The sequence below is a fragment of the Simochromis diagramma genome, unplaced genomic scaffold (genome assembly GCF_900408965.1).
Source record: "Simochromis diagramma unplaced genomic scaffold, fSimDia1.1 OVJJ01000387.1, whole genome shotgun sequence".
In the NCBI taxonomy this organism is placed as follows: Eukaryota; Metazoa; Chordata; class Actinopteri; order Cichliformes; family Cichlidae; genus Simochromis; species Simochromis diagramma.
The window spans coordinates 10,028,271-10,134,444 of NW_024387152.1; the positions used below are offsets into that span (position 1 = coordinate 10,028,271).

At 41.0% G+C, this 106,174-nt stretch overlaps 1 protein-coding gene and 2 pseudogenes across 5 annotated transcripts; all 3 read left to right on the forward strand.

Moving 5' to 3' along the window:
• Positions 1 to 3,979: 3,979 nt before the first annotated feature.
• LOC120744048 lies at positions 3,980 to 8,556 on the forward strand (annotated as a pseudogene).
• Positions 8,557 to 11,534: 2,978 nt separating this feature from the next.
• LOC120744049 lies at positions 11,535 to 14,687 on the forward strand (annotated as a pseudogene).
• Positions 14,688 to 48,842: 34,155 nt separating this feature from the next.
• On the forward strand, positions 48,843 to 84,311 carry LOC120743775 (potassium voltage-gated channel subfamily KQT member 2-like). 5 transcript variants are annotated; one of them, XM_040047611.1, is made up of 18 exons: positions 48,843 to 50,290; positions 66,238 to 66,328; positions 66,419 to 66,545; positions 66,836 to 67,011; positions 68,302 to 68,427; positions 68,607 to 68,717; positions 69,827 to 69,922; positions 70,022 to 70,116; positions 70,737 to 70,796; positions 74,748 to 74,777; positions 75,423 to 75,476; positions 76,272 to 76,480; positions 78,707 to 78,754; positions 79,036 to 79,053; positions 79,815 to 79,920; positions 81,121 to 81,252; positions 82,743 to 82,836; positions 82,951 to 84,311. In XM_040047611.1, exons 1-18 carry the CDS (start codon positions 49,992 to 49,994, stop codon positions 83,797 to 83,799), a joined length of 2,721 nt encoding a protein of 906 aa, XP_039903545.1. In that variant the 5' UTR covers positions 48,843 to 49,991; the 3' UTR covers positions 83,800 to 84,311. The 5 variants fall into 5 exon arrangements, with proteins under 5 accessions (XP_039903545.1, XP_039903546.1, XP_039903547.1 ...); XM_040047612.1 differs by lacking the exon at positions 78,707 to 78,754; XM_040047613.1 differs by lacking the exon at positions 75,423 to 75,476.
• Positions 84,312 to 106,174: the final 21,863 nt, after the last annotated feature.

A 106,174-nucleotide genomic window follows, 5' to 3' on the forward strand; every position in this document is an offset into this window, starting at 1 on the left:
GCAGGAGTGTCCGCAAAGAAATGTGGATAAGTTGTAAATCAAAAGCTAAAGAGCTCATTCTTGCACTGTTTTGATCAGAACACACGTGGGAATGTTCAAGTGTTGAGAATTTGTAATTATAAAGTGAATTAGGGAAAGATATTAGATACTGCCACTGGCTAGATTTCAACCTGGGTCTCTCGCTTCCAAAGCGCGTTCTCTACGCTGCGGCCTGCCCTATAATATATTTCAAGCGTTTACCACAACTGAGAGGTGAAAACTGCCGTTTCTTCGTGTTACAAAATGTTCTGTAACTCCAAAAGTACACGGACTGTCGACATCATTCTTTCACTGTAACAATCAGCAGGCTTTACTAAAAAAGAAAAAAAAAATCAAGGCGGTTTTCAGGTCTCTAAAGAAAAATACATCTAGGAGATATGAGGAGTTGAAAACGGCTCTGTTACAGAATTTCAGCTGTCATTTTCACTCAAGTCTCCATAGACTTTGAATGTGGACATTTTTTAACTGTGTTGCTTCGAGGCCATTTGCGAGAAAACGGCAACTCCTACAATAATGACAGTGCCATTTTGTGAAAGGCAAGAAAAATACCTACATTTTGATGTATAATTTGTGTTAATTAAGGCAAACTTGAGCGTTTGTTCGGACATGAAGAAGAGATTGAGAAAGCGACAATGCATGGTGTGTTTGGCGTCCATAGCAACCATAACAACCAATATTGATTGATGGAAGAGATTTTGAGACAGGGGTAAAAAAAAAAAAAAAAGGCAGAGAGAGCCCATTCTGTAGGCTCGCCTGTAGGCTTCTAGCAAGCGTAGCAGGTGAATTTCAGAGCCAGGGATTTACATTTTTTTTTTTTTTTTGTCCCCAACATATGGTCCGCACGGGATTCGAACCACTGCCCTCTGTCCTCAGTCTCTGCCATAGGGCCTGTCACGTTCCCATGAGCCACTTGGGCGGCCCAGAATGACAGGGCAAAAGTGCTATATTTAAAGTGCACACCCGCGCAGCCGCACCCCAATTTTCGGCTCTTTTTCATTAGCTGGACACCAGGCCTTATCTAGTCAGCCGTTCCAACCACATCCCTGCCAATGTGTGCCTACTTCAAGCCGCATACAAGTGTAACGCTCACAATTTTCTGCTATCACTCTAAAAGGCAACTTAAGTGTTAGTGACGTCACACCTATGCGCCACTGCCCTCTGTGGAGAATGGGAGAAATGTGCTTGCACCTCAACCTATGGACTCAGACGGACATTCAATCATCATCTTCCTCACTCAAGGTAACCTTATGGCTTGTAGGAACACTGCACATGTATGATAAGACTGTAGCCGTTCAACCGGCCCTTGTAAGGTTGCTGAAGACAGTGAACACCGTGGAATTCTCAGTATCACTGTGGTCCTGGGTTTTTCCACTGTCCTGCTAAGTGCCTATGTAATTGTAACCAACATAGGAGAGAGACGTAACATCGTGGAAGAGACATAAAGTGAGTAAAAACGATCTAAATGCATTTAGAATATATTTAGAACTACAAATGACACTTTTCTTAGCAATTATTGTTTTTTATGTCAAGCTTCAAGCTAGCTTCTTTATTTGGGCTTGGGACCAGCAAAAGTGACCCGAAATTTGGTCTTTAAGTCTGGTCATTAGCCGTGTCTGGACCCAAACTACACTGCAGGTCCCAAAGTCAAATGATCACTGAGAGTTAAAAATCTGTCTGAAGTTAGAAGTTAGCAGAGAGTTAGCTCGCTAGTTTCCGTCTAAATATAATATGCCAGGTTCTGACTGAGGGATTTCTAAAACAAATTAAAAGGCACAGCTCTGCTATCACTTCTGACATACATGAAGACAGGAAAGTAAGCAGCAGTGATGTTTGTAGGGTTACTGAAGTTTGACTAGCTGGTATATAGTGATGTGCTATGTGACTAGCGAAACAGCTATGCTAGCATAACATTAACACAGTGATGAAGGGGAACTTTTTTCCCACTGGATAAGAGTTAAGGTGAGGGTTCCCGATGGTTGGGGACAAATGCAGTGGCATGACAGGATGCTGTAAACGGACCAAACTTCAGTCAAGAGAACAACTGAGATAATCCATCCACATACAGGTTAGTCATTAATGTGCTGCTGCATTGCCTGGGCTGTAGTTACATGGTAAGGTTTTAAAAACTGAGCTTTAAAATGAATAGTTGTAATAAAAACTGAGAGAGGCCGACAGTGATCGCTTACTTTTTGTAAGGGGCTTGTTGAGATTAAATAGAACAAGTTACAAAGCATTAAAACATGTTAAAAACACAACAGCCTTATTAAACGCAGAGTAGTTTGGGCCCAAAAGTAGTAGTAGACCAGATTGATCACGTCATCACTTAAAGACCGGATAGACACACGGTGGAGTTACTTTGTTGTGTTTGTGTGTGTTTTTAAGTAGTTTTAATAATAATAATGGATTGGATTTATATAGCGCTTTTCAAGGCACCCAAAGCGCTTTACAATGCCACTATTCATTCACTCTCACATTCACACACTGGTGGAGGCAAGCTACAGTTGTAGCCACAGCTGCCCTGGGGCAGACTGACAGAAGCGAGGCTGCCATATCGCGCCATCGGCCCCTCTGGCCAACACCAGTAGGGTAAAGTGTCTTGCCCAAGGACACAACGACCAGGACAGAGAGCCCAGGGATCGAACCGGCGACCTTCCAGTTACAGATGCGATTCCCAACCCCCTGAGCCACAGTCGCCTTGTGATCCACAAAAGGTAACAGTAAAAGATGAACATTTTTAAGCATAATGCTGTTACCAAACTACATTAATGGCCCAAAAACAGACCATAGAAAAAACCGTGGCTATGTGAAAAAAATGATGACAACTAGTCCTAATTCAGGCTAATTGGTTTTTTTTTTGTTTTTGTTTTTGTTTTTTTCCGACATCCCTCCACACACACAGGCTGTGCTGGCTCACAGAAAGAGTGGGTCATCAACATTATCAGGCAGCTGGTGTTCATAGCAAGCCTCACCAGACAGCTTCAGTCCATATCGGATGTACAGGATGGAGTTAAGGCTCTGCAAGGACATCTGATTTGTAAGTTTGCTTTTTACCACACTCATCTGGGCCAAGAGTAGAGGAAACTGCCTTATCTTCTGCAGCTGGAATTCAAAACAAGTATTTGAACTCGGACACGGCCTGCAGATTAGACTGGGTTTGTTTGGTTTTTCTTTTTCGTGCTTTTCCCACTTTTCTAGCTTGTTGTGCCCTTTTTCTTTCAGGATCTGCAGTTTCCTCCCTGTCCAGTAGAGGCCTCTCTCAGAGAAAGAACAGCTTGGGGATACAGATGATGACGATTGGAGATCAGACACACCGCCCCCACCTCTCCTTATCCATGCTCAGGTCAGAAGTGGAATGCTCTTTTGCTGTTTGTTAGTTACGGATGGAGTAACACTAACTAAGGAAACACACACAACACAGTGATTGTGAATAAGTCACTCCAAGTGTGAAAAGGTGATAGTCAGAGTGAGACTACACATGAATTATTCAGGAAATGCACACTCAGTGAGAGAATAACTATAATTCAGTGTCACTAGGGGATATAACTTGATGATGATGTGTCTTCATTTCTGATTCATTTTGAACAGTGATGAATGTGGAAGTAAATGAGCGCGAGCTGATCAAAACGGGCGAGCTGTTTTTACATATTTCTGCAGCCTGGATGCCGTGGGCTTTGTCAGGAGTAAAAGATGACATCGCCCATTTCGGATCTTATATATAGTTATACCTTGGTGTTTTGTAGCATCACCTGACAAACTTTTACTTTCCTGATGTTTAGACTTTCTGATCCCTCCACAGACTCTGCTTTGTCTTTCTACAAAGAGTTGACGACATTAAATACAGATGTTTTAACAGTGCTTGAATGTTTTATTTTGTTTACTCTAGCCTCCAACTCAAACTTTGGTCGCTCCTATGCCCACGTCACTTCCTCCACCAATCAGAATGAGGGTCCGGGTTCAGGAAGACGTCTTCCTGATCCCAGTTCCACAAAGGTCGGTGAAAAGTTTTAAGTTTGAGCAGTACATAAAAATAAATCCCAATCTGATTGGTATAGTGTTTTTTTTGTTGTTGTTGTTGTTGTTGTTGTTGTTGTTTTTAATTTCTGTTTAATCACCTCTCATTGCTCTGCATCCCAGTGAGGCCAACTCCCGCTCTGTGTCGTGGCTGTGTGAGCAGGCAGCTCAGCGTTACTACCAGAAATGTGGCCTCCTGCCTCGTCTCTCTCTGCAGAAAGAAGGCGCTCTGCTCTCCCCGCAGGACCAGCTACTGGCCGTCCTGCACACACATGAAGATGTGAGGTGACACTGAGGAGAGCCAGAAGTGACCATACTTGGACCACAGACAATTTAAAAGATGCTGAAGACTACCATGATTGGTTGATGAAGTCTGATCACCAGTGTTTAAGACAAATGTTGTCACCGTTGCTATCTTGGATTTAAAAAGAAAAACCCACAGTGACAAGAGGACGGCTATGACTGTGAAACAGCTTGCATGTCAGCCAGTGAGCATACTCCTTTTCTTAGGCAAAGTATGGCCCAAATTCATAAAATAGACTTTCTCATAGACACAGAGGTCTTTTTTAAATCACTGATAGAAGGAATGGAGGTTCTAGGTCCTTCCACAATGACTTCATCTTTCTTACCCAGATGAGGCGTGCAGGTTTTAGACTGTATGATTCTGGTAAGAAGGTGAAGGGCTGATTATGTTAACAAGCTGCCTGAGAAACTACAATCTGAGAAACTGTAAAGATTAGAACCATTTCTATTACCAGACTGGATGATGACTTGCTTTTGGAGCCAGCTTCCAGGAGACACTGAAGGAATCACAGTTTTTGGGATTGAATCCTTGGCTTCACTTTCCCGCACCAGTGCAGGATAACTGATGGGTTTGTGTTGCGGGTTCTGGCTGACGTTTGCTCGTGGGGATCTCCCTCCTCTCCCTGAGCGATACAAGAAGGCCTGTCAAAGTCTGGCAGTGGGTGAGCAACACAGAGGAAATGCATTGTGAAACGCACACATGTGCATTTTTGTATTCTGTTATGAAGTACCATCTCTTTCTACCTGTAGATGAGAACAAGCGTGTCTCCCGGCTATGTGAGGTTCGGGACCGGGGTTCCTCCGTGTCAGGACTCCAAGTGTCTCGGTTTGGCCGCCTCTTCCCTCGGCCCGCTCCTCCGTGCCCTAAAACTTCAGGCCAGCCTCACGGAGCTGCGAATTTCTGGAAACCGTATGTCTGACGACCTTCTCCCTGAGCTGATTGCCACAACGCTCACCATGCCTCGTCTGCAGCTGCTGGACATTTCTGCCAACTGCATTACAGGGGACGGCCAGGAGAAGGCTGTAAATGCTTTAAAGGGACAGAGTGCACCTGCATTCCCGGTAAGGGCCTCAGCTAGCCAATAGTGGCAGCTCCAGGTTTACCATCTAACCTGTATTTAAGTACCTCTGGTCTTAATAACTACCTTAGATCTTAATAACAAGCTAACCTGATTCGTATCAATGATATCTGTCAGAGAGAATTGGCTCTCGTGATCATTTGCTTTTTCTGCTCGTTTCCACTCAAAGTGCCTGGAGGAGCTGGACCTCAGTATGAACCCACTGGGGGACGGCGTGTCTGAGTCTCTGTCCTGTCTGCTGTCCTGCTGCCCTGTGCTAGCCAAGCGGTCTCTGCAGGCCTGCGGCCTCACTGCTCGTTTCCTTCAGCAGCATCGACTGCTGCTAGCCAGCGCGCTCACAGGTGACTCTCTAACAAGCAGCTGACTGAAGCCTTAAGCTTCACTGAACTCCCACCCATAAGCAAAAATGCAACTAACTTTACATCTTCTGAACGTTCAGGCACAGGCCATTTGAAAGCAGTGTGCCTGTCCCTCAATCCCCTGGGCTCCACCGGCTTTGAGCTGGTGTTAAAGACTCTGCCCCTCCACTGCCTCCCACACGTGGACCTGTCAGCTGTCTGCAGAGGGCCTGCTGATTACCCGGCACTGGAACACCTCGCCAAAGTCCTGTCACAGGTGTGCACGCAAAAATCATGCAATGTCATTTATTGTCGAAAGATATAATTGTGCAATCAGGTTAAGACTTTTGTGTTTTTGCAGGACGAGTGCTCTCTGACCCACCTCAGCCTGGCTGCAAATGGGCTGACAGACAGCAGTGTAGCTACCTTGGCGAGGTGTGTGTGTGTGTGTGTGTGTGTGTGTGTGAGGGCGTCATTTCTACGGCTCAGTTATTACTCATGTTAGTGGGGCTTTGCCTTTGTTTAAATTGTCACTCTTTACTGGCCTGTTGGACTTTTTATTATTATTTCACAGGTGCCTCTCGTCGTGTCCCACACTGGTGAGTCTGAATCTGTCAGGAAATCCGTCTGTTACATCAGCGGTACTTCACAACATCCTGGCGTCTGTCAGAGAGGCCTGTCGACCACTGACACTTCTAAACCTCGAAGGTATGTCTGAACTTGGAGATACTCCATGGAGTTCCTTTTTTTTTCTAAAGCTATTCTTAGATTCACCGTTTCACACTAATTCACAATTTGGATTTCTTTGATGTTTTTATCACCTGTGCAAAGTTGTACTTGGCAACAGTTTGTTTCTTGCTATCAGTCCGTTTCCTTTTGACGCATTTCTAAGTTTGAACATTTAGTATGTATGCACAGAGGTGTTACATGATGATTACACACACAGACATTACAATATAGAAGTGTGGTTTAAAGATTAAAAAAAAAAAAATTAGTTGTGAATTAATTTTCCATTTTATGGAGCAGAAAACATTGCTGAATGCTAGCTAACAGGCTACATTTGGATGTCAAATATTTATAGGGGGGAAAATGGAAATTATGGATATGAAATAAAATGTTTCTTTGTTGCTTAACCTGCAGGTTGTCAGGTCTCTGGCCCCTGGGAGAGTCAAGACCTGGACAGTTTGTCAGAGCTGGTCCAGGATATCCGTCTTTGCTCTCAGGCCCTCAACAAGCTGGACCGACAGACCTTGAAGCAGAGCTGGGACAGGACTCAGTCACACGGACACTTTCTCGACCGAAACTCCAAGTGCCTCCTCTCTGCCACCTCTACTTGAGGGTGGCAGGTGTGTTCATAATAAATAATTAATAATGAATTATTAATTTCATAATAATTCATAATAAAAGTGGTCATTTTTATAAACATTTTGTTTAATGAGGCTACACCAAAAAGAAACAAGATAAAAACAAAATAAAGTGACATGGCGTCCACCGACAGTCTGTGGATAGCTTGTGTTTTATGCATTTTTGTCTGCCTTATTTATACATGTAAAGCTCTGTATCTGTATAAAGAGTTTGTGTTAGTGTGTGAGAGGTTTTGTGTCACAATGGTCCTGTTTTGTAGGATTTGATTTAAAAAAACAAACATAATTAAAGTAACCAACGATGCTATACGTTGACATCGTTCTTTCACTGTAAGACTCAGCAGGCTATGGTGAATAATCACAGCGATTTTCAGCTCTGAAGAAATCTATCTAGGAGCTATGACAGTGTAAAGACACCCTGCAATTTTAAATGTGTGGCGACATTTGAATGAGGCGCGTACCAGTAGAGGGAGCCAACGCACCACGAATGGTACACAGCCACAGATGCGCTTTGTGCAATGTATTTGTGACATGCAGGAGTGTCCGCAAAGAAATGTGGATAAGTTGTAAATCAAAAGCTAAAGAGCTCATTCTTGCACTGTTTTGATCAGAACACACGTGGGAATGTTCAAGTGTTGAGAATTTGTAATTATAAAGTGAATTAGGGAAAGATATTAGATACTGCCACTGGCTAGATTTCAACCTGGGTCTCTCGCTTCCAAAGCGCGTTCTCTACGCTGCGGCCTGCCCTATAATATATTTCAAGCGTTTACCACAACTGAGAGGTGAAAACTGCCGTTTCTTCGTGTTACAAAATGTTCTGTAACTCCAAAAGTACACGGACTGTCGACATCATTCTTTCACTGTAACAATCAGCAGGCTTTACTAAAAAAGAAAAAAAAAATCAAGGCGGTTTTCAGGTCTCTAAAGAAAAATACATCTAGGAGATATGAGGAGTTGAAAACGGCTCTGTTACAGAATTTCAGCTGTCATTTTCACTCAAGTCTCCATAGACTTTGAATGTGGACATTTTTTAACTGTGTTGCTTCGAGGCCATTTGCGAGAAAACGGCAACTCCTACAATAATGACAGTGCCATTTTGTGAAAGGCAAGAAAAATACCTACATTTTGATGTATAATTTGTGTTAATTAAGGCAAACTTGAGCGTTTGTTCGGACATGAAGAAGAGATTGAGAAAGCGACAATGCATGGTGTGTTTGGCGTCCATAGCAACCATAACAACCAATATTGATTGATGGAAGAGATTTTGAGACAGGGGTAAAAAAAAAAAAAAAAAGGCAGAGAGAGCCCATTCTGTAGGCTCGCCTGTAGGCTTCTAGCAAGCGTAGCAGGTGAATTTCAGAGCCAGGGATTTACATTTTTTTTTTTTTTTTGTCCCCAACATATGGTCCGCACGGGATTCGAACCACTGCCCTCTGTCCTCAGTCTCTGCCATAGGGCCTGTCACGTTCCCATGAGCCACTTGGGCGGCCCAGAATGACAGGGCAAAAGTGCTATATTTAAAGTGCACACCCGCGCAGCCGCACCCCAATTTTCGGCTCTTTTTCATTAGCTGGACACCAGGCCTTATCTAGTCAGCCGTTCCAACCACATCCCTGCCAATGTGTGCCTACTTCAAGCCGCATACAAGTGTAACGCTCACAATTTTCTGCTATCACTCTAAAAGGCAACTTAAGTGTTAGTGACGTCACACCTATGCGCCACTGCCCTCTGTGGAGAATGGGAGAAATGTGCTTGCACCTCAACCTATGGACTCAGACGGACATTCAATCATCATCTTCCTCACTCAAGGTAACCTTATGGCTTGTAGGAACACTGCACATGTATGATAAGACTGTAGCCGTTCAACCGGCCCTTGTAAGGTTGCTGAAGACAGTGAACACCGTGGAATTCTCAGTATCACTGTGGTCCTGGGTTTTTCCACTGTCCTGCTAAGTGCCTATGTAATTGTAACCAACATAGGAGAGAGACGTAACATCGTGGAAGAGACATAAAGTGAGTAAAAACGATCTAAATGCATTTAGAATATATTTAGAACTACAAATGACACTTTTCTTAGCAATTATTGTTTTTTATGTCAAGCTTCAAGCTAGCTTCTTTATTTGGGCTTGGGACCAGCAAAAGTGACCCGAAATTTGGTCTTTAAGTCTGGTCATTAGCCGTGTCTGGACCCAAACTACACTGCAGGTCCCAAAGTCAAATGATCACTGAGAGTTAAAAATCTGTCTGAAGTTAGAAGTTAGCAGAGAGTTAGCTCGCTAGTTTCCGTCTAAATATAATATGCCAGGTTCTGACTGAGGGATTTCTAAAACAAATTAAAAGGCACAGCTCTGCTATCACTTCTGACATACATGAAGACAGGAAAGTAAGCAGCAGTGATGTTTGTAGGGTTACTGAAGTTTGACTAGCTGGTATATAGTGATGTGCTATGTGACTAGCGAAACAGCTATGCTAGCATAACATTAACACAGTGATGAAGGGGAACTTTTTTCCCACTGGATAAGAGTTAAGGTGAGGGTTCCCGATGGTTGGGGACAAATGCAGTGGCATGACAGGATGCTGTAAACGGACCAAACTTCAGTCAAGAGAACAACTGAGATAATCCATCCACATACAGGTTAGTCATTAATGTGCTGCTGCATTGCCTGGGCTGTAGTTACATGGTAAGGTTTTAAAAACTGAGCTTTAAAATGAATAGTTGTAATAAAAACTGAGAGAGGCCGACGTGATCGCTTACTTTTTGTAAGGGGCTTGTTGAGATTAAATAGAACAAGGTTACAAAGCATTAAAACATGGTAAAAACACAACAGCCTTATTAAACGCAGAGTAGTTTGGGCCCAAAAGTAGTAGTAGACCAGATTGATCACGTCATCACTTAAAACCGATCGACCACGGGATACTTTGTGTGTGTGGTGACAACTGGATTGGACTTAATAGCGCGTTTCAGGCACCCAAAGCGTTTACAATGCCACTATTGTCTGTGTTCACACACTGGTGAGTCGTGTTTTAGTCCACAGCTGTCCTGGGGCAGACTGACAAAGCAGAGCTGCCACTATCGCGCCACGGCCCCTGCCAAAAAAGGGTAAGGTCTCCCAGGACACATACGAAGAAGATGGAGGACGAAACGCGCCTTCCAGTTACAGTCGATAACCCCCTGCCTGTTCCAAAACCAGTAAAACGAACATTTTAATGCTGTACCACACAATGCCAAAAACAGACCATAGAAAAAAACCGTGGCTATGTGAAAAAAATGATGACAACTAGTCCTAATTCAGGCGAAATTGTTTGTTTTTGTTTTTGTTTTTTTTTCCGACCATCCCTCCACACACACCAGGCTGTGGCTGGCTCACAGGAACAGAGTGGGGTCATCAACATTATCAGGCAGCTGGTGTTCATAGCAAGCCTCACCAGACAGCTTCAGTCCATATCGGATGTACAGGATGGAGTTAAGGCTCTGCAAGGACATCTGATTTGTAAGTTTGCTTTTTACCACACTCATCTGGGCCAAGAGTAGAGGAAACTGCCTTATCTTCTGCAGCTGGAATTCAAAACAAGTATTTGAACTCGGACACGGCCTGCAGATTAGACTGGGTTTGTTTGGTTTTTCTTTTTCGTGCTTTTCCCACTTTTCTAGCTTGTTGTGCCCTTTTTCTTTCAGGATCTGCAGTTTCCTCCCTGTCCAGTAGAGGCCTCTCTCAGAGAAAGAACAGCTTGGGGATACAGATGATGACGATTGGAGATCAGACACACCGCCCCCACCTCTCCTTATCCATGCTCAGGTCAGAAGTGGAATGCTCTTTTGCTGTTTGTTAGTTACGGATGGAGTAACACTAACTAAGGAAACACACACAACACAGTGATTGTGAATAAGTCACTCCAAGTGTGAAAAGGTGATAGTCAGAGTGAGACTACACATGAATTATTCAGGAAATGCACACTCAGTGAGAGAATAACTATAATTCAGTGTCACTAGGGGATATAACTTGATGATGATGTGTCTTCATTTCTGATTCATTTTGAACAGTGATGAATGTGGAAGTAAATGAGCGCGAGCTGATCAAAACGGGCGAGCTGTTTTTACATATTTCTGCAGCCTGGATGCCGTGGGCTTTGTCAGGAGTAAAAGATGACATCGCCCATTTCGGATCTTATATATAGTTATACCTTGGTGTTTTGTAGCATCACCTGACAAACTTTTACTTTCCTGATGTTTAGACTTTCTGATCCCTCCACAGACTCTGCTTTGTCTTTCTACAAAGAGTTGACGACATTAAATACAGATGTTTTAACAGTGCTTGAATGTTTTATTTTGTTTACTCTAGCCTCCAACTCAAACTTTGGTCGCTCCTATGCCCACGTCACTTCCTCCACCAATCAGAATGAGGGTCCGGGTTCAGGAAGACGTCTTCCTGATCCCAGTTCCACAAAGGTCGGTGAAAAGTTTTAAGTTTGAGCAGTACATAAAAATAAATCCCAATCTGATTGGTATAGTGTTTTTTTGTTGTTGTTGTTGTTGTTGTTGTTTTTAATTTCTGTTTAATCACCTCTCATTGCTCTGCATCCCAGTGAGGCCAACTCCCGCTCTGTGTCGTGGCTGTGTGAGCAGGCAGCTCAGCGTTACTACCAGAAATGTGGCCTCCTGCCTCGTCTCTCTCTGCAGAAAGAAGGCGCTCTGCTCTCCCCGCAGGACCAGCTACTGGCCGTCCTGCACACACATGAAGATGTGAGGTGACACTGAGGAGAGCCAGAAGTGACCATACTTGGACCACAGACAATTTAAAAGATGCTGAAGACTACCATGATTGGTTGATGAAGTCTGATCACCAGTGTTTAAGACAAATGTTGTCACCGTTGCTATCTTGGATTTAAAAAGAAAAACCCACAGTGACAAGAGGACGGCTATGACTGTGAAACAGCTTGCATGTCAGCCAGTGAGCATACTCCTTTTCTTAGGCAAAGTATGGCCCAAATTCATAAAATAGACTTTCTCATAGACACAGAGGTCTTTTTTAAATCACTGATAGAAGGAATGGAGGTTCTAGGTCCTTCCACAATGACTTCATCTTTCTTACCCAGATGAGGCGTGCAGGTTTTAGACTGTATGATTCTGGTAAGAAGGTGAAGGGCTGATTATGTTAACAAGCTGCCTGAGAAACTACAATCTGAGAAACTGTAAAGATTAGAACCATTTCTATTACCAGACTGGATGATGACTTGCTTTTGGAGCCAGCTTCCAGGAGACACTGAAGGAATCACAGTTTTTGGGATTGAATCCTTGGCTTCACTTTCCCGCACCAGTGCAGGATAACTGATGGGTTTGTGTTGCGGGTTCTGGCTGACGTTTGCTCGTGGGGATCTCCCTCCTCTCCCTGAGCGATACAAGAAGGCCTGTCAAAGTCTGGCAGTGGGTGAGCAACACAGAGGAAATGCATTGTGAAACGCACACATGTGCATTTTTGTATTCTGTTATGAAGTACCATCTCTTTCTACCTGTAGATGAGAACAAGCGTGTCTCCCGGCTATGTGAGGTTCGGGACCGGGGTTCCTCCGTGTCAGGACTCCAAGTGTCTCGGTTTGGCCGCCTCTTCCCTCGGCCCGCTCCTCCGTGCCCTAAAACTTCAGGCCAGCCTCACGGAGCTGCGAATTTCTGGAAACCGTATGTCTGACGACCTTCTCCCTGAGCTGATTGCCACAACGCTCACCATGCCTCGTCTGCAGCTGCTGGACATTTCTGCCAACTGCATTACAGGGGACGGCCTGGAGAAGGCTGTAAATGCTTTAAAGGGACAGAGTGCACCTGCATTCCCGGTAAGGGCCTCAGCTAGCCAATAGTGGCAGCTCCAGGTTTACCATCTAACCTGTATTTAAGTACCTCTGGTCCTAATAACTACCTTAGATCTTAATAACAAGCTAACCTGATTCGTATCAATGATATCTGTCAGAGAGAATTGGCTCTCGTGATCATTTGCTTTTTCTGCTCGTTTCCACTCAAAGTGCCTGGAGGAGCTGGACCTCAGTATGAACCCACTGGGGGACGGCGTGTCTGAGTCTCTGTCCTGTCTGCTGTCCTGCTGCCCTGTGCTAGCCAAGCGGTCTCTGCAGGCCTGCGGCCTCACTGCTCGTTTCCTTCAGCAGCATCGACTGCTGCTAGCCAGCGCGCTCACAGGTGACTCTCTAACAAGCAGCTGACTGAAGCCTTAAGCTTCACTGAACTCCCACCCATAAGCAAAACTGCAACTAACTTTACATCTTCTGAACGTTCAGGCACAGGCCATTTGAAAGCAGTGTGCCTGTCCCTCAATCCCCTGGGCTCCACCGGCTTTGAGCTGGTGTTAAAGACTCTGCCCCTCCACTGCCTCCCACACGTGGACCTGTCAGCTGTCTGCAGAGGGCCTGCTGATTACCCGGCACTGGAACACCTCGCCAAAGTCCTGTCACAGGTGTGCACGCAAAAATCATGCAATGTCATTTATTGTCGAAAGATATAATTGTGCAATCAGGTTAAGACTTTTGTGTTTTTGCAGGACGAGTGCTCTCTGACCCACCTCAGCCTGGCTGCAAATGGGCTGACAGACAGCAGTGTAGCTACCTTGGCGAGGTGTGTGTGTGTGTGTGTGTGTGTGTGTGAGGGCGTCATTTCTACGGCTCAGTTATTACTCATGTTAGTGGGGCTTTGCCTTTGTTTAAATTGTCACTCTTTACTGGCCTGTTGGACTTTTTATTATTATTTCACAGGTGCCTCTCGTCGTGTCCCACACTGGTGAGTCTGAATCTGTCAGGAAATCCGTCTGTTACATCAGCGGTACTTCACAACATCCTGGCGTCTGTCAGAGAGGCCTGTCCACCACTGACACTTCTAAACCTCGAAGGTATGTCTGAACTTGGAGATACTCCATGGAGTTCCTTTTTTTTTCTAAAGCTATTCTTAGATTCACCGTTTCACACTAATTCACAATTTGGATTTCTTTGATGTTTTTATCACCTGTGCAAAGTTGTACTTGGCAACAGTTTGTTTCTTGCTATCAGTCCGTTTCCTTTTGACGCATTTCTAAGTTTGAACATTTAGTATGTATGCACAGAGGTGTTACATGATGATTACACACACAGACATTACAATATAGAAGTGTGGTTTAAAGATTAAAAAAAAAAAATTAGTTGTGAATTAATTTTCCATTTTATGGAGCAGAAAACATTGCTGAATGCTAGCTAACAGGCTACATTTGGATGTCAAATATTTATAGGGGGGAAAATGGAAATTATGGATATGAAATAAAATGTTTCTTTGTTGCTTAACCTGCAGGTTGTCAGGTCTCTGGCCCCTGGGAGAGTCAAGACCTGGACAGTTTGTCAGAGCTGGTCCAGGATATCCGTCTTTGCTCTCAGGCCCTCAACAAGCTGGACCGACAGACCTTGAAGCAGAGCTGGGACAGGACTCAGTCACACGGACACTTTCTCGACCGAAACTCCAAGTGCCTCCTCTCTGCCACCTCTACTTGAGGGTGGCAGGTGTGTTCGTAATAAATAATTAATAATGAATTATTAATTTCATAATAATTCATAATAAAAGTGGTCATTTTTATAAACATTTTGTTTAATGAGGCTACACCAAAAAGAAACAAGATAAAAACCAAATAAAGTGACATGGCGTCCACCGACAGTCTGTGGATAGCTTGTGTTTTATGCATTTTTGTCTGCCTTATTTATACATGTAAAGCTCTGTATCTGTATAAAGAGTTTGTGTTAGTGTGTGAGAGGTTTTGTGTCACAATGGTCCTGTTTTGTAGGATTTGATTTAAAAAAACAAACATAATTAAAGTAACCAACGATGCTATACGTTGACATCGTTCTTTCACTGTAAGACTCAGCAGGCTATGGTGAATAATCACAGCGATTTTCAGCTCTGAAGAAATCTATCTAGGAGCTATGACAGTGTAAAGACACCCTGCAATTTTAAATGTGTGGCGACATTTGAATGAGGCGCGTACCAGTAGAGGGAGCCAACGCACCACGAATGGTACACAGCCACAGATGCGCTTTGTGCAATGTATTTGTGACATGCAGGAGTGTCCGCAAAGAAATGTGGATAAGTTGTAAATCAAAAGCTAAAGAGCTCATTCTTGCACTGTTTTGATCAGAACACACGTGGGAATGTTCAAGTGTTGAGAATTTGTAATTATAAAGTGAATTAGGGAAAGATATTAGATACTGCCACTGGCTAGATTTCAACCTGGGTCTCTCGCTTCCAAAGCGCGTTCTCTACGCTGCGGCCTGCCCTATAATATATTTCAAGCGTTTACCACAACTGAGAGGTGAAAACTGCCGTTTCTTTGTGTTACAAAATGTTCTGTAACTCCAAAAGTACACGGACTGTCGACATCATTCTTTCACTGTAACAATCAGCAGGCTTTACTAAAAAAGAAAAAAAAAATCAAGGCGGTTTTCAGGTCTCTAAAGAAAAATACATCTAGGAGATATGAGGAGTTGAAAACGGCTCTGTTACAGAATTTCAGCTGTCATTTTCACTCAAGTCTCCATAGACTTTGAATGTGGACATTTTTTAACTGTGTTGCTTCGAGGCCATTTGCGAGAAAACGGCAACTCCTACAATAATGACAGTGCCATTTTGTGAAAGGCAAGCAAAATACCTACATTTTGATGTATAATTTGTGTTAATTAAGGCAAACTTGAGCGTTTGTTCGGACATGAAGAAGAGATTGAGAAAGCGACAATGCATGGTATGTTTGGCGTCCATAGCAACCATAACAACCAATATTGATTGATGGAAGAGATTTTGAGACAGGGGTAAAAAAAAAAAAAAGGCAGAGAGAGCCCATTCTGTAGGCTCGCCTGTAGGCTTCTAGCAAGCGTAGCAGGTGAATTTCAGAGCCAGGGATTTACATTTTTTTTTTTTTTTTTTGTCCCCAACATATGGTCCGCACGGGATTCGAACCACTGCCCTCTGTCCTCAGTCTCTGCCATAGGGCCTGTCACGTTCCCATGAGCCACTTGGGCGGCCCAGAATGACAGGGCAAAAGTGCTATATTTAAAGTGCACACCCGCGCAGCCGCACCCCAATTTTCGGCTCTTTTTCATTAGCTGGACACCAGGCCTTATCTAGTCAGCCGTTCCAACCACATCCCTGCCAATGTGTGCCTACTTCAAGCCGCATACAAGTGTAACGCTCACAATTTTCTGCTATCACTCTAAAAGGCAACTTAAGTGTTAGTGACGTCACACCTATGCGCCACTGCCCTCTGTGGAGAATGGGAGAAATGTGCTTGCACCTCAACCTATGGACTCAGACGGACATTCAATCATCATCTTCCTCACTCAAGGTAACCTTATGGCTTGTAGGAACACTGCACATGTATGATAAGACTGTAGCCGTTCAACCGGCCCTTGTAAGGTTGCTGAAGACAGTGAACACCGTGGAATTCTCAGTATCACTGTGGTCCTGGGTTTTTCCACTGTCCTGCTAAGTGCCTATGTAATTGTAACCAACATAGGAGAGAGACGTAACATCGTGGAAGAGACATAAAGTGAGTAAAAACGATCTAAATGCATTTAGAATATATTTAGAACTACAAATGACACTTTTCTTAGCAATTATTGTTTTTTATGTCAAGCTTCAAGCTAGCTTCTTTATTTGGGCTTGGGACCAGCAAAAGTGACCCGAAATTTGGTCTTTAAGTCTGGTCATTAGCCGTGTCTGGACCCAAACTACACTGCAGGTCCCAAAGTCAAATGATCACTGAGAGTTAAAAATCTGTCTGAAGTTAGAAGTTAGCAGAGAGTTAGCTCGCTAGTTTCCGTCTAAATATAATATGCCAGGTTCTGACTGAGGGATTTCTAAAACAAATTAAAAGGCACAGCTCTGCTATCACTTCTGACATACATGAAGACAGGAAAGTAAGCAGCAGTGATGTTTGTAGGGTTACTGAAGTTTGACTAGCTGGTATATAGTGATGTGCTATGTGACTAGCGAAACAGCTATGCTAGCATAACATTAACACAGTGATGAAGGGGAACTTTTTTCCCACTGGATAAGAGTTAAGGTGAGGGTTCCCGATGGTTGGGGACAAATGCAGTGGCATGACAGGATGCTGTAAACGGACCAAACTTCAGTCAAGAGAACAACTGAGATAATCCATCCACATACAGGCTAGTCATTAATGTGCTGCTGCATTGCCTGGGCTGTAGTTACATGGTAAGGTTTTAAAAACTGAGCTTTAAAATGAATAGTTGTAATAAAAACTGAGAGAGGCCGACAGTGATCGCTTACTTTTTGTAAGGGGCTTGTTGAGATTAAATAGAACAAGTTACAAAGCATTAAAACATGTTAAAAACACAACAGCCTTATTAAACACAGAGTAGTTTGGGCCCAGAAGTAGGATTGATCACGTCATCACTTAAAGACCGGATAGACACACGGTGGAATTACTCATGTTTACTGTTGTTGCCACTTTCTAAATGTAGCAGGATGAATATTATATGTACTGGTTGATCCCACTTTTAGTCAGGCGCATTTTGAGGAGAAATAACTTTTCTTGTTATCAAATTATCAGTATCTTTGGAAACATTTAATACACCGTGATGGTTTAAATGCTCAGTCGTTTTCTGTTGTAGAATTCATATTCATAATAATATTTAGACAGCGGCACTATAGGTGTTTGCAGTTTTTGCAGTTTTACAAGCCCTCACGGTAAAAATATGGAATTAAATGTCACTAATGGGCTCTTTTCAAAAACATCATCTCTGTCATACTGATTTTGATTAACTGACTTATTTTATTGTAATCAAACCTATTTTGATATTGTTGTCTTGTTTTTCCTTTAGCGAGGTGGTTTCCTTCCAATTGTTGCAGGACCAGTATGTCTGTCAGCTCCAGGTAGAGCTCCAGTGACCAGGAAGACCTCAGCATTCGCCAATTCCTGCTGAATTACCGCAAACAGAAAGAACTGGCAGAGGGCATTGGAATAGAGGATGATTATAACACTGAAGACCAAGGTAATAGGTCTGTCTAAGGGCCAGTGGAATATAAGCTATAGGTTGTAGTGGTGATTATTTTAGATTCAGAGTGTAGAGGAGATGGATCATTGTAATTAAGAGTCATAGAAATCTGAACCTCACTGCTAAACTGGCGGTCTAACTGTACATGTGCTCCATTGCAGAAGTCCCTCCCACTGAGTGTGAGGATGTTGAAGATACTGGTAGTCCTGATGTGAAAGCAGAGCTTCCCTCCCACCTCAGCATCACTAAGGATGTTATGGAGCGCTGCATTCATCTGCTGTCTGATCCCAGCCTCAGGCTCCGACTCAAGGTACTGTATCAGTAGTTTTACGTAGAGTCAACTGTTGGACTAATAACAAAAATAATCATTCTTGTGAAGGTAGGACCGCCAGCGTTGGTACAATTCATCCTGTCAGAACTGTGTGGATGACTGTTCACTGGTGTAATGCTCATCAAGGAACAACATTCAATCTGGTCCAGGAGTGAAACAGAAATAAGTCTGTGCTGAAGTCGTACCTGCTCAGGAGTTTGGGCTCTCAATGAAGACCTCAGTAATTAGTTTCAGCTCACATATAATCAGGATCAAAACAGAGATAATTGTTAGGTGTGTTGTGCGTCTTTGTCTTTAGGTACTAGACGTGCTGGAGTTGTGCGTTCAGGTGCTGAGTGAGAGGGAAAATGAACTGCTGCCTATGGCTCGTCGCTGCTGGCCAGCACTCCTGCAGAGACTCACAACTGATGACCCATTAGCAGTCCTCAGAGCCTTCAGGGTAAGTAAAACAAACCTCTCTTTTCATTATGTGAGTCAAAATTATTCAAGTCGTCTTTAGTTTTAAACTCTTAATAGTGAAAGAATGAAAGATGCTGCCCAACAACAGGCTTATTTCATTCAGAAATAGTTCTATTATTTACTGGACAGGCACAATTAGTGTTGGTAAGCTTTAACGTTCTAACCTGTCAAAACACACGTCTACTTTTTATACTTTTTATACACTGTTTGATCAGCGGACATCAGAGCAACTGGCACGTCACTTTTTAACACTGGTAGATTATTTCAGCAAAAGAAGTTAAAACATTGCTCTGATTCTATATTGACTTGTAACACAACAACATGATCTACAGATATTTTCTCAGATTGTCTTTAAAATTCCACATGTGAAGCTGTTAAAGCCACAGCACATGATCCTCATTTACGATTAAAAACTGGCCACGTGGAATATTTAAGAAGAACGGGCTCTTTCTCGTCACACAACCTCACAGAGAATTGCAATCAAACTGCGCAGTTCAGCAGCTGAAGCGCTGCACATAGTCAGGCCCATAAATAGTGGAAGAGTGGATGTCTGAAATCCAGGGATGTGCAAACAGCCTGCTGTGAAATCCTCCCTGAACCACCTCAGCAGTTTTACTGAGCTCATTAGGAGTTAGCAGAGGTTAAGTCCAGGCTTGGTCTACTTTTTATACTCTTTCATCTTTTTCCTAGTTCCTCTTCTTTCCCTCCTCCCTTCTTATCTTTACCCCATATTTTTGGAACCAGGATCATATTTTTAAAGGATTTGTTCTTTTGGTGTAGATACTTCAGGAAGTTAACTCAACCAAGCAGTCTTTGGGTTTCGGCTAAGTACTGTTTAGAATACCAGAATAGGGAGGATGGTGTAGGTTTAAGTTTATTAAATTGATACATATGTACCAACAAGACAGTGTACATCACTGTCACAACGACGTTTGTTTTCATTCAAAGGCTTTATGGTTTTTCCTATAATACCTGGTGGGCCGGTCTCTAGTCAAAATGCCCGGGCTGATTTTTTTGTCCCAGTCCAGCCCTGATCATGAGAGATGTCATGCTTTGACTCTTATTTTGCTAAAGCAATTTTGAAGCAGAAAAAATGTTCAAAAAATGTTCTTACAAATTTAACAAACACTGTATTCTCTGTTGATTCTTGAACTTAGCGTTTCAGTGTTTTAGTTTTCCAATATACAAACTTTTTTGCAAGTGTCTGACATTAAATAGAAGAAACAGCACATCTGAATCCTAAAAATTAATAATCAGATGAACTGACACTAAACATATGTGGTAGTTGTGGTCATTTGGGTCAGGTGGAAGCCTCTGTGTTCCTTTTGGATATTTTTATTAGGTGGCAGAGGAAAAATGTTTAACACATTCTCTGCATGCTGGAGCTGAAAGTGCAATAGAATCACAGGAGTGTATTAATCTCCTAAGGAAATGCTGTGGTTACAGTTGCTCCAAGACAATAAAAGCAGTAAAAGGTTGAACAAAATTAAATAACACAATATATTACACAGTTACAAAATATAACAAATAGCTCTAATATATACACATAGCTCAATTATAAATGTCCAAAATATTACAGAGGTGAAATATATATCATTGGCATTTTACGCTAAATTAAACATTTTTTTTATTTTCACTGCAGCAGAAGCGTGTCATTCTTCTGCTACTTCTTATCTCTGGGAATGTTAAACCAAATCCTGGTCCTGATACTCCAGAGTTTAACACCTGCTGATTTTAAATTTAGATCAGGTCTTAGATTTTTTTTCAACTGAATGTAGGTAGCTTACGTTCCAAGATGGATATGCTTCGTGTATGGGCACATTGGACTGATGTAGATGTTATTGTTTCAGATGATGAATCTATTACAAGTAGGGTTATAAGTATAGATGGGTATAATGTATATAGGACTAAACCTAAAGAGGCGGAGGTACTGCAATATTTGTCAGAAGCAAGTTCCTTGTAAATGTCCTTCTCTGAGTCAGTGAGTAAGCAATCTGAATTTCTGGCCCTCGATCTTGAGGTCTCCAAACCTTTGCACGTCACAGTTGGGGTTTTTTGCTACAGAACGCTCTGAGGTGTTAGTGACGCAGTACACTCTTTGTCAAAGCTTTTATCTGATTTGAAATTTAACAAAATAGTTCTTATGGGAGACTTGAATTGTAATTGGCTGCATCCAGTCCAATGAATTTAATGCATGCTGTAAATATCCTTTACATTGTTGATATTGGTCTGGTTTAAAATGTCCAGAAATATCATCTTTAGTTAATCTAATTATTAAAAATGTTCCACATAAATACACAGCTGCTTCAGTATTTGTAAATGACATTAGAATAGAATAGAATAGCCTTTTATTGTCCTTCTACATGCAAAACAACATTATACGTGCTACACGCTGACTGTGCAGGAGTAAAATTTAAAGAGTAAGACAGTAGGAATCAATATGTAGTAAAATGTGCCACATCTGTATGCTTTGTGAGATCCAGTTTTGAGGGATTGCGTGCACTGAAGTGACCTCCCAAAGTATTGCAAGTGTCTTGCATCGCCGTGTTTTCTCGTGTTTCCGCACTGTAATTTGGCTTCCTTTCATTAAAATCACAAGCAACCAATCTGAGATTCACATCCTCTCGTCATTTCTTCACTACACAGAAGAGAGACACCCCCACCTCCCAAACTGCTCCTGCTCTTTAAAAAGTCACTAAGTAACTTTAATCACTTCGTTAACTGTCATTGACTTCATTGTCAAATCAAATCAAATCACTTTTATTGTCACATCACATGTGCAGGTACATTGGTACAGTACATGTGAGTGAAATTCTTGTGTGCGAGCTTCACAAGCAACAGAGTTGTGCAAAATACAATAACGTAAACAAGCAAAATACAAGAATGGCTAAATCTGAAACTAATAAATATATGTAAAATATATAATAGTATATGCATTTCTGGATGTGTATACTAAATGTTTTTCTACGTGTGTGTGTGTGTGTGTGTGTGTGTGTGTGTGTGTGTATACACATATTTTACAAATTAAATAGAGTAAACAATAAAATAAAATATATAAAAATATACAGAGTTGAGACATGTGCAAAACAGTGGCATTACTGTACAGTAGGGCTGGGCCATATTATACCGTTCACGGTAATACCGGTATAATGTTAGGCAACGATAGGAAAATGAAATATCGCGATAGAATATGAGTAAAACGCACATGTGCAGTGCCTTTTTTTTCATACGCACATGGCCGATTGTTGAGTGAAACAGATGAACCAGAATTGGTTTGTACAAATGGTGCAACTTCAGTGATGTGGAACTGGTTTGGTGTTTGTCCGTCAGATGCACGACAAAGCACATTTCTTTGCAGAACATGCAAGCGGCCGTCGTTATTGTCGTATTTGTCGGACTAAGATGCTTTTAATCTGAGAGTAATCTGGGTCCTAAACTCCGTAAGCTTCAGGTCAAACGAACACTGCAGCATCACTGAGAGTTAAAAACTGTCTAAATTCTTTCATCTTTAATAAAACAATCAGCATTGCTGCTTTACCAGGTGTAACTATGAAGTTTAACTTCCAGGCATCCATGAAAACAGAATTTATTACATTTAACGGAGTTAGAAGTTAGCAGGAAGCTAGCGGAAGTTAGCTCGCTAGTTTCGCTAGTTACCTAAACATGATATAGCATGTTCTGACTGAGAGATTTCTGAAAAAATTCAAACGTACAGCTCTGCTATCACTTCCAACATAAATGAAGACAGGAAACTAAACAGCAGTGACGTTTGTAGGGTTACTGAAGTTGGGCTAGTTGGTATATAATCATGTGCTACGTGATCGCTAGCGACACAGCTATGTTAGCATAACATAAACAGTGAAGCTGGAGGACGAACACTAACACTTTTCCACTTATAAAAGTTAACGTTAAGGTTCCTGATAGTTAGAGACAAATGCAATCTCATGGCAGGATGCTATAAACGGACCAAACTTCAGTCAGGAGAACAACTGAGATAATCCATCCACAATACGAGGTTAGTCATTAATATACTGCAACAACATGGGAATAGAGCAGCTGCCAGAGAATTCAACATTAATGAATCAATGGTACAGAAGTGGAGGAAGCAAGAAGAATGAGTTTAATAAAGTTTGATTTATCTGACTGCTTTGTTTCGCTTAATGTGCCTTATAATCCTGTGCACCTTATGGTCCGAAAAATGCGTACTGCACACTGCAGTTTAATGTTGCAAAGCACCTCTTTTTAACTTCAGTGGATATTATACATGGTTATGCTCAGGATATGTCAGCCCATTTCTACTGGAAATGCCTTTTGGTTAAACTTTCAGCAAGGAATTTGCATTTGCACTGTTACATTTTTATAAAGCTTTAATGTACATAAAAACCAGCTTCTTGTTTAAGTGAAAATAAATGGAAGGTTGTCTTTTTGCGCTAGTAATGTTGTGGAGTTGTATTTTGTCTCGCATCAATTATATCGTCAGTTATATCGTTATCGCAAATTTTCAAATATATATCGTGATAAATATTTTTGGCCATATCGCCCTGCTCTACTGTACAGTATGGAGTGCATAATGTTGAAGTTCCAGTAGTGAAGGTGAGGTGTCTATGACGTGTTCAGCAGTCTGATGGCGTGATGGAAAAAGCTGTCTCTCAGTCTGCTGGTTCGGGACCGGATGCTGCAGAACCTCCTTCCTGAGGGAAGTAGTCTGAACAGTTTATGGCTGGGGTGACTGGAGTCCTTGATGATCCTCCCCGCTTTCCTCAGGCAGCGCTTCCTGTAGATGTCTTGGAGGGAGGGAAGCTCACCTCCAATTATCCGTTCAGAGCACCGCACTACTCGCTGGAGAGCTTTGCAGTTGTAGGCGGTGCTGTTGCCATACCAGGTGGTGATGCATCCAGTGAGGATGCTCTCAATGGCACAGTGATAGAAGGTCCTGAGGATGCGGGGGTTCATGCCAAATCTTTTCAGTCTCCTGAGAAAGAAGAGGCGCTGTTGCGCCTTCTTCACTGTTTTGTTTATGTGTACTGACCACGTAAGATCCTCAGCCAGATGTACTCCAAGGAACCGGAAGCTGCTCACTCTCTCCACAGCAGCGCCGTTGATGGTGATGGGGGTGTGTACTTCTCTGCACCTCCGGAAGTCCACTATCAACTCCTTTGTCTTTGCGACGTTGGGGGTGAGATGGTTGTCTTGACACCAGTGGGTCAGGGCGCTGACCTCCTCCCTGTAGGCCGTCTCATCACCATTGGTGATAAGACCCACCACTGTAGTGTCGTCCGCAAACTTCACAATGATGTTGGAGTTGTTAGTGGCTGTGCAGTCGTAGGTGTAGAGTGAGTACAGGAGAGGGCTCAGTACACACCCCTGTGGAGCCCCAGTGTGATGCTGCCCAGTCTGACCACTTGGCGTCTGTCAGACAGGAAGTTAAGGATCCAGCTGCAGAGGGAGCTGCTCAGTCCTAGATCCTGCAGTTTCCTGTCCAGCTTCGAGGGAACGATGGTATTGAATGCTGAGCTGTAATCTACAAACAGCATTCTCACATACGTGTCTCTCTTCTCCAGGTGTGACAGGGCAGTGTGTAGTGTCAGGGCTATGGCATCATCAGTGGACCTGTTGTGGCGGTATGCAAACTGTAGAGGGTCCAGTGAGTCGGGTAGTGCAGAGCAGATGAAGTCCCTGACAAGCTTCTCGAAGCATTTGCTTACGATGGGGGTCAGGGCTACAGGTCGCCAGTCGTTCAATGAGGAGATGGTGGAGGATTTGGGTACAGGGACGATGGTGGCCATTTTGAAGCAGGCTGGGACTACAGACAGAGAGAAGGAAAGGTTGAAGATGTGTGTGAACACTCCAGCCAGCTGAGCCGCGCATGACTTGAGGACGCGGCCGGGAATCCCGTCCGGACCTGTAGCTTTGCGCGCGTTCACCTTCCTGAAGCACTTCCGCACATCCTCCTCAGACACAGTGTGCGCACTGACGTCATCCGCGGTGCGCACACTGTCCGGTCTCATGGTGTTCGCTGTGTCGAATCTAGCGTAGAATACGTTTAGATCCTCACACAGAGAGGCCGTGGTTTTCGGTGTGCTGGTTTTCCCTCTAAAGTCTGCGATCGTGTTTAGTCCCTGCCACATACTCCGAGGGTTGTCAAACTGTTGCTCCACCCTGTCCCTGTACTCACGTTTGGCTGCTTTGATCGTCTTCCGGAGTTGGTAATGTGCGTGTTTGTAGTCCGATGTGTTCGCGGAGGCAAAGGCGGTGCTCTGTGCCGCGCGAACATCTCCGTTAATCCAGGGTTTTTGATTTGGGAAGGATTTAACTGTTCTGGATGGGACGACATCTTCCACGCATTTCCTGATAAATCCGCAGACTGAGTCTGTGTACTCATCAATGTCCCTAGCAGCCACGTGAAACATTTCCCAGTCCGCGTGATCAAAACAGTCCCGCAGCGTAGACTCCGATTGGTCCGTCCAACAGTGCACCGCCCTCCGGGTTGGAGCTTCCTGTTTCAGCTTCTGCCTGTAGGCGGGCAGGAGCAGGATGGAGTGGTGATCTGATTGGCCGAATGGGGCGCGGGGGGGGGGCTTTGTATGCATCCCGGAAAGAGGTGTAGCAGTGGTCAAGTAGCCGGTCTCCACAAGTGTTGAAATGGATGTGTTGGTGGAGTTTTGGTGAGACTTTCTTCAGGTTTCCCTTATTAAAGTCTCCGGCTGTGATAAACGCTGTCTCTGGGTGTGCGGTTTCCTCACTGCTGATCGCGCTGTACAGTTCCCTGAGTGCTCGGTCAGTGTCGGCTTGTGGGGGAATGTAAATGGCCGTAATAATCACTGCTGTAAATTCCCTCGGTAGCCAGAATGGCCGGCACTTAATCATCAGGTACTCCAGGTCCGGTGAGCAGAAGGATTTGACCGGGTGCACGTTCGCATAATCACACCAGCTGTTGTTGATCATGAAACATACACCACCGCCTCTGCTTTTCCCAGTAAGATCCTGTGACCTGTCCGCGCGGTGCACAGAGAACCCCGGTAGTTGTATTACGGAGTCCGGTACCTTGTCCGATAGCCAGGTTTCTGTGAGGCAGATCACGCAGCAGTCCCGCATCTCTCGCTGGAATGAGATCCGTGCCCGAAGCTCGCACAGCTTGTTCTCCAGAGACTGCACTTTAGCAGAAGAGTGAAGCTGACCCCCCACCCACTTGAAACGTAAAGGCAAATAGACGGAGCGGTTAGTGCTACGTTTGTGCAGATTTGTGCAGGTAAAATCAGCGTTTGTGCTGCTACGGTTTTTGAGATATTAAACATTATTTTATAGGTCATTCAAAGGTCACCATCCCCCCAGACTGCTCCAAAACGGGCCAAAATGGTCTACTTTTTTAGTGCTACGTTTGTGCTGCTACAGCATCTGAGATGTTAAAAGTTATATTTTTTGCTGATGACATCACCATCCCCCCAGACTGCTCCAAAACAAACCAAAATGGTCTACTTTTTTAGTGCTACGTTTGTGCTGATTTGTGCAGGTAAAATTAGCGTTTGTGCTGCTATGATTTGAGATATTCTGTTATGGTTTACTGCTGAAAAATGTCTTTTTCAAATGCCCTTTCACTTTGTGTGTTCACTTGTTCAATAAAGTTCTTTTAAAAAAACCCTCTTGTTGTATTTAATCAGCTAAATTTGTAATGAGTGTATATTTTTTTTAACTTCAATTTCTTTACTTCAATCACTTTTTGTTCATAAAACCACGATGCAAATGCTTGAGTATTTTTTTTTTTTTTTTTTTTTTAGAGTGGATTAAAAAAACTTTATTGAAAACTACATTTGAACATTTTACACTCCCATGAACACTTTTTGAGAAACGAACAAGCTAGCAGTCTTTTGCATCAAATACACATTTTCTGGCAGAAAAAACTATTATTTGGCATTACTGTGTCTGAAGGATTCTTAGAACAACGTTCATCTGATTTCTGAACAAGGTAAGCTTACATTTAAAATACTGAGGTTTTAGTTACTGAGTTAATACATGATATAGCTAACTGTCTGGATCAAAAGGATTTTTTTTCAATGTTAAACATTTTCAAAAATGTCCAAGAAAAGTTTCTAAAGCACTTTAAAACATGTAGCACACTGGACTAAAGTGCTGTACAGTACATGGGTTAAATACTCAGACTCAATTTAATAAACTCACAAATTCAATAGCTCCATCTTAAAAACAATAATTCCACAAAATATGAAAGTGTAGATTGGTGGAGAACTTGGGGGAGGGGTTGCTCCTGGCTCTATATATAGTTCAGAAATCACGTTTTGCTCCATCATAATCATAGTGTGTTTTTTTTTTTTTTTTTTTTTTTTTTTTTTTTTTAGATGCAAAAGAGGCCATAGTCCAAAATGGCAAAATAGCCACTCCAGCTGCATCAGTCTGGAAAGAGCTGAGCCAGCAGCTAGAAGACAAGATGTCAGCAAAGGCCCTGTACACTTTTGTGAAGCTAAATAGACACAACATCTGGTCAGCTTTGGAAATCAGTGATCAGGAAAGTAATAGTGAAGGAGAGTTAGATTCACATTGCATTTCTCCTGGACAAGAAAACTGTCAAGCTTTTGAACTAGAAGTCCCTTTTGAGGACTGTGTTAAATTTATTCCTGAAAAGGTTGAATACAATGACAAGTTTTCTCCTACCCAGAAAAGGGAATACACAATTTTGAAACCTGGCACTTGGACTCATATCATCAACAATCTTATATGGAAGAAGATCAAAAATACATGTACACTTGTGTTCCGTAGAGCAAAGGTCCATCCAACTGTCAACAATAATTATCTGGACATCAGAGCCGACTGTAAGGAGTGTCGTGGCCAGTTAGAAATGTCATGTGACAGACAGCCAGCAATTAATAGTCCAATGGTGCTCCAGTGTTTCATGAGAAATACACATTTCTCCCTGCACACTGGCCACTCCAAGCGGTTCATGTCTGGAAACCTGCGTGAACAGATCGCTAAAGAGCTGTGTGAGGGCAGAATGGAACCAGCTGTATGGAGGTCAGCGAGGGCAGCAGATCTGATGGATGTTGGAGATCCTGAGCCAAGCCACCTTCCAAATTTGGCCACTCTGCGAAAAGCCAAACAAGAGAGAAAAGACTTGGAATTAGGAGATAAGGACCCCATTGCATCTCTGCAATTGTTAAAATATAGTGTTCCTCACAGTGGTAGCATCCGAGATATTGGACTGGACAGGTTTTTCTGTCACTACTGGAGTCAAACACAGATGCATGTGTATAAGACATTGTCAAAAAAATCTCCCCCAACTGTGTGTTTTGATGCAACCGGTTCAGTTGTGAAAAAACTGCTGAGACCAAATGGCAAATCTGGCCATATATTCCTTTATCAAGGTATTCTGAAAGAAAACAATTGCCCCAGTGTCCCAGTGGTGCAAATGATGTCAGAGAAACATGATGTTAATGCCATCGCAAACTGGTTGACAGAATGGATTTGTGCAGGTGCACCTGTGCCAAAGGAAGCTGTGAGTGACTTTTCTCTGGCAATTCTGGGAGCTCTGGTCAAGGCTTTCACTCCTCATCCTGATCTGAAGTCCTACCTTAATGAATGCTTTCATGTCCTTCTTGGAACCCAGTCTGCCAAACTCCCCCCTTGTTATATCAGGGTTGATGTTGCGCACTGCATCAAGATGATATGCCAGTGGGACTGCCTGAAGAAGAAAACACATCGTGTTAAAGATTTCTTTGTCAGGTCATTAGCAAAACTTCTTCAGTCTCCATGTTTGGACCATGCAAAACAGCTCCTACATGCTATCACTGTTGTGGCCCTCAGTGAGGCAGAAGGTGATGACAGTTCTGGAGCCCCTCTTCCTTCAGAAAGGTGCAAGAAATACTTGAAAGCCCAAATTGCTCAAGACTCCATCATCATTCCAGATGAACAGACGGAGGAAAGTGAGAGAGTGGATTCAGTGGATGAGATCCAGACTGACCTACGACAGTGGGTAACAGAAATATGTGAGGAGAGCAGGTCACTTGCTGCAGCAAACAGGGATAGAGATAATATTCACTTTCTCCCTGAGATGATTCCTCATATAATAAGACTGGCAAGTTACTTGCCACTCTGGACAGGAATAATGGTCCCTCTCTTCCAAAGCACCAGCATCACAGCAAGTTCAGCCACTGTTGAAGCTGAGTTCAAAAACATAAAACATGGCCTTTTCAAACATGACAACTTGCCTCTTCGAGTCGATCGCTTCATTGCTCGTCATCTTTCCTTCATCGAGGGAAATATGCGGATTTGTTCTGCAAAAGAAAAGGTCAAAGATGAGGCAACAGTGGGATCACTGAAAGTCACAGATGCCAATTCTGGATCCATGACGACTCACAATGCAGAAGACAAAATAAAAATGGATGCTCACCCGTTTGTGGGATCTGATGCTGCCACAAACATTCTTCCGGCTGATGGGGATGCAGTTGAGAACTGGAGGGGCCTAGCTGTTCCACCCAAAAAAAGGAAGAGGACTTCCTACCTCTCTTCATGTACTGAATGGCTCCATGCAGATGAAACTTTTGGGGCCAAAAGAGTGAAAGTGGGATTATTAAAAAATGGAAACCTCTATCAGCCTATTAGATTAGGGGAATCGACAATCTCTGTGCTCAATACCTGTGCATTTGATGCATTTTTTCAGTGCTTATGTTGTGCCTTCTGTGACAGCTCCACATTTCAAAATGTTGTTCTGAAAGACAGTGAAAACCCAGTCCTGCAGCTGGTGAAAGCCATTGCCACAGATGGTGTGACCCAACAAACCTACAGAAGGAGAGCAGAGCTGCTTAGTGTAATGTTTGAAGCTGTCTCCTTGAGGTCTGCTGCGATCCAAATCGATGCTCAGTGCAATATCTCCGCTGTAATTGCTAAGACAATGAGGAACATCTCAAGTGTTTATTTTACCAAACACTGCTCTTCACAGCACTGCTACCTCAGCAAAGGGATGACAAGGGAAGTGCCATTTGTTTCTCCTGCCATCTCTGTCCTCAAAGAGTCTGGTATGGCTCATCTTGGCACGACTGTGGAAGCAGGACTTGGCCTACCTGAGTCTACCTGCCTCAGGCCACTCTCCAATCCATCTCTGTGTCCATCAGAATTCAAAACAGAAGACAGCACCACAGGAAATGAGCTCTGTGCAGGGACAGTTACTCACAGCTACAACATTGGAGATATCGTGTGGATTGATACTGACCTTGCAAACCAAACAGAATTTTCACTGAATGAATGTCCCTCCAACCTGGTTCTCCAAGGAAAGTCGTTCACTTTGAGGGCATTAATTGCTTTCCATGGAAAGATGACCACTGATGGTTTGGGGCATTACACTGCATACTGCAGGAGAGCTCCATGTGTGTGGGAGTGCTATGATGACCTGGGAAATGGAGTGACAGGAGCATCTGAAAAGAAATAAATACAACCCCATGCTGTGTTATACACAGTATAATGAGTGCTGCCTGCATTTTTCTGTTTTATTTGGTTCATTACAGTTACATGTGTTCAATTGGCTAGTGTTTGTTATCAGTAAGTTCAGTTTTGCACATAAAGTTAAAGTTCTAAATTAAAAATCTTTTAACACTCTTTTCTTTGTCAGTCTGATGCATATATTTGCTTTTACACACCCAGTCACCTTCACCCGTAGCCTTGAAAGTAACCGTTCCATTTTTTCTGTCAATAATTTTTCTGTATTTGCTTTGTGTTTACCTGGTGGCTTAAGTCAGGGGTCAGCATCCTTTTCATTTCAAAGGGCCCCTTTTCCCCCTGCTGCTACAAAACCTGTCTAGAGCCTAAAAAAAGAAAGAGCCTATAAATATCTAGAAAATGAGTTGTTGTATCGTGTAAGCTATGGAAATGTAAATAAAAATGTTTATTTTTAGATTTGATAAGACAATGAATCATCAAAGCTTTATAACGGAAAAAAGTATTTGTTAAAATGAAGCCAGCTACATGAGTCCTTTCCATAACAATTGAAAATTAGGAAAGATGGGCAACCAACTTGAAAATTACAGTAAACAGATTTGAAGCTAAGAAACATTAAATCACTTTTAAAAGCCTTGTACATTCAGTGAATAGTCAATGCAGATATTTCATAAAAAAAACAAACTGTTAACAGAACCCTTTCTTTGTTTATAATAAAAAAATGACTTACTTGGTCTTATAAGAGCCACAGTGGAGGGGTCGGAGAGCTACATGTTGCTTTAGAGCCGCAGGTTGAAGATCCCTCGCCTAGGTGCTGTGGAATATTCAGTTTTCTACACGTAGGTAACAACCTATCAAAGCAAACACTTCATTTTTTCTGAGACAGACCTTTCCGCTGAATAAATTGTGTTACTAAAGTGTAAACTAATAAAAGTTAATATGCAGCAAGCCTAGAAAAAGTGCAAAACTCCACAGCTGCTGAAACTCACTGCCACAGACACTGGTGTTATACAGCGTAGGCCTTAATAATTAAAATCATTATATCTCAGATACTGTAGCAGCACAAACGCTAATTTTACCTGCACAAATCAGCACAAACGTAGCACTAAAAAAGTAGACCATTTTGGCCCGTTTTGGAGCAGTCTGGGGGGATGGTGACCTTTGAATGACCTACTAAAATATGTTTAATATCTCAAAACTGTAGCAGCACAAACTCTGATTTTACCTGCACAAATCTGCACAAACGTAGCACTAACCGCTCCGTCTATTTGCCTTTACGTTTCAAGTGGGTGGGGGGTCAGCTTCACTCTGCTGTCACCTTTTCTATCCATGTGTGTGTGTTTGCGTGTATGTGTGTTTGTGTGTGTGAGACAAAGGCAGAAGCCAAGTTTGTGTGCATGCCTCTGAATTCAGTGAGGAAATGCAGCTCCCTATAACGAATCAGATAGAAAAAGGGAATAATACAGTATAAAGAGAGGAACATATATCATTTTACTGTAAGTATGTGATATTGTTTTTGCACACATTTATGAGAAGCCAGCGGAGCATTCAAGCCAAGTTATCATTGTAGCACCTCTACGGTAGCCACCCCCACCATCCCAACAGCACAAATTTACATACATTGGACACCACAGAATAACCCAGCAGGTGATATCCAAGCTCCACTCCCCCCACTTTGTCACCCTGCCAGCCCAGATAATAGTAAAGCAACACAAAGCCAGTGATGGTGTTTTGTAGGTTGTAGTCGCTCGTAGGCCATTTGTCATGGTAATTCAGCTTGTGAATCATTCTGAGCTTCTCTGAGGGGGATTGCAAGCGTGCTCACTTAAAGCCATGTATAATTTAAGCCACATAAATCTTCCACTTGCTCCCGGTAATCATGGTGAATCACATCGATGTATGACTATAAATACCAGCCCCGCTAAGGCTGAAATTGTCTCCGCACACCAGCAAAGGAAGAAAGGAATACAGTCCCAACTAAACGTGAAAACTAGGAAAAGAAGTTGTTCATAAAAGCGTCTTGGTAAAGTGAAGAGCTCCATTTTATGCACACGCGATTTATATCCGATTTATTTGGGAATCTGATATAGCTACAGTTTTACTGAATGCAGCTCTGTGTAAGGCAGCAGCAGTTGTTGTTGTTGTGAGAAGCGTTTAATTGCCTTTGGTTTCATATACTGTAAATCAGAAAAGGCATTTACAATCACAAGGATTATTTGGCAGCATAATTACTAGATGCAGCTTTCCAAATCCTCTCTGTGGTTTAAGAACGGAATGAGCCCTTTTTTCCCTAATGCTTTTTAACTGGGTGCTACTTGTGTGTGTGTGTGTGCTCATTGTTACAGTGAATGCAACAGCAACAGAGACTCCGTCCTTTCCTACACCAGTGTGCGAAGTAACAGCTCTTACCTGGGGAGTGATGAGATGGGATCAGGTAATAAACGGCTTTAAGTTGATCTGTGCATGTGTAAATAAGCAAGGTGTATTTAATGTTTTGGCTCTCCTCCACATTGGATTTTACACCACACACTGATCAGATCAGATCCGATGTTGGAATGAAAAGCCAGCTCAAAGGAAAAAAGAAGGATCTCTGTTCCAAAGTTAATTGGATGTAAATAATATAAGCTAGGCTTATGCAAACATACACTTCTGGATGCTTAAAAACAAGAAATAAAGGATATTTCCGCAAGAATAAATCTGTGTGAGCCGTCTCCTGATTTACTCTGTGCTACCTCGTGTTTTCCCAAGACACAGAAATCCTCTAGATATAGCTTGGAGGTGACTGTGGCTGGATATTATAGAAGCTGCATTTCATTTAAAGCCACAATAATGTGCAGCGAGCCAAATATGTGTCCACTGCTATTTATTGCTTTGTTTTTTATCAGCGTTAAGTCATGAACAGCTCACGCTGAGATGTTGCGTTGTAATAATTTATTAGCCTTCATTCGGTCTAATATGATGCTCAGGTCAGATTTTGCAGTGACAGATGGAGAGAAGTGTGTTTTAATAAGCCCAGATGGTTGAATAAAAATTAATACTTGTTGTAGAAAGTGTGATTATTGCCTCTCATCAGCTATTTGTTTTTACTCTCAACTAGGGGACGAGCTGCCGTGCGACATGAGGATTCCCTCTGACAAACAGGACAAGCTGCACGGCTGCCTCGAGCACCTTTTCAACCAGGTTAGTTCGACCGTTGAGTTCGGAATAAGTAATTCCTGATTAACTTGGAATTTTTTGCTGTATTTCCCCAAAGTGCTTTGCCTAAGCCCAGGCCTAAGTCTAACCCTAGTTTTTAAACAGACTTTAAACTCAGCCACTAGATTTAGAAGTTAAAGATGAAGAAACAGGGAACACACATGTCAGCATTAACCATTTGGAACAGATCACTGTGATGGTAATCAGTCGGCATCTGGGCTGAGTTACCTCATGCGGCTTGCTGTCCTCTGTTCGGGATTCTGGCTTTCTCTCTCATCTCATGACTTCCTTTCTTTCTCTGTTCTCCACTCTGTCTCCTTGAACACGCACAAGCTTTCACTGATGCACGGACTAAGTTGAAGACATGCGTCCGTCGTTTCATCTCTTCTCGATGTCCTTTGATTCCCTGCTGGTAGAGTTGGGGGGTGATAGGGGCACAGCTACTTTGGCTGCAGTAGTTCTTTGCACATGTAAACAGCAGCTCAGGGGGCCTGCTAACACAAGCCTTGTTGTTGTTAATTCTGGAAAACCTTTGCCAGAAGTTACTGCAAAGTTCTGTGTGTGAGCTTGTGTGTTTGCGCTTGAGCGGCGCAGAAATAAAAGCGGTAGTTAGAAAAGAATGAAAGGTGCGTGGAGTCTGAGGCAGTGAACTAGAAGAAAAACTGGCTTCATTAACTGAGTGTGTGCATGCTTTTATTCCTGCATGCAGGTTGACTCAATCAACAGTCTGCTCAAAGGACCCGTCATGACCAAGGCCTGCGAGGAGACCAAGCACTTTTATTCTGACCACAGCCAGCCAGGTACAGATTTGTTTGTGTGTGTAAGCACTGTCGAAAGGTGTCACTACGGTTCTGTCAGAGAGCTGGCGCACAGGCTTACAAGTTCTCTGGTTTAACATGAACAGAGTTTCGCCAAACCGAAGACTGGACTGTTCGCTGTCGTTACGTTATCCATAAGAACATCCAGGAAGACCCTTGGAACCTGCCCACCTCTATCAAAACCCTGGTGGAGAGCCTACAGAGATTTGTGGATGGTTAGTAGAAAACGCATACGTGCATGCATGCCACGTGTTCATATACAGTTACAATCTCTCACTCCATCTTGTTTTTTCTTCTTTCTTTATAGATGGAAAGAATCAGATCCTCCTGGCTCTGCTCAAGTGCACAGGTAGAGCAGCGTGTCACTGGTAGAAGAGAAAATCAGTTTATATTCAGATCAGCTCAGCAGCAGATAATCAGACTAGGTTCAATCCAGTTCTAATTTTCCATAAAATTAACAGAAGAGGTGGACCGTGCAGTCGCCCAGCAGAACTCAGGTCTTAAGCAGCCAGAAAGGTCTCAAAACAGGAGCATTTAAAATTATTCTAACAGCTCTTTGCATATGAGGTCATCCATCATATGAACTTACAGCCAATTTCACATCAGGAATTCTGCAAATCTTTAAAACCTCATTTTAAGGATCCCATACATACACATGTATATTTATGTAGGTTTATTTAGAAAGTAATGAACACATTTCCAGTGCAATCAAATCATACAAATCATTAAATCAAAGTTTTAGCATCATTTTTGTCAAAAAGGTCATAATCAGATGTGTGACTATGTGCTGGAATGAAGATTGGTTTCAGAGCACAACATACTCCAGTCTGAACTTTCTCCAGTGACATATGGCATTAGTTAATGGCAGATATCCTCTCATGGTATTCAAGCCAATAGAATCAACTGTAAGCATTAGATCAAGTTCAGGATATGTAATAAGAGAGGTTACAGTAAGACTGGGATACCTTACCCTCTCCTCCACAGTGAACTTCCTTTTTCTGCTACAGATATTGTTTTATGTTGTCCTCTTTGGTTTCATTGCTTTTTTTCACCCACTTCAACTCCTCATAAGTCCCTAGTCGCGTGCCCCCTGAACTCTCTGTGTCACTGGCGTTATCATTCCTTTCTTTCTCCCCTACCAATACCAGACACATCTCTGCAGCTGCGAAGGGACGTGATCTTCTGCCAGGCGGCGACGGCTGCTCTGTGCACGCTAGCCGAACAGGTGCTGACTGCACTGCGTTCTCGCTTCAACAATGCCGGCGAGTACCAAGAAGACGGCAAGGAAACCAGCCGCAAGTGGCTAGAGCAGATATCCGCCATTGGTATTTTGCTGCACTTTCAGTCCACCCTGGCTCCACACCTGGTGAGGATAAGTTTTGTATTTTTGTTTGGTTCTTAGAAAGTTGGCTACATAGCGTTGTAGTTTGCAAATTTGCCTACAAAACCCAAAGATGCTCAATTCGAGCCTGGGAAGAGGCACGAATCCCTTGGGGGACTGCCTCAGTGAGGGCATCTGATGTAAAAACCTGCCAAATTAAATATGCAGCGCTTCCTGCTGTGGTGAGTGCTCATGAATGAGGAAGCAGCCGAAAGTAGCTTTATTTACCTATTAGGGGAAAAAACAACAAGGTTCATAGTTTGGTGTAAATTTTAAATAATAACTTTCCTGTTGCAGCTTTTTCTTATTGTGTGTGTGTCTTTCTGAATCAAATACTCTGAAGTCTGTATGACTTTGTAGCCGCACAGCTGTCACCACAACTACCCAAACTCTTACTCTGGTGCAACTTCTGAGCTTTCTTTCTCTCCTCGGGCAGAAAGAGGAGCGGACCATGCTGGAGGACACCAAGGCGGCCCTGTCGGATTTGGACAAAGTCACTGTGTTCTTCAGGCAACTGGAGGATGAGTGTCTAGTAGCAAGTAAGAGACTCCCATCAACAAAGACTGACTTGCCTCATTCAAAGCGCACTGGCGTTAATGAGCAGCTGTATGGTTTCACCAATTCTGAATGAACTTCTATTGTGTGGATGCGTGGTCGCTGCTTAGGGTGAAATTGCCATTATGCCACTGCAGATTTCATTTTCTTTTCCATGAAGAGCCGCTGAAAAGGAACTCAGACAGATCTGTGGTGACTCCATAAATCACCTTAAACAAGGGCAGAGCATTTCAGATATCAAGGTCGCCTCTTTTAATCTTTATTGCTGCTGAGAGACACTTGACATATGTCACATAAGCACCCCTATAATATAAAAACAATATTGAAGTACTTAAGAACACAAATTGCAGTATGCGGTATATTGGAGTAATATTTCTTTGAAGCATGACAATAGTAAGCTTTCTCCTGCCAATTCACCAAAGGGTCCAAGCATTTATTATAGTGCAGTGCTGTAGTTTCAGCTGAGGATGCAACCAGGTTGTTCAGAGTGGGCTTTGTGGACATCTTTACATAACTGGGTGCATTTGTGGCTTTAATAAGCTTGGTATCTGCATTCACTAAAGGTGCTCTGGGTTACCGGAAACCCTTAAAGTCAAAGATACAAAGGATGACTGCATCGTGAATCGCTCCTCTTTTCAACAGCCTCAATGTGGCCAGCAGAGATTGCTGCTCAAAGGAAAAGCGCAACGTGCACTTCCCATTTTAAAAGGCAAATCTGTGGATGAAGCAGGAATTTGCTATTCTGTGTTCATGCTTGGCTGGAGAAAATATTTTGTGCACATTTGCATATATTTTACACAAAAACATCACTCAGTGCATGCACTAACGTATTGCTATCGGTCATTAGTATTGTATTCTTAGGTATGGCAGGTATGTGGGGATAGATATACTTTACAGGTCCAGTCTGGTACAGTTTGCTATTAAAAAATGTTAATGTTAACCAAGCTTCTTTGCTGACATCAGCTCAGACTGCTGCGGTGCAGGTAGATGGTTTTTGGCGTCACAGTCCATTGGACACTATTGATTTGCTAACAGCATTTTCAGAGGGATGAGAGGTATATGTAAGGTACAGACGTTTAAGCACCACAGAGTCTGAAGGACCTTGAAAGGATCACAGCCAATTCCACAAGGTTATTTGCTTGGTAGGTTCTCTAGAAAAAAGGATTGACCCCAGAGGTCACGCAGCAAAGGTCATTTTTTTTTCCATTTTCTGACAAGTGCTCATGTAGCACTGCTAGAAAAGGTTAGGAGAATTGAGCACAAGTCAGCTTCAGATTTATAAATGATTACTTATCTCCACAAAAAACCAGAACTGTACTTTTTTCTCGCTCTGCACCCTGGTACACCCCTGAACTCCGGCTACTGAAAGCTAAAGGCCGACAGCTTGAACGTCTCTATAAGAAAACTGGCCTTACTATTCATAAGGATATGTTTAATAACCACGTTCTGTTTTACCAGGAATGTATTAGTCAAACCAAATCTGCTTATTACTCTGCTATTGTCTGCTCAAGTGAGAACTCTACCAAGACCCTTTTCTCACTATTCAACTCTTTTAACAGGCCACCTGATTCTCTCCCTGCTCATCTCTATTCATCTAACTTCTGTGATGCTCTAATGCTATTCTTTATTGATAAAATTCATAAAATACACTTAGACCTGGACCCTAATGCTCAATGTAGCTTCTCTGTCCTAACTTCTCCCCCTTCTCACTTCCTCTCTGTTTTTCAACTTCCATCCTTAGCTGATATTGCTGATCTCATCCATAAATCAAAGCCTTCTACCTGCCAGCTCGATCCTATCCCCACTGTCCTCGTCAAAGCCTGCTTACTCCCTCTCCTTCCCCTCATATCTGCTATTATTCACTCTTCACTCACCACTGGAACTGTTCCTGCTTCCTTCAAAGTTGCTGCTATTACCCCAATTCTGAAAAAAACTGGTCTAGATCCCAACAACTTTAATAATTTTCGTCCTATCTCCAATCTACCATTTCTCTCAAAAATCCTTGAAAAAATAGTTGCTTCACAAGTCCATCTTCACCTAACTGATAATAACCTTTACGAACAGTTCCAGTCTGGCTTTCGTCCTCTACATAGCACTGAAACTGCTCTTATAAAAATAACAAACGACCTTCTTATAGCAGCTGATTCTGGTCTCCTCTCCATCCTTATCCTTCTTGATCTGAGTGCAGCTTTTGACACCATCTCTCATTCCATTCTCCTTAGCAGATTAGCTTCTATTGGTCTCTCTCACACTCCACTAGCCTGGTTTAAATCATACCTATCTGATTGCACTCAGTTCATTCAATTAAAATCCTTCACTTCTCAGCTTTCTCCTTTATCCACTGGGGTGCCCCAGGGATCTGTCCTCGGGCCCCTTCTTTTCATCATCTACCTTCTTCCACTCGGACATATTTTTCGTAAATATAATATTCAGTTCCACTGCTACGCCGATGACACCCAGCTCTATCTCTCTACCAAACCTGACTCTACTCTTCCTCCACCCTCCCTCATCCTCTGTCTAGCTGAACTTAATTCTTGGTTCTCCTCCAACTTTCTTAAACTCAACAGCAATAAATCGGAACTTCTTCTGGTTGGCACTAAACGACTGCTATCCAGAATTAACAATTTCTCTCTCACCATCAATAACTCGCTGGTCCCTATCTCTCCCTCTGTGAAAAGCTTGGGTGTCATTCTCGATAGCACATTATCCTTTAACTCGCATATCAATAATATTACACGTGCGGCATATTTCCAACTCCGTAACATTAATCGCCTCCGCCCCTTCCTCACACCTCACGCCACTGCCATTCTCATCCATAATCTTGTTATCTCTAGAATTGACTACTGCAACTCATTATTATTTGGCCTTACACAAAAATCTATCAACAAGCTCCAACGTGTCCAGAACTCTGCTGCCCGTATTATTACTAGGACTTCTTCTACCCACCACATCTCCCCAATCCTGAAGCAACTTCACTGGCTCCCGGTCAAATTTCGCATCCATTTTAAAATAATTCTGTATACATTCAAGGCTATTCATTCTCTCTCTCCACCGTACCTCTCTGACTTATTACAGATGAAGCTCCCATCCCGCTGCCTCAGATCTTCATCTTCTCTTTCTCTCTCTGTTCCCTCTGCTCGTCTGATCACAATGGGAGGGAGGGCCTTTAGCTGCTCTGCCCCTCGACTCCGGAATTCCCTACCCCCGGACCTCAGAAATATTAGTTCATTCTCTCTTTTTAAGTCCACTCTCAAAGCTCATCTGTTTAAAATTGCCTATTCTTAAATTTCTGTATGTTTTAACTTTTATCTTCTATTTTTATCATTGTGTATATTTCCAGTTTTTATCTGTTGTACAGTGTCCTTGGGTGCTTTGAAAGGCGCTATTTAAATAAAATGTATTATTATTATTATTATTATCTTATATTTTTTTATAGATTCATCACAATTTCTTTCAAACTTACAATTTCTAAAAATGTGCCAGATATTGATGCAATTTAAAGGGTTATTACAGAAATCAGGTACCTCTGTTTATTTGTCCTGCACATGGATCTGGCAGTCTTTCTGTGTTTATAAATTAGAATGCAGTTATTTGCAAACCTCCACTCATCTGTGTGAAAGTGATTGCAGCCAGTGTGAGTCAGACTGCAACTGGTCGGAGACCCGTTGCCTCCCACCTTGCTGTGCAGCTGCCTTGTGATCAAAAGTGGTCGCCCAGAGGTTGACAGTGTTAGCAGCTAGCTGCCATGAGAACTTGGAATCAGTCACCAAATGAAAAAACCCTGAAAATAAATCAAATAATTCAATAAATTCAATCTTCAGTGAGGTTACTGTCCTAAGTTTTTCTTTTAGCTTTTGATTTAACACCCAGCTATTAATGAACTCTGAATATGTGTTTGCTAGACATATGCAGCATTACATTTTAGTACACAATATCTAAATGTATTAAAATGTAATGCAACACGCTTTGCGTGTTTTCATTTTCAAGAACGGCACGCCTACGCCTTTTTTGTTTCTTGTTTTTTTTTAACTTCTCCCTCATCTCTGTATGTGTGTTGCAGACACACCAGTGTGTTACCAGGTGGAGGGCACCAGGCATGCCCTGAGGGTCACCCTTTACCTGGACAGCTGTCACTTCAATGAGCTCCCCAGTCGGCTGCAGAATGGAGGCAGCCTCAAACTCCACACTGTCCTGTTCACCAGAGGTAAGAAAGGCAAAGAACATAATTCCAGGGTGTAGTTCAGCTAGTAAAACATGACGTAGCGCTGGCAAGTAGAGCTGAGTATCTACTCAAAACCTTTTACTGTGGAACAAGCAACAAATCATACAATGCATCAGGCACAAATTCACTTATATACATTACACATATAGCCTTGGATCATTAAAACACTCAATGCACCATGCAGCCTTTCAGCCTCTTACACATGTGCATTTCCTTAGAACTTTATTTGATTTTATTAAGTTAGACTGAAGCCTTGTATTGACCATTTAAAACACTCACTTTAGCGCTCCCTGAGTCTTTGTCAGCCTAGTATGAAAGTAAAGCATTATACCAGTCTGCCAGTTAGCTGCTAATTTTCCATTCACAAGTCCTCATCGGATCATTAATCTCATGAGAGACCCCATATTGTTTACCGTGTATTTCCAAATACAACAGTGCTCCAAAACATTTAGTAGTGCAGATTTGCAGATGAACATCGCCACCTACTGGAAAAGAATCTTGACTGCAGCCTATGGGGAAGCACAGTGATATATATATATAATGAGGATATATTTTTGTCACATATATGCACACTCACACACGCAAACGTTACATAAAGTTAAAGTCATAGGCCAGGGGTCAGCAACCTTTAACACCCAAAGAGCCATTTGGACCCGGTTTCCACGCAAAAGAAAACACTGGGAGCCGCAAATACTTTTTGACATCTAAAATGAAGACGACACTGTATATATTGTTTTTTACCTTTATGCTTTGTGTGAACAACTGAGGTGTGTTGCTTATGAAATCCATGAAGTGCTACAGAGAAAATTACATTTTATTTATGTAATAAACACATTTTGAAATAAAAGGAAAGACACCCAGCTGAACTAAAATGATCCATGTAGCAAACAAAAACTGTTGTGAGCCACCATCCTCATATCGCCTTTGGGCTTTTGGAGCCTTGACCTGATTTTTTTTTAAAAATGGAAAAAAAGCACTATGCTGCTAAAAAATGAAAAAATAGATATTTGCAAAATTCTGCCTAAATATGTATTTTACCTGGTTAATGTGTGTGGCGGGGCGTGGTCTGCAGCGCTGCTGCAGGGGAGGCGGACGCACGTGAGCGGCTCCCGCAATCACGCCTCGCCGCCTTAACGTCTGTGCTATCTATGCTGTTGTGTTGGTGTGTGTCAGGCTGTGAACTGAAAAGCTACAGCCGGCTGTATGCGTACAGCAACCGTGTGTGAAAAGTGGCCAATAAAGAGAAGCTGTAAAGCATGTTCATGGAAACATCGTCGGGTCTGCCGACGATGCTCTAACACCAAAAAATAAATAAATAAAAACCATTTATCCAGTTATTAAATACAGTCCTTATCTTTAAAATTGTTAGTTACCCCAGTTACTTTTGAGCCTGAAAATGAGAGACTGTATAAAAGGGCTGCAATTCCTAAACCGAATCCCTTGAATTATAGTTGGAAGTCTACACTTGAGTCATATGTGGACTGTTTGGTTTGAGTTCTACTGTGGTGGTGCACAGAGGCAGTGTTATAAAACGTGTGTCATTCTCTAAATATTCATAGATCTAACTATGTGGCTTCTATTTTTCCAGCTTTGGAGCGTCCAGAGGGAGCGTCCCAGCAGGACTGCGTTGCCATGGAGGACTTCCAGCAGCGCACTAATGCTGTTTCACTGGAGAAAGTCAAGGCCTACTACCGCAGGCTCAGGTACCTGTTTTACTCTTCACTACAACTCTTCACTGGCTTTCCTGGCACTGAAGATGTGTTTCACCTCAAGGGGAGAGTTCACCCTTTGGTGTTGCATAACAAGCAGAAACTGCACTTTGTATATTACATATGTGAAAGTCAAGCTTTCAAGGTGAGAACTTAATCATGTATCCAGAGGAGTCCTTGAGCAGTTCCCACATGAACGAACAGGATTTAGCTACATATACAGCAAAATGACTGTGGTACTGTTTCTCAAGTAGTAACGTGTTGAACAATATAAATATTAACTCTTGAAGTTTTAATGGTTTATGATTGAAGATGTGCTATATCTATTATATACCAGTGTTTTTACATCGTGTGTGGTCACTGATATGTGCACCCTAATTCCCAGAAAGTGATTCAACAATGCGGCATTAATAAATGATGAAATACTCAGTTTAGCAGTTGCAAAATCTGTAGATACTAGATGAGTCAGCTCTCCAACAAAAGTGAGTCACAGGATGCAAATCAGTAATTTTTCCAACCCGATGAAGAGTTTAAAAAACTGAGAACGTAATCCTTCTCTCCTCACAGAGCTTTCTATTTGGAGAAGTCAAATCTCCCTACAGACTCCAACACCACAGCAATGAAGATAGACCAGGTAAATATATACTGTTTTTAACCTTGATGAGTTTATAGTAGTCTGTATGGTCTTTTCATATGTAGCATCTGTCTTGTTATTGTAACATAAGTCAATTTTTTATATATATATATTGTTGTGACTGAATATAAATGCAAGCACAGATACTGGGCCTTGAAGTTAGAGACCTTCAACCAAGCATTTCCAAAGTAAGATGAACTGGTGTGTCATTCCCTCCACCGGAAACTCCTCCATAGCTTGTCAAGACCCTCCCCGTTAACTCCAACTAACCCCAGCAATTATAGATGGTGTCCATTTGAACTTCTAGTGTCCCACACTGACTGTAGTTGAAATAGATTGCAGTAATTAAAACTGAATAGATCATAGTTTTAATATAGAAAGAGAAAGACTGCAGATTTAGACTTTCTTGTGTTGTATTTGATGGTTGTTTTCTCCCCATTTCTGTTCTCCATCTTACAAGTCAGTTACTCTACTAGTCCCATGTTTTAAAATATTTCACATGAATATAATTATATTATTTTGGAGTGTTCTGTTCACTTCAATACATTTTTTTTGTCTTGTTAATGAGAGACTTTTTAATTTGCTTGGTTTGAAAGCGATTTAAAAAGTCAACAGTAGTCTAAGCGGCTTGTTAAGGTGACGTCTTTTGTGATGTGTTATTGAATCATCTTGTTAGCAGTGCATTTAACGGCTAACCTTCCCTGACCTTTACTTCCTCCCGCCTCCCCGTAGCTGCTGAGACCCCTCAACACGCTGGACGACCTTTGTCGGCTAATGCAGTCGTACATCAACATGCGCCCGAATGCCCAAGGCCACCAGTCAGGTGTCAGCGTGCTGTGTGTGTCCTCTGAGCTGTGTAACCGCCTGGGAGCCTGCCACATCACCATGTGTGGCACAGGGATGCAGAGGTCAGTGTGGCACCACACCACAGAATTATTATGCTGCTTTTGTTGTGTCACTGGACTGTCAGACTGCATAAAAATAACACAGTGCAGAGTCAATGACATGCCCCATTGGAACCTCACAAACTCATCCTAACCTCGCCATTCAAATTCATTTTACTTCATTTTTGGGTTTATTGCAGAGGAACACACACTATTAATCACTGGCCTTCATGTTCTTTGCAGATGTACTCTGACTGTGACACTGGAGCAGGCAATGATCCTAGCCAGGAACCATGGCCTCATACCGCGCTGCATCATGCAGACCATGGACATAATGCGTAAACAGGTAAACCTTTAAGAAGATCTCAGTCCTATTAAAGTCAAGACTATAAAATATGAGTCAACTATTTTATTATATAAAACAAGAAACACTTGGAGAGCACAATCCTTCGACAGGGCAGCGCACTCTCTGGGCACTATTTACTTTTAAGGAAACAGTGTTGCATTTTTTTGTATCTTGTTTTTATTGTTCTCTTTATACTTTAAGAAGTTTGTTGGACAGTAGCGTGACAGGTGTTTGTTTGGATTACAAAAGCACAATGTAGGACTACGTAAGGCATAATAGGTACTGATTTGTAAATATCTGGACATGAATAACCTGAGCTTCTTAGATAATATTTTACTACAGTATATTTTTAACCAACTAGGCAGCTAATTTTTTCTCTTGACAACACTTTCTCTAAAGATATAACATACTTTGGGGCCAACCTGAAAGAAAGGCAGAGTAGTGAAATGTAAAGGTGAGCTCAGAGGTCAAATGTGGCATGATATTTGGATGTCATACTTACAATGTGATGCTGAGAATCAAAGTTTGACCTTGTTTGAGCTTGAGGAAGAGGTCAGAGGTCCAAAGTAACGTGATATTTGGAATCCCCATATACACTATATTGCCAAAAGTATTAACTCACCCATCCAAATCATTGAATTCGGGTGTTCCAATCGCTTCCATGGCCACAGGTGTATAAAATCATGCAGGTAGACATGCAGACTACTTCTACAAAAGTAGAGCTATGAAGTTGTAGGCCTTGTAACATCACAGAGCGGGGTCAGCGGATGCTGAGGAAAATATTGTGAACACGTCACCAACTTTCTGCAAATTTTCTGCAGACCTTCAAACTTCAGGTGGCCTTAAGATTAGCACAAGAATAGTGCATAGAGAGCTTCATGTAATGGGTTTCCATGGCCAAGCAACTGCATCCAAGCCTTACATCACATAGCGTAATGCAAAGCATAAGATCCAGTCAGATCCATGTAAAGTACGCTGCTACTGGACTCTAGAGCAGTGGAGATGTGATGAATCACGCTTCTGTATCTGGCGATCTGATGGACAAGCCTAAGTTTGGCGGTTGCCAGGAGGATCGTACATGACTGCATTGTGCCAAGTGTAGTTTGGTGGAGGGGGGATAATGGTGTGAGGTTGTTTTTCAGGAGTTGGGCTAAGCGCCAGTTCCAGTTAGTTAGTTTAAGGTGAAAAAAGTTCTGACATGGTAACAAAAGACTGGCAAAGACATTTAATGCTAAAAAGCACAACTACAACAGCCCAGTAACATAAACGAGTACAACTGAGTATCTAAGAAAAGCAGAGTGGTTGAGAATTAACGATAGGGAGAAGTTCTTTGCATCAATTTTGCTAAAGAGAACAGGGACCACTCAGCGGTGTTAGTGCACAAATGGCCTGCCGCCATGATGATAAGTGGACGTGTCATGTGTAAAGGCGCTATTAAAGCTGAAACAAACATGCACATCATAGAAAAATCTCCGCTGACATTCAGGCAAGGTCTTATATTGAGCAACATTCTGCACACATTACAGATGCATGGCACCGCATTAATTGCATTTACTGGCATTTAAAAATTGTTTTCAATATTTTTCCAGTGAAAGGAACTTTTAATGGTCATCAATCTAATTATACAAACAACCAAACAAGAAATATGTATAGATTATTTTGTTAGTTTGAAATGCAATCTTTTAGGACTTATTTAAATAGACAGCAAAGTTCAACTTAATTGAGTTGATGCGTGAACACACTGGATCAGAAATCCTATGTAGCTCCCTTTGCTGGACATTTAAGAGCATGTTGTAGTATATTATAGAACAGTAATGAGCAGTTCTAAACCCAACTTTTCATTATTTGTCAGCAATTAGCACTTCTGTTTTTCATATTTTACTGTTATTAATTTTTCATATTGCATTTCGTTTGTTTCTTTCCATGCCTCTGTCATAAAATACGAACACACGGAGAGCTTTCTGTGTTTAATCTGTTAATGGCAGTCAAGCTGTCTGTTATGTTGAGCTTTTAGCTTATATATTTTCTCTCTTATAAGGGGGCAAGAGTTGAGCTGTCTGCGAAAAATCTCAAGGTAATGGACCAGATGCCTCCATCAGCTCCAAGGTACTGAATGAAACCATTTCTAGGCACCTTAAGCCATGCCTTTCAGATAATTGCACTGTTCATATGTAATCTGGGTGGATTCCCCTCATTTGAAGTTTTGCTTCTTTTTTGTTTTAAAACAGGCTCTTCAAGCTATGTTTGCCACCCTCAGATGGAGACCTCTAAGGATACTGTCACTTCAGCAAAGTCATCACAGAGAGGGTGAATGAGGAACTGATGATGACAGGAGCATAGAGACACTGGCAGTGGAAAACCTTTGCCTCTCCCATTGCCCCGCTTACACAGGGATCATTCCGGCGTGGATACCACTAGAGTCTTCAGAGCACCTACAGTGAGACTGATGCAACCTGAGTCTCAGGACTAGTTATGTATTATTTTACTGGAGCTAACCATATAGAAGCATTATTCTGTTGGCTCTCTTTCCAAACCATGTCGACTTAACAACCGGTTCAAAATATTCACAACAATACGAAAAATGAGGAGGCCCCATAAAGACAATGTCCACAGTGGTTATTCTCACAGTTGAGCTTGTATTATTAACTGGATTAACCAAACTACCTGTAGCTGACTGTCATCCTAAATGCAGACATTTCATTTTGCCTTAGACTGCAAAATCCAGAGAGTTGCGTGTTTCTCTGTTCAGGCTGGCGTTCCCCAGGGCTCAATGTGTGGACCCCGAGTGAAGTAGAATACTTGAATGCCCTGTAATTCATATAAGATGCAGAAAGTTAAAGATTAGACAGAGAAATGGAAGTAGGGATTGAGGGGCAGATGAAGATGGCATGGGGGTGGGGTGGGATTGCTGCATGTGGTTACTGTGCAATTACTGTAGGTTTAGTGTGAGTACTGTATTACTGCACTATATGAAGGATAGTTATTTATTGTGTCCAAGAAGGAGCGTTTTATCGCCTACTTATACTATATCGGGTATTAAAAGAATCTAAAAGCATTCCAGCCTACGTATTGAACAGTATTTAAAGGACCAATGGCATGCCGTCTTTTGGATGTAACTGCTCTGGTGTATTTCATTTTATTTATGTGTTACATTAATCTTCAGGGAGTGCAAGGGATGGATGTACTGAAGCTAGCTAATCAGAATCAGGACAAAGGAAGAAACTATACAAGGTTGTTTCTCAACAAGCAGCCAAGTTATCAGGATACTGTTAAATTATTAATATATTAATTCAAGTCTTCTAGTTGAAGGATAACCTTCACTTAACTAAGACACCTTTTGATTTTTTGTTTTTTTCAATTGGCTTTTATGTTGTCTTGAAACGATTGTGTTAACTGTAGGTATTAAAAGAAGCACAAAAATTGGTCCATTCAGTGTTAGAAAAAAAGTACTGTATGCAGTTTGCTGGTGATGTGAACAAAGGGACTGTTTGATGACTGAAAAAACCCAGTAACATTAGTTTACTGACCATTTTATTATTATTATTTTGTACATACAAGCTGTAGCAGTGTCAGAGGGAGGGGGAGTGAGGTCGTGTAGAGAATTAAAGCAGAGAGTTGCTATAAATTAAACTGGATGATTTTTTATGGAAATAATATAGTATATAAAACCTTTTTGTATGTTTAACTGTGCATTTAAAGAGAACCTGATTCTCTTTTTTAACTGTAACCTCACTGACAACTTGTTTCTGACTGTTAAAAAAGGTTTGACATGGATTTCAAGGACCTCACTTGACATTACAGCAGGTCATGTGATCTTTTTATTTTTTTATTTGGTTCATGTTGGAATAGTCCCTACACATCCCTTGGCAGTAGCATTACCAACACAAATTGACATCCATCAGTTGGCATATAAAACCCATGGCTATTTGCATTGTTTTAGTTTTCTTTATCAAACGTTGCTCTTAACTCAAGCACTGTAAATATGATAAAACTCCCAGTGCAGCGTTAGTTATCATAACCTGGTCTTAACTGTGCTACCGGTTCAAATTAGCTAATGATTGCAGCATGTCAGTGTAGCAGGACATACATGTCACTGATTACACATGTACTTACATTATTCTAATGTTTCAAATTGTATATACTTTACCTGCAATTTTTTGTTGCTTGCAAATAACTGTAAAAAGGATTTTTGTTGTTGTTGTTGAACCTTTCTAAAAATTATCATTGTAAATGGAATCTTAACAAGCTAGTGAATAAAATGTTCTCAGTACGACAAACTTTTCAGCGCAGCAGTATTGTTGGCTGATCCAGTGGCGGCTGGGATGTCCTTCGGGATATTTTATTTTCATTTTGATGTTTGTTTGTTTCTTTAACCCTTTCTTCTTTACAGTGGACCCTATGTATGTGCTCCGTGTAAGTTTGCATGAGTCAAAAAGATGATTACATCTTTATGCTTTCACACCATGACAGCAGGCTGTGACTAAGTAATACCGGGAGTGACCATTGTGATGGTTTCTTTTTTCATCTTACTCATTCTCATATTTGTGCTTGATGTCATAGTGCATATAATCTGGTGTCATTTGAATTAAAACAAAAGATCCAGTAATCTGCTAATCATGTAACTCTTATAGTTAACTGAAAACAACAACGACAAAATAAGAAATGCTTGAGCTGGAAAAAGTTCTGACATGGTAACAAAAGACTGGCAAGGCCGTTTAATGCTAAAAAGCACAACTACAACAGCCCAGTAACATAAACGAGTACAACTGAGTATCTCAGAAAAGCAGTGGTTGAGAATTAACTATAGGGAGAGGTTCTTTGCATCAATTCCGTTAAAGAGCACAGGGGCCACTCAGCGATGTTAGCGCACAGTTTGAAAGCCTGCAGCCATGATGATAAGTGGACGTGTCATGTGTAAAGGCGCTATTAAAGCTGAAACAAACATGCAGGTCATAGAAAAAACTGCTGACATTCAGGCAAGGTCTTATATTGAGCAACATTCTGCACACATTGCAGCTGCATGACGCCGCATTAATTGCATTTACTGACATTTAAAAATTGTTGTTTTCAATATTGTGCACCTTTTTAAATTGTATATAGGCTTTGCATTATTTTGAAACTGTTGCCGTTCTGCTACTCTCATCACTGTGTGCGCGTCATTCACTTTCAGCTGGATGCAAACTGGTCTACATTGTTTCACGCTGGAGTGTGCGCAAAGCAGGCTGGGATGCTCCATTTCTTTGTCTGCTGTCTTGGCTGTTGTTGATACCGTCTCAGGTTGCATGTGTATTCCTGTCGAGGGAACACAAACCTCGAGGCATAGGTTGACATAGTTTTCGGTGTCCATTATCCCGAGTGAAAAAGCTTCACGCATGAATATTACATGAGAGTGCATAATCCAGTTAAACCCTTTCCTGCAGTTCCTCCCGTGTTGGAGTTAAGTGGTGAAGATGGCAGGTTATCTTATGCCGGATTCTTCCCACCCTCCCAAGTTAGTTTAAACCCTAGGATTGTTTAAAGAGAGAACTGGAAGAAAGCTGGCGCTTGAACTTGGCCTTAATTCATTATTGTAATTCGATTAAGAGAATTTCTGGCAATAAGATGATTGAAGAACGCTTTTAAATCCCTGGTCACCAACGAAATAAATTTCGCATTTCGCTCCTTGCTGTGTGTCAGATGGCCGGAAGGGGCTAAGGTAAAAGCATACACGGTGCAGTCTCGCATGCTTATTGCAATTGGTTTTTCTAGAGGGACCGACATCAACTGCATTCACCACCAGCACACACCCCTCAGCACCGGTGATGCATCCCCGCGGCAAGGGCACTGACAACTCCTCCTCAGAGTCTCGACTTTAGAATGGTGCAGAAATCTCTCAATGGCGGGGTTTACCCAACTCAAGCCGGAGAGAAGAAGCACAAAGTCGGGTTTGTGGGTTTGGACCCGGGAGCTCCGGAATCCAGCAAGGATGGGGCACTGCTCATTGCGGGCTCGGAAAGCACCAAGCGGAGCAGCATCCTCTGCAGACCGAGGTCCAGCATCTCCGCAGGAAGACCGAGACCGTCGAAGAAAAACGCCAGCTATCGGAAACTACAGAATTTTCTCTACAATGCGCTGGAAAGACCGCGGGGATGGGCGTTCATCTACCACGCTTATGTGTAAGTGCAGTTTTGGGCTTCTGCCACAGTTGCCGTGCCTTGGATTAGGAAAGATGCTGTGGAGTTTTGCAGATCGGGTGTCTCGTTCTGCATTACTGATAATGATCGTGCGACGCAATAAAGGGTTAAATGCGGTCCTGCTGCCGAACTGCTAGAGCCTTATCACACGAGAGGAGTCACTTCACCTCCATAACTCCTTCTCCAACTCTTTATTGTTGGCTTTTGCAACTCATGCTTACGTCAGAGTGTCATTTTGGAAGACTTTAACATGTCCACGATGCTTGCAGTTAGTGTTTAACATGTGCCCACGTCCACATACGATTGGTCTTCATTGACTGGAGTTACCATACGTTGCGGCAGCTTTCAGCACCGTGCTCCGTGGACAGCTCCTAGTAGACGCTGCAGTCTGACTCCGCACAGTGATGTGGACTCTGCTAACATGCATGTGTGTGCGAGCGTTGAGGGAGAGCTCAGACAGTCTGTTGAGTTCTTGAAGCTGGAACATGGTGCTTTGCTGTTGTTTCCCTTGTCTGTCAGGTTAGGTGAGGTTTGGGTCGAACATAAAGAGTTAATGTCAGACCCCCAGAGATGCCATCATCGATATGAGGCCTCACGATCTGTAATCTCTAGTGAGCATGAAATCACAAAGGATAACATGATTTTTTCATGCTGAAATGGTGCTGCAGCAGTTTCTGTCTGCCAACCTGGAAGATGAAAGATTGAAAAAAACAGTCAGAATCTATTCAGTAGACTCGCAGGATACCCAGTCTCTGATCTTACATTTCTCATTTATTCATCGCCTCCATGCCTCATAATCGCATGAAGTCCATGTCGTGATGCGGACTTCCTGTTTAATACAGCAGACATTAGTCAAATGCTTTTCTGCGTGGACCCACTCCAGTGTGTTATGTATAACATACTAATGAGATGAAATGGTTACAGTATGTTCCCTTCACAAACACATTCTTCAAATGAAAAGGTGTGTCACCTGTGTTTGGAAGACCCCTCTTCCAGCTTCGTCTGACTCCTTCCAGTTCAGTGATGCTGCATGCTTAGTAGTTAGGAGATGAAGTAGCCACAGCATTGAGGAATTCACTGTGCATAGCATATCGAATCCCCAGACAGCTGGATGCCCAGAAGTAAGGCTGTGCTCTAATGTGAAACCACACGCACTCACACAGAGCCCTCTGGGTACTTCTGAAATATTAACCGAATACTACAGCAGCCGAGTCTCCATTTGTTATGCCTTTTTTTAAAAAGATGCTCTTCATTGCTGCTCTTAGGAAGCAGTGCGAGCTCTGTGGCTGAATCTAGTGCACGCAGACATGTGTTTTAGTAGCCAAGCTACGCCAGACAGCCTCGTTAGAAAAGGGTCAGTAAACGTGTGTGTTGTCTAAAATCAGAATCCTCCAGAAAGTTGTAGAGTAGGACACGTGACCGCGATCAACAGACACAAATACGCACCAGCCAAAGAAGCCACACAGAGTCACCACATGTCTGCCCTCTATTCCATTTGTCTGTTCTATGCATTATTCATAGTCATCACACTTCATTTAATCTCCCTGCTCTATCTTTCCACCTTGCTGATTTATAAAACAATCATGTGATGACAGTAAGCTCTTTCCACGCCCGGTTCAGTCTGTTCCTTATCCCTTCTGCAGTGGAAAATGCATTTGGCATGAAGTAACAGTTGCCTTGAATGAAGCAGTACTACAAGGTATGCTAGCAGCTTTCTTTCTTTTCGATGGGGTTTCTCTGGAAATGTTAGTCAGGTGTTGTGTTCAGTGGCCTCAGTTGTAATGCGCGTGAATAATCAATATGTGGAACATGAGTACTATATAGCCAGAATACTCTTGGGCTTGCTGCTTTGGGTCCTCTCTCTCTCTTTCTCGCTTTATGTTTCTGGCTGTCTGAGACCAAGGCCAGCCTTTCTCCATCACTTTTGGTCTAACATTAGATAAGGGAAAGAGACACAGTGATCTACAGTCATGGATCCCTGTGGGATTAAATCTCTGCTGTTGTACAAAATTAATCTTGTCTCAGTTCTTTCTTGGCACAAATTCTGCTACAAAAGGTGTTTTCGTTAGGCTTAATGCTATTGAGACAGTAACGTAAAGCCAGTTCTCTGCAGCCTGTAACAATTTCCACAAAGCCAAGGCATATTCCCAATCAGATGCAGTGCTGAGCTTTCTGTTATCTTCAGCCATTTGGCTTCTGCAGGAGCCTGATTATAGTGTGTCCTCTTGCAGATAGAACCAGCTGTGTGAGATACTTGAATACCCTCTGCAGCTATAAGATGACTAAATGTCTCAGTTGTGCACCAGAGTAGAATATGACAAAAAAAAAAGACTACAAAAACTGACTGAATAAAGGCAACAAAATGACTAAAAGGCAATCAGTACAAAAAACAAAAAAATAATTCTGTTTTGGTTATTGTGAGAGACAACCTAAGGACACGGCGTGGTATTCCATTATTTTGCCGATCTGGTAATAAGGCAAGGACAGCAGTAGACAGATGCTGGCTGCCAGTCTGCTGAGATGTGATTGAGTGGTCTCTTTTAACAGATGAGGGGTCTGTGATAAAGTAAAAGACCGAGTCCTAGTTGGGTTGAGTGTGCCCTATATACTATTCTAAACAACACTTAAAATACAGGCTTACTCAATTAAACACATTTAGAAGATTTTTCAGTGCAGCCTCACTTGATCATGACTGCTTTGCAAGGGTGCAGGTTTTTTATTGGAAAGTGATGACAAAGATTGTTGGTATATCCACACATGCAGGTTAAATGATCTTAGATGTAACTGGGACTCCCAAAAGCTCTCAGTCCTGGTGCTACTGGATCTAAGCGCAGCCTTTGATACAGTAGACCACGCTATTCTTTTAAACAGACTGAAACTCACGGTGGGCCTCTCTGGTGCTGTACACAACTGGTTCACTTCCTATCTCTCAGACAGAACTTTTATGGTGAGTATGGATACATGCTCCTCTAAGATCCATAAAATGACTTGTGGTGTGCCTCAAGGGTCAGTTTTAGGCCCTGTACTTTTTAATTTGTGTATGCTCCCTCTTGGCGGTGTCATCAGGAGGCGTGGAGTGAACTTCCACAGTTACGCTGATGACACTCAGCTGTACATCTCCGTGTCTCCTGATGACACGAGACCAATGGATGCTCTTTTTAACTGTATTCTAGATATAAGATCTTGGATGGCAGAGAACTCGGTCCTGAGGCTCAGAGAGAGAAACTCTTGTCTAAATTAGAGGCATTTTCACTATGCCCTTCACTACAAGTGAAAAACCTGGGTGTTATTTTTGACTCTGAGCTTGGTTTTATCCCACATATTAAACATGTAACCAAAATTGGATTTTATCATCTAAAAAATATAGCCAGAGTCCGCCCTATTCTCTCTCGGGCCAACACGGAGATGTTGATGCATGCTTTCATTACCAGTCGCATTGATTACTGTAATGCCCTGCTCTCTGGTCTCCCCAAAAAGAATATTTCACCTTTACAACTTTTACAAAACTCTGCAGCTTGTGTGCTGATGAAGACCAGAGGGCGGGCCCACAGTACACCGGTTTTAGAATCGCTGCATTGGCTCCCCGTGTGTTTCAGGATCGATTTTAAAGTTCTTTTATTGGTTTTTAAATGTCTTAATGGTCTTGGGCCTTCTTATCTCTCACATTTGGTTTCACCATATGAACCCTCGCGGACCCTGAGGTCCTCTGGTACTGGCCTATTGATTGTCCCTAAAGTCAGGACACATACTCACGGAGAGGCAGCGTTTCAGTGGTATGGTTCTCATCTGTGGAACAGCCTGGCGGAGGAGCTCAGGGCCGCAGAGAACGTACATGTTTTTAAGAACAGGCTCAAGACCCACCTTTTTAATTTAGCTTTCACCTAACATTTATTTATTTTATGCTTATTTATTCTATCCTGTTATTCTCCATCCATTCGCATCCGCTTATCCTTTTCAGGGTCGCGGGGGGCGCTGGAGCCTATCCCAGCTGTCATAGGGCGAGAGGCGGGGTACACCCTGGACAGGTCGCCAGTCTGTCGCAGGGCCAACACACAGAGACAGACAACTATTCGTACTCACATTCACTTGCACATTCACACCTATGGGCAATTTGGATTAACCAATTAACCTATCCCCACTAAGTGCATGTCTTTGGACAGTGGGAGGAAGCTGGAGTACCCGGAGAGAACCCACTGTATATAATAACCCCCTGTTATTCTATTTATATTATTAATTTAGGTTTTACCTAATATTTATTGATTTTATTCTTATTCATTTTTTATCTTCTTACTCTATTTACATTTATACTGTATCCCATTCTTATTTATTTTATCTTTTTATCCTGTATATATCCTTATTGGGTCATATCTCCAGTGTTTCCTCGGAGGGGGCTCTCTCCACCGGGGCTGTGATCGACCGTGGCTGCTGGGACTCTGTGGGTCTTCTCAGCCTGGCTGGGGGCTTCTTTGCCTCCCTCCTGCTGTGTGCCCAGCCTGGAGGCTGCGGTCTGTGACCGGCTTTCTTTAACAAACGTTACTTTTGGAAATCATGGAGAGTGTGTCCTTCAGTTTAAAAAGGAGGCGGAACATCCTGTTTGTTATCAGCATGCAAAAGCTGTCATCTGTGTTGAACAGAGCTGTAGACTTGCACTGATGGCCCTGTTTGGACAGCAGCATTTAGGCAAGAATTTCCGTTTCCCATAAAATCTGTTGCTTATTTAAGCAAGACAATGATAACCTATATTCTTTGCCCATTATCACTGGAGGCAGCCTTTCTTCCCCAACCAGGGGAGAGCATTCCACCATTTTCTCACAGGGAACCACATCCTCAGACTTCCTCAGCCTGGCCCATTCACAAAAGGTTTACAGGTTGTTGCAAAAAGAGCTCATCCAAAACAGCAGTATGTATGCCCCGGCCCTATCAGTTTTATATCTGTTGTTGGCACTATTATTTAAAACATAGTCCAGTTAAATATCGCAAAGCAGGCTGAGATGTTCCATTTCTTTGTCCTATTTCTTGCTGAATTACCAGATAACATATGGTTTCTAACACTGAGAGAATTCAGATAAATACTCCTCCGACACTGAGCGTAGTTTTGAGTCAGCATGGGAGCTGCTCTCTCTTTACGTTTCAGCATATGTCATCATTCTGCTGGTGTCGCCTTTGGCCACGGTGGCTGCCGTTCAACAAAAACTACAAGAACTTGATCTGTTGCGATGACACATTACACCATAAAGCAACTTTTCTTAAAAGACACATCAACTGAGTATTGTAGCAAAGTGTTTTTCTATAAACTAAAATCCTGTTAAGTGCCTATAGCTAATATCTCTGTAGTATAATGGATGACAACGGTACTTATATATGAAAAGAGTTTCTTATAGTGAAGAACTGAGATGGAACTTCATTCAGCTCAGTTCAGTTTCCCTCCTTTTTCTCATCTTGGTTATATTATCAGGCTTTGGAAAATCTAACACATGAATGAACAGATCAGATGAGAAGCTTAAATCAGAAAACTGTTTTCTATATATAGTCTATATAAGAAGGGGTATGCACTGGTGTGATGTGCTAAGCAGAGGGTTTTGTGTTTGATGAGGTGGGTTCAGACTCACCATGAAGGGAAAACTCAGCACTGAGCTATTTCAAGCAGGTAGAGGCCCATGTTTGCCTCTTGAGAGAACAGAAGGGGAGAACTGAAGGAGTCTTTACTTAGAAAAAAAAATCTGCTATCCTCTGCCCCCGTCTTTTTTCTTTTAGGTTTTGCCTACTGCAACTTTAACATGAATGCCCTAGAAATATTGCACAATTTGATCGACTTGAAAAATTCAAGTTGCTTAGATCTTTGTTATGTAATTATCTTTAACTTGCTAGTTGCATTGCATATCGATCAATCAATCGATCAGCTGATATAGTTGACAAGCCACTCTAAAGCTTTTTGGAAACATTAGAATGGGGGCTTGGCATTCTGATTATTTGTCAAAATACTTTTTGCACATAAAATAGATTTCTCTCTTTTTTTCTCTCCAAATTTTCAACGAGTTATGGATACTGCGAATGCTAAATGCACAGAAAGGCTACCTCTGCGGCTCATAATTAAGACAATGACAGCAGACAGCTACACTTGCAGGGTCACTTGTGTTTGTTTTTGCACGTTGAGTGCCCCAGAAAGCCATCGTCACCCTCAAACATCCCCTGACGGTGTTCACAGAGCGCTCACTGCAGTGCTGGCACTTGTTCTTCAGATGCACTACTTGCTTAGTGAAAAATCCTTACCTCCTTATTTGCTCGCCACGAGTTCGTCGCAGTCTAAATTTAGCGTGATGAGTATGTCTGGGTAGGCAATGTTGTGCTGAGCGAGACAAATCAATGTTTCTTTATCTTCAGCTCAGGAGGAAATGCAGGCTTCTCTGCTTCCAACAGCAGCCCCCTCAACTCGATTGATCAACAGTCACGTTCCCACTGATGTCGTCTGGACCTCGCTGGCAACAAGTGGATGTGTGTGTTTTGTGGCTGTTTGTCAAATGCAAGAGGGAATGTGATTTTCACTGTTTGTGGCTTTTTAGTGGAGGCTGAGGTGCCAGAGATAAAATGATGTAAAAAGAGCACTGCATGTCTATGAGCTGTGATGCATTCAGTATCAGAGAGTCATCTGTAGTTGAAACATTGACCTTTGTTTATGGCGTAGACTATATATCATCTATATCTACTGGCAGTTTTTATAAAATATAAATTTAGTAAGTTTAATTATAAATCCATAAATGTTTAGCTATGGTAAAATAGGCATCGTGTCTCTGGTTCTTTGTGTCTTTACGTGAATTTTAATTACGACTTCACAGAGTATAAAGTGTAAAAACTTACAACAGAAAATAGTAAAAAATGATCATTGTTGAACTCATAATGAATATAGCAGTGTTTATGTGCCATAGTTACCTAATTTGCATTACCAAATAATACCTTAAATTTATTTCCAATGAGGATCTGATGGGACATTCATTTAAAGCATATCAAGACACATAAATAAACAACAAAAACTCAAAAGTGTTGCTCAGGATGTCATAAACATAAGTGGTTTGAAAAGGTGTGGGGTTGTTTTTCAGGATTTGGGCTTGGCCACTTGATTCCAGTGAAAGGAACTCTTAATGTTTCAGCATACCTACATATTTTGGAAAATGTGATACTCCCAGGTTTGTGGGAACAGTTTGGAACAGAAGAATTTGACTGGCCTGCACAGAGTCCTGAGCTTACCCTGACAGAAAACCGTTGGGATGAATTAGAGCAGAGACTTCGATTTAGGCCTTCTCATCCAGCTTCAGTGTCTGACCTCACAAATGTACTTCTGGAAGAATGTTCCAGAACATTTGAAGCTGCTATAGCTGCAAAGGATGGGCTGACATCATATTTACACCCTATAGATTAGGAATGGGATGCCACTTAAGTTCATATGTGTGTAAAGGCAGACGAGCAAATACTTTTGGCAATATAGTGTTTGTGCTTTCTTACAGAGAGTTGGGAAGCTAAGACTTTGCATAGCATAGCATAGCTTAGCATAAAGACTGTCGTGATGCTATGCTAAGTCATAAAAACCTTTTATATGATCATTGGTAAAGACAAGAAAACAGCTAATCCAGTCTTGGCCCAACTCGACGAAGCATGTTTAGATAACAAATCTCAGTTTGTTAACCCTTCCAGAGGGAAACTTTGGGTTTTCTGTTCCAGAGTTAACTTCGACTCTGAGTCTGATGAGCCGACTGACAGCCTGATTCATTTACTCATTCACAAAGTTGCTGTCTGTAGGGGAGCAAATTAATTTGCAGATGTTTTTACAAGCACTGTTAAATGTTTGCTATCTGCTGCAATTATATCCCAGATTTATAATCAGTGCAGAATAAAATCTATATAGTCTATTTCTAACTCTGTGGACAGTCATACAGCTGTCAGACTGTTGTTTTCTTTGCACTGCAAACATTTACTGCAAATTAGCAAGCAAGCGATTTATTCATACAGCACTTTCAGAACAACTCCCAGCTGAACACAACGTGCTGTACGCTTGACATGCCAGAAATGGCATGTGACACAATTATTATAAGAATCACTGTTTAAATAAAAATGATCTGTATAGTATTATACAGTCATATTTGAATTCTCCTCACAAGACCTTACTTAGTCTGTATATATGAATTTGCCTCCCATTTGGACCATGATCTGTGTGTATGTCCTATATAATGAAGAGATGGAAATGACTTTCTAGAAGCTGTGCTTATGGTAAAATTATAGATAATCGAGTATCTGTAGGGACTAATTGTTTGATTGCTTTAGGAGGCAAGTCCTGTTACCTTCTTTTATCAGCAAGAGTCCTCATCAGAAAGTACTAATGAGCTGGGCAAGGTCAAGTCAGCAAATCTGCATAACCTGATCCCCAATTACAAATGCAGCTAGCTATCTATGTAGCCTTTTCCTCCGTAACATTTAGTTTCAGTGACCATACTTAGAGGAACTAATGTGATCCGAATGTAAACTGTAAGTTTTGAGCAGCATATCAATCATTGTTAAAACATGGAGCTCATTAATGTGTTTTTTCTTACTGCTGTCATAAGTGTAATATCATAGCTTTTTGTTGTAAGCTTGCAAGCTGACTTTGGTAATAACATTTTTAAAGGAATATATCATTATCATGGCTAGGTTAGTTTATATAAAGACAAGAATCAGACTGAAAAAATGCATAATAAATGATGTTCCATCTAAAATGCAGTTTAACTGGACTCAGTGTGCTGAAATCATTTCTTGGCAGTATGCGCTGATGTTCTGCTTGGCAATATCATAGATGTAAGTACATAAGACTCCAGGAAGAGTTAATTTATGGGATCAAGTGGATTAATGAGTTTTGAATAATGAGTAAGTGTTGCCTTTGTGTGCTATAATCCATAAGCAGTGTTGGTTTTCACCTGGTGAAATTATAAATCAAAATGACAAGTTATGGAAATGCCATCACCTCCCCAGTGATCACAAATGGCTATGAAAAGCAAGAAGGATGGAGTTATTCTTTTCTGCATTTCTCACACATGTAGATGTCACATAACACGCAATAGTACAACAACACTCTTTTTTTGAGAAAGACTTATAAAAAGGTGTTTTGTTAGCCCTGGGCGTTTTTTGAATAACTCTGAAGCTTTTTTTTAAAGGGCAGGCATATTCAAAAAGTAGTTACCAGGTGATCAGGAGAGGCATCTCTTACTACTGTCACATCTGAAACACTGCCGACTTATAGGCAAGGCAAGGCAAGGCAAGTTTATTTATATAGCACAATTCAACAACAAGGTGATTCAAAGTGCTTTACAGAGACATTAAAAAACAAAAACAATAAAAAGCATGATTTAAAATTGATTAAAAAAAACAGTAGATAAAATCAGTAGTTAAAATGTAAGTTTTGAAATTTAAAAGTGTGGATGTGGTGCTTTATTCAAATGCAGCTGAGAATAGGTGAGTCTTCAACCTGGATTTAAATAAACTGAGTGTTTCGGCTGATCTGAGGCTTTCTGGGAGTTTGTTCCAGATATAAGGAGCATAAAAGCTGAATGCAGCTTCTCCGTGTCTGGTTCTGACTCTGGGAACTGATAAAAAACCGGATCCAGATGACTCGAGGGATCTTGAAGGTTCATACTGGGTCAGGAGGACACTGATGTATTTTGGTCCTAAACCATTCAGAGCTTTATAGACCAGCATCAGAACTTTAAAGTCTATCCTCTGACGGACAGGCAGCCAGTGTAAAGACCTCAGAGCTGGACTGATGTGGTCCACTTTTTTGGTCTTAGTGAGGACTCGAGCAGCAGAGTTCTGAATGAGCTGTAGTTGTCTGACTGATTTTTTTAGGTAGACCTGTAAAGATGCTGTTACAGTAATCAAGCCTACTAAAGATGAATGCATGGACTAGTTTTTCCAGGTCCTGTTGAGACATCAGATCTTTTATCTTTGATATATTTGTAAGGTGATAGTAAGCTGATTTTGTTATTGTCTTAATGTGTTTTTCTAAGTTTAGGTCTGCATCCATCACTACACCCAAATTTCTCGCCTGGTTTGTGGTTTTTAGGTGTATAGATTGAAGTTTGCTGGTGACCTGTAATCGTTTTTCTTTGGCGCCAAAGACTATTACCTCAGTTTTGTTTTTGTTTAGCGGGAGAAAATTGTGGCACAACCAGTCATTAATTTCCTCGATGCATTTACCAAGAGCCTGTACAGGGCCTCGGTCTCCTGGTGACATTGTGATATGTATTTGTGTGTCATCTGCATAGCTATGATAGTTTATTTTGTTGTTCTTTATAATCTGTGCCAGTGGGAGCATGTAAATGTTAAACAGATGGGGTCCCAAGATGGAACCTTGGGGAACTCCACATGTGATACTTGTCTGCTCAGATGTGAAGTTACCTATTGATACAAAGTATTTCCTGTTTTCTAAGTATGTTTTGAACCAGTTTAGTACAGTTCCTGAGAGACCTGCCCAGTTCTCCAGTCGTTTGAGTAATATGTTGTGGTCAACTGTATCAAATGCTGCACTGAGATCCAGCAAAACTAAGACTGACATTTTTCCACTGTCTGTATTCAGACATATGTCATTAAACACTTTGGTCAGAGCGGTTTCAGTGCTGTGGTTCTGTCTAAAACCTGACTGGAAGGCGTCATAGCAGTTATTCTGTGTTAAGAAGTAATTGAGCTGTTGAGAAACTGCTTTTTCAATGATCTTACTTAAAAATGGGAGATTTGAGATCGGCCTGTAGTTGTTCATTTGTGTCTTGTCAAGATTGTCCTTTTTCAGTATAGGTTTAATTACAGCAGTTTTTAGTGGTTCTGGAAACACACCTGACATTAAAGAAAAGTTGACGATCTGTAACAGGTCTGACTCCAAAGTCTTTGAGACCTTTTTGAAAAAACGTGTTGGCAGGACATCTAAACAGCAAGAGGAGGAGTTCAGTTGACCTAAGATGTCCTCCAGGTCTTTGCTGTTAATAGGGTGAAACTGTTTCATGGTGTTTAAACAGTTTTTCAGTGGACACAGTATATATCCTGAATATGCTGTTGATGTACCAATTGCTTGTCTAATCTTTTGGATTTTGTCTGTGAAGAATTTGGCGAAGTCATTGCAGGCCATGGTCGAATGAAGTTCAGCTGCCACTGACACAGGAGGGTTTGTTAGCCTGTCAACTGTAGAAAATAAGACCCGACACAACTTTGGATGGGGCCTTCAGCTGTAAAGCCACATATTCAAAAGACTGAAAACTTCCAGGAGATAGCTGCTTACATTGAAATGATTCATTAAATAAGACAGCAACCCCTCCTCCTCTCCTGCTCACCCTGGCCTCACTGATAAAACTGTAGTTAGGAGGGGTCGTCTCGATGAGAACAGCTCCACTGTTACTTTGGTCCAACCAAGTTTCAGTTAAAAACATAAAATCAAGGCTGTGCTCAGTGATTAAATCATTAATTAAAAATGTTTTCCCAGCTAAAGATCTAACATTTAATAAAGCCAACTTAAGTGTTTTAGAAGTATTTTTGCCCCCTTGTGTTTGGGAGCAGTCTGTGGCACACAAGGTATGTTTACTATATTTAAAGATCTTTTAGAGTGCCGCTCTCTGTGTTTTGACCAGGCCACATGTCTCAGTGGAAAAGTCACCACTGCCATAATCCTCGCAGCCCGGACCCTCCACACATCACACATCAGACTGTGGAGACAGAGCATGAAGGTGGTAAGGAGGAACTAAGGGGGGCAAGGCTGGGCAATGTAACTTCGATTGCTCTGTTGAAGGCGACACTGTATAGACACAGTAAAAGACAGATGTAGCTCCTGTGGTGTCAGCTATTGGTTTCTGAAGTGCTGTCCTGAAATCCAATTGGTTGCCGGAAAATGGATAAGACAAGGAGGGGTAGGTCTGACTGTGAAACCACACACTCATTGGCTAACAATTTGTGATGGACATTTGCAGAGAACAACTGCATGATGTAAAAAGATTTGCCTTTGCTCTGTCAAGTGGACTAATTTGATCCAATCGACGCTTCAGTTTACTACGAGGTTTACATACAGGTTTCACTTGGCATTTGGAACCAAAAGAAAATTGGTTTAAACTCAATCTCACACTTTCTAGAATCTGACACAGACACGCTCGACTCATCTCGCGTAAAACGCTGTTGTGGATTTGTTGCATTTTATGTAGAAAAAAAAATCTCTATAGCAGCACTCAGCAGCTGTTGATAGTGTGTGCTTCGGTGAATTAGCTGCTCTGACAACATCTAAATATGATGTGATGTCTTTGTCATATCATGGAGTGCGATTTCCAGCTCTGCTGTGAAATAATCCAGAATCGCATTTTTAACATGCATCTGGTTACTCCTAAACAACGCTGAGATATGATGAGTCAGACAAAGACATGGATAATATTGCAAAAAAACCTTTCAATGTTTTCTTTGCAGAACTCAAATATGTTCACTATGTTCAAGTTCACCGTGGTCACTTTCATCAGTGTATAAATAACATTGGAAGTGTGTGAGATTCACATTGAAGTACAATGACTGTCCTGTACATCATCGTCTACGCGATGTATCCAAAACACTGACAATATTAGTGTTTTGATGATGAATTATTCATAGTAATATTAAATGGCAACCTTCCTCTCACAGTCACATCTTCTGTCAGACACAAACAGGGTACTAACATCTACACCTACACAATGACCATCTGTCTCAGTGTGCATAAGTGAAGATAGGTAACAGTTTGATTAGCAGTGCAAACTTACAAAAATATGGGAATAAACTGCAGTTATACCTGATTCCAAAAATACCTACTGACCATAGGTGACCCTATTGAACTACTTTCAAATTTGAGTTGAGTAAACAGTGCATGGATGACTTCATCACTACCACAGATGAGACTGTTTTTATTATATAATGGCTCATTTGAATAATACATAAATAATTTCACTTTTATCCCAGCCTCCTTCTCCAGCCAACACTTTTCCAGTTTCTGCTGTGCACCGCTTCAAAAAGGAGTTAAATACAAATACAATCTTGCATCGTGATTTTTATTAGCTGATGTTCAGTAAAATGTATATAATCATAGATTCACGCCAAATAATTATAGAACAAAAACATTAAAAAAAACCCACACGAGTTGAATTTTTCATTGGGCCACTGAACTGAGCAGCAATTTATTTATCTTTGTGTTAACCAAAGCACAAAAATCTTAAAGCGCTGCATTCAATAACATAATAAGAACCACACAGCCCTTCAAAGAACTCCCTAGCTCAGTAACACTTGCCTTGTACTTCTTGTGCCCAAGCAAGTAATCAGAAGCCAGGCATGTGTGCTCTGCCCCAAAATAGGCCTCCTTTGCTTTGAGATTTGCTTTATCTTTCTTGTATAATAAAAAAATGTTCTTTCAGTGAACTCATTCTTGCCTGGAAGCTGTAGGTAATCAGTGTACAGTATATTTAGTATATTTAGGTGCACTGTACAGTTTTTCAGTGATGTAGTCCTTGTGGATGGAGTTCTCAAGGGGGGGGGGGGGGGGGGGGGGGGCAGTTGCTGCTAAGAGATGCTTCTTTGTATTCAAGCAGAATAAATGAACCTTAATGATCTAATGAGCTGTACTTGATCTTTACTTTACAGGTCTTCTTGAAGAGGCCAACTTTACATGATCACAGAGACAGAATCAAAGAGAATCAATTAGGCTGGAAAAGACCTTGAATCTAACAGTGGTCACAAAAGTGTGCTAATGTGAGTAATGTGATCTAACAGGATGAACTTTACTGGCAGACTACAGATATAATGTAGTGTGTAGCAAAAGCTTTCACAGCCCGTTCACTATTACTAAGTAAGATTTGACTGCTGAAGTCATCATTGATATATGATATGACAACAATGACCTCAGTCTGACTTACCAAAGTAAAAATGTACAGAATTGTGGGTTTAGAGGTGAAAGTGCTTGTTGTTAAATATTTTAGGCCTTTGAGGAAGAGTAACAAAGATATCATAAAGAACCAATCAGAAAAAAGCTTATTTATGGGCTTCACTGTAGCCACACGATTGATCTTTGCTGCTTCATTCTGATTGGCTGACGGCCAAATATCACTGCCAGGAATCTGATGGACGTGAACTGCAGCAGGAAATTCAGATAAATTGCATTTAGGAAAAAAAATCAAGGGTGACCCTTGATGAGGAGTGGTGAGAACTGAATGAAGCACAGAAGGAAAGACTTTATGCTTACACGGATTCAACATGTTTTACTGGTGATGTCAGCGTTAAGCTTTCTTGCTTCTGAATGGAGGACGGTATCCATCTTACCTGCATTGTTACTCACGCTGACCTATTTTAAATTTTAGAATTATTTGAGAACATTTTTACGGATATGTGCAAACCTCAGTTTACTCATGTGGATACAAGCGTACCAAATTGATTCCGGGCCTTGTTAGTGTTAAGTGCTACGCAGAGATACACACAGCCCGTTCTGTGTTTCTGAGCTGGACTTTTGCCCTTCTTCATTTTTAAAGCTGCACAAACACATTTGTTTGTATTAATAATGGATGAAGTGACAGGACGAAGTGTGTAACGGAAAGGTGACACTTGCAGAGATAAACCTGACAAGAATTGTCACTTTACAGTTCAAATCCACTCTATTCCACTTTTGGCCTTTTAGAGCATGCTCTTCCTGTGGTCTTCTTTTCCAGCTGTGGGGGGCAGTTGAATGATTTCTGACCAATACCAAACACGGAGTAAGAACCTAGAATCAGCTGGTGAATGCAGTGGAGCTTTTAGCAGAGAGTAAGACAACTGAAGTAAACACATTATCCAGCAGCCACCCTCTGATGTCTTTACTTTTTCAAGCCAACTGATACAATAATAAATATATTACTTAGTAATATACAGTTTCAAACTCTGGCCCCGTCTCTGTATTCTGTGTAAATGCAACATTTTCTGAACCTTTTTATCCCAATCAGCTCACGTGATAACAATTATAATAATAACATCTCATACTATCCATTGGTAAATGAAATTATTTTTGCATCTATATATTGGAATGATAATGGGCTCAGCAAATACCTACTGCCATTCTACAGTATCTCTAAGTATGATTGATGTTGCCTATGGCTCTACCTTTATAATCCTGCACTGTCCTGGGTATCAGGTTTCATGAGGCACTTTCCATTTGCTCTGCTCTGGATTTCTTCCAGCAGATCATTTCTTTTTTTTCTTCTTTTTAATTCTTCTGTTTTTTTTTTGGTTTTTTTTAATTACTAGTGAAATTGACATAAACTTGACATCATAGTCATTTATCCTGATTAAACAGATTTAGGTGGTCTATTATAGTTCCCAATCACCTTATTCTCCAACATAAGTGAGGTCAGGACCTGCCGAGGCTCTCATCTGAGTATCTCTTGTGCAGCAAAATTCATATGCAAGACCATCATTTAACTATTTTATCCAAATGAATCCCCTTTAATAATATCTAATCAGGATTTTATCTGTTGTGCAATGACTAGCCTTAAGTATTTTCCCCAAGTTTAGGATAAAAGCATCAACAGTTTTTCTGCAATTTATATCAATATAAATTCTCATAAAAAAAAAAAAAAAGTATTCCCGCTAATGACTCTGACAGAAAGCAGATAAAGCGGCTCAGCTGAGATTAGATGACTCTGTCTAATAAGGGCAGGGTACTAAGGCTGGTTGGATGGCTTGTCAGCTGATATAATTCACTGTTCAGAGGTTTGTACACTTTCATACAAACGTGTTCAAAATGTACAAAATTAGCTTTAACTGACTAGCATGGTGATACCGATTACTCTGAACTGGACCCAAAAAAAAATCTACATATGGATCTATCAGGTGTAACAGTGACTTACTCTAAATAAGAGAGTAGAAGCAATAACTTTACTTTGTCTCATCCGTTCCAGCTTCCTCTTGGTGTTTTCGTGTCTTATACTCTCAGTCTTTGCCACCATTAAAGAGTTCACACAAAGCTCAGAGAGTGCCTTGTACATCTTGGTAAGTATCACTTTATTTAATATTTTAACAGTATTCTGCATATAAATTAATGTCACAAGGTTAACTCCCCCATTCTGTTTTTTTCCACAGGAAATTGTGACCATTGTGGTGTTTGGAGTGGAGTACATTGTAAGGATATGGGCTGCTGGCTGCTGCTGTCGATACAGAGGATGGAGAGGGAGGCTAAAGTTTGCCAGAAAGCCTTTCTGTGTCATAGGTGCGAAAACACGTTTGCCTTGTGTTTTACTGGCTGTCATTTCTGTCACCTTGAAGAACATAACATGGACACATTACTTGTTACTTGTTTTGCTATTGCTTCTGTTCTTAAATGCTGAAACTTTTGATACAATGATACAAAAATATTTCTCCAACTGCAAATTGGTTGTTTGAACAGTGTACAGATTAAATGAACAATGATCTTCAGTGTCCATAGTAAAGTGTTGTTAATTTAGTCTGATTTGACCAAGGTCATGGTTTTCTACTCATATGTTGTACTTCTCTTCCCAGACACCATGGTGCTGATTGCCTCAGTATCTGTCCTGGCAGCTGGATCTCAGGGCAATGTGTTTGCCACCTCGGCTATCAGGAGTCTGAGATTCCTGCAGATCCTACGGATGCTGCGCATGGACCGCCGTGGAGGAACCTGGAAGCTGCTCGGCTCTGTAGTTTATGCACACAGCAAGGTGATCTTGATGTACTCCAGTTTTGTCTGTAGTTTCCTCAATTTTTTGATTGTTAAGATTGTGTGGCTGCCATTATCACTTATCTTTTAACCACAAAGCATGCAGACCAGGTGAAAGTAATATTTTTAGTATAGAGTAACTGTAATCCACATAAATGAGCTAAGAAAGAGCAAAGAGAAAAAGTCCAGCACATATAATAAATGGGAATTTGAAAAGTTATCATGGCTTACAAATATGTTATTTTAGAAACATTTTGTTGTCTTATCCATATGTCTTTGCACATAATCAAGAAAATGCAGCCATTTTACCCTATTTCAATATTCCCTGCTCAAAAATATATTAAAGGAACAGGGAGCAGGGCCTCACTGACCTCTTGGACAGTCTGGTGGTGCCAAATGGACTGAAACATAATGTCCCAGAGGTGTTCTGTTGGATTTAGGTCAGGCGAGCTTGAGGGCCAGTCAGTGGTATCAATTCTTTCTTTCTCCAGGAAGTGCCTGCATACTCTCGCCACATGAGGCTGGACATTGTCTGAACCCAAGTATTTAATCCTGATACCTAATGGCAGTCAGGGTGCTGTTGCCTAGCCTGTGCGCATGTCCATGGATATGGTCTCCAAAGACCATAAGTAACCCACCACCAAACAGGGCACGCTGAGGAGGAACCCAGAAATGACAATTTGGTCCAGTGTTTTCATCTTGATACCCATTTTACATAGCATGTTACAGGCAGCATAAAATTCTCCACGGCTTCTCCACACCCTTTCACGTCATGTCTCCTTGAATCTCTTCGTTGATCTTGTGACTTTGCTGGGAGACACAGCTAATCTTCTGGCAATGGCGTGTATTGATGTGCCATCCTGGAGGAGATGGACTCTATGTTACTTCAGTGACACTCTATTATCAAAGGTGTCTCCTCCGAGAAAGTCTATCATGACAAGGAAGCATATTTCTCTCCGTTTAATTTAAATGAGCTTGGAAAATCTAATTATTTGCTTTTACTAATAAGCTGCAGAAACATCATTACAGGGTTTGTGGGTGTTTGTGTATGATTACATGAGAAGGAGAGATGGCAGGCTGCAGCTTTTGTGGAGACGAGGGAAATAAAGATGTTTATGAAATGCTTGGTTCGCCGCACAGGGCAAGAGATTCACATATGATGTCCAATATTGTTACAGAATAGTCATTTGTACCCATTGACAGAGGTTACATTGCCACTTTTGCAAGGCATTCAAGATGACACTTAATTACTTTAATTTCCCAGTGGTCACTGTATTGGTTTTCTCTGTAGGAGCTCATCACAGCGTGGTACATAGGCTTCCTGTGCCTCATCCTGGCCTCATTCCTGGTCTACTCTGTGGAAAAGGAGTCAAATAATGAGTTTGACACGTATGCTGATGCTCTTTGGTGGGGACTGGTAAGACTAATTCGAAAAAACAAGGACAACATGGATCTGCAGTATTTGCTTTCTGTTTTACAACATGCATTTTTGACAAATATTCAGCTTAGAAATGTTCATTTTACTTTATTTCCAGTTTTACAAAAAAAGGTATTAAAAAAGCTATTTAATGTTTGTTTTTTATTTTTTTGTACCAGATAACTCTTACCACCATTGGTTATGGTGATAAGGTTCCCAAAACCTGGAATGGACGCTTACTAGCAGCCACGTTCAGCTTGATCGGCGTTGCCTTCTTTGCCCTTCCTGCTGTAAGTATGTAGGCTTGTCTTTAGGGCATTGAAGCCGCTGATAAGAGTTCACACAAAGTGCACATCATAAATGATCCTCATTTATATGCCTTTACTCTCTCTCCATTATGATGTTCTCTGTAAGTGCATATCTGCCTGATCTCACTGCTCTGCCCTAAGAGAATATACTCTGTGTTCTCTGGCAGGCTCTTCCATAGGTTATGGTTTCATTTAGTTTGATATCATAACTACAGTAGTGCATTCATGCTATGGATTCAACGTTATGGATTCGAAATGTATCTAATCAAGTGAGTAACCTGAAATGACAACAGGATAGCACATTTAGCACCCAACACCTAGCATTTTAGTGTCTATCAGCTAAATGTTTTCGTTTTAAAGCCCAGAAAACATCCTGTTTTATCCCACTTCAATGACTCTCATTAACCTTTTTATTCAAATCATGTAGCTCATCTCATCACTCAAGCAGGTCCATTGCCCAATAACTGACATAAAAAAGCAGCAACCAGGTGGTGAATGTAGTTGAGCTAGAGAGCCAGTTTTTTTACAGGTACAGCGACAGTGAAAATAAGATTTGTATTCATCAGATCACCAAAACACCATAGAAGCTGTGTGAGGAAATAACTGCAAATGTTTTTCTTTTTGGGACAAGCGTCCAGTCTTTGATAGTCCAAAGAAATCTTAGTGGAACCGATGCTTCTAAAAGGAGCTGAAAAAACTTGGCTCATTATTCACATTTTCTTTAGAAAGCCTGAGTTTGATGATGTAGTTTCAGTGGCTAAAGTACATGTCAGTGTTTGTTGTTCCACCTGAGATTTAAAGATATCACACTCAGCAGTAAGCTCTGAGTAAGCAGCTCCTATTCGTTCAGTCAATCATACAGGAAACTGTACTTGATCAGCAATCACTTTTCCTGTCACTACTTTTGGCACAGCATTTAACATCAGCATTTCCTCTCAGGTTTCTATAACCCCAGATGTTTTGTTGGATTGCTTCGGAGAACTGTTAGGGGACAAGGAGGAGACGACCTGCTGTTGTTGCAATTCCTCCTCCTGGCCCACTGAGGTCAGTAAAGGTCACTGATTATTTTATGGGTTTCTGCTTTTGTACAGGGCATCTTGGGTTCTGGCTTTGCCCTCAAAGTCCAAGAGCAGCACAGACAGAAGCATTTTGAGAAGAGACGTAACCCCGCTGCAGGCCTCATACAGGTATACTGTGTGATAAGATCACTAGATTCAATTTTAAACACTGTTTAATTCTCCAAACAAAAAAAACTGAGAAGCCTTTTTAAAAATTTCCTCACCCAGGCTGCTTGGAGGTTTTATGCCACCAACCTTTCCCGTACAGATCTGGTGTCCACGTGGGATTTTTATGAGCAGACTGTAGCTATTCCGATGTACAGGTAACCGATCAAATAAAGTGGTTGAATCATGCTACACATTATTCAGCATTTTCAGGAAATACAACTGTTTACCCATATCACATTCTGCCTTCTTTCTGAACCTTGAAAGCCAAGTTGAAAACTGAGCTCACAGAATAACCTCATCTTATTGTATTCTAAACATCTTTCTTGGATCAGAAGAATCACACACCGGTGTGGCTTTACACTTTCTGCTTTAATAAGGCTTTTCTTTTTAACGGAGAAGCAGATGAGAGTCTTGGCAGTGGCACTCTGAAATGCTGTTCAAAAGACAAATACTGCCCTTGGCCAATTTGAAAAATTAAGCAGACATTTTGGTGTCCAGCTGTATGAATTAGCAAATAAGCTGCCTTGCTCGACTCTCACAACACAGATTTCTTTTGCTTTTAATCTAGAAGTAGAAAATCATTAGTTGTCTATTTTGAAATGAGTTCACTTACATTCCAGTTGTAATTTAAGCAGAAAAGGTTATGACCAACTGAACATAACTTAAGGCAATTAGCTTAAAAAGCCCAAAGGCGAGCTTTCACCTTTTGCAACTGAGCTGATGAGGCTGTCTTGCTAGAACGACTTCTTTGAAGTTCTTCTTTGTCTTTTCCCAGACTTATCCCACCTCTGAATCAGCTGGACCTGCTGAGGAATCTGAAGGGCAAATCATTCAGGTATAACAATGACATTAGGAGTGACAAAGTTGTTGGTGTGATAGCATGATCTCATTATGATGACACCAATGGTGACTCAGTGACCTTGAAATAGAAGGGACCAGGGCATCAGAGGCTGAAATAACTATGTGCACTGCCCAAAATATACACTGAATGCCTTGATTGTCACAGAGGAATAAGATCTCACCTGAACCCTGTGAGTCTGGTCTGCTTGCCGCACACTTTGCGCTACACTTCCTGTGTCGCTGGGCCTTCCTTTTGTGTTACCAGCTTTTGTGTGCACTTAGCTCATTGTTGCACTCAGTTCATTTACTGTAGATTAACAAAAAAGAGGCTAACCAAACATTTATTTTAAAACACACCTTGTTGATGCAAACATCAACCTGTGACCATAATGAATGAATTTTGTATTGTTTTCTTCTATTAGTTTATTTGTAATGGGCAAGCAGGGAAGAACACTGACAGATTCACTGGCTCTATAGCCAGAACAAATTTTCAACCCCACTTGAGTGGAAAACCTGTGCGACACTTAGAAAATTCATTAATATACATTTACCAGACAATTTATTAGTTATACATTGGTAGAAGTTAGTTAAACCCCATTTTGCTTTCGGAACTGCCTGAATTCTTTATAACAAATATTCAATAAGGAGCTGGATATATTGGCATGATAGCGTCACCCAGTCGCAGATGTGCTTGCTGCACATCAGTGCTGCAAATCTCCTGATCCAGCACAAACCAAATGTTCTCCACTGGATTGAGATCTGGTAACTGTTGAGGCCATTTGACTACAGTGAACATGTTATTATATTCAAGGAACCAGTTTGAGATGATTTGAGCTTTGTGATGTTGCTCATTATCCTGCTGGAAGCAGAAGATGTAAGCCTGTGCAAATTGTAACCTCAGTTTCCTGTTGACAGGTGTGGTCTTCTGCTGCTGTAGCCCATCTACCTCAAAGCTCAACGTGCTGTGCGTTCAAAGATGCTCTTCTGCATACCTTGGCTGTAACAAGTGGTTGTTTAAGTTACTATAATTATAATATATTCAGACCGTTCTCTGTAAACCCTTGAGACGGTTGTGTGGGGAGAATCCCAGCAGATCCTGTTCCTATAATGCTCTAACTAACCTGTCTGACACAACAGCCATGCCATGTTCAAAGTCACTTAAATCACCTTTCTTCTCCATTCTGATGCTCAGTTTGAATGTCAGCGGGACGTTTTGGCCACAATGCAGTGAATTGCTGCAGTGTGATTAGATATTTGCGATAACAAGCAGTTGAACAGGTATGCCTAACAAATGTACGGTGGCCGTGAGAGGCCAAACGGACTGCAACCTATTGGTCCCTGTGTGCTCACAATTATCAATACCTCACTGGTTTCTGGTCAGGTCCCTGTTTATTGTAAGAATGCTGTTATTCACCCACTGTTAAAAAAACCTAAGCTTGATGCTTCTCTTCTCAGTAGCTACAGACCGATTTCAAAATTACCGTTCATTTCTAAGATTTTAGAAAAGGTTGTGGCTAAGCAGCTTATAGCTGTTCTAGATGAATACAGCATTCTGGATAAATTCCAATCTGGCTTTCGTAGAGCTCACTCTACTGAAACTACACTTCTTAGAGTCTCCAACGACATTTTGATGAGATGTGATGCAGGAGAATGCTCCGTTCTGTTGATGTTGGACCTGACCTCCGCCTTTGATACTGTGGACCATCATATTCTGCTAGATAGGCTGAGACACTGGGTGGGTATATCAGGGGCTGCTTTGGACTGGTTTGAATCCTATTTGCATGAACAATCCTTTTCTGTGGCTACCTCTAAGCACAGTTCCTCTTCTACTTTTCTTGCCTATGGTGTGCCACAAGGTTCAGTTTTGGGGCCTTTATTGTTCTTGCTGTATTTACTTCCTCTTTAACACTTATTGAGCACTTTTAAGGACATTTCGTATCACTGCTATGCAGATGATATTCAGGTATATATCTCCTTTAAGCCCCGTGATGTTTCCAAGCTACAGATTTTGCATAAGTGCATAGACTCCATTAGAGGTTGGATGGCTGGAAACTTTCTTCAACTAAATGAGGAGAAGACTTGTTCTTGTTTGTGCTCCTAAAAATTTTGTACCTAGTGTTATGGAAAACTTGGGTCCACTTGCTACATTTGCAAAACCATCTATCAGGAGCCTTGATGTTAGTATTGACTCAGCTCTGACTTTGGATGCCCATGTAAAATCTTTGGTTCACTCCTGTTTTTATCACTTGAGAAACATTGCTAAACTGAGTCCCATTGTATCGCACTCCGAATTAGAAATTGTCATTCATGCATTTGTTTCATCTCGTCTGGACTACTGTAATTCTTTGTTTACTTGTTTATGTAAAGCCTCTTTGGAGCGTCTGCAAGTTGTTCAGAACGCTCCTGCAAAGCTTCTGACCAAGTCCTCCAAGTTTTCCCATGTCACACCCCTGCTGATTCAGCTGCACTGGCTCCCCGTTAAATTCAGAATCCAGTTTAAGGTTTTGACCTTGACTTTCAGGGCTCTGCATGGACAAGTACCAACATATATGAGTGAACTTTTACATCCATACATTCCCAGCAGGTCCCTGAGGTCATGTGACCAGGGCTTGCTTGCTGTCCAACACACGAGGGTGAAAACAAAAGGCGACAAAGCTTTTGGAACTGTGGCCCCCAGATTGTGGAACTCTCTCCCTTTGAGCCTGAGATCTGTGGACTCAGTGGTCGCTTTTAAAAAACAGCTAAAAACCCATCTTTTTAAACTTGCTTTTGGTTGATTTTTATTTTTAGGTTTTAGCTTCTGTGAAGCACTTTGTGATTTTTATCTTGAAAGGTGCTATATAAATAAAGTTTTACTTACTTAGTTACTTACAACCTAAGAAAACACCAGCAATAAGAAAAATGCTGCAAAAGCACACAAAACACAACAGAAATAAGAAAAACAACAACGAAAAAAGGAAAAAACAGATTTCAAAAAGCACAATGGAATTGTTTCTGGGGAGAAAATAACCCGACGGACCAGTTGCAGGAACCCAGAACATGGTAGGTGTGTTTTATCATGATTCATATAATACTGATGACGAATCTTTAGGCTAATAGTTAGGCTAACACACTTACCTCTCATCTTTTCTTTCCTCACAAAACCGATAGATCCTCCACTTCTTTTAAGTGTCTCCCAGCGCAATTCTTACCATATTTTGTTCCTGCAACTGGTCCGTCGGGTTATTGTCTCCCCAGAAACACTTCCCTTGTGCTTTCGGAAATATGCTTTTTCCTATTACTGTTTTGTTTTTTTCTATTTCCGTTTTGTTTTGTGCACTTTTGCAGCGTTTTTCTTATTGCTGGTGTTTTCCTAAGTTGCAGTATGTTTGGCATCTCAGGGCCACCGTACCAATTGCCTATGAATGCAAAATCTTAACAATAAAGGTCCAGGTTTGATCCTGGAGGAATACCTGTTCGAGTCGTGTTATGAGGCTCACTGTAGTTTTACATATTAAGAGAAAATGTGTCAACTTTTTGGTTGGTTTGAAAATGAAGATTCTTTGAACCCCAAGGTGCTGAAGTGTGAATAGGAGATAGGAAGCACTTAAGAATACAAAAAAGTGCTTGTATGTGAACGAAGCAATTTGAGTGCTCAGGCAGGGTAGAAAAGTGCTATATAAGAACCAGTCCATTTACCTTCTGTATTTACTTAATAGCCTAAGGTTTCTTTTGTCAGTGGAGACAAAAAACATTGCAGAAGAGTGAGTAAATACTGGACACTCATCACAAAATTTAATCTTCATAAAGGCAACTGTTGCTGTTGTTTAGAACTTGTTTCCACTGCCCCCGTGTGGTAACATATATATTGGTTTTTTTTTTTTTTTAGGTTTTTACAGATAATTTTCATCCATGTCCATAACTTGTGTCTTACATTGTGTAACATTTATGCCTTTTCTGCTCACAGGAAGGAGTCACAAACAGAAACCTCTCCCAGGTCTGTGATCTGGTTTTATCTCTCGCCTCTTTCCTTTGCCTTCTCTTCAATTCTGCTCTTAGCTGCTGCTGAGACACTCTTCTTGGGGGAGTGTGCTTACTGTACATCAGTGTGCGAGAGTGGGGGTTTGTGTGTCTGACATGGGTGTGGCTGCGTGTTAAGTGCCTCCTTCAAGAACGGTCACGCTGCATTTGCTCACATGGTGCTCAAAGATCAGCTCACTTTGGCCTCATTCCCAACTGGCAGCTTTATTAAATATTAACCGATATGCTGTTCTTTGATAGTCTACCTTTCAGCATCACCTTGGGAAAAAAGTGATTTTGAACACTTTTGCTTGATTTTTCTATCACTCTGTTTTTTAACACAGAAAACAAGTGTAACTATTGACAAGGTGGTAACACTTGATCGTGGCTGAATGACAAACCTCCTTATAATCCAATTGCATATTTTAGACTCACGTGTAAAATCAGACAATCGTTTAAATGGCAAAATGAATAAAACCAAAAAATTTTATTCTTTAAATGAGCAATAAATTACAGTCACAGTAAAGCGTTACTGGCATCTTGGCACACACTGCTGTTTTTGTGACTCTACCCACTTCTATTTTATCTTTTTTGTGTCTCCTCCTACTGCCCACCACTCCAGTAATGAAAATGCACACAAAGACAGACTTTGCGGGTGCTGTCCGAGAGCTATTAGGTATAGTTGCTGCACAGATACTAACAACTGCACTGCAAGTCTGTGTGTCTCCTTCTATTCCTACCAATGTTCTTTTCTTCTGCAAGTGCAAGTAAGGGTAGAGGAGTCACAGAATAAGGACATGTAGCACTACGGAAAGTACACAATCCGACTTGTTACTATTTGTAGCGTAGTGAAGCTCTGTTTCTGATGTCTACACGAGGAGATTCACACGTAAAAGCAACAAAGAGCTATTTCTAACTTTTACCCTTTCCCCAGGAAAGGTGCAGATTTACATCCTTCTTTTATGGTTTCTGTTTAGTAACGTCTTGCAGTTGATTTGCTGGCTGTCTTTTTTGCCCACTCAGCCCCGTTCAGCAGGCAAGGTGCATATTGCTGATTACCTAATGGTTACCACGTGCCATACGACGATGATTTTATTTTTTTGTTGCATGATTTGTGTTCACTTTTTTTGCATAGAGCCAGACCACAGCTCTTCCTTTTGAGACGCACAGTGTCACTTTGCTTCCCATGCATGCCTGCTTGTAGCTTCCTGCTGCTTGCCTGAACCACCGAATGCTCTACTATGTTCGTTTGTGGACATGGCTCCTTCTGCTGTAGGACATTGCCCATTTTGCATTTCTGCTGAGGTAAGATTTATTATCACATTGCAGATGAATTCTACAAATTCACAAGCTAGGGCTTAAACACAGTAGAATACAGACATTTAGCTACAGGTAGTCTTTCATTAAAATGATGCTGATAAATGCAGAATTAAACAGGCTTAATTTACTGTATTGTTACTTCCTGTTTTAGTCGGAAGCCGAGTCTGAAGGACAAAGTGTTTCCCAGTCCTTCTAAGGCTCCTGTGTCCAAGGGGAAAGCCCAGTCTCCAGGTGGAGCAGATGATGGTGCTGAAGCAAGCCCCAGCAAGGTCACCAAGAGCTGGAGCTTCACCGACAAGAACCGAGGGGCGAAAAATGCCTTCAAAGCTCGGGGCAGCACCTCGCGCAAAAACTCAGAGGGTGAGGAAACTGATCATCATCTGACCAGAATGAGTGTAGTAGTGTTGTGTAGTATAACTGAATACACAGCCATACAGTGTAGAGACTTGGAGAATTCTATTGTTGTAGGTGGGAAACCTCAGAAACTGTATTCAAACCATCATGAAAACTGTAGAAAATGGCAGACACTTATTAAAAGAGATGTGGGTGTTGTGAATATGAAACTACATTCAGGACATGGAGGCCCTAGCTTTTGTATGGAGCCTGGAAGCAGAGGTGAGCGGGTTGCTGCTTCCTCCTGTGTCTCATCTCTGTGCTCCGGCTTCACATTTAGCTTGCATACACAAACGTGATATCTAACGTTCCAGAAGAATTCAAGTTGAGTGCACTTCCCAAAATTTCCAGGAATTCATTTGAGACAGTATGACCTTGGCTATTTGTTCAGAGACCAAACTTTAGGAGTCAAAATTATTTATATTAAAGAAAACTGAAAACAAAACCAACTAAATCTTATGTAACTATAACACTACTAGTAACACTAGCTCAATATACAATCATTGCCAGAAGTATACATACATTCATCATGGGCATAAATGGTAAGTGTGTGTTTTTAATGTTTTTTCTCAACTGTTCTGTTTCTGAGGTCCAGAATTGTACAGGATACATCAATAATAACTTTTTCTTAAAAGAATTGGCTGCATAAGATCCACACGGGGTCAAAAGTATACATACACCTCAACTAATATTTGGCTAAATGTTTTGGGAAGTTGCACCTTGACCAGATGCTTTTGGTTGCCATCAACAAGCTTCTGGCAGAATTGGTAGAGTTTATTTAAACATGTTGGTTTCCAAGCAGGGACCTAGCTTTTGAGCATAGCACACAAATTTTCAGTAGAGTTGATCGTTGGGGATTTGTCCATTCCTGAAGTTTAATAGTCCATTTCTAAACACTTGCAGATTCCAGGACAGTCGGTTTAAACATACAAGTTATTCAGACGTGTCGCCAGTTTTCTAAGGTCCAGAGGAAGACCCAGACTGTCACCCTCAGATAAGACAAGAGAAAATTAGTTAGCATGTTCCTGAACAGCCCAGGAACCACAAAGGCTCAAACCAGACGTTAACTGGAAACTGCTGTAAGGTACACAGTGAAGCAAGTTTTACATCACTGTGGACTGAGGGGGTACCAACCAAGAAGAAGCTCCTGTTTCAAAATCAAGCCCATCAAGCTCAACTGAAATATGCAGCTGCCCACATGGACAAGCTAAATGCCTTCTGGAGGAAGGTTTTATTGTCAGACAAGACAAAGGTTGAGCTATTTGGCCCCAGTGACAAGAGATGTTTGGAGGAGTTAAAGGTGAGGTGTTCAAACCTAACAACCCTGTATGAGCTGTCAAGCATGGTGGCGGTAGCATCATGCTCTGTAGCTGTTTTGCTGCCAGCAGTACTGGTACTTTAAAGGATGAATAAAATGAATAAATGAGGACTGCCTCTAAAATTTTCAGCTGTATTAACATTACATTAAGATATTAAGCTTTTTGAATATACTTCCAAAAGCCCCAAACTCAGGCTTATTGAAAATTTGGGAATTCTACTTAAAAGCCATAAGGTCCATACCAGGAAACAAACAAGTTTAAATATCCAGACACAATTATGTCATAAGCTAGGTGATAGCTACCAGGTATACCGTTATATGCTATACAATCACTTGACCTTAGAAAAAGAACAGTTTATCGAAATCAATAAAAGCAAAAACTTACCATGACATTCATGCCCAGGACGAGTAAACTTTTAGCCACAGAATACTTTGGCAAAACTTGTTTGTGATCAACAGTTTATCTGACAAACATTCAGTTGCTGCCAGTGAACATGTAGCAGAGCAGTGCCAGGTCAGCAGCTCACCAGCTGTGTGAGTTTAGAAGTTACTGTCAAAACCTCTTTGAGTTGCAATCAATGTGGAGACTGTAGCTGAGTTATCATGCAGACATGTATGTTCCCTTCATGTATACAAAAATTTGTCACTTCTATGACAAATCAAATTTTTAAGAACATATTCAGGAGACCGTCACTTTGGATGTCGTGGTGTGGTGTCATCATTTAGTGTTAGACAGTCCCACTGCATCCATGTGTCATCTGTGTCACTATCATTAGAATATTTCTCTTCTCTCTCCATTTCTTTGCTTTCTGTTAAGCAATGTGAACCAATTCTCATTAGCTGTCTTTCTTCTTTCACTTCATGTCATGTTTAAGTGCTGATTGAAATGCAGGACGAAGACTTTGGACTGAAGAGTTCTTCAGGTTAGACAAGTCATCATGACATGTCTTCAGTAAAGACTGTAACATAGTCTATAATGTCTAGCTGTATAGTTTACCATACATGTTATATAAAGCTTTGAAACATATATAGTTGGTAAGCTTAAATCTAAGAGAAGAGAGACCAGCCCGTTCAAACATGATCCAGAAACCATTCAATAGACTCCACAGTTTTCCATGTTTGGAATTGATTTGTCTGCCATTTTCATCCTGCTAGAATCCATAACAAATCTTTTCCCATGTCTCTCTTCTCTCTCTTTTTGCAGCAATTGAAGGTTTAATAAGTAAGGCATTGGGATATTTTGTTGGTTGACTTCTATAGGGAAAATTATCCAAAGACAAGTCAGCTTCACCCAGTCTGAGAAACCTGCATGCTGATATCTGCTGAGATATGTTCACTTGACATGAACCCTTTGTTATGCTGTTTTTCTCACTGTGATGACTGAGGGCATGAGTCTAGCAGAGTCTCCCATGGAACTAATTATTCCATATTTACTTGTTATGATTGTTAGAGCACCTCATGTAATACATTTGTATTTATGGTAGCAGTAGGCTAAGCTAAACGGGTTCAAGTCAAGTGGTGCCGAGATTATCCAAAACTGACCCAGAGACATGCCCCCAAACCCTGCTTTAGCTTGCATGAGGAGACCTCACTTTCCCTACCAGATTCTCAGAAAATTTCTGATTTCCACTAATTAGGCCTTGACAACTCCATGCAATATGCTTTAAATTCTGTAGACCAGCCTTCCAGTGCTAATCTGTAATTGGTGGTGGGAAGAGAGTACCTGTCTTTGAAGGTTACAGTAAAGCTTTATCACCTCAGCACTATCCTTCAATTCTGCACCGAATCTTTTTACCTGTCGTCCCACGAAGCTTGCTCACACACTCCCAAACTGGCTAACTGGCTTGAGACCAACTGTAACACGGACACTTGCACCTTTGGCGCTGAAAGCGACGGCTCTGCTCTGCTTCTGCTGGTGACGTTTGTCATGCGGAAGCAGATGTAATATTTTTTTAAAAGAGTGTCCATGCATTTGCTTTCTAGAGGCGAGCCTTCCGGGAGAGGAAGTTGGTGACGATAAGAGCTGCCACTGTGAATTCTTCACTCAAGAGTTACCACCAGGCTTGAAAGTTGCAATCAGAGCAATCTGGTAAGGACTCTCTGAATAAGAGGTTTTTATGGTTCTGTGATTGGTTATTTCATGTAGTGTAAAAATAATATCTGTGGTCATCTGTGTAGCTATTTCAGTGTTTAAAGAAGTAGGCGTATTAGAAGTAATAATAATAAATAATGTACAATGATGGACTATTAGCTAGAATGTGGTTAAGTTAAAAGATTCCGACAAGTTTTAAAAAGATTCGATTTTATATGATGGATTATGCAGAAAAAATAGAATTGGGCTGAAAGGTCTATTGCTTTATTATGTATTCAGGTTGTGTATTTAAAAAGAAAAGTAACTAAGTAATAAAGTAACGAATTACTTTTGAAAATAAGTCATCAGTAAAGTAATGGGATTACTTTCTTGGAGAGGTAATCAATAATTAGTAACTAAATACTATTTTCAAGGAACTTGACCAACACTGGTTGCCATGCCAGGGTGTCGGCTGCTGCTGACGTCCAGAGATGTGCATGATGTGTCGTTTGACGCTGGTGCCTCAATGCATCAGCCTCAGTGATATTAGATGCTCAGAAATAACTGGTCTCATTAGTAGGATGTGGAGGTAGTGGTGATTCAGAAGACAGCAAAAACTATTGGTTTAGGATTAGTCATCATAAACTGCTTGGTTATGTTTAAAAGAAGTGGTTTAAAATAGAGCTCTTCACAACTTTATGCTACATATTGCAAAAATGACATTTTGTAAAAAACCAAAAGGCCTCTTTTCACAAGTTGGGAATGAAAGACCTGTCTCACCTCATGCATTACAGCTGCCATAGGACACATTTGTGGATATTTGAGAGACAACATATATATTTAATGTAAAATGGATGACAACCATCAGCTACCAAAAATGTATGCCCAAAATGTTGGTTTTAAGTTGGTTACATGTAAATTTTCCATATAATTCTGTTGCATACGTACAGTGTAAAATGTTATCTGATCAATGTGATCAAATGACTTTTTTGGTGTGCATTCAGTTTGTACCAATCATATTTTCCTAAAGCATTAATCATTTAAATAAATAAACCTTTGATTTGTTATATTTCATTTGCATTTTACTCCGCATTGCATTTTTTGTTTGTTTTGAGCAGGAGAATTCTTGGGAGTTATTCTGAAATGTCTGCTGTGATCTGGTCATTTGTTTTCCTGTCACGTGACACGTTTAACAACGATGTCTCGTCCCCCCCCCAGCATCATGAGCTTCCTGGTGTCAAAGAGGAGGTTCAAAGAGAGCTTGCGACCTTACGATGTCATGGACGTGATTGAGCAATACTCCGCTGGTCACCTGGACATGCTGTCGCGCATTAAGAACCTGCAGACCAGGCAAGAAGTCCTTTACTCTTGAATTAGTCATTTCTTTAAGAAATATGTGTCAGTAGTTAGTTTAGTTAGCTTAATATAACAGTGGAGCTTTCATCTACTAACAAAGTGCTTTTAGTGGTCACTGGATACACACATGTTGTGACACACAAGCCATTGATTTGCCTGTTTCATTTATCCAGATACATGTGTTGTATTCAGATCTGTTACATATATCGGTAGCTTGATGTCCTATTAGCAGTCACTCCTTCAGCTCTGAACGTGCCACAGATTGATTTTGGATGTAACACTGATGTCTAATTCACATTGTTTTCTATGTCAGTTTTCCCTCCTACAAGCGAGCTCCTCACACCTTGATCCCCTGAAGGTCTAACATGTACAAGAAATATATTCCATCAGTGAATCACACACACTTTCCATCCATGAAACAAGCCAGACTCACCGTATGTCTCGTGTGTGGAATATATTGCAGACGTGTTCTCCATACCTGATGTGATTCCCACGTTGCTTCATTCTGCATTGCACTCATATCGTCTCTGTGTGCCTCGCCAGGATAGATATGATTGTGGGGCCGCCTCCCCCAACAACACCTCGCCATAAGAAGTCCACTGAAGTTCCTAGGTTAGGTTAATAGACTGCACCTTTAGAATGACCATTTTTATCAGCATTATCTTCCTTATGCCATAGTAGCAGTTACATGCTACCTTACTGGTTCGATTGATGGAACCCCTTTTGAGTTCAAGCCATTGACATGTCTCATTGAGCTAGCGGGATTGTGATACATAAAAGCAGGGGTGCAGGTGCAATAGTTAATAAGTGAAATGGCTTAACAGACTGCTTTATGTAGAACATTTTAAGGATGTTGTTCTGTTAGCGCTGGTGACAAATGATATCAGCTGCTGTCAAGGAAAGGCTAAAAAAAGACATTTTGCCGTTTGCTCACTGAATCTTAACGAGCCGTTTCACATGGCCTCGCTCAAGAGGGGTTTGAAGTGCTAACTGCTTGCTCTCTTAGCAGAAAGACAGAGGGAGAGCTCCCCCAGTAGGATGCAATGGAAATGAAGCATGAAGCACCACTGAAGCATGCCAAGTGATGCATTTTGGCCGCAGACAAAATGTCCCTTCAGTTTAGACTCTGTTTTGTTAAAAGAAAAAAAAGAAAAGGAAAAAAAGATCGTCTTACTCACATTATGCATGCGTCCACACAATCCACCTGAACTCAGTAGTGTCTCAGGAAACGTTCACCTTCTGTAAGGCCATCATTTATTCATTCAAACATATTTATTTGCAGCTTGACAACAATCATCACTAAAATAATTTCATTACTTTTCAATGCAAGACTAATCTACATTTTGGCATCCTAAACTTCTTGAGTTAAAAATATTGGGGTCAGACCCTGTGGCAAAACAGAGCATATCTACTATACATATAAATATACACTTTTATAATCATATTATAATCTAATATATGACACTATTTTCTCTAAATGTTAGAGTTGACCAGATAGTTGGTAAAGGTCCCAAAGGTGAAGGAGATGCTGTGGAGGACCAGAGTATGATGGGACGTCTAGTCAAAGTGGAAAAGCAGGTAGGAATGTTTCACCCAGGTCTGTGAAGGTCAGTCTGGAAAGTTTTTCTTTTCCCGCCAACATCAACTTATGTTGATTCCTCTGATGGAACACCGTTTTCTGTCTTTCTGCAGGTGGTCTGCATGGACAGGAAACTCGACTTCCTGGTTAATGTGTATGTGCAGCGTATGGGTATCCCCCGTTCTGAAACAGAGGCCTTTTTTAACTCCAGGGAGCCGTATCCAGCCCCGCCTTACCACAGCCCCGAGAAAAGCAAAGAAGAGAAGGAGGAAAAGGAGGAGGTACAGGAGGTGAAGACATGCTCAGCAGCTGATGTCCCATGCTCTGACGGGTCCTTGGAAAAGAAAGACCCTTTACTCGGTCGATCTGTGGCGAGATCAGTTGGTACTCCCTCTGGGAGCAACAGCCGCCCCTCTACCTCCTGGCAGCACCAGCTGCAAAACCCCATCAGCCAGCCTGCCTGGAACAGCAGCGTGGCCAACACCCCTTCGCCAATAGGTGGCAGCGGCGACCATTCGCCCACCCTGTTCCGCCTCCCACCTCCACCTGCTCCAGCTCATGACAGATCCTCTTCGGGTCAGGGTGGCAGCGGCAGAGAGAGCGGCTCCCACAGCAAGAGGCGCAACAGGAGGCACAGGTGCCATCGAGAGGTCACCGCAGTAGATAGTGACACATCCCTCTCCATCCCGTCGGTTGACCATGAGGAGCTGGAGCGCTCGTTCAGCGGCTTCAGCATCTCCCAAGCCAAGGAGGACTTCTTTGGGCCCTCGTTCTTTACAGGCTTAGGAGGGGGAGCCGGAGCAGGGCCCGAAGCCGGAGGTGGACCTTCACTCTGTGCCAGGGTCAGACCATTGCTAGCAGAGGGGGAGTCGGACACAGACTCTGACCTCTGTGCTCCCTCGCCTCTGTCTTTCACCGGAGAGGTCTCAGGTGGAGAGAGGGGGTGGGCTGGGCTGAAGTAGAAAGGACTGCTCTGCTGGCAGACCTGCTGATTGTGACAGAGGCTGATGCCCCGATTGCCAACATGACCGTATCATTAGACCTCGTGGCCACAGGCTCACTGTAGATGATGGCTGATACAGACTATATTGGGCGGTTATGTGCAGTTGTCTTTTTGCGATAACAGTAAAAACGAGTTCTCACAAAAACAACCGGATTATCCTTTATCAACATTTAAGTTTGTAATGTAACACTTCACTGGCAATGCTTGATTACGGTTACTTTTGTATCCACTCAGAATTTGATTAAATAGCTGTTTAGAAACCTTTCTTTAACTTAGACAAGAAGCCTTTTCGTTATGGTACTTAGTGAGACGACACTTATACAGTGTGGATTTGTATGAAACAATAAAGAGAATTGCCATTTTGGTTCCTCTTACAGTGGGGCAAAAAAGTATTTAGTCAGCCACCGATTGTGCAAGTTCCCCCACCTAAAATGATGACAGAGGTCAGTAATTTGCACCAGAGGTACACTTCAACTGTGAGAGACAGAATGTGAAAAAAAAAAAATCCATGAATCCACATGGTAGGATTTGTAAAGAATTTATTCGTAAATCAGGGTGGAAAATAAGTATTTGGTCAATAACAAAAATACAACTCAATACTTTGTAACATAACCTTTGTTGGCAATAACAGAGGTCAAACGTTTACTATAGGTCTTTACCAGGTTTGCACACACAGTAGCTGGTATTTTGGCCCATTCCTCCATGCAGATCTTCTCGAGAGCAGTGATGTTTTGGGGCTGTCGCCGAGCAACACGGACTTTCAACTCCCGCCACAGATTTTCTATGGGGTTGAGGTCTGGAGACTGGCTAGGCCACTCCAGGACTTTCAAATGCTTCTTACGGAGCCACTCCTTTGTTGCCCGGGCGGTGTGTTTTGGATCATTGTCATGTTGGAAGACCCAGCCTCGTTTCATCTTCAGAGTTCTCACTGATGGAAGGAGGTTTTGGCTCAAAATCTCACGATACATGGCCCCATTCATTCTGTCCTTAACACGGATCAGTCGTCCTGTCCCCTTGGCAGAAAAACAGCCCCATAGCATGATGTTTCCACCCCCATGCTTCACAGTAGGTATGGTGTTCTTGGGATGCAACTCAGTATTCTTCTTCCTCCAAACACGACGAGTTGAGTTTATACCAAAAAGTTCTACTTTGGTTTCATCTGACCACATGACATTCTCCCAATCCTCTGCTGTATCATCCATGTGCTCTCTGGCAAACTTCAGACGGGCCTGGACATGCACTGGCTTCAGCAGCGGAACACGTCTGGCACTGCGGGATTTGATTCCCTGCCGTTGTAGTGTGTTACTGATGGTGACCTTTGTTACTTTGGTCCCAGCTCTCTGCAGGTCATTCACCAGGTCCCCCGTGTGGTTCTGGGATCTTTGCTCACCGTTCTCATGATCATTTTGACCCCACGGGATGAGATCTTGCGTGGAGCCCCAGATCGAGGGAGATTATCAGTGGTCTTGTATGTCTTCCATTTTCTGATGATTGCTCCCACAGTTGATTTTTTCACACCAAGCTGCTTGCCTATTGTAGATTCACTCTTCCCAGTCTGGTGCAGGTCTACAATACTTTTCCTGGTGTCCTTCGAAAGCTCTTTGGTCTTGGCCATGGCGGAGTTTGGAGTCTGACTGTTTGAGGCTGTGGACAGGTGTCTTTTATACAGATGATGAGTTCAAACAGGTGCCATTCATACAGGTAACGAGTGGGGGACAAAAACGCTTCTTACAGAAGACGTTACAGGTCTGTGAGAGCCAGAGATTTTCCTTGTTTGAGGTGACCAAATACTTATTTTCCACCCTAATTTACGAATAAATTCTTTACAAATCCTACCATGTGAATTCATGGATTTTTTTTTCACATTCTGTCTCTCACAGTTGAAGTGTACCTCTGGTGCAAATTACTGACCTCTGTCATCATTTTAAGTGGGGGAACTTGCACAATCGGTGGCTGACTAAATACTTTTTTGCCCCACTGTATGAGTCGTATGAGTAGCATTTCAGCACGTCTTCTGTTAAACACTGACCACTTTAACATTCAAAAGCTTGCTGGAGTTTGTAACGCGAGACTGTTGAAATCTTATCACGTGGTTAACGTAGTGTCTTGATAACTTCTATACCTTAGGATGTCTTGAGGTGTTATGTTGCCAAAACCTTAGCTATGATGATCAGTTAGATTCTTGCTGATTTAAAAAAAAAGAAAAAATGCTTCATTATTAATTCAGCCTGGCATTTATGTAATACTATGGAAGAACTCCCCTTAAAGTAATACTGAATACTTCTGTAAGGATACACTAAGGAACCACCTGCATGGCATGATAAATGATTGATTTAAGGACTGTGTTAAGTAGGCTGCAAAAACCAAACAGTGACAAACAGTCAAACTGTGTTTTTCTTCTATACAGTAAGAGAGAGTGGTGAATTTAATTTAAAAAAAAAGTGCATGCATGACTGGTTTCAAGCTATGTTTTAATTTTTCTAAGGAGCTTTGCTTGAATTCCAATCATGTAAATGCAGCCTGAGCTTGCTAATTTCAACAGCTCTTCTTTTCTGGGTAAATATGTTCATCAAATTCTATACACATTAAATACAAGAGCAGATGTTTAATGCTGCACAAGTATGGGAACAGGAAGGGCATCTGCTTGTACATTTTGTATTGTTATCACAAGGCATGCAGTGTTGAAGCTGGATTGAGTGCACGTGAAACTTTCTCACTTGTTACTGACATGATGGTATTTAGCCTGCAGTGCATTGAACGTTCATTTAGATTCTCTGATGCTACGTCAGTTTCAGACTAAATGAGGAAATGCAATAAAAAGCAAGCAACGCAATCAAGAACTCATCCTTTAAAATTGTTGCCTTATTTCCACACCAAAATTTTAGAGGTCCACAAATCAACAATTTCATTTTTAACATTTTATAACAGTAGTGTATGTAAATTGTTATGGGAGGTTCTTTGGCCTGAGAGCAGATGTTTCAGGTTGCACATTTACCCATTAATAATGCTAACCTTTGAAGCATGAACAGTTCTTGTTAAAATTAACCAATGCCAACCTTTTAACATTTACATTATAACCAAGGAAGTGTAATTCAATAGAGACTGTTAATACGCGGTCCATATTTTTCAGCAAAATCAGGAAGCAACTTGCTGGCATGATTTTTACAACCCATTGAAAAGACATGTAGGGTTTTACGTGTAACTGCACCTTTGTCTTGTTCAAAAATAAAACTTTGTGCATCACTAAAAATCGGTCTTTTGATGCCTTTTTTAAAATGAAGAGAAATGGTGTCTTTAGCTATGGAAATGGTGTAATGGAATACATCTGTCACTAGATGGCAACCAAGAACTTCTGGAAAGACAGAAAGACAAGTCCCCTTAACTGGAACTAAGGATGCCAACCACTGTCTCCTTAACTAAAGCCAGTCTTAAAACACATCTTTTTAAGATAGCCTGTTCTGTTAGTTTGTTGGTTCAATTTGTTATTTAAAGACTTTCAAGGTGTTTTCCTATTTCCAGACTTTGATTTTGACACTTAATTGCATGTAAAGTGTCTTGAAGGTCTTCGAAGGTGCCTATAAACAAAATGGTTTATTGTAATCATTTGTTATTGTGAGAGATCAAACACGTGCTGCAAAAGCCAGGAAAAATGGACACGTCCAAATACTTTTGAATATATAGCATGGTTAACACATACTTACACACTTATTGTCCTACTTATCTGTCTACATCAGCAAAAAGTAAATTTATTACCTGATCAGATTATTGAGCAGCCTAACTAGTATTGGTTAACAGCCATCATTTATTGTTAGTGAAATAGCAAAGGCAGGTCACAGGATCAGCCAATTTGTTAAGTGTTGTGAGGCCAGGATTTTAGTTGAAAGGGTGATACAAATAGAAATGGAGTAGCCCATTAATAAAAGTCAAGTGATGGTGACACAGCACCTAAGGCTTGTTTACTCTTGGTAGCACCTGGAGAATTGCAATCAGTTTAAGCACCTACAATGTAGACCAAAGGACAACCAACCAGCAGACACAAGGACTTACAACTGATTCTATAAGGCAAATAACTTAAAAAAACAATGAAAGTCTGTGTTTTGCTGTGGAAAACACTAATTAAAAACATGACATCACAGCTAATCTTAATCTGAATCCTCAGGACTGCTTGGCTAAATCTGCACAGGACATTCATTCAAAGATGAGAGGATTGGAATTTAAACAGTCTGTACAGACGTAGGAGACTCACCCTTTGATGATGGATGGTGGAAAAGCTGCCAATCAATAAACCCAATAGTGACTCGAATATTACAAAAGTGCTCTCAAAAGAGAAACCGAGAACAGATGGACTGCATGCGTGCTGACATGTTTCACCACTGTGTTGCACAGACAGAAAAGGATTCAAAATGTAGCTCTTCCAGTAGCCTCATCAACACCTAAACCACTCTGTCGCATTTACAGTGTCAGATTTTCTGAAAATAACATTTGTGCTCACTGAACAGATTGCACTTTGCATGTATAAGTAAATTAATTTATGTTTTTTGTTATTTCATGAGCTCTTTTTTTTAACCATATTTTGTCAGAAGTGACTCTGTGTCCTTGACTCTACCCGTGTTTGTGTCCAGGTCTGGCCTGGTAATGTCCATGTAAACATTTATTTATGTATTCCCTATAGTGTTAAATAGCATCAGCAAGAAGTCATCAATGTCCAACAAGGGCAGAGACAGGTGACCTTCCTTTCTCTCTCTCTCTCTGTGTGTACATACAGACACACAGGTCAGTGGAAGTAGGAAATACTGGCTGTGTAAATATAAGATTGGGCAACATATATCACAATTTGCATTGATTACATGCAGGCTGCATTTCAACAAGACAAGGCAAGAGGCAATCTTTACTGCTTCATGATTGCAGTGGATTTTCATTATACTCAGCAGGCATAAGAGTGTGGCTCTAATATTAAGCTGTAAATAGGTAAAACCAATAAATGCATACACCACAACATACATAATCATAGGACAGACGTGTATGAATGGACAGATGCTTTTCATCAATCATCAGAAAATTGCAGAATTGATTTTAATTTCCTGAAAGCCAGTCGTCCATTTATCAGACCGGAGGTGGGATCATATGACACATTCATTGATATATAGCCTGACTTTACTAATTAGCTGGCTATAAATTGGCATAACTATTTTTAACTTTACTTGCATGTGAACACCTTGCTTACATGTATTCCACAGGCTATTTGTGAGTTGTGACCAAACATATTTTTCCCGTAAGACAATAGAATAAAAAAATGCAGCTCCAAAGCCAAAGCCAGCTATTTTATTAATTTATTTTTTACTGTGGTTAAGCTTAAGACAAAGGTATGGTGGATTTCATTGGAGGTGATCTCTCTTGGAGGCTCCACTTGGCCACACTCTAAAGAGTATTTGAATCTGACTCACTGACCTTACCGTCTTTTCTTTAGCATCCTCTGCTCTGCTTCTGTGAAGGTTTCATGAAGCAGATATAATCAATAAAATCAAACTACTGAGAAATGCTATTTCAGTCAGGCCCACTTTAGATAGTCCTGTTTAAAACTGAAAAAGCCTAATTATATGTGACAGTATGCTTCTGTTCTTCCTTCCACGTGCAAGCATGGAAAGCCTAAGGCGTTGAGAGCTCTTCTTTCCATGTACAAAATTGGAAAACCCAAGGCGGGAAGAGCATGTGGAATACTCTCCACTACGGTAAGAAACAGAGCAGGATTTAAGGATAACAAATATCACACTGATAAGTCAGACACAAAATTAAATTGAGGAGCTGGGGTGGAGGTGGATAGCAAAGTGTCTTTTAGACAAAGCAGCAACAAAATTCAGGCAAGAGCAGCTTAAGCAGTTTAATCTGAGCCAGCATATTCTGTGATTGACAGAGCTTGACTTTTCGTTTTGCATGAATTATTGTTGTGCTCATTTTCCTATTTCATTTTGTTCTGTGCTACCTACAAAAGCCAAAAATCACCTTCCTCATTATGATACAGTGCGACTTGATTGTGTCATATCAGGATATGTTTCACACCAAATGATAAAAATTTCCATGAAGAAACTAAATAATATGCGTATGTGTCATAAAAGAGCAGTAATTAATGGTCCCCTTCCACAGACGCTGTAAAAACACTATACACAGTGAATATGAAAGGCGTTTCTATCAGTGGCATCGATTAATGCACAGTCAGGGAAACAATGTCTTGATGGTCATGATGAGAAACGTAAAAATACAGAATGACACATAGTTGACTCTTTTAAGGGAAAAATAAAGAGTTTATTGATTCTCTTGTTTACCTTTTATGTCAATAAGATTTAAGTTAAATTATTTTTAATGTTAATGGGGTATGATTTTTTATAAACTTCTGAAGTCAAACATGGTAGAAAATGTCTGACAACTGCTGAGTTAGTAAAATAAACAAAATCATTTATTTCGAGCACTGAGGATGCTTTTACGATATTCATGTTAACACTGCTTCAGCTAGATCAATCTTCCATTAGGGACACAAAGAAATGTATAATGTCAGGTAAAAACTGCCGTAGCTTGTGGGCGTTATTGAATACATAGTCCTTGAATTGCTTACAGTGTACAATGTAGTAATTGCCTAGGCTGCGTCATTTTTCAATAGAGAAGAGATTTGAGTTTACATGGGGGAAGGTCAGAAATTTTCCATCTTTCTGTGGTGAAATATGTTCGATTATGAAGTTTAACAACTGTAACCCAGTAACAGAAGCAACTCAGAGCTCGTTTCTTTCAGTGCAGATTCAAAGTAGACTGAATGCCTTATTGAAACGATGCAGATTCAAAAACGAATGAGAAGCTTTACATTCATTTCAAATGTAAACGAATTTAATACAAACCATTTCTAGAGTTCATATAGACTGTATACAAAAGAAGGACATGAGACAATAGTGCTTTACTAAATCAGATTCTATTGAGTTCATTATTAATTCAATAAACAATTCCTTTCAAGAATAATCATTGATAGGAGGAAAAAACAAGGTATGCTTTTTGCATGGAAGGACAATATGATCAACTCTATACGCTGTAGTGCATCGGTCCCCAACCTTTTTTGCGCCTACAGACCGGTTTAATATCAGACAATATTTTCACGGACTGGCCTTTAAGTTGTCACGGATAAATACAACAAAATAAAATGATATGACCAAGTCAAAAACTGTGGTATTTTGTAAATATAATAATAAACATGAATTCACTGTGTAATTGTATAGCTTTATTAGCAGCGCCCTCCTGAAATGCGCCAACAACATTGAGAGTAACGTCCTCCTCTCTGCCACTTAATGATCTCTGGTCACTGTGGTAACGCGTAAATATTTTTTTCAAAATAAGGCACACAACTACAACACGGGAAAAGACCCAGGGAAACCAAGTTAACGATTAAAAACCCTGAAAACTTCATAAATTTCACACCCGAGCCTCAACTCTCATGGACCGGTAGTGGTCTTTGGCCCGGGTGTTGGGGACCGCTGCTGTAAGAGATGAATGTAGCTTCTGGGTCCAAAAAATAAAACCATAATGGGAGTATCTCAAACCTGCATTCTTTTTTATTGCCAGCAGGAGTTGGGACAAAGTCTTTGAAAAATGTCTTTCAGACAGCCCCTGTAAAACCTTCCAGCTGAGTTTACAGTCTTTTAATTTCATATTAAATAAAAAATAACTAATAATCTTGGTAATTCTATGTTCAAACAAGGAAGACTTATGAATGACAAGTTGTTAGCCAACGAGCGTGCAGTTGCACAGTCAGACCCATCCCTCTTTTGTTTCATAGGCTGAGATGGTGAAATTTCTCATTTTGAGGTGTCAAAACCAGACTCCAGAAACTAATTTGTAACAAATGTTCAATTTGTGTTCTTTATCGTGTTTTTAAGTAATTCTTCGTGTGTATTACATGTTCCATTGACTTCCTGTGCATGACCTGTTTTGGAACAGTCTCCTGTGTTTGTGTCATCTCCCCTGTAAAACTTAGAAACAGGACCACAGTAACAAATGGATGACCATCTTTAATATGCAATATAAATAACATTTTATATCATTAAATATGCATCATGAATGCACAACACAAATGTTTGCTTACATTTAATTTCATTATGAGTATGTTTTTTCAAAAGTTATGACCCTTAAAAAATTAAATTTAGGTTTTAAATGACTTGGAGATAATTTGATTCGGGTCTATTTACTTTTTACACAGTGTCCCAACTTTTTAAAAATTTGTTTGTGCTCTTAAGGTAAAACTGAATAGATCTGTCATCATGGGTAATGTGAAGACTGAAACTGTAAAATGAAGCTGACAGATATTCATATCATACTTTAAGTCTAATAATATCAGATGCCAATCATTATTACTCAACTATTTATATAACTTCACACAAATTAGTGAATCTTCAGGGACATTAGGGAAAGCGATGCAGTGCATCATCTGCATCACATCCTTCTCTGCCCTTCCTGCTCTGTTTGACTATATTTAGGATTTCAAGAGGTTCTGCGAATGCACATATGCGCATTTGCAAATGTATTTAAGTTTACACCCCGACTTATACAAATACTACCATATAAGGATTGGACTCATTTGTCTTAACAAAGCTACAGCATTAAACAAGATAAATAAGGCAACCCAAAATCATTAAAAAGAAAAAGAAAAGAGTTGCTGAGCCCATCATCAATGTCGCCCAATAAATCCTTATTTATGAACAGCACATAATTTCACTCAAAGCTAACAAAAATAGTTAAACTCCAAGTAAACAACGAAGCAATGATAATAAAGAACAATAAAAGTTTTCTATTTATAAGAGGAGCTTAAATAAACAATATTCATGTAAAACAAACACGGAAAAGAGTTTTCAGTGAGCACACACTGAGCTAAAATGACTACCAAGAGCTGTGTAGACATGGACTTGGGTGAAAGCTGACCTTGCAGGCAATGATTTCATTGTGGCAACCACATCACAAGACCAGAAACTGGACAATTTCTAAAAGAAATACTTAATACAATGATTTCCTTAGTTGGAAACCATAGAGACCAAGCAGACTGTATATCTGCTTGACACAACGCATTAAATATTTACATATTTACAGAAGCTAGACACAATGCATAATCATGTATGCTATTTCTATGAACCACAGTAGTTTGCACTCTTGCATTTGGAAGTTAAAGCATGAATTAGGCCACAGAGTGACATGGATAATCCATACAGATTCAGAATAATTGTGTGGATCGAATTCAACTTTTTATTCTAACTGCACCAGTGCTTTCACAGTGGCTACATGAAATGCACTTTGAGTACCCGGATGGTCACAAAGCCTAGCCTTTGATGGCCACCATTTTGGCTAAGCAGCAAAAAGGGAGGAACCGTCAGCCAATTCTTTAGTCGGCAGGAGGAGGATCTATCATCAGGATATGTTGAGCCAGTGGTAGCAATCTAATAGATGCAGATTTTATTGCTATTGGGCTATTGGACTTTATCTTTCAAGCAGACCATCAGATGCTTCAGTCTGGCAATGACTTCAGGGTTATTAATCATGTGAAGGGATTGTCAAATTCTCAGAAGCTGGTTGCAATGCACTCATCCTAATGGCTTTGCACACCTTCAGTAGCATTAAAATTTTATTCACCTGGAATAAAAGAGAAGAAGAGAAGGGTAAGAGCGGTACAAATAACAGAGAAAGAGAGAAAACAAACAAATGAAAAATTAAGCAGCATAAAAATGGCAGTGTGATTGTGAGGTGGAGGATAATGCAGGGTTTTGTCTCGGATAGGAAATGATTTGATAATTTATTGATGCCTTGATTATTTCATTGGCGATACGCCAGCTCTAATTAACAGCTTGGCAGAAGTTAAAGTGTGTGCGTGGTGACCTGGCCTGATTTAGTGATTAATGCTGGGGGGAGGCTTGATTGGCGTATGTTGAGTTAATGTAATTTCACAGAGGTTCAAATGAGCTGCAAAGCTCTCTAAGCATGGGCCATTTAGTAGCATTTGTGGATAGAGACAGTGTTTGAATAAAGCCAGTGAAGTCTGAAGGCTCTAAAGGCTTTTGGGTGGGAGGGAGTGGAGGTCCTTCTTTTTATTCCCTTGATATTCACATGTGAGGAGAATGACAAGCTGAAGGTCAGAGAACCAGTCAGCTGTTTTAAATAAGAAATGAGATAAACGTGAATGAAGAAGGCCGAGAATGGGAGGAGCATATGAACTGAAGCTCACATAAAAGATGTGAAAACATTAAAATAGGCAAGTTGAAGGGCTTGGAGCAATTCCAGTGTGAAGTGTGAAGTGCACAACTGTCAAAGACTGCACAGGGAGGTGAAACAAGTATGTACAGATTTCTGATGCAACCATGAATAGCATACAAAGTCATGCAAAGACATAATAACTCAAGTCAATGATTTTACTGAAATGAAATCATCTGGATACAAATGGGTACTGTCTATTGTAAAAGCTGCTTGAATCTGTTGCAGAGATGAAAACATAACATGAATTACTACCAGGAACTAAAGTTTTCAGAAAGTTTTGGAGGCTGAGTTGAAATATAACAACATGATGTTGGCAAGATCTGACTTTACAAATAGTTAAACTGGTTTGAATTCAAAATTATGAGCAAAGCACAGAAAAATAAATTGTTAGCAATTAAAAACGAATTAAAAACTAATATTGCCTGCTGTTCAATATGAACTGGCACTGAGAGCACTGGAGCAAAACCTGCACTCAAAGCTTAAACAGTAGGTATATAAATGTGCATGTGGAACAAGGCTAAAAAGTAATACACACAGCACTGATTTGAACTGAGTCGACAGAAGGTAACTGTACAGTCTCATTGCACGAGGCTTGAGCCGTAATCATCTGAAGGTTAAAGAGTTATTAGTGAACCTTAGCTACATTATGAGAGGTGGCCATGTAGAGCACGGAGATCATAGTGTATATTCTTTTTATTGTGTGTGTTTTTATTAATCTCTCTCCTGTCTTCCTCACCTCACCCCAACCGGTCGCAGCAGATGGCCGCCCTCCCTAAGCCTGGGTCTGCTGGGGCTTTCTTCCTGTTAAAAGGGAGTTTTTCCTTCCCACTGTTGCTAAAGCGCTTGTTCATAGGGGGTCATATGCTTGTTGGGGTTTTCTCTGTTCTCTTTGTATTATTGTAGGGTCTTCACGTTACAATATAAAACGCCTTGAGGCAAGTGTTAGTTTGATTTTGTGCTATATAAATAAAAGTGAACTGAATTAAGTGGAATTGAATATTAATATTGCATAGAGACATAAATATTATATGTACTGAAAATAAAGTAATTTTTTTCAGTTAATTAGTTAATTGGCAGGTTTTTAAAGGGTATGTGAGATTGGGAGAAACAAAATACAATCTAAAATAAAAGAAACAAAGCCTAAGATGATGGCAGTGATATGCACCATTCAGCTTTTATTTAAATATATGGAGCACCTAGCATTAATATGTCCATAAATTATCCTCAATGCTTCTGGTAATGCCACGGCTTTAGTTACATTATTAAAAGCATTTCTTTCCTTAGTTTCGTTCATTAGCCCCATGCTGAATGGTTACGTCACAAGGTACAGGTGTTTCACAGTTAACTCTGACAACATCCATATTCGACTTTGGAGATGTTTCTCCAGAGCCATAAGTATGACATTTAAAGGTAATACATTGTTATCTAACTTTGTTCACAGTATGCAACTTCTGCAGGAGGCATTATTAGGGCAATATTTTAAAGAAGTTGGTTTTAATAATTAACTTCGTCTCACACGTAAGTCTTTATCACTAGAAGCTTCTCAGGTTTAATCTCTTTTTTCAGTAAATTATTGTTAAAGGTATCATCCTGTTTCCCATTCCATATTTGATGATGGTGAATTCATTTGTAGTCTATCGTTGCCTTTGGAAACATGTACCTTTAAGCCGTATTGTATCTCAAAACGTGTAAGCTGCTTCTTTGGCCATAAAAGGTCACACAGGAATACACACATATACACAATGCTTGCCTGAAGGATCTGAAAAAGGATGGTCAGCATAGAGTCCTTCAACTTTTAAAGATCTGGTCTGATAAACGTGCGGTTTTTCCCAGCTTTCGGCTCGCCATCACAAAAGAAGACGAGACGGAGGGTTTGCACTGAATTGCAATCCCCATAATCCTGTATCTTTTTTTAAGATGTTGTGAATGACATGAAATGAGAAATGCTGGATATGGGAATACCAAACTCAGCACATTTCATAGCCTCTTTGCTTTTTCTTGACACTTTCAGATTCAAAATGACTTAAGGCACTCTTACAGAGAAAACAAGCAAGATGTGGTCTGACCACTGATGCATTAGAGTTACTTGGAAGAGCTCTGCTGTATGCTGTATAATATAAAAATCTTGAGGTTTAACATAGTGCGAGATTCATAATTATCTGTCTTCCTGGAAAGGCTATATGCAAGAAAAGCACTAATGCATTCAAGGTACTCTTCAGAAATTGCTGCACTGCTGAGATATATTCCCACCTTTTACTAGCCTACTGGATATTCCAATATGCACCGCTCAGCCAATTCAAACATTATATATAAAGCAGTAATTTAGCAGGAATTTAACTGACCCTGGTTATTAGAAATGAGGTACTGACCGCCCATGAGCCAAATGGTGCATGCACCATCTGTCCTTGGTTTAACTACACAGCTTAAGAAAAAAAATCAAACAATTAATGCTAAACTTTATAAACCTAACTACATTTTTACAGGAAAATGTTGGCAGTGCTGCCATGTACATCTCACATCACAGTGGGTGGTGGGGGACAACACGATAGGCAACCCCAGGATGTCTCGTCAAGCTCAGCAGCACAATTATCGCTCATCCATCTTTAATATCTCGACGTCTTCTCCATAACAGAGACAAACTCACCTTGTAATTATTATCACAGCTGGCATCCAAATTGGATGAATCATATTTTTGCTCTTTCAAAAAGAAAAGACAGATGTGGACAATAAAAAAAAAAACACGGACAGAGACAGCTGAGGCGTTCGCAGGTGTGAAAATAAACACATTTTGTGAAGTTATCACCATTTAATTCTCTAATCTTATTTTCAATGGCAGCTTCATCTGTCTGTGATAGCTGAATGTGGAAGTTACTATGAGCATGCTATGTTCCTTGACCACATTCAGCCCTCGCTCATCTCCTCTGGTTTCAAAACTCAAAGATGCTCAGCTCCAGGTTTCAGCAAGGGACCGTGGCTACATCCAACTTTTACAGTTTAATATACAGTCTGTGCATGTTTTTTCTCATTAGGTTGTCATGGAGACTGCAGGGTACTTTCTGTCACGGATACTCCTGGAGATGTATCAGGGCTGAAGACACTATAGCGATATCATGTATAGACCCCATAGACTGACTCTTCAGCACAGCCTGATTATAATTTTTCCCTTTCCATCTCTGATGCAAATTGTTGCAATACTGTTGATAGTAAAGACAACATGGAACAAATGTGAAGAGAGACTGGATTTATCCTTTCCTTTTCAGCAGTGGTATGGTAGTCACCTAATATTTTAGGGTTATAACAAATGTATTTTCACTCTAGACTTTGTCCTTGATGCGACTGGGTTTTTCCCCCATCACAGCTTGATTGTTTAATGCACATAATGAATGCATGGCACAGTCTGTGTGACACACACTTTAGTTCTTGCATCACAGTGGGGCTAAGTAACAATCAACAAGTGAGCCACTACGCTAAGCTATAAATTTAATTGTGAAATGGAAGCTTCTTGGTTGGGAACACCTTGATGAAGACTCATAAATCTGACTCGAGGTACATTTATGAGGAAGCACTTGTGGCTAGGAGCAACAAAGACACCCAGAGTCTCGCATTCATTTTTGGTTTTGGTTTAGATCTTCTTGTACATAAATATTATTACTCACAATATCCCCAAAATAACGATTTGAAATATAATTTGAAATTCTGCTTTCATCTCCTTTTGGTAGAAAGACAGGATAAAACAGCTGGCCCCTCTATTTGGACATCATTAAAAAAAAAACTTCCATTAAATTAAAAGTCCCACTGGATAAGAGCCTGAAGGCATCATTGCCCAGGACTCATCAAATGAATTAGGAGGCATATGTCAAGACCAAGGGCTTTGGCTACACAGCACTCTGAATTAAATGAAAAGTAACTTTACATGATTAAAAACAGACTGATTGGCCAAAACCTAATTGTCAATTGCGTTAAAAATAAGTCGAAAATTGTTGCAAGCATGTGTCATGTGGTCATTCGTTACTACTTGATGTTTCTGTGTCTAAGGGGAGCAAAAGCTAGCACTTATCTACTGAGAACATGCTGAGGTATTGATGAGAGCCCACTCCCACCGGACCTCAGATGGTAACCTTAACATCAGGGGAACAGCATTAGTCACTCAGGCTGCACTTAAGCATTCCCCATTTAATTAAAGCTATCAGCATGGGGTGCTCTTTAAACTGGGCAATCTGTAGGCATTACTGAAAGACACAACAATGGGCACATGAATATTGAAATTAACAAGGTGGCGCGGCATAGAAGGTAAAATAGGTGGTGCTATTTTAACTTGTAGGGGTTATTTTGTAGTTGTAGTTTTTTGCTGTTTGCAAAGATATTGTGTGATATATGTTGCCTTTCAGATGTTTAACAATGTTTCATTCAAAGTGAAGATAATCCCTGATTATACACTTTGCACAGAGCTTCAGGAGTATCTTTGAAGTATAGCAAATAGCCAGTGTCTTTTTAATAACTTTATTTTGATTTCATTTTTGGAGCGAAGCAAGATGAACTGTGTGACTGATGTTTTTATTTTATCCATCCATTTGCTTCCACTTATACTTTTCAGGGTCGCTGGAGCTTATCCCTGCTGTCATGGGGCAAGAGGCAGGGTACCCCATGAACAGGTAGGAAGCCAGAGTACCTGGGGAGAACCCACGCAAACACAGGGAGAACATGCACAGAAAGACCCCGGCCTGATGGTGGAATTGAATCTAGGACCTTCTTGCTGTGCGGCAACAGTGCTAACCACCATGCCAGCATGGCTTTAATTTCAAATGTTTAATTTGTTCTCAATGGTTGATTTTTATAGGCAAAAAGATTATAACACAATATTAAAGGGGAAAAAATGTACTGAGAACCATCCAGCAGCATCCTCTGAACTTACCCCTGCTTGGTACCACACGAGGGATTTACCACACCGAGGTCCAATGTGAGGTATGACTTTATTTTCTTTTTTGCTTTGTTCATCTTCCTTGGTCAGTGGTTTCTCAGAACGGGCCGGCTCAGTGTCATTCCAGAGGGATTCATTCTTATAAATAAAAGATCAGTATGAAAAAAAATACTTACACAACTGGACAGTGTCTGCTACATATAAGGTAAAAGAATGTGTCCCAACATTGGAAAGCTTAGTCTCATCATCCACGGGCTGTTTATCCTTGCATGGTTGGGGGGGGAAGCATCACTTGCAGAGGACAAGAACTCTGTAACTGATAGTATATCTGTAATATTCACTCACAAAACAGACGTCAAATGTGAGACGTTGTGTGTAAGTAATACATAGATGCAGATTATATTCTGTTTATTTTATGATCAAGCCAAAAAGAGCACACTTTTCAAAAAACATTGAGGAACATTTTTGATAAAACATCAGATGTCAATGGAAAAAAAAATGCTGAAATGGTCTAGGTAATGTAGTAGAAATTAATAAAACCATGTAGTTTAATAGAAATTATATTTATCAACCTACAGATGGGTTTAATTAAAGGACACCTGAAAATCAAAGTAAAATATAATTTTGAAGAAATTTCCTAATGAGATGGTAGATGGTGTCCTGGGGGGTCTCCTTCCAGACCTGGACCAGGGCCTCAGTGAACTCCTGGACAGTGTGAGGAGCGAAAAACTAGTGAAAAAAAGTCATAAAAGATCAGGAAGAAAAAAAATGTTAGTGCCCTCCACCTATAAAAGCATTCCTGTTTGGGATTTGCTGGTGGACAGTCCCTGAAAGCTCCTGTATGAATGACTAGGCAGTGCACTTCTGAAGACCAGTCTGATACCTTCTTAATATATGGAATTGTTTTGCAACTTTCCAGATTCAACAAACATGCTAATTTGTGGAGAAATGGGAAACAAGGCTGTTTATTTTCTTCTTTTTTGAAAACAAAATTGACCATATGTTGAAACTGTCCTTTCCCCTTGCAACAGTTAATTATGACACTTTTAGTGTCTTTGAAGAGAGACCTGGAAATTTGTGCCTACATTTCCCATAATTCCTACTATCACCGCCGCAGATAGAAAAACAGCTCAGGACTATTGTATTCTGGTCAGCACAGGCTGCTAGTGGAGCATTTTATATCTGTTGACTGTCTGTTCCTTTTCTTTCAAATATTGAACACTGCTGTTATAGTTTGGGATAAATATAGTTTCAAGTACAGTTGGGGAATACTGTGGGGCAGGACATCAAGGTTTCATTTCTGTGCAGTGCTGCAATGAAAACAACATTTTCAAAATGGTGGCGGTGACTTAGCTTTGCCCTCCCAGCAGGCGCAGGTGTATATAAATAGTGTGCTCCTCCAGTTTACATTGTTTATGTGTAGAAACAATAACAGACATTTGCTAAAACTTCTTTTTTTTTCTTCTTGTTTTGGACACGTCTAATTTCGACCTCGGCTTACTTTCCAGTGCACACTAATGGCACAGAATACACAGTTGCTAATGTGTCCAGCAGTTGTGGGCGTCTATACGTTGTTAAAAATCAGGTCACATATACACACACATACGCACACACACACACACTAACATGTGCACACACTCCCCTGATCCTCCTTATAGTGAGGAGATGACAGCAGGTGGATTTGGGGAGACATATTGAGATGGATAGTGACCCAAACAGGGACAACTAGTGAAAGAAACAGCAAGAGAGGGAAGAAAGAAAAGGACAAAAAAAAAGTTAGTACAGCAGTGGGAGGCGTAAGGTAGAGAGAGAATGGGAAAGGCAACATGGCTTCACAGTCCTGCTAAGCCAAGCAAACACAATATGTGCAGAGTGTTAGTGTGGCTTTGGCTTTTGGTGTGGAAGCTGTCTCTATGAAAGAGAGACGGAAATATTAGACTCAGAGAGTAGCAGTCAGTCATCTATGCTGAGAACTTTAATGGTCAGCTCAGGTCTTTAGGCCCTTAATACAAACAAAATAAAGAACGTAAAAATGTTCAGTAAGTTTAGCTTTTTAAGAGCAGAAAAATACTTCAGATAATGAGGAGACTGTAAATACATGGTTGGCTGAACTTGTAGTGGTGTATTCAACTATTGAATAAATTGGCTTTGCAGAAAACAAGCCCTGAAGCTGTTGACACCCCCAAAAAGCTGAGCAGCACAAATGACATCCCTGTCAATCTCTGAGGAGTTCTGTGCCTGCAGACTTGTTCTCTCCATTATTAAGACAAGATGAGAGTTACTTTATTGTTTCTGCACCTGCTGTAAACTACATGTATTAGATGTCTGGTATTAAAGACATTTTTTCAATGTTTCAGAAGATCAGGAGATGAGATTTTAGTGGGCCTGCCAAATATGAGCAGTTAATAAATGAAGTGTTAAAGACAAAGGCACGCAAACCTGATGAGCCAAGTTTTCACACTGTATACAAAGCCTCATTCTGTGTGACTTCCTATATCGAAGAGTTAAAGAATCCTTCCAGAATTTATTCTACTTGTAGGTTTGTATGCAGTTATTATTAAAAGAGTGGACCTCTTGATTCTAAATGCAAACGCAGGATTATGAGCAGATGTGCAGACTTACTATCTGAAACTTTGGCTCTGTTTGATGTGAGAATCCGCCATTGTGACAATATGACAGAAAATAATATTTTTGGACATTCGTGCAGAAAATGTACGCAAACTCAAATGTTCAAACTTTATAAAAATCTAAATATTAAATGAAATTCTTTATACTTGGATAAATACGTCTTTGTTTTTTTATTTGTTTTAAGGTTTGTCTGGTGTGTTTTCAGTTACTTCATCTTATTCTTTTTCACCCTTTTCAGTGACAATTTATTGCCAGTGAACTAGACCACTGGCTCCACCACCAGCTGCCTATGATGAGGTGGCTCTCAGTACTCACACAGTTGTAGTGGATGGCAATGGATTGATGGGCTTTATTGGTTTTCTGGAAACCTACAAAGAAAAGGCATCATCAGTTTTTATTATTTACCCTTGCTTCTCTTCCTCACTTATACTTACCACAGGCAGAAAGGCTTTTTGGCCGAGGTGAAAACAGAGCTCATTAATACATAATAAGAGTAATTGATTTCTTGATACTTGCTAAACAGCACGCAGCCATTGCTTATGGAATAAACTGCATCGTGTCAAAAGGGAAGAATTGTGTTGCCTGTTCAGTCATGTTCAAAGATGTATAGAAAAATATAAATACCTATTCTCCCACCTACCCATCCGCCTACCTACCTACCAACCTACAGTAGGAAGGAAGGAAGGAAGGAAGGAAGGAAGGAAGGACATTACTGAAGTGTGACTGCATGAATGTGCCTGCTCTTATAGTTACAAATCTATTGTTTAGTATCTCAGTGTGTTTTACAAGCACACACAGCAAACTCAGTACTGATGTAAATGTTTATAGTTTATGTAGTAATGAAACTGGAATACAATCAGGGGTTCAAGTGCAACGCTGTTACTGCATCGTAAATGAATGAGCACTGCTAAGTGAGCTAATTTTTGGTCTTGAAGCATTTACTTCTAGTGACAGCATGGAGACACTTGGTCAGTAATAGGAAAATAATGAAAATAATGACATCTCCATTGCTCACTCACATAATTTTTACTTCTCACACAGAAGCAGAATCATAAGCACAAAAAACTGTTCAAAAATCCTGAAAACCACAGGCTAAAAAGAGGAAGATACTCCACAACATAAAGGAGTAATGAACCAATGAACTACTGGAACAAAGCTAACACAAAACAAAAGAAAAAAACAGGCAGGAAGTGAAGATGTAACTAAAGATAAACAAATCAGAAAAGTGGTTTTCAAAATAAAAGAGGAATCAATTAACCAAGAATGTCACTTCTGCATAGGCAGAGGGCAAGGAGAGAGGACCCAAAAGCAGACACGAGCTGAGGTGGATGTTAAGAAAAAGCGAGCCTTTTATTTGGCTGGATAAAGGTACAAACAAAAAGCAAAGAACAACAAGAATGGAACTAAGAAACCTATACTGGAAAACCTAAACACAAAACACTGCATGAAACCTTGAAACACGGAGGGAGAAACTCAGACGAACCAGCAACAGACAAAGGAAGACAGAGGACTAAATACACATGAGGGTAACAAGGGAATGAGGAACAGGAGGGAACACAGCTGTCAGGTTTATATTACTGGATTGTCATTTATGCTTAGAAATATTTACTCATATATGCTTAGAGTTTTATAATCAATTGCATATTGATAGAGGTTTGATCCTTAGCAGTCTGTAAAGACTCTGTGTGCCTTCCAGAGTGTTCTGGCATACACACTTACATCCTGGGGTCACGAGAAGAGGTCGTACCTTCTTTTACTGTTTTATGGTATAGCAAACACAAGTATATCTGTTTTAGTCTAAGTGCCTTTTGTTTAGATGAACGGCTGGACTTCCAGACCACCAGGATTAGGGAAGTCATTTATGGGGTCACATCTTGACCACACACACACACACACACACACACACACACACGGACGGTACTCTTTGTCTACATGTAAACATGTATACCTATGTAAGACTCATATGTTAATGAACCTATGCATATTCATGTAGCCTCAATAAAAGAGCAGTGTTACGAGGGAGCAGACGAGAGCAACTGGGGTCAAGCGAAGGAACGGCGCTGGTCCAGTCCTCTCCCTCATGCATGAGTAACACTAAGAACTTTGCCTACTTGTGTCTTGCTTTTGCTGTGCAGTAGAATTGTCTTGAACATTCCAGCAAATAGGTTTATGCTACGAACCTATCAACAGCTTGGACTAATCACACACAGAAGACAGGGAGGAAACAAAACAGAATACACTAACACAGGACTGTCAAAGTAAAACAGGAAATATGTGAACATCGAGAACCAGGGTGACCAGACAAGACACAAGGAATTCAGGGGAGGCACAGTGACAAAATCTAAAGCCTAGAAATCACAACATCCACATGCTAACTTAGGGAGCTACAAATACAAAAGACTTTAGTCTTTTGAGAACCACAAAATAGAGAATATTAATGATCAACACAAAAACACTTGGTCACCAGACCCAGGACATTGACAAAGAACCAACCAAACGTGATAGGTTTGTGGGAAAAACCCAACAAGAAAATCAATGTCTCAAGCTTACTAGAATAATTTTGAAAAGACTTAGAGTTGCAGAGTTTGCCGAACCTGACCGAGTGCAGTGATGAACAGCTGTACAGCTGTTGCTATGCCTAACAGCATCCCCTTAGATACAAGGTCCAGTCACTTTTATTTATAAGGAACATTTAACAACAGCAAGTTGACCTCAAGTGCTTTGACATAAAAGGCAAATGGCAGTGCAATAAGCACCCCAGCATAAAATGCTCCCTCTCTTGTAATGTCATTGATGTCATTGATTGATGTGACCATTTGCAAAAACCCCTTGTTGCAGGACATTATACAGTTAAACGAACTGGAAACAGGCCAATTGCCTATGTGTATGAAGGGCAATGGATTAGTCCAAGTTGAGAGTTATCATGGAATTTGTGCAACATCATCTATTCTTTTGTCTTCTGCAAGAATGTAAACAGAGAAGCCTTTTGTCTACATTTACATCATGAACACTTGAGGTTTTGAGCCAAGAAGATCAAAACACCTTGATCCAATTTCCTTTACAAAGCTTTTCTGTGGTGACAACAGGACAGGAGAAGAGTTGTAAATGCCGATAATTCACCAGTTGACTCTAAACCCCACACAGGATGCCTACAGTGAGAAGATTTGGGGGGTTTATAGGAGTCATAAAGAAGGTGTTGACCAGGCTGCAGCTTTGAAGTTAGCTGAGAGCCACATGGACAAACAATAAAGTAAACTGATGCGTTTAAATGCCTATGTCTGTATACAGTTGGTTTTAGTGACAAATGTTTTGAGATGGATTCTTCTTGTTCGACTGTTGACATTCAGTTGTTTACTTGAAGAAATACATAATGAATCACATGACAGGAGTAGATCCGCCACAAGGCTGGTAGCTTGGTCTGGTCCTTGGTGGCATCTCTTTTGAAATATTAATTCCTGTTTTTGGACTGTTGACATTGATTTGCTTATGATAGGATGTGTTTACTGTGTATGAATGAAATCTACACTGACACTGTCCAAACAAAGGGTGCATAAGTTAAATTTAAGTATACATGACAAAAAGGAGGGAAATGTTAAGTCTAATTGTTGAATGTTGCCATTGTGTTTCTTAATTTGTACAGTCTTAGTTCAAGCAGTAGGATCAAAGCCATTCCTTTGATCCTGACCACCTCTCCAACCACTCTGTGCTGGGGGAGGTTTATTGTAGATACATCCTATCAGAAAGATCTGTTCTTTTGATGTAAGTTCCTGGGTTTACGACCCTTTGGTCAGCAGGAGGTCTGAACACACACACCCACAACACACACACACACACACAAACACACACACACACACACACAACACACACACACACACACACATTCTTACAGAAGTTCACACATATACATAAAATGCTTTTCTTGAAACCAAGGGGCGTGGTTTGTTCTGACTGTTTTGTTTTGTGAATGTCTCTCAATAAAAAAAATAAATAAATTCAGAGTACAACGGGTCTGAACGCCAAAACAACTGAAACTGTCAGCATTAATTGATAAAAACTGTGTTTAGTCAAAAAGTTGTAGTTACTGAGAATCTTGGTCCACTGATGTCTGCCAAGATTGCTTGCCTTTAGAAAATTATCCTCATATCATGTGTCCTTGCTTTTTTCTCTTGAAAATCACAGTATTCTATTTATGCCAAATCTTTCGGCTGAGCATGAATTGATAGTGCAGGATTGTTGCATATAAATGTGGACAGGGTGGAATTAGTGAGACATCTCCAAAATGTCAAGTGAATTAGGGAAATCTCCAATGCATATTAAGACTCATTGTTCTTGGCGCAGTGGAATCCCACCAGTGACACCGGGATCCAGAGCGTCCCGGTTGTCTCTAACATATAGCAACAAGCAGCCTCATCCATCACGACTGAATGTGACACATGCTGCCTGGATGACTGTTGGCCCTTATCTACTCCTTTCTTTCCCCTCTGTTTCTCAGTAACACATGCATGATTTTTTTTTC

Bases quoted from the DNA above. Each gene is read 5' to 3' on its own strand.
- LOC120743775 (XM_040047611.1), top strand. From the start codon at position 49,992: ATGGTGCAGAAATCTCTCAATGGCGGGGTTTACCCAACTCAAGCCGGA. The intron at 68,428-68,606 runs GTAAGACTAATT...TTTTTGTACCAG, and splicing joins ATGCTCTTTGGTGGGGACTG to ATAACTCTTACCACCATTGG. The intron at 82,837-82,950 runs GTAGGAATGTTT...GTCTTTCTGCAG, and splicing joins TAGTCAAAGTGGAAAAGCAG to GTGGTCTGCATGGACAGGAA.